Genomic DNA, 144,179 nt, shown 5'->3' on the forward strand with positions numbered 1-144,179 from the left:
TAGAGAAAGGGTAGAGTATATCTCAGAACCCGTCTTCCCACTTAGAATGCATTCTCATCACCCTTTAAGTATCAGAGAAGTTTAGCTGGATGTTTGTTGAAAGCCCACCAAGTAGCTTAGCAGAAAGTCATGACCTTCCCAATTTCCCTTTGTTTTGATTGGCCCTGAAACTGCTATGAAGTTCTAGAGCCATACAGTAGCAAAAGTTAGCATTACAGTCATGCACCACATAATGACATCTGGGTCAACAACTAACCATGTATATGTCAGTAGACCCCTAAGATAATAATGGAGCTAAGAAATTCCTGTTGCTTAGTGACATGGTAGCCTTCGTGATTTTGTAGCACAATGCATTAGTCGCAAGTTTGTGGTGAGGCTGGTGTAAAGGAACCTACTGTGCTGCCAGCAGCAGAAAAGTATGGCACAAGCAATTACAGTAGTGGGCTACACCATCTATGTTTATGTAAGTGTACTCTCTGACGTTTGCACAACGGTGAAGTTGCCTCACGACACAGTCCTCAGGATGTATCTTTGTCATGAAGCAACACATGACTGTATTGGAGAAGGACAGGAACACAGAGAAATGTCAAGGGATGATACATAGTAGCCAATGACTTTACTACTTAATGTGCAGAGTTGTTTTCTACAAGCTTCCATACAAAGACTTGGATAATATGTTCACAAGGTCTCATTTGTGAAGGTCACAAATGAGCCCCCCACAAACACCCAATTAAATCTTTGACCCATGCAAGTTAGATGCTTATATTAGTCTTCAAGATAAAATCAAAATATTGGTACTGTTTTTGGTCACATAAAATTAATGCATTATTAAAAGACCATTATCTAACATGGTTAAAGGATGCTATATTTTGCAGCAAAAGGGTAGCAGGGGTTTCAGATTAATGCAGCAAGATTTTTGAGCATAGAGTGAATGAGGCAGCATGGTATAATGGAAAGAAAAATAGAATTTCTGAAGTCCTATAAAACCTCAGGTCTTCTAGACACTGATACAGAAACTCACTTAAAGGCAAATTCAGCAGACAGGTAGGGGATAGGTGGGAAAGAAGACCAGATAATACACTGCTTCTATATATTAAAAAAACACATTTTCATAAATATATTAAACACCAGAACAGTGTAAATAGATAAAGATAATATCTGATCGAGAGGGACTGATAAATACACAGCAAAAGAAACACCATGAAGCTCTAGAAAATACAAACTTAAAAAAACACACACAAAAAACAACGTAACAATTTAATCAATCTTATTTGCACAAATTGTCTTTCAGCAAACTGGCTTATTGAAAGTTTGTCATTTGGTGAATTAGATTATTTCCCTGTAATTTACTAGCTGAATAATTTTAGTCAAGTTACTTAACTTCTGAGTGCTGCTATTTTTTGTTTTTTTTGATTGGTTTGTTTGCTGATGAGTGAAATGAGTATCCAGAACATATTAGATGCCCAAATCTATACTTTTTAAAAATTTAGTATACACAAAGCAATGTAGATAAATATAATAGAATTGAACTATGAATAAGATTTAGGAGATGCCCACATTCTGAATATAAAGATGAAACTAATTTGTTCGATGTTGAAGTATAACATTATGTGCAACAGAAAATCAGAAAGAAAATGGATAAATTTAAAATTACAGAATTTTGCAAAGTATAATTTTGGCTTGGTCCTGAACAAGAAATAGGAATTTTAACAATGGAGGTAGAACTAAAGGAAACACCATCTCAACAGAGACTATGACAAGAAAAGCCATGGAGTTAAGAAGAGAAGAAACAAGGTTGGGGGTGGGGGAGAGGAAGAGGAGGAAGAGAAAAGAAGATAGAAAGGGAAAAGAGGAGGAAGAAGAGGAAAAGAGCAGCACCACCACCAACAACTTAGGGGATGTGAGAACAACTCCTGGCTATCCCTCATTATCTGGTTTTCTTTTTCTTTCATAGTAATTGCAAATTTAACTATGTATATATCTGATTAGTATAAAGATTACATTTTTAGCCTTCTATGCAACTAGTCTGGTCAGGTTCCTAAATGTTACTAAGTTCTGGTCAATGACACGTGAGAGGAAATGATACATGCAAATTCCAGGTATATTTTAGATGCAGAGTGCGTGTTCTTCTTCCTCACTTCCTCTCCCGTGCTGCTAGAAATGGGGACATGGTGCTGAGTCACAGCTGACCATGCTGAATGGGGCAAACAGCTTCAGACAGTAGAAGCTGAGTTCCTAAATGACCACAGGGAATGGATCCATTATACCAGAACTCGACCATCTACATCCGGGTTGTTATGTGACAGGGAATCAAAATTTATTTTGGTTAAGACATAGTTGTATGAGATTTCTATTACACAAAGCCATATTGTAATTAACAGTACGAATGCAAAAATGACAGGTAGTCTGATATGACCGAAGTGTAGGAAGGATGTCTAGGAGAGACAGTTGGAATGAAAAGAGGAGGCCCGAAGGTGAGGACCCTGAAATGTCTTGACTGAGAAGATTGGTATTGGTTTCTCTGTAATAGAAAACCACAAATCACTTTTGAAAGGATCAAAGCAGGATCAAATATGTACATTAGGGAAATAAAGTGTAAAATTAATTTTAAGAGAGAAGGACTGGACGGCAAGCCAATGACCTGTCTGTTGTAATCAGAGTATAATATAGGCTTGTGACCACAACAGTAAGAATAGGAATGAGGAGAAATCATCCAATTTGGAAACAGAACTGACAGAATTGTGAAAGAGTTTAAATTAGTAAGAGCGGAGGTGTTTGTGAGCAAGAAGAAGGCATAAAACACAATTGTAATCAAAGATAATCTTAATGCAGTTAAGTAACATGAACGAAATACAGTTTTAATGGTGTTGTCTGGCAGTGAGTTCTAATGAGGAATCCTTTTTAAATGTGTTCAGTTCTAATCAAGTTTAAGTTCAATTGGAAATACAAGTGTGAAGTAGCAAAAGATTTAAAGGAGCTGTCTATATTCGGTTTTCTCCCAAATAGGAACAGCAGGGAAGACTTCCAAACAAAATGGACGGGAAGATCATGTAAAATGAAGATAAAGAGAACAGGAAACAAAATCACATTATGATGGTCTTCTTTTAAATTATTTTAATATTTTGTTCCTCTTGCAAGATATACGATGAATGGAACATAAGGTTCATATCATCTAGGAACATCAAAGGCATGAGAAATAATATATCTACAAAATGATAGAGCCATCGGTCATCTGGAGTAATCCAATTTGTCATAGTTAAGGAGTGTGACATGCAAAGGGGTAAAGTGACTTGTCCAGGGGAGCTTCACTAAAGTGACCAAGAGCTCCCCAATACCAAAATTTGATGCCCAATAATTTGTAAGTCCTTATGAAAGCAGTCTAAAGGATTTTTCTCTTCTCCATCACTTCTTCTAAAACTTCATACTATGTCTTTCTGCTTCATAACCACTGGAACCTTGACAAATTTTCAAGAATCAATAATATTGAAGTTCAATTAGCAAGAGGCTACAGCAATTGGCTTTTCTACTGTTCAATTGTATTGGATAAGATTATTTGAAGTGGAAAATTTAGTTTGTTCCCATAATTATTCTTTTAATCAAAGAAATCATCGTCATAGTTTTTGTTTGTTTGTTTATTTGTTTTTCAGAGGAAAAGACTAATGTCAAAGGAAAATTGTATTCTGGGCTCACAAGTAAAGCTGAGGCACTCTGTATGATGAATGACACTTCTGAAATTAATCCTGCAGATTTTCACAAATGCATTCCTTTTTCACATTGTTAGTTCTTGCATTTCAGTGGAGGCAACAGTTCAAACATCAACCATAAATAAGATGTAGGGAAAGTAGTCAAGGGCTCATTGATCTTTGTAAGCCTTTAGACTTTTTAAAGACACATTCACTCTTTCAGACTCCAAGCAGTAAAGATAAAATCTTCCTTCATAGTGTGAAAGAGCAAAGTAAATTCAATGAACAAGTAACAACCTCAGAGAGCAACTGAACATTAGAAAGAAGAACACGTGAGATATATTTAAAAGCAGCCCAGCACAGTAAAAAGATCATTGGTTCTGGAATGAGAGAGTGATGGATTCAATCTCAGCTTTTCTAGAGTATGTGACATCAGGAAAGTTAACCTCTCTGTGCCTCAATCTTGTCATTCATAAAACGAATGTAGCAATACCTATGTCAGTCCTTCCATAAGGAAAAACGAAGGTCATAGTAGATGCTAAATAAATTCAGTTCACCCATACAAGCTTTAAAAGAACTATTCATATGATAACAAAGAATACAGATGAAGAAAAAGAATGTGTGTCTTTAAATGCTTGTCCCCTGTCTGGGTAATAATTTAACTTTTATGAATTCATTTATTCATAAGGTAAAAAGTGTTTAACAATTCTGAAGATAACATATATTATCAGGGACATTACATCAAACCCTTTTCCCTAATTCATCAAAACAACAGAAAATATTTCATAAGTGAATGAGAGAGTTGCTGATATTTCATTTTATTTCTGAAATCCATGCCATGCCCTCCAAGATCTGCCTCTGAACTAAATCAAATTGCTGTCCTGGAGCTTAATTTCCTCCTCCTCATTGTCTGTATTCCAGATTATCCCATGTTGCCCTTTCCTGAAGTCATCGCTCCTCTGGTAATGCATAAACTGAATGTATAACCTTCAGTTTTCAAATTCATTATCTCGTATTAATACTCAATATCTTAATATTTTATTTACATACTGTATTAAAAGTATATTAATATTTAATACATTGTAAGATTCTATTTGACAACGAACATGCCAATATGTGTATACACATATATGTATATGTGTGTGTGTGTGTGTGTGTATTGCATTCTTCATAGAAACTACCACACTTCTATGTAAGGAACTAAACCACAGTGTAATTTTTTTTTGGCTTTTCCTGCTCTAGTCACTAGTCTTTATCTGGCATATACCTGACACTAGTCCTTATCTGATAATTCCTTTTTTTGTTTTCCTTGAATTCCTTTGCTGTTTTCTTCCAATAGAATAAAACTACATTTCAAAGTCACATATGAGCATATGCTTCCTAGATGTAGTCATATATTCAGAGATATGATTTCTTTCATGATATAGATGATTTTTTAAAATGTGGATTAGTTTGTCAATGGCTTCTACTAAAATCAGAATAAAAAGGTTTTTAATTTTAAGAACTCTACTACAAAAATATCTCAGTTAAGACTCACAATAACCTGTAATTGAAATCATAACATGTTTCCCCCAAAATAAGACCAAGTCTTATATTAATTTTTGCTCCAAAAGACGCATTAGTGCTTATGTTCAGGGGATGTCATCCTGAAAAATCATGCAAAGGCTTATTTTCCGGTTAGGTCTTATTTTTGGGGAAACTCAGTATTTTATCGCCGATAATACCTAGTACTAAGCATCAGAGAAATCAAGCAATTTACAGAACAAATTCAAATTTACCTCTCCTTGGTTGCAGAATCATTTACCTTTCTACACATGTTAGAATTCATTCTTTATATTTTCTAAACATCAAGCCATGATGGAAGAAATTTTTTTGTAATTTCCACCAAGTTTCAGTTATAAATTCATTCATTTCATACTACAGAGAGCATATCTGGAAGTGTTAACTAGATAGCAGTGGCCAGCTCTTTAATCATAAGTAAGTAATCACTGAAAAGGAGAGAAAAGCTCACAGGTTTACTCCCTAAAACTCAAAGATCTAGTGTGGCTATAATTTAAGAATTCATTTATATCTCAAATCTAACAATTTAAGTTGCATCCATCTTGTGAGCTAATTGAGTTCATTTAATTTCACCAGGAAAATTAAGTTAAATTTAATAAGCCTACTCTATTATGTAATGTGTTTGGTGATAAGATTGCAATCAAATTACATTTACCATTAATATTTGCTCATTGTAAATTTTTTAAATGTGAAAAAAAAAAGGAAAATAAACAGTAAAAAAAAGTGAAAATCTCTCATAACTACATCACTGATGTTAAAGCAGCTCTACTTAGCTCGGTGTAAATCTTCAGGTGACATTTTACTGATGCATACAGATATGCTTTACACATGTAGTATTTTTATACTTAACAAATGATGAAATATTTCTGTCTCATTGAATACAAAATTACATATATTTTCATAACTGTACAGAAATCTGTCAAACTGATTTGCCATTATTTATTTAACTAATTCATGTTTGGTGACCATTTAGGTTTCCATATTTTCCTCATTGAAAACAATGGACATCCTTTACTTATATATCTTTGAGCATATATGTGACTATCCCTAGGATAAATTACTATATGTGGAATTGCTAGGTTAGATATACACTTTTGAACAAGTTAAAACCCTTCCAACTAGATATAGAGCCTGTTTCATACATCCTCAACTCTGGATAGTTCCAGTCTTTATAATATTGTCAATTTGGCAAATTCTTCATATTTAAGGGATATATGTATCTTTTCCTATTATTGTATTTCCTGGCCTTTAACAATTTTTACATGTGTTTGCCTTTTTCTTATTAATTTGTAGGAGCATTTTACAGACATTATACACTATGGATGCTAACCATTTGTTATTTGTATATATTAGAAACATTTTCCCAATATGTTCTGTTCTTGTTTTAATTTCTGAAAGAGTAACACAGAAGTTTTTTGAGTTCTGTGTCATCAAATTCATTAATCTTTTTCTACGGCTCATGTTCTTTGGATATATGCTATGAAGACTACCTCCACATCTAGACTATAAAAAGACTTTTCTATATGTTCTTACACTGCATATGAGAAGTGGAGAGCTTAGTTATCTTCCCAAATAATTGTCCCAAAGTCATTACTAGACTAATACAACTTTTTCCTTCAATAATTGAATGACTTCCTTTCTTCTTAGCATATAATAACGTATATATATATATGAGTTTCTAGACAGAAAAATAATGCATTATTTCCTCTCATTTTTGGTCTAACCCTATGACTGCCATTGTTAAAAAAAAGTATGTGTGTACTTCCACTTTAAAATATTTCTGAAAATACTAGTTTTGGATAAATAGATTTTACTGGTATTTGACAAATCTTTTATGAGAACACATAAAAAGAAGTTTTCTCTAATGTTCATTGTGCTTTTTTCATGACTAGTATAAGATAAACTTTGTTTCTTGCTAAAAGTAGGGAGAAAAGCAGGATGATAACAAATGTTGAGCTTGACTTGGCACTGAGTTAAAATTTCCAGTGAAATTTATAACTGGATCAATTTTGTGGGATTTGAAGGAGGATGAGCCACAGAACCTTACTGAAAGTTTTGATCCTGATAAAGAAGCATTTTTTCTCAAGTATAGTAATTTCAAAAAGCTTTTGTGTAAGAGATTAGTCAAAAAATTTTTTTGAAGTTCATATTTCTAAGTTCTTTTTTTTTTTTATGTTTTCATTTCAAGCTCTGCAGTCTCACCAGTTAAAAATGTCCACCAGCTAGGATCTCAGTTCTCAAACATTTTGGGCTCATGATTCCTTTATACTCTTAAAAATTATCAAGGACCCCGAAGAGCCTCTACTTATATAAATTATACTTATCCCTGTTTACTGTATTTTAAATTAAAACTGATTGCTTAAATATTTACTTATTAATTCATGTTAAAACAAAAACAATTCCATAAGCAGCTAATATGAATAACGTATTTTATGAAAAATAACTATATTATACAAAAAATGAGAAGAGTGGCATTGCTTCTCATTTTTGCAAATCTTTTTAATGTTTAAAAGAAAAAGACAGCTGGATTCTCATAGTTTATTTTGGTGAGCATATATTAAGAAAACCTGCCCTCACATATTCGTACATACACAGTTTAAAAGTGGACACTATTATTATTTTGATAGCCTTTTCAGGTAACTGTGAATATTATTCTTTGAAACCTCATTAAAAGTGTGTAGTGTCTTAAAGGTTAGTTGTAATGTGGAATCCAAAAATAAACTTTTGTATTATGTTCCATTAAAATCTACTGGTCAGTCTCGTCCTATGAGTGGATCTTTGGTCATGAATAGTTTTGTAATATTATGCACTGGAAAATATCAATTGGTAAATATTAGTTGATCATTTGGAAAATATCCATTCTCTGAGTTAAACAGATCTTTCAGATGTTGGTATATCTCATCATACAATATCAAAATTTTAGATTCCTTAATATTTCCACTCATCTTATCTGAGAAGTCTTTAATTATTGGAAAGGTGACAAACTCATGGTGGCAAACATAGTTTCCAAAATCCTATTTTTAACTTAAAAACTTGAATATCATAATTGGTACCCAAACTGTCAATTGTTTTCCTTAAAATTACAGACGTATTTTGTTCCTTCTGAAAACTATTGTTTTCCTTCAAGTAATAAGGTGGTCAATGAAATAAGTAAACAAATAATCAAGTCCTTCATGTATATTTTCATTTTGTTTCATTGACAACAAAAAGATGTCTACTCTTAAGGATTGAGATTCAGTAAAATCAACACTTTTTACTGCTTTATGATAGGGATTCTTGGGCAAATGTGTTTTTTTGTGTGTTTGTTTTTGATATTTTTTTGTGTGAATGTGTGAAAGTGTTGAATACAATGGCTACAGTATTGTTTGGTATTCTGTCTTGGTTGGTTCATGCTAATGGAGGTTTTTGCACCATCAGCAAAGTCAATAAAGTGGAAAGACAATGTCTTCATATAATTATAAAAATAATTTTGACTGCATGGACCCACTTTAGGGTCTCAAGAATCCCAGGATCCTCAGACAACACTTTGAGACTCACTGGACTAATCTATAAAGCTTCTGGCCTAATGGTATTGATTGTATTCATCTTTGAATGAATGAATAAATGAATATCAAGTTTCCCCTCAATTTCCATACCCACAGTTACAGGAAGCAAAAAATAATCTTAGAAAATGAACATTTTATTGTAGGAATCACTGCTGTTAGCAGTATTATTAGAAAAGCATTCATCTCTGCTTGTTCTTCTTCATTAGAAAGATAGGCATCTTCATTGGCTTCACAATTTATTCATAATGTCAGCATTAATGGTGGCATAAGCAGGCTGTCAGTACCAAGAAAAGTGAGGCAAAATTAAGAAAGAAAAAGGTACTACAAGAATTAAGTAACAACTAAGGTGAAACTTTCAACTGAGTAGAATCTGATGAAAATGTTTTATTGTGTAAGTGAACAAATGAGTGAATGAATGGACTGAAAAATATTCTAAAAAACAAACAAACTACTAGCTAGGAGTCTATATTGTTTTTTTTCTTCCCCTCCTAGGATACTAGTATATCCTTTATCTTATAATAAACAACCACTTAGAAAATATTTCTAACGACGTTAAATACTTTTTAAGGCATTTTCCATGGCATGTTTCTTTTCTATGATTCGTCATGTCTCTTGATACAATGACATGAGGTTGGCTCTTTCTCTTAGTTGTTCTCGTAGTCCTTCATTTAAAATGACATTTTTAAGTATAAAACTTGAAGATATATAAGGTTCTTTGATCAGTGCCAAAATGCATGAAATCCAGGTAATTAGTGAAATTAGGTGTCTGTTTCTCTTTCTAAGGTTATACTGCTTCACACTCCCTAACGCCAAAAAAAAAGAAAAAAGATAGGTAGTGAAAGGAAGAAAACTTGAGAGGCGATAGGGCGATAGAAACAGAAAATAAGAAGAAATGCAAACTTAGCTGGATATGGGAAGCACTCTCTTTTGTTACTTCTGTGTAACTGTGCTGATGTCCTCAGCTGTCCTCAGCATCACGAAGTACATGAAGAAAGGAGGATTTTTCAGTTTGGGAATAAGATAAGAAGCATGTATCTTTTGTAAAAGGATGTGGGGAAGGCATTTTTATTATATGAGTATATCACAGCTATCACATCGTATTCATTATTTGTTACTTTTGCTGGAGAGCAAAAATACCTTGATTTAATGATGAGTTTTAATTTGGGTGTGGAAGTATTATGGGTTTATATATATATATATATATATATATATATATATATATATATTCTTTTTAAAATTTGTATATAATCTTTATATATAATCATATATATATAATCTTTGCCTTCTATATAGATCTGTGTATTGCAAACATTAGAAGGGACTGGGCGCACTGAAATCTTCAAAACAGGATCTGGTCCTATTCTTGAATGAATAAGAAGGAAGGGACTCCAGATATACATTTAACATACACATTGTCTAGGTTAGAAAGACTCACCATTACAGTCCCATTTCTTCATCTTTGAAACTGAGCATGCTCCAGATATCACCCCAGCATGCAATAATTAACCTCCCTCTATCTCGTGATAGAATATTCTCTTGCCTGAGCCCTTAGTCTTCTAACAGTAATTTGCTTTAAATTTAGGTACATATCAACTCATTAAGATTCTTCAGGAAATAAAACATTAATAACATAGGGTTTCATGCTTCTAATTTTACTTTCCATGGACCATATATTTCCTCAAGGAATATAATATTGAAACAGTTAAACTTATGTCTTGAACTTACAGCTTGTAGCTTTAAATATGTCTCAACAAAAAGGAAGCCATTTTCCTTTGATTTGTGGGATGCAATGATTCTTAGCTTCCCCAGTGATGCATAATCATTAATTCCAATTTAAGTAGTGGCTTTGAAAATATATGCAGCTCACCACAGTCAGTTCTTTCCACTATAAGCAATCAATAATTATTTTTATTAGAGGAATGTCCCCAGCATATGCCCATTGCTCAATTGAAAGCTCAGGCATCAAATATTCTTCATAATAAAGACTCAATATCACTAAGTCTTAGCACTAACATGTGGTTCTCTTTCAAGATATCTACATCCTCCTTATGAAGACAATGCATGTACCCCTGTTCTGGTTTAAAACCTGAAATTCCCTTTAAATTAGAACTGTACTTTGGTCTATATTTCAGCCGAGTAGCTCTGATCTCAGCTTTTTCCCCCGCCTCAAAAGAACTGCAAGTACCCTACCTCCCCCAAATAACCCTTTAGCCAAGAGTCAGATTTGAACCCTGCTGCAGCTGACCTACTCAACTTCCTGGACCAGACCTCAGTCCTGGACTAATGTGACAATTCCGTGTGGTAATATGTTGTGCCCTCACAGTCAAAACTAGCCATTCCTTGGACCTCATCTCACCTCCTTCATTGAACCCCTTCTCCATGTTAGCTACGTTTCTGGGCAGCTTACTGATTTAAGAGGCACAAGTTATGACTGTAACCTCTTTTCTTCTACTGCCACATTTACACAAAATACAAGGGTATTTCCTAGTTGCATCAATCACAATGATCTCTGCAGCTTCTAAATCCATGTACTACATATATTTAGGGACACGAAGTATTCATCTTCAAATCCTTCACGTGTTTTTGTCATTTTTCTCCTAGTATATTTCTAATATGTGGGAGAGGTTGGCTCTGGATTTATTTTCTTCAGAGAGCCTGGTACAAAGGAAGGCACCACAAATATACCTGGAAAGTACTATTGATTATGGAAAGGTACAGGTGTGTTCATCCAATGTAACAGAAGCTTGCCTGATAAGTCTCAAGTAATACAGCCTTTCAGGTTTATCTGGATGAGGCAAAATGAGGGAGATAGTGCAGAAATATATTTTTCCTATCTACTCATGAAAGAAAATGAATCAAAGCCTAATTAATGTAAAAAGAAGCCTAATTAATGTAATGTCAATTTTCGCACTAATTTTATAAAGAGAATATATAAATCAAAAGTGAAAATAGAGAAAAAAAATTAAATTCAAACTTAATGTATTTTTATGAGAGTATGAGAACGTTTCCTAAAACACTTAAGAAGAACAGAGAACATTAAAAATAAAACTACTTAATATTTCTGAGAAAAAAGAACAGCTCTAAGCCCAGAAGTGAAAATCTCTACAAACTTACAAAAACATAGCATATTAACTATAGATAACATCATCTTGTTTCAATATTTGATATTATAGAGTACATAATAAGATATGTAGCTCAGAGCCACTTAGAAGAATAAGTCCTGAATATGTTTCAAAGTGAATTTGTCAAAAGCAAACCAAACTCCATGAATCTGATTTCCTTTCTGTAGTTGATATACTTGAAGAGAGTGATATACTCAGGTAGTAAATAGAGGTAGTCTAAATTATGTCATAAAAATTGTTTATAAAAAATAGGGTAAAGTTAAACAAACATTTCATATATGAATGCATGTTTCATATAATGCATACAGAAACTAAAATGCACTCAGGAAGAGAACATGGATTTGTTGTGAACTTACTATATACCTAATACGTTAAGTATTGTCACAGAGACACTATCACATTATTTGAAGATTTACAAATAAAGTAATTGAGACCAAGGAAGGTTAACTAGTCTGTCTAATATCACATAGCTAACAAATAGAAAAGTTAGGATTCCTAACCAAATGCAAGAATAATAAAGGGAAAAAAAATCAAGCAGAAAAGAGAGATTTTTTTTTTTTTTTTTTTAGTGAGCATCATAGACTACCAGTTGAATGTCATTAGAATAATGAAGTTATTTCAAAACTGTATGTGATACTGGGATATATTCAATATAAAATGACAAATTACCTTGACTATCAATCTCCACTATCATCAAAATTAGCTAGAAATTATTATTATTGCACCTCGCAGGCCTTAATTCTATTTTTTTAACAAAACAAAAGTGGATGAGGTCATGTATAATGAGAAAAATAAACCAGAGAATAAACTCATATGCTGTGATAAGCCTAAGAGTTGAATTTCTTACATAGAAAATAAATAAATGGCTTATTTACTACCTTCAAATATATGAAGTCCCACCATGCTGAGGAAGCAGAGATCTTTGTGTCTTTTTCTTAGAGGGTTGATTCAGTTAGACATAATGCAGAACTTCATGACATGAAAAGTTATTTTGTCATTAAATATACTATCAACAGAGGTCTTAAAATCTTTCTCCCTAAAAAGCATCCCCAAAGACATACAGCTTATTGCTTTTACTATTAGCATGACAACCATCTTGGAGTTGTGAGGTCCTGATAGTTCATTGTTGAATTTCTTTTCACTTACCATGTTTCTAAGTAATATATCAAAAGCTCCTAATCTTTCTATTTTACAAAGTGATTGGGTCTTTACAGTTTCCCCAAGGAAATCCCTGTTCTTAAGCCATTCAGAAAGCATAATAGCCTAAGGAGACATATAGGAGAAGATTCAAGAGGCCTGTTCTTAGGTTGGACTCTTTCTTTGAATAATATGTAACTCTAAGTCTACTGTAAGTCAGATAAAGAGAAAGGGAGAACAGAATGTTCTTGTTTTTTTCCGGAAAGCAGAGTTCATGCCATAGATGTAGATTGAATCTAGCAGCATAAACAAACACTGAAGTATATAATACCACCTTAATTATTACTGGAAAATAAAAATAATAGGTGACTTTGGGGATTACTTTGGGAATCACAGCTTCCATAAAGGGCCTGATGTACTCAAAGCAATAACATTACTCTGTTTGCCTGCTACCATTTAGTGTATGAAAATACTTCATTCACTGTATAGATGCCTGTTTTTGTCCATTAGACAAATGAATTGGGAAAACGTAAACTTTTAGAAAATGACAGTCCTAGTATTATGTGTTTTTAAGAAGCTATTTTAAAAAAAATTACATTCTTCTTATTCTTTTTTTTTCTTTTCTACTTTATTCCTTTTTTATTAAATTTATTGGGGTGACAATAGTTAGTAAAATTATATAGGTTTCAAGTGTACATTTCTATAATACATCACCTATATATCACATTGTGTGCTAACCACCCCAGAGTCCATGGTAGAAGAGTGGGTCAAATATATGGTAATGGAAGAAGCTATTTTTAACCAAAGTACATCATATTTTGGCCAAGGCAGTGAGGACAGATCAGAGAATGAGTAAATTGAAGTTCACATTTCTCTCCACACTGGCTTTCAGAGCAGAGAGTATTCATATAGTCAGTGACACAACTTCAGGGAGGACCTGATTCATCCTCACAACCAACAACTAACTGTACCTCAGTGGAGCTACAAAGGGAAATGGGGACCCTCAGGCCAGAGCATCCCAGTCCATGATCTCCTGTTTCTCAAAATGAATACGTTTGGAGGTCAAAGCTGACAGATGTATTATTCAGAAAACAGTTTCAGTACCAAGGAAAGGACAAATGTTGAAGATGCTGAAACATAATAGCTATAATGTCGGTGACCTAGTATATATAGGGCAATTCACAATGCAACAAACTTAAGTCCCTGTAAGCCATTTGTTGCCTAAGATATTTCTAGGGAGCTATTGAACAGATGCCTCCCTTACAAACAACAACAACAACAACAACAACAACAACAAAACGCAAATGTAAATCCAACCAAAGATAATTTTGTCATCCTAAAATGGTTCTGTGCGTGTGGAAACAGTACTTGCTTCTTCCCAGTGGATATTTTTGCTGACATTTGCTCTGATGAAGCTAAGTACTTATAGGGTTAAGATATTTTATTGCTTTATTTTTTACCTTTCAGTCTGAGATATGTGTGAATTTTGAATATGTGTAAGTTAAAACACATGCTGCTTACAGTGGCTTTCAACAAATTATGTGTTTTGGCTCCTGCTGTCCTCTCTGGCTTCTTTTGCTTACTCTCCTGCTCTGTTGTGCTGCAACTACTCTGGCTTTCTTCCTGATAGTAATTACACCAAGATTTTTTTCATTCAGGCCCTTTGTACTTCCTGTTTCCTCCACCAGGGAGGCCATTTTCCTAAATCTTCATCTGTCAGGCTGATCCTCATCGTGTGGTCTCTGCTCAGATCTGACCTCTTCCAGGAGTATACCTAACATAGTGTCTTCGTCTAAGTTGTTCATCATATGTCCCTAGTGATTTCTTTTAAAGCACATATCCCAATTGTCTCTTTTGTTAATTTATCACACACCCCATTTTAATGTCAGCTCCGTGAGGACGTACACCTTTCCAGCCTTCCTCACTACTATCCCCAGTGCTTTAGAACAGGGGTGTCCAAACTTTTTTCAACGTTTTTCACCAAGGGCGATATGCGGTAAAATTTACAAACAGCTGGGCCACTCACTCGAGGTGAAGTACGTATTGCCTCACCTGGTTTATTTAACTAAACTAAATATATTTTTGGAATTTGCTGCGGGCCAATAAAAAATGGATTGCGGGCCGCAGTTGGCCTGTGGGCCGCAGTTTGGACACCCCTGGCTTAGAACAATCCTTCACAACAGACAGACTAATACCCAAATTCTGTTAAGCCCAGGTAAAGCCTATATCTATCCCAACACATAACCAAATGATACACATATTATGCACAAATACACACAACAGCCGTCCATACTTCTCTTTATTTTCTTGAACACTTTGGCCTTCCTAGTGAGCAGACTGGCAAAACACAAGTGGAACAACCTAGGACAACATTATTATTGACAAACACAAAAATTATTGTTTCCACACCTCAAAGGAGTATAATGCCCTTTGGTGCTTTAGACCCTTCTCATTTCAGGGACTTCCATTAAGGAAAAAAAAAAAAAGAAAGAAATGCTTTTGTCTTTCAGCTACGCCATCATGAACTTGAATTTGTGGGAATAAGCATTATCTTTTCCCTTTATTCTTTCTGCAGAGTTTAAAGTAATGTCAGTTTTTTTCCTTTCAAATCTAAGGTATTTTATCAGCATAGATAATTATAAACTTTTCAAAGCAAGGTAAAATCTTTTCGATTCTATCAGACTACTAAAATAAATGGAAAGCTATCTGAATTGCCAAAATTGGCTCAAATCAAACAAATGCAATCAATTCTCATTATTCGCAGATTTTTGTATTTACACATTTGTCTACTCACTAAAATTTATTTGTAACCCCTAAGTCAACACAGGGAACACTTTTGCATGCACTCATTTGCTAACATGCAGAGCAGTTACTCGACACACACATTGCCCAGCTGAAGTTGAACAAGGCAACACTGCTTTTTTTGTTTCACCCTCATCCGATAAACAAGTGTATTTTTTTTTCAGTTTATTTAGTACTATTTTTCTTTGCATTTTTGTTCTCTTTGCTGATTAGTTTGCTGTTTAAAAATAGCCCCAAGTATAGTGCTAAAATTCTGTTTATTGTCTTCCTACATGCAAGAGGGATATAATGTGCTTTATAGAGAAAATACGTGTGTTTAGGCATGAATTACGGTGCTGGTGCTGTTGGCCATGAGTTCAATGTTAATGAATCAACAATGTATCTTAAATAAAGTGTCTGAAACAGAAACACACATTAAAATAAAGTTATGTATTGATCATTTGATGAAAATGTTGTGACCTGAGGCTTGCAGGAACCTAACTATATTCCCCTAAGAGTAATGCTTCAGTACTCACTAGTTCAGTGTTGACAGCGATTTTATAGGACATGACTACTGTGAATAATGAGAATCAACCACCTACACTTCTTAGGGAAGAAGTACGTAACTCTTCTGAAAAGTTGTTAGGAGACTAGCAATCTCTCCAGTACTTTTATCATCAGAAAGCATACAAATCAATCTTCCAGAATTTCATCAGGAAAAAAAAAATTAGTGAGCTGCACTTTCTCCTAGCCAGCAATATATGATTTGTGTGGTCACCTCATCAGTGTGCTTTCATTTTCTGAGGCTAGAAATCATCTCCATTATCAACAGCAACAACAACAAAAGGGTAAGGAGAAGCTGACAATAAAACAATTAAAAGCCCTAAACCTCCAGCTCTGTCTCTTCTAGCAAATATGCTTGATATTCTTTTCTACTGAGTACTCCTATTTGATCATTAGTAGTGTACTCTGTTAAAACAAATGGGAAGCCTTAACCTGGCTGATTTTTAGAGATAAGAACCTACAAATGAAGCTTATCATGACTGTCCAATTTAAAATGTAGAAGCCATATACCTAAGATAAAATATCAAAAACATATAAAACATTCAATTATGTGGCCAACATAAAGACTCTCCCACAAGAATGGGATGGCAAAAAATGAAAGTTGTGAATGTATACATTTTACAGAACTTTTGCAAAGACGAAAAAAATAACATAGTTAAATACAAAACAAAACAAAACAGAAAAACAAAATTAACCAAGAATCAGGAAAGTACAATGTTCTAACTAAATATCGCTTGTTATATCATAGCTCATATTTTCCTACTCACTGTTTCCCTCATTCTAATATTCAATCTTTGCTTTTTGTATTGCTTTTATCATCACTTAGAAATATGTTTTTCTTATCCCAATGATCCTCTATGGTTTCCTAAAGTTCACAAAAGCCATATTTTCATGTTGCCACTTACTGAGTAGGAAAGGGAAAAGCAAATATTTGGTTAAGCATTAAGTATAAGTTTTCAAGACAATCTCAGAATTAGTGTTCTGTAGAGTCAAATAAATGCTATGCAATTTTTTAGTTTCATTATATTAATTAAAATAATGTTTAAAAGTGTAGTATCATGAAGAAATTTGATAGATGCCTACTTTCAAATGTTAATGTTACATTAAATAAATTCTAAATGAGAAGGGCAAAAGTCAACTAAACAGCTATAAAAATAATAAAGAAAATAGAAGAGGAAATTCTAAGTAATAATGGCTAAGAATTTTTCAGATCTTAAAAGGAAATCTGTTTTCAAATTGAATGCTGAGTTGGATGGGGAAAAAATGCCCATGTAGGCACATTATTGTGAAACTTTAGGAGACTAAAGATAAAAAAGATCCTGAAAGATTCTAAAAAGGAACCAATAAATATATAAAGGGACACGATTTAGACTTTTAAGCAACATTTGATAATAGAAGACGAGTCTCTAATTCCTTCCAAGTTCTTAGGAAATGTGATTTTCATCCTAGAAATCAATATCCAGCAAGGCCTTATATATCTATGTCTATCTATCTGTCTGTCTGTCTGTCTGTCTATCTATCTATCTATCTGGCATCTGTCTGTCTATGTATCTGTCTATTGAGAGATGCAAGAAAAGAGCAAAAATGAATGGTTTTATTATTTTAAGAAAGTAAATTTTAAATAAGTTATTATAAGTGATAAAGAGAAGGGCATTTACAGCATATGAAGAAATGCTCCAAGAATTAGAAAGGAATGTGATTAACCAGAACAGTGTGCTCCTAGGATGTCGGTTGTACAGGAGGCTCAAGAGCAGTCAGTCTAGATTGCATAAGGAGGGTGGAAGGAAGTTTTTGGAAAGACTAGAATTCATGAACTAGTAAGAGCCTACAAATATATTAAAGCCACATAATGCAAGAAGAAATTTGGGAATTTCATACATCTAGGAAAGAAAAAAAAATTGAAAAAGGGGAAAGTAATCATAGCATGGTATTTAACTCTGCAATAAAAGTAGTAAAAAAGCTATATATAATTATTTAAATAATACTTCTTGATTTCCAGCTTTTACAACAAACCTATAGATAATGTAGGTAAGACTAATTATAAATACAGAGGAGACTATAAATGTTTTCTGTCTTGACTCAAAAATGTTATCAACCCATAATGTAGGCAGTTGAAAGATAACATCTATAAATATTGAAAAAAGAAATACGGTTTCAAGTATATTAATACAGATTATAATGAAAAACAGAGCAATGCAAAATAAATTATGTAATTATGTTATTAATATAGAGTTAACCACTAGAAGAATTATAGAAATGGTTAAGAAAGGTCATCTCCAGGGACAGAAACTAAAGATAGGTAAGGATAGGCAGAGGCAAGATGTTTTCCATTGTCTTTCTGTGTTAATAGAAGCATTAAATGTGTGCAGGTACATTGGAGGGGGAAAATTCTAGAAACGAGCATATTTGTAACTTTTAAAAAGTCCTATACAAAATTGAAAGAAAAAAATAAACCAAGGCAAAAATTAAATAGATTTTGATTGGCAAAGGGGTCATATCTGTTGAAGACATTACTAGGATGCAACAATATAAAGTTCTCCTATTCTGGACACAAGGATGAATATTCTCCACTCCCTTGACTTTGGACATGGCCATATGAATAGTTCTAGTCAATGAAATGAAAGCTGAGGTGGCCTGGTGCTGGTCCTGGCCAGATTGTTGGATGTGCAACTCTGTAGGCCCACCTTCCCCAGCCACAGTCATCTTGGATAAATAACTCATACAATTCAACAGGGAAAACAACCAAGATGGCAATGAGAATTAGACAGAAGATTGTAATCAAGACCTTGTGGAAGAGGAAACATAAGTATGTAATAAATATGGAAAACTTTTATATAACAAAAAATATTTTAGCTGTCAAAGATATACTGACTTTTAAAAATAATGACAGTGATGTTAAGGATCTGTTTGATTAGGCTTTTCATAGACCATTGACAGGATTATGAATTGGTATGAATTTCCTTAGTGTATATTAGAAATAATTAACTAAATGCTTTGTGGCTTTTGATCTGGTAATTACGCTTCAGTCATCAGAAATGAGGAAAAAATATATATGCAGAAGGATTGTCATTTGCAGCAATATTTTATGATGGATAAAAGAAGGATTCAAACACAAAATCTGCAAAACACAAAATTTATGATTAATTAAATTACGGGGATGAATATCCTGAAGCTATGAAAATTAATTTGCGAATGGCTTTATTGTCATCCATAAATGTTTCAGGTATGACATTAAGTACAAAAGTGCTAGGAAAGAACACACATAAATATTAACAAGCGATTATTTCTCGAGTAAAATTAGTGATTTTTATTTTGTTTTGTGTTGTCCAAATTTTCTACCTTAATGTGTTACTTTTATAATTAGAAAAAAAATCTAATCAGAGCTTCAGTTTATGTTAAAACTAAATAAAGCAAAGTTTTTATATATTTTTGAAGGAATACTTAAATAAACATGTCCTGAATTAGATTCACCTAAGAAGCATTATGACATAAAAGAGTCTTAAAAACAAATTTACAAACAAAAATGAACAGAAACTGAGGTAAATATAATGAAGTAGTGCTTTGAAATCTAAACTTGCCAAAGAATATGAAAAGTAAATGGAAGTCTAATGTAAACTTTGAGGTGTGAAATCAGAACAAAAAATTCTTACCAGTATAGTAATAGCCATTTTGACACTAGTGAACGTAGAACAAAGGAAAGCAGAAGTAATCCTTTGAAAGAGAACAGGGTTTGTGTTCCATGAGTCTTTTTGAAAAATCTGCTTCCTTAGTCTACTTTTATCCTGCTCCATTATGATACCACAACTGCGTTATACACACCCTTTAATAGTACTTCAGACATCTTTAGTAGAGTGGGATCAAGTGGCTTTTTCTTACTTTCCTCCGCCTTTATGACTGGGGGGAAGAAATGAGACTAAGCCAGTATTTGCAAAATATTTAATGTTTTTAAAAGTGTTAGCATAAAAAGTTATTAGCACTGCCGTTCCACTGACATTTTTTAAAATTTATTTTACACAGATAAAATGTTTTCTATTCACCAAAAGACATGTTAAAACATAAACAGATGACTAGAGTCTTTCCAAAATTTAATGAAACATTTTTTAAAATTGTTGTCTTGAAAGTTAAAATCTTGAAATGCTCATGGAAAATGTATTAGAAAACACCCTTCAAGGCCATATAAAGTTCAGAGTTGCACAAAATGTCGTGGTTAAAGATTTATACATTTCCCTGAGGTTTGGCCAAAAATACACAGTACATATTATATACAGTAAGAGAAACTGAAAGTAGTTATTGATGCAAGTACCATTTTAATATTTTATTTAGTATTCCAGTTTAAAGTGAATTTATGCCCTAAATAGCCTGATATTTGGCTTAAGAGAGCACATAACTGCTTTTTAAGACAAATTGTGGATGAAACTATACATTAGATAATAAAAGCATGAGTATCTGAATTCCTTTACCTTTCTTTATTGCATGTGGATTGAAGTCTTTCACTTTAATATTCTATTCGTGAACACATATGGATTGTTACACTGAATTAACTTCAAAGTGATATTCAAAACCCAAGTCATAATCATAACCCATTACTTCAACCTTGATATAGATTAAGAAATATGCAAAACTAGTGGTACACTTAAGAGATGTTAGTGCTGTGATACAGCCAAGAAACATAAAACCCTTTATTTATCCCTCTGGGCTCAGTTAATGTTCAAATCTGACATCCTCTTTTATTGATCTGAGACCCCAGTGACACAAAAGCACAATTTATAAGAACAGCACTGCTCAGGAAACAAGTATCTTGCATAACTTTACATGCTCTTGCCTGTAATAGAGTTTTAATCCTGTTTATTTAATTTTCTGGGTAAATTCCCTGTTTGTTTTTAACTCCCCGAGGAACTATTTACTCAAGAAGAAAATCCGATGGCATTTCAAATCAATGAGAAGAGGTGGAGAGTTTTATATATGTTGTGACAATTGCCTAACCTTATGAAAGAAAAAAATAAAGCCGTATTCCTACTTTAGTATTTATACTACATAAATCCAGAGGAACTCAAAGATTCTTTTTGAATCATGAAACGAAAGTAGGATGGATAGTAAATAAAAGTATGGGCAGGTTATTATTATTTTTTTCCTTTAAATAACCTGGAAGGGGAAAAAAGTCTTTCTGAACAAGGCACACAATTCCTGGAGCACTAAATTAAACAATCTCTAAATTTAAGAATACACACATTTTTAAAAATTATGCTTTGGAATCATGATTTTAAAAAATATAAACAGGTTAAAAGAAAAACAAACATCTGGATAAAATAGCTGCAAAACATGACAAAGTATGTTACTGTAATGTAAGTTTTAGTAAGTCATAAATAGATCTACAACACAATAGAACATGGGGCAAAGCTATGAACAGGTGTTCACACACACACACACACACACACACACACACACACACACACAGAAGAAAGACCTGTGATTAATTTTTGATACATACAAACAACATACACATAAGTATTTTGAAGATACATATTTGACTTTTACCCAATGTATTCCACCTCAGGCCCAAATCCAAAGTAATCCACATAACTTTTTCTTGTAAATATGTGGATTTGCTTTAAAAGAATAATTTTGACCCAATTTTATTATCCTACATTAAAGAGTTCGCATGTTGCCGTTAACTACAATATGAGGTAGCATCAGAATAATGAAAGTCAACACAAAATAAGGTGTGAATATTTAATACATGAAGAAAAACATTAGCTCATTCATGGGATTTCCTTATTTTAGTCATTATTAGTGATTACATCCCCTCAAAATGTGTCTCCATTCCTTAAAGAAAGTAATCTCCAGACAGGTAATTATTTCAAAATTTTTCAAACCTTCGAGACCTTTCCAACACAATAATAGAAACAGGCAAAGAGAGCCTCCCTATCCACGCTAAGGTAGGAGCTTGTGAAGATGACAAAGGCCCAACAAACCAGCAGCAAGATGCAGACTGATTTAAAGGGGAAAAGTCACAATGTACCCTTCCCATGTTTAATGTCACCCTATCCATGGAAAATATCTACCATCGTTTTCATTTGTGCAAATGTATTATTGGTGGAAGTGGTAACTGAACAGTATCAGATAGTTACACTTAATGCTAACTGAAATCTACATTTCTTTAACTTATGCATGGCTTTCGTGAACAGTTCTTACTGTTTATCTGTTGAATTTTGTGGAGGGGATTTGTGGATAAAGAATGCACTGAAATATTGTAAAATGTGTATATGTACCAGTTTCCCAAAAATGATAATAAAACGAAATCCTAGTCTCTAGTATTAGCTTGTGTGGTTGTATTGAAGAAGCTTATCCATTGGAAAATTTCACAGAGCTAAGACAGCTCTCCAGAGCTACCTTGTCTTCCAAGCATCTAAAAGCCTAGGACTCAGTATTTGTGACTAATGTGCACTTGGGGGAATTGGACTCATTGAAATTAGCAACATCAATCACTATATTATACTGGGCAACTATTGTCATTTATGTAGGACAATTACATTGTGAGGCCGGAATTATAATGACCCCCATTTTACACAGGAAGAAAAGGGATTAAAAAGTTTAACTGACATATACAAAGTCACTCAACTAGTAAATGTTGGAGCCATAATTCCAATCCATGTCTGCTCATTTTAATATACTACTAGCTGCATTGACACATGAGACTTGGAAAAGGCGGTAGTCTCGGAAGCAGTAGACTTGGCTTCCAGGTGAGAGCTCCTCCACACATTTACAGCAGCTTAGAAACAACTCACTTAAAATTTCTGTTTTCTCATCTGGAAATGGGTATAGTAATAATTCCATTTCTCCCATAAACTTTAGAGAGCTATAGTGAAGATTAAGCAGATTTGAAAGTGTTTTGAAAAGATAAAAACAATACATAAATTCAAAGCTGTATCAAATATATAAGCTCTCTGAAGGCAAGAATTTCCATTTGATGCTCCTCCGGTGCTCTGAGCTTGCTGTTTAGTTCCCAGTAAATGGCTGTGATACAGGGAAGAAGGGACTGTTTGGCTCATTTATAACAAATTAATCGAGGTATTTATTTTCTCTTTTAAACTCTCAATTATGTTATCAAGCATGATGAGGAAATAGCTTCATTCTACAAAGAGGGGCAAAAAAGTTTTGTATCATAAAACTACTAATCATATTCAAATCTATTATTTGTCTGATTCCAAATCTCATGTTCTCTTGACTTTTCATTTATAATTTAATTAATTAAGTGAAATAAAACATTAGGAATCTGTAAATGTACACAGTTAGACAAAGTGTTGAGATATCTTAATTATGTGTTTGAAAGATCTACCGGGGATAAAAGAGTTCCAAATTGTTCAACATCCTAAATGTAACTGATATGCAACAGAGGGGAAGATGCAGTACTACTCGAGTTTCAGTACCTCAGCTTTTAAAAATTATTCCCATGCTTTAGTTCACTAAACATAATATTAAGTGGCTTAGGTGGTTTATTTTGTTAGTCTCTTCTTTGTCACCAAACAGTGTATGTCCTGCCTTGGTATACAAACAATAGAAAAAGATTCCAACCGGAATATAGAAATGCATTTTTCATTGTCCTCTGCTTTTCATATCAAGTGCCCTTCAAAACTGTCCAAAGTTCCTAACACTTTGGATAGTAATAATAAAAGTTCACAAATATTTGTGTACTGAGATGGGCCACGCACAGTACTCAGTGTTCCATATCTATTGTGTGGCTTCAGAATATTCCTATAACGTATGATTCCCTTTTACGAAGGCAGAAACTGAAGACTTGGATTAAGTTCTTTGTCCAATGTCACACATTTAATAAATAGTAAGACTAGAATTCAGTTTCAAGTTCAGACTCTTAACCAGTGCTGTTCTGTCTCCTGGGACATCAGGGCTATAAACAACCAAGAGTCAAGTTTTTGTTGTTGTTGATGTTATTTTCATAGACAAAACACTTGTGATGATAATCCTTGATTTGTCTGTGCTCTGAGATTAAAGGTGAGGATTCATGGTCCTTCCCTTTAAAAGAACAAAAACTATAAAGCTCCTCAACATACCTTCTAATTATTGCCTCTGTTTCTAAGATTCCCTCTCCAATTGTAAATTAGCAATAACACTGAAAACTAGTCAAAACTTTAAAAAACGATAAAACAAATAAAATTATAAATTATGAAAGTGCCTGGAAATTATAGAGCTCAGTATCTCTATTTCATACATAAACTAAAAACAAAATTGAAAATTTTCTATTCCTCACAAACAAAATATAGAACATGAATAAAGAAAAAATAATGACATGAGTGGAAATGTATTTTTCAAGAAAAACTAGCAAAGCACACACTGTTTCTACCATCCCTACCACCCCAAAGAAAGTCACTTCCAGAATTTTCTTAGCCAAAGACTTGTAATGAGGAGAGATTTTTTTCTTTTTTTCTTTCTTTTTTTTTTTTTTTAAAAGGAGCCCTCCTCCCATTCTAGAATTTAGGAGCTATTTCTGTGGTAGCTGGACCACTAAAAACAGATAGTCTCTTTAAATATCTGTAATTCACAATAAATAGCTTATATGAAACCCTTGAGGAACATGTGAAAAATGTTCCAAATCAGACCCACTAAAATGTATATAACAGTATTTTCAAATATATTGACCAAACTGATCACCCTAAACCTCATAATCCTTATTCTTCAGATTGAAACTGAAGTTATTGTGTGCTGCATGTCAGTCTCAAGGTATCCTTCAATAATGAATAACAATCTAAATAGTATAACTAGGAGGCTATATATGCCATTTATTTCAGAAATGTGAAGAGATATGAAAATTAAAACAATCTAAGAAACTATCTACTCATCAATTCCCTTCCAGTAATGCCCTCCATATCCCCCAATCCTGTTTGTTTTATTCAGTTGAAGACAATTATAATGGTCAAGATTTAATTTTAGAACTTGAGGTACAAATCAGTAGTCAGCATTTTGGATGATCTTTTTCAATAATGTTAATTAATATATGAAAATTAAACTCAATAATAGCAAGGGTTTTTTAGTTTGTTTGCTGAAGCAAGTAATCAATAGAATGAAAATAAGACAAAGGTAAGTTATTGGAAAACTAATACATAAGATGGATTACTGGCACAATAAAGAAAAAAAGAAAGGCATGCATATTAAAAAAAATCACACACATGCTAGTGCAGATATGAAAGCAATTGTTCTATGACAAGAAACTGTATCTCTAAACTTCTCATTAACAGATATCCTCTGAAAGAAAAATATATATTTTTTTTGTATTTTGATACCGTATTTTTAAAATTTGCACTGAAAGAATTAACATGGAAATATGTGGTACATAATATTCTGGGGGTGGAAGGGAGACAGAGACAATTTTGTGACTGTTCAAGAGTATATATAGTCACATTCTATGGAAAATCCAAAATTAAAATGGAAACTGAGCACAGCTATAAATGTTTGGGCCCTTATAACTGAGTCTTGTATTCTAACCATATGGCTTTTGCATCATTCTACCAGCATTTATAAATCCTGTTATTATAAATGTATATTGTACATATTTTCAGCATATCCTTTTCACATATAGCAGTGTAGCTTTAGGGGTACAGATAATAATTTTGAATACATCTGGCTTGTAGATGAAAATGAAAAAATATATGACACCTGTCTCTGAATAGAATTTGAGGCAGACACCAGATAAATTGTTTCTTTTGAAATTCAATGTAGAACAAAAGCAAATTTGGACTTTCAAAAGTATAATTCTGTAATAAAAGATATTGAATAATCTATAATATTTAATGTATTTGATAGATAAATAATCATGGAGGGCCTCAATGTAGTAGGAACTGTGCTATGGTTTGTGAAAGATACATAGACAGCCATGGCATGATCCTGCCTTCAAGCAGGTCACATTTTCATCCTCCAAGTTAATTTTAAAATGTTTTCATTCTATAAATTAAAATGATCAAAAATGAAAAAATACTTTAAACGGAATAATACTGAAAATAGTAGATGTTAGACTCCTAACCAACACCACGGTGAGAGCCACATTCATTTTTTATCCAAATTAGTAAAATCAGCTTTGAAAAACATTTTGATGTTTGAAAATTTTTAAATCGTGGGTAATTTTCAAATTTTCACTTTGAATTCAACAACTGATTTTTCTATTGTATTGAAGAGACATAGTCATATAACAGATGTGGCAATTAATTATTCCGATCATTAGAGAAAACCTAGAAATTTTGAATGATAATTGCCATAACAAAAAAAGCTATAATTTTAATCATATCTGGAGACTCTTTAGTAGGATCCAGTTAAAAAAGAAGTAAATATATTTAACCAGTTGCCATATATTAATAGTATATAGCCCAATAAAATGTTTAAATCTAAGAGTGTAGCTCTGTCTAATGTATCCACTGCTCACTTATAAAAAAGTAGTTTAGCATGTCAATTTAGATTTCATTTCCTATAATAGCATTTGCTGTGCAGATGAAGTACTTCTGTCAACTTTTTTTTTTTTAATGGGAGAAGGAAAAGGAGGAGGAAGTGGAGGGAAAAACATACACTCTTTAAAAATTCAATTATACAGCAAAACATGCTGGAATAACTAGAAAGCAACTGCTTTTTTAAGCCTTTTAAAAAACTTTGGGCGGCTCTAGGAAATTTTAAAATTTGTTAAGTGTTATTGGAAGAGATTACGAGAAGATCTGAGATCTAGGCATGAATCAGCATTGTATTGTCAAAATGCACAGTGCAACGAGCTCGTCACTTTAAAGGCTTGATATGAAATGGAAATGCTCCATCCCTAGACTCAGCAGGTTGAAGCCTATAAGACCTCAATAAGGAATAGCATAGGAATAAATTAGTATTAATATTAACCTTCTACAGTTTCATTTAGTAATTTTTATTTAGCTTCTCTTTTCCTAAAATATAAAATTTCAACCAACACCCTTTGATTCCTATTTAGTATAATGTCTCATTTTCTTGAAAGTCTTGTGATAAGTGAAGTATGAAAGTTTACAAAATATCTGATGACAAATTAATTATTCTTACATACAAAGAGCTATTTCTTTCTTTGTAACAGCCACCTGAATATAACTGAATAGTTACACCACTGGGCTGGGTTCTACTGTGTGCTGTTCCATGTGTTCATAGCTTTCTTCACACCAGCATTGCTTAGTAGCATCCAAGTTGATTCTGGTTTTATGAAATTTTTGCATATCTTTAAGTCGATCATTCCAGGTTTCAGTAATTACCTCAACAAAAATGGCAAAACATGATAACCCAGCAAATCCATAACTACTTACAATCTATAATATAACTGTACATACATATGCATACATATCACATACATACTTATATGTATACATATACATTAAGTTACACTTATGCAAAGTGTAATAAAGGTTTAGCGAACATTAATTAATTTGATGAACACAGATATGCAATCTCAATAATTCATGACTAACATCCAATGATGAGAGATACACCTTAAAATTTATATATGCAGAATCAAGGCTATAAAGCTGGAAAAAATATATAGTTTTAGAATTCTTTTTTCCAAGAGCATTTACAATCAGTGCTATTTCAGAACACCTTTATAAATCAAGTTTACAAGAATATTTAAGATAACCTATTTAAAAATTAAAATCGAAGGTACTCCATTTTTAAAAGAAATCGAGAGTTATCTTTCAAACAGCATTTTAAGCGAATTTTTTCAAAGTAGATGTCATTTATATTTTTTTCAATTTTTCTAAATACATTTACTTACAATGTTTCAAAAGGTATTCAGTGTGCGCAACAGTTTTATGAAAGAACAATATACTCTCCAACACCTCCATCTGCTGGCTTAGAGAAAAACTAGATTTTTTTATCTGCTGTTTCTTTAAATTTAATATTTTTATAATTTATTTTTTATGCAATTGAAATATAAAATTAATTTATATTTTAAGTGGGTTAATAGCTATTTGTCATAGTCATTCACAAAAAGAAAGAGATTTGCACAGGAAATTTAATATTTAATATTTATTCCAAAACCCTACGTGATCAAGTATTCAGGTTTTAAGTCCAATTAGTTTTATTTAAACAAGTTTTAGTAATAAGTACAACATTAAAGTTTATTAAATTTCTTTAGAATGTAAAAGTATTTAGTATTTTCCTAAAATACTGATTTTGTTCAACTGTATGCAGTAGATTGTGTATGCCCGTATACAATATTAAATTTATCATTTTCACAAAAATGTTGAATTTTTGCAATAAATTGCTTTTGTATAAGAACTACTAGATGAACTTCACATCCTCATACTGAAGTTCTTAGACAAGACCCCAGTGGCCAGTGAATGTTGAAGGCATAAAGGCCAGTAAGGCTTTGACAACTATTTGAAAGAGCACAGAGGGGAAAAGTTGGAAAAAGGAATTAATATGAGAAAAGCATTCATACAGTCTCTGACAACTAGAAGGCACTCTATAAACTTGGAAGGGAGGGAGAGGGGAGAAAGAAATTCTTGAGACCCATCACTGGTTTCAACTGTTGAACAATCAGATGCTCAGATACTGGTCTTTTATTCTAGTTTTAAGGTTTGTATTTTCTTGTAATGAAGGTTTATGTTTGAAAAGCTTTTCGTGGGGTGGAGGGGGAACCTTAGTATTATCTGTAGCTAAAAAGGAAGGGAAAGAGGAACAGAAAGGAGGGGGGAGAGGGAAAAAAAGAGGGAGGAAGAAAGAAAGTGGAAATCTGTATTTCCTTCAGGTACCCATGGAAACAAGTGGGAACAAATAGGTACTTGCATTACCCCACTGTGACTGTGACAGAGAAGGGTGTGGGAGTTCAGTGCCATGAACAATCATTTTACCCAGTTCAGAATATAATGACTTCATTTTATTTGCATAACCTTAACCCATTCAGTAGATCTTGCTGGATCCTTAAATCAGTGTCAACCTTGGCATTTCCAAATAAGTTCCTCCATCTTAGGAATTAAATTAAATTAGTAAACAAATATATTTGCTATTTTGAAATTATATTATCCATTCTCTCAACATATAAAATTAACCCTGTGGGATTTTTATGATTGAACTTTTAAGAGGGAAGAATAAGATCCTTTATGAACATTGATTGATGACACATTTTAATAATGGAGTTAAAGAGCAGAATTCCTTAGATTTCTGGAAATAAGAGAAAGTCATTTTGATTTTAGCTATCAACATATTTGATGCTGCTGCTTCCACTTCATACAGGAAAGAATCAGGGACTCACTCCCCTGACTGCAAAGGCAAGAAAACAAAGGCTAAGCATTGGAGAAAATCCCTGAGTAGGAATTTAAATGATCAAGACTCAGCTTGACAAGTTTGATATTAGAGATTTCCATTCATTTCTCTTTCTGAAAAATTTTGTAACTATTTTTACATTTCCTACTGCCCTATGCAAAAAGAAAAAAAAAGGAAAGAATAAAGATACAAACACTGTATTTCATTTTACAATCTCTAGATTGTGAAATTCCTAAAGGAATGAAGAAACTAAGCCTCACAGATGTTACATGATTTGCCCAGTCAATGAGTCCAGAAAATTCTATCCAGTGAGTCTCTCTTCTGTAACAGTGTCTCACTAGTTCTCTTTAGCAATCAATAAGATTACTTATAACATGGGAGTTGCAAATGCTGTGATTCTGAATTTCCACGTGGGAAACTTGAAAATGCATTTAGTTTCTCCCCACCATTTGTTTTAGTGTCCTAGAATAATAATCCATGGAGGAGTAATCTTGGGATCTGAAGACACATACATTTTTATTTCAGCTTCATTTTCTGAGGAAAAAAAATCTGTGCAAAATGAAGATGTGATTTTCATTTCAGTTTCTCAGAACTGTGGGCAAACAAATTGTGTGTGTGTGTGTGTGTGTGTGTGTGTTTTAATGAATTTCATTTAAATGAATGACATAGATGTACTCATTACGTGGAAATTCAGAGTTATATATATGTTTAATATCTGTACATTTTTGTTTGCATATCTATTTTCCATAAAATTTACATTAAAAATAAATCTATTTAAAAATATTGAGACTGAGGGCCTAGTCACATAACCTGCACTAACTATAATCTTTAATCTTTACAAAGCCCCAACACAGTCATTTCGCATTTGTTGGACCCAAGGTATATTCATTTTGTTCAGTGGACATACCTATGATTTTCTCAGGACCTCTCATTATTTTCACCAATGAGTGAACTTCTCAGTCATTGACAATTTTCAAAAAGTACAGCTGTCAAGTACTTTCACCTCATTTTCAACATCTATATACTTCCAATAATCAGTCTTGCCTTAGGTCCATTAATTTTCAAAGCATTTTCATACTAGTATACAATTACATACAGTTAGATGCTTAGCATGGTAAGCCACTCATAATTCAAGAAAATACCGAAAACTGATAGCAAATCAAATGAATAATCGAATCTAGAGGTAAATAGGTCAAGCATAAAAGCCTTCAAAAAGTAAACTATAGCAGTTTCTTTATATATGTGTGTATGTAATATATAATATATAATAACTATATAATATATAACTATATAGTAAAATTTTCCAAGATACTCTTATAGAGATTTTTTAAAGCTGCAAATCGATTTTAAGTCTCTTTCTCTTTCTCTCCCCCTCCCCCTTCCTTCCCTTCTCCACCCCACCCTACCCATTTCTTTCCTCACTTTATATCAGCATTTGAAGAAAACATACAGCACTGAAACTTCCTTAAATAGGTTCTTTATAAACAATTTAATGCTAGGCATCTAATCTAGTATGACCATCCTAATGACCCTGTTCTAGCAAAGAAAATTGTTTCATTTCTTCTTTCATCCCGGTGACAGTGGTTTCAAAATGAGTTGATTATGTTGCTGATATGATAACCTAGCTAACCCATCGAATATCTATATGATTAACGCTTAATATGGGGAAGTGGGATGGCAACCAGTTGTTTGTCTAATGTGGGAAGACAGCAGCTGGACTTTGTCTGTGGTAATTTTCCTCTAGCTCCTTTACACTGTAGCCAAAGTGGGAGGTGAGCCATCTGCAAAGCCCCCTCCAAATTGTTAACTATGAAATACAAACTGAGAACATCAAAGCAGGAAAGAATCGCCCCAACCCAGTAGGCAGGAAATGATGGCAGCTGCTGGGAAGAGGGCAGGAAGGTGCAGTGGCAGCGGCTGCACAGCCTACGCCGGCGCGGGGGTGGGAGCGCCGGAACAAAGACCGCCGAGCCTTTCCATTGAACCCTTTAGAGACTGGATTGCTTGGATTCTCATACTTTGTAGCCTTGACAGAGCTTCATCGCGCGTCCCGGAACACAGAGCGGACCGACAGGGCTAACATGGATAACTGCAAAGACTAAAATGGCTGATCAGCGACTTCTTCAGATTTTCAAACTCGGCCGGATCTAACTGCTGTCAGGTGCTCTTCCTCCCGCTGCTGTTGCGGGAGCCCCGCTCCCTGAGAACAAAGCGCACCCGGCCCGCGAGCTGACCCGACCCTCCTGGCAGAGTTGCCCCCTGCAACTGAAGGCTGAAGCTCAGCTGAGCGGCGAGAAATTGACGCGCGGCCCCTCCACCAGCACCCGGCGCGGCCAGCCTCCTGCCTGCGTCAGCCTCACTCCTCCAGGCGCCGTGCCCCTCCGGTGGGCGTTACGTAACAGCCCCGAGCCCAACTACGGAACCATTTTAACTACTTGTCCCGTCCGAGCGAAGGATATAAAGCTCGCGGAGTCTGTAGAGTGAACCCGAGTTGGCTTGCAGATCTAAACCCGGGGGGAAGGCGAGGGCTACAGCTCCCTGGGCAGGCGGCGGGGCTCAGGCACTTCCCGGTGGGATCTATCCAACAACCCGACAGCGCGCCCTGGGGAGCAGCGTGTTCTCTTTGAGCAAGGTGCCACCAGGCGCGCCAGGTGGGGGTGAGGAGGCAGTGAGGGCTTCTCTTGAAGCACTCACCAGATGCCAGAACCCCCTGAAACTAAGGAAGACCCCCTCCTCCAACCCCCACCCCTCCTTTCTAGTGCGCACACTCTTCAGTGCTTTTGGCTCCCTCCTCACCTCCCCCACAGCCAGCGGGGGTCCCCGAGATTGCAGCCACTTTCTCCCTACGCTATTACACGCACGCGCGTGTGCAGTCACTCACACCCACACACTGACACACAAAAACACGCACACACCACCCCGCACTTATACTCGCTGGCTTTCCGCGTGCGGCACCAACAATGCATGAATATTCATTACTTACAAGCATTGGTGACTGCGAAGCTGTTTGCTACCTCCAAATTGTCGATGTGGGGTGTCAGTCTGAACTCCGAAGTGGAAAACTGAACCATCCCTACCCGAAATGCACTGTATTCCTGATCGGCGCCCCTGGGAAATAGCCCCCCTGCAAAGAACAAACACCAAGCAGAACAGTGTCAGTGCCCGGGGGAAAAAGAGAGGAGCCCGCTAGCGCCCAAGAGCCCTAGAGTCTCTTATTAACGCTAATAGGCCGAATAAACACATCCAGGGACACGGGAAGCGGGGGGGGGGGGGGGGGGGCGACGTCCAAATGGTAGCCAAAGGGTCAAGACACAGATGGGAGTCTGAGGGCAAGGTAGGTGGCCAGAAACGTTCGCCTTCCCTCGTCAGCACAAGCTTTGCATTCAGACCCCTAGAGAATCTCAGCAAAGGGGAAAATGTTAAAGAAGAATTAATAAAATCTGGGGGTCAAAAATGAGAAGACCTTTTACTCTATTGTATCAAAGCCATCGTCTTTTCCCTTTGCTTCATCCCAAGAAAAACATGTATATTCTAGGCTGTTTAAATCTGGAATGCAGTCAAGGTATGACATAAGTCTACATGACATGAATTAATTTGTCCACTGTGAACAAAGATTACCACCAAATTCTGCACAATTCAAAAACAGAGCACAAAGGGTACCTACCTATCTGTATGCTGTTAGAAGAGACACCAAAAATCAGTCCCCATAAAACAGGAGAAAGGAGGACAGATATATGCATAATCTTTTGCATTTCCAAGAAAAGTAGAGCATCCACAAAATATCCTTTTTCCCCCTTTTCCTCCTCTTCCTTCGTTGGCCGTTTTCCTCAGCAAATTAGATCCTCCGCATTTTGAAACAGCAATTTAGCACCAAGCTGCTAAAAACCTGAAGTGGAGGCAGAATTCCTATTTCCCAGGTCCTGTTGGTGGCTGCTGATGCCCTGCACCCTGTCCCTGCTCCCGAAGTCCGGAGGACTGGTTGGATGCAGTTTTCAGCGGAGCTGCCGCTATGGTCCCAGTGTCTTGGAATATTCAGCACCCTCCCATGCACTCACACACACTCACCCTCTCTCGAGCTCTCTTCTCCCTCTCTCCCCTCTCTCTCACACACGGGCGCGCGCGCACACACACACACACACCCACACCCACACATACACACATACACGCAAGTCACAGAGAGGGGAAGGCAGTCCCGGACGCGCGTGCGCGACTCGCGGCAGGCGGCTAGCGCGCGCGCCCACCTCTCCCCTGCCTGGCACCCCGCACCCCGCACTGCCCTAGCAGCGTCGCGTGCCCAGCGCTGGGAAAGCGCGCCGGGGCTCGGCAGCGGCTATCCCTCGGCGAGACCTCTGGTCTCGCGAGCTGTCGTGGCCCCCGCGCGCTTCTGCCTTTCAGCACCCGGGACAGCGCCCCGCTTCCAGCTTGGCGCTACCTTTGTGCCGCCGCTGCAGCGGCGGTGGAGATGTTCCAGCCTGGACCAAATGCAGCAAAGCTGATTTCTGGCTGCTGTGCAGGAGAAGCCGAATTGCTAATTGTTGGCCTTGAAGCGTTCTGTCACCAGGCCCTTTTGTTTCACGTTAAAAGTAATTTTAATTTGTATCTTCAATGGCCTGTGAAAACCCACCTAGCGATATAAAACGCTGCTATCCACCTCACCTGACTCAGCCAAAAAGCAAACAAGCAAAATACCCATCGAAGAAGTGTTCCTAAATTGTGAACTTCAGCTAAAGGTGACGTAGCCATGGTCCAAGGAAAACCCCCGATTCTGTCTTTAGAGGCTAAAGTCGCATAGAAGATCAAGATTGAAACGTTGAACTACTTTGCATAGAAATCCCATTTTTTAGAGGGTGTTGCTCTGGGCTGTGATGCCAACCTGCCGAGCCAGCTCGGTGGGGAATCTCTCGCCGCCTTCACTGCACTCTCTCTCGTAGTGGAGATATGTAGACTTGGTTCCTTAGTAGAACCTTCTTTATACGAATCGAAAGCAGAAGACTCCGTTTTAACAGGGAAAGGCTTGTAGGAGAAAGGCTTTAGAAGATGAGAAGATGAAGCGTGTCTAGAAAGGTCGCTGAGCTGCAGACTCTTTCCCAAAGACTTAGTTGGAAACTGGATATCCCATCGCGGTTTGACCGTGAGTTTTGAAAAATCATTGCCCAAGGAAAGTAAGCTAGCGTCTCGTCATTTTGAACCCGCGACCTCGAGCCCACTGAGAAAGAAAGATGAGGTTTGGGATTAAAAGTGTGTGGGATGGGAGTTAGTGTGGAGTACCGAAGACTGGACTCCCCCCGCCTATGGAATTTGTGCACTTCACGTGAAACTGGTTGCCATGCCAATGCCTGGGAACCTGCTTTGGCAATTCCCTCTGCTGCCTCAGAAATTTCTCACTAAATTTAATAGCTTTTGTGGTTTAAACAAATAAATAGAGGAAAATTGAATACAAGGGACCATTTCCAGGAGGCAGGAGATTGGAGTCCTCAATACTAACGGAATAACCTGCTAATATCTCAGAATGCCAAGTGAGTTAGTCTATCATGCTGCCTTCCTGTGCAATTGTCACAGTAATGTCACCCCTGCAGGGTCCTGTTGACTGTATTATCTCTTACTTGCCCCTATATCACTCTAGGCCTCAATTTCCCTATTGTAAAAATGAGGAAGATAAACAAAGTGGCTTCTATGGCTCTCAAATCTTATAATTATATAATTTCAGGTTATGGTCTTCCCTGTTTTTGTTTTTTTAATACATATCCCTAAACCAGGAAGTTTGAAAATATCCATAATCTATTATTAAGGCTATGTACTGCAAGTAAAAATAGTTCCCAATTTTATCACTAAGAATTTATTTTAGTCTGTTAATAAACAATTCACTATATAAAAATAGATTCTGTGAATTAAAATGCAGTTAGCCTTTTAAAAATTAAATAAGAATAAAAACAGTAAGAGCATAAATAAATATATATCCAAATTTGCGATATAAAGAATAATTAAATAAATTTTACCCATTCAATCACTAATTGTAATGTAAGTCACAAAAATGATTTCAAGTAAGTGTTTGAAAATTTAAAATTATGTATAAAAGAGTGCATAACAAACAGCTCAGAGCAAAAAAAAAATAACTTTTCTCAGCCATTTTCTTTTTTTTCTCCATTCAATTTTTTTACAAGAAAAACTTCAATTTTATACAAAGTAACTTGGAATAAAGTAAGAGTGAGAGCAAAATAGAGAAGCGTATGTGGACAAATGGTGATGTTTAAAGTGTGCGTCAATGTAAATTATTTTTTTAAAATGTTGTTTCATCTTAATTTATTTCAAAGTCAAGGGCAAAGGTGCACTCAAAATTGAGACTGAATAACATTCTATGAAAACAAACGACATAAAATAAGAATTTGCTGAATCATAGAGCATTTTCCCTAGTAAATCATATGCAAGAACTCAGGGCAAATATTACTGTTTACTGACCATTTATAATTCATATGTAAAATAGAAATAACAATTTTAGTAGGTTTAACTTGTAAGTCAGCTGCTCTTCTATTGTATCCTTCAGAAGGTAGTTATGTACGTATGTTTCACAATATAGCTGGATATATTTCCTGTAATATTATTATAATTATATTAATATTATCACTCATGGAACTTTTTCAAATTCACTACAATATTTATATAGCTTCTATTTTCAAATAAAATATTGTCAATATAAATGTAATACATTTAAATTGACTGAAGAGGTGGTCATTAAAATAAATGAAAAACACTCGAATTTATTTTTAATGTTTGAAAACTTTTTATTTCAAGAATATATCTCAAATTGATCAGTAATAAAATCAGTTTTGAAAATTTTAAAACTACTGGTACAGTTGAACAGAATAGTGTGCTCAAGGAAAAAGTTTGCTATTTTCTGCCCTCTGCTGTTCAATTTTGGAAATTATCTAAAATACAAGTTGTTCCTGAAGCAAAGGATCAGTGATAGTTGAAAAAAAAGGAAAAAATTAAAATATTATCCACCCTATCATTTGTTTGCTTGGCTTGATGCCACTGTTGTTGTTTTGTGTGTGTGTTTAAATATAAGTTTTAGCAATAAGACTAGAAATAAGTAAAATTTCAATTTCTGTTTTACCCAATCTTTGTTTCATTATAGGAAACAATAATTTCCTTTTAAAATCTACTTTAAAATATTTAAAGTTTTTATACACACTTACCTATTCTACACAGTTTTAATTTGTGTTCCATAGTGAAAAAGCTCTGCATAAATGAAAATCCTTGTGTGTGAGGGGGCTGATAATTTTGAAATGACTGGTAGAACAATTTTTAGGTGACTTCATTATCAAAATTGGATTATAAATGTCAGTGCCACAGTTTGTAGTGATGGAGTCTCACCAAAGTGGAGAGCATTGTCTCCCTTCCTGTTGATCTTCTGGAAGTGTGAAAATGTAGGCCATCTGAAAGGCTTAGATGAAGCTCAGCATTAGAAAATAGAGAGAGTCCCTGCTAATTTCAGCAGAAAATAGCGAAGTTAGCAGTTCTTGCTGAAGGAACCAGGTTCCCAACATGAAATCCTATTGGCTGAGACAGAAAATTTTAAAAAAGTAGAAGAGAAAACATAATAATTTTAACCATACAGGGCTATAAATAAAAAGAAATACTCATTTTGGGGAGTTTCAATTCTTTAAATAAGATAAAGAATAATATCAATATAAATAGTTATTCACGTTGAGATAATTTTATTTTTTTGTGCAGAAACATTTTAAATCACTGATTTAATAAGCTCAATTACACGACCCAAAACATATATCTGAAGTTAGGCTTTTGTACATTTTTTAATGAATTCAGAATTAAATTCCAAAATTGAAAGAGTAAGTAAAGTTTTTACTTCAGATTCTTTAGGGGCTTTGATTATATGTACTGGGGGTGTCAAAAAAATGTATACACATTTTAAGAGATGTTATCTATGCTCAAGCATTAGTTCACCGTAATCAGAAGTGTTTGGATGCTGATGGTAACCACTTTGAGCACCTCTTGTAATTGCAGAAGTCAAATGTGACTTACATTCATCCTTGTTATTGGTGCATATTGAATATTACAATTAATACAGTTTTATTCCTTTCTTAAAATGTGTATATGGTTTTTTTTGCACCCTCTGTGTTTTAATTAATTTTATCTGAATAGCAATCTTGTATAAGAAAAAGCTATGAGAAAGTAATGTTTCAATTCATTAATTAATTCAACAAATTATAAGGGAGCACTGTATTCCAAATAATGGGCATGATAACAGTGGATAAGAAGATAAACATAACAGAAACCTCCCTTATGAAGATCCCAGACTGTATTCAAGTAGCAAATGGTTAAGACCACATGAGGAGGACAATAAGAAACAAAATGAACAGACTTATATAATTAAAAAAATATGAGCAAAGAGAACCTATTATGCACGTTATATCCTGGCGCTCAGGCAGGAGGAGAGTCACTAAAGACTGACACCTGAACTGAGTCAACTACAGGTTATCTATGTGAAGGTTTGGATGTAGCTATGGAGCACACTTCATTTTTTAAAAAATTTTAGTTTTCAGCTTTATTGAAGTATAATTTACAAATAAAGCAGTAAGATATTTAAAGTGTACAACATCATGATTTAATATATGAATACACGTGAACTAATGCATCCGTCACCTCACATATTTACCCTTGCTTTTTGTTTGTGAGAATATTTAATTTCTACTCTCTTAGCAAATTTTAATTATACAATAGTGTTATCAACTGTTATACATTAGTCACCATGTTATACATTAGACCCTCAGACTTTTATCTTAGAAATGAAAGTTTGTACCTCTATATCAACCTCTCCCTATTTTCCCCACCGCTCCACCACCAGCCTCAGACAACCAGTTTTCTACTCTATTTCTGTGAGTTTGACTTATTTATTTATTTATTTATTTATTTATTTATTTATTTATTTATTTATTTTAGATTCCACATGTAAGTGATGCTATGCAGTGTCTTTCTCTGTCTGATTTATTTCATTGAATGCCCTAGTTTCATCCATATTGAGGCTCAATACAATATTTCTTTGTATATACAAGTACATATACCACATTTTCCTGTTCCGTTCGTGCATTGACACTTAGGTTGTTTCTATACAACCTGATATACAGCACAGCAGGTTGGCTATTGTGAATAATACTGCAATGAACACAGGAGTACAGATAATCTCTTTGAGATAACGGTTTCATTTCCTTTGGATACACACCCAGAGACAGGATTGATGGATCATGTGGTAGTTCTATTTTTAACTTCTTGAGAAACCTCTATAGTATTTTCTATAGTGGCTGTACCAGTTTACATTCCCATTGACAATGTATAATGGTTCTTTTTTTTTCTACATCCTTACCAGCTTCTATATCTTGTCTTTTTAATAAAAGCCACCCAAAAGGTGAGAGGGGTTATCTCAGTGTGGCTTTGATTGGCATTTCCCTGATGATTCCTGGTATTGAGCACCTTTTCATGTAGCAGTTGGCCATTCGTATGTCTTCTTTGGAAAATCATCTATTTAGGTCCTTTGCCCATTCATTAGGTTATTGTTAAACATTTTATTGTTATTTTTACTATTGTAATTTTTATATTGTGATGAATGAGTTCCTTGTATATTTTCGATATTAGCCCCTTATCAAATATACAATTTGCAAATATTTTCTCCCATACATAGGTTGGGTTTTTGATTTGTTGATGGTTTCCTTTGCTGTGCAGAAGCTTTTTATTAGGTTGGTGCAAAAGTATTTGCGGTTTAAAAGGTTAAAAATATTTGCAAACACCGTAATTACTTTTGCACCAACCTAATAGTTTGATGTAGGCCTAAACGTTTATTTTTGCTTTTGGTGTCAAATACAAAAATAGTCATTGACAAAACTGATGTGAAGGAGTTTACCCCCTACGTTTTCTTTCATGAGTTTTAAGGTTTCATGTCTTATGTTCAAATTTTTAATCAATTTGGGTTGATTTTTGTATGTGGTGTAAGATTGAGATCCACTGTCATTCTTTTTGCATGTGGCAATCCAATTTTCCCAAAACAATTTATTGAGGAAACTATCCTTTGTGCAATTATATGTTGTTGTCCCATTTGTCAAAAACTAATCATATACACATTGGTTTATGTATGGGCTCTCTATTCTGTCCCATGGATCTATGTGTCAATTTTTAATGCCAATACCATACTATTTTCATTACTATAGCTTTGCAATATAGTTTGGCCTCCTATGTTGCCATCTTGGTTGATCCTAAGAACAATTCATTTAAATGCAGTGACATCAGGAAAGGCATGTGTGTGGCTTGGGAATTGCAAGCAGTGCAGTGTTTCTAGAATGGAAAGGGTGAGTCAGGAGTAAAAGGAATAAACCAGACTATGGTAGGAAATATTTGGTTTATCCTGTAGGAAAAGGGAAATATTGTGAGAGTTTTAAGTAGAGAGGTTTTAAGGTTTCCATTTTAGATAGAACGTACTGGAAGCTATCTGGATAATGTATATATATGGGGACATATATTGAATATAAGGAGACCAGGTAGAAGGCTGTATTCCCAGTAGGGGTGATGCAAACTTGGATTAAAGGAGTAATAGTATAGATAGGATGAAAAAGTTGGTTTCAGAAAACATTTAGGATGGAAACTTAGCAGAACTTGTTAGTGAACCTGTATGCGATGGAGGTAAAGGATGTGGAGAAACAAAGCCAACTCCCAGGGTACAAGGCTGAATGCCCAGGAAAATGTTGTTTAATGTCAGAATGAGATGTACAGAACACCAGAAAGCAGATATGTATGCAAGGTTGGTTTTATGTTCACTTTCCAACATGTGGAGTTTGCAGGGTCTGTGGGCCACATCCACTCAAGCTATAGTGTTAGCACTCGTCACTGATTCTGCTACGCAAGGAAGAGGCCTCATCGGGACATTAATTTTGAGAATCATCGGCCTATCGTGTTTCATGATAGTTATTATTTCTTGAAAAAGTCAGTTAAAGCAAAAAATTGAGAAAAGAGAAGATGCAGGCATCTCTTAAAAATCCTGTGTTCACTTAATCCTGAAAAATGTATAATATAATCATCATCCACTCATTCGAAGTAGGATCAGGCCATTGCACTATACATGAATCTCCTGAATATTTTCCCACTTCAATCCCTTTAAAGTAAAACAAGAACTTCTGAATGTTTGTAAAAAATCCAAACACTAAATCATTTTTCAATATTTAGGAATTTTCTAGTATTTTATAATTGTGTTGATCACTCTTAAACAGAATACATTTTTTGCCTACTTGCATCTGATCCTTTCCAGCACATTCAACATACTTTTCAACAATTCTCTTTTCACATGTTATCAATTTACAAAGTATTTTAACTAAATTATATAATAATTATATCAAACTCAACTGTCATGAAATGTTTTCTTTCTTGCTTTTTTTTTTTTTTTTTTTTAAATACACTGGACTCCCATTCAATGAGTAACAACAGAAATTAGAAGGGCAAGCTGCTATTCAAAGATATTCAGCAGGCCTCCGCTGTTGTTTGTCATATAACATAAGAAGGGACAAAAGGGAGAAGAAAAGAAACAAATAGCATAAAACATAGCTACACAATGTTCAAATCTGTAGATAGTTACGAGACTAAAATAGGTCATCACAACCACTTTCTTCAAATATCCCTTCTGTATCCATATTGCTTTTGTCAGCACTTCAGCTGGACAGAATTCTTACCTTGGTGTGTGACCTTCAAACTTTCATTCCTGCAGGAGGTGAGTCCTTGATGTTCTTGTCATTTGGGTTTTTGTAGTTTTCTTTTGACTTATTACTGGACAGGAAAATACTAAGAGGCACTCACTGTATTGAATAGTGAACCTCCTCATCTCCTCCATGGCTTTTGCACATTTCCCCTCCCCCCGTCCAGTATATACCATTTCTAGTTTATAATGGATGTGGCTGTGCATGTACAACTTTTTGATTTAATGGAAAAGATAATGTCATTTCTTCAGGCTGGGAAGATCAGGATGTTGAATCATGCGGTATCCTCTGGACAGAAGCTTAGTATATATTAGGTCCCAGCGACAAGTCAGAGCGAATTTTGGAATGGAAGAGTTGCCAGGAGAGGGGAGCATGATCTTATTTCAAATCCTAGACATCTGTGTTGTAATTCCCTTAATGGAGCTTGCCATAGTCTCCATATTAGCATCTCTGTCTGCCACAGGCACTTCAAACAGCCTTGGGTCTACTGGGTCTTTAGACTCAAGTGTCAGCTCTTCTACTTTATTTCCTTGGGCCCAACTAACTGCCTTACCGTTTAATACTAGTAAATGTGTGAGAACAGCATGTCCAAAAGTGGTACATTGCCTGAAAAATCCAAACAGATCTTCCAAGCGTCACTTCTTTCTTTGTTATTACATCATAGCAAAACAGACAAAATTTTCTTTTTGTCATTCAGTTTTTTGTTTGCTTGATTCCTCTGACCCCAACATTAAAACAGCAGCATCCAACTGGTCCATACTACCAATGACAGATTTTTGCAGCTCTAAATCAGGTATGGATGAATGCATTAAAGGTGCAACCAAAAATGTTTTTCAGATGGTGACATTAAAGCAAAAATTCTATTTAAGTTACATTGTATTAGAGCACATTCACCTAAGGATCAAAGTTACTTACTGAAATAAGAAAAAGAAACCTCAAATAAATCTCACCAACCACCTGAAGTTTTGAAAGCTAATTATATATTTGCACAATCTTACAATTAATCATTAATTTTAGAAAAATACTTCTGTCAGATTATACACAAAAGTCTAATTCAGATGTGCCAGTAGCATTCCTTTCCTTTGAAGTACATTATAGAGCGTATCTTAATGTCAAGCTGTCCTGGTACCATTAGTGGCAAGAGAATTTATAGAGATAAATAATTTATGTTTTGTTCTCCCTGTTATAGAAGAATCTTAAAGAATGAGAACTATTTTCTTTCTTGTGCTAACCCCTTTTGAAATGTTTTGCTGGGCTCTGAGTCCTAGAGACAGAAGGATGTCCTTACCCCAGGGTCAGATATAATGGGTTTTGGATTAAATTGTCATAAATTGAAGGGTGTGGTTCTGAAGTTAGTAGAAAATTAAAGCTGAAAGGGCTGAAACCTCTAGACAATTTCTCTAAGGTAAAGGATAGAGATGGGTGTTTTGTTTACTTTAGTTTTGAATATTTTTCATTAGATTTGTGGAGTATGGAGTTCTTCATGTGACGTGCAAAAATATGAAAGGATTTAAGAGCTGATGGAAGCCAAAACACGGTTGCATGTAGAGACAGAGAGATGGAGAGCCCTAAGAACCACAGCCTTGGTGTTTGGACAAAGGATTCTGTGCTCTTGCTTGCATGGAAGAATAGAGTTGCTCTCCTTACATATGAGGATCACATGGTTCAGAAAATGACTCGTTGCACTGGAGACTATATGTAGTTCTTTCTCGCATATTCTAAGCATTACTGAGTTCTCCAGTTTGTCTGAAGAAAGGGAAGTGTCCCTCGACATATGACAAAACTGAATTTGTCACCACCCTGCTGAAGGGAGGGCACAGAGTCAGGCCTAATTTAATTTAGCAATATAAGGGCACTGTGGACCTTCCTGGCACCTTCCCTACAATCCTGAGTGGAAATCATAGCCTCTATTTGTTAGTATACCTTTAGTTTGTACTACATGTCATCAGAATTCTCTTTCGGTTTCCAGAGTTCTAAATATGAAAATAATTTCCATCTTAGAATTCTAAATAGGAGACAGAAAAAGAATTATTTAATGAAAATGCTTCTGTAAGCATTAAAAGACCCCCTCTCATGTGGAAACAAAATGAGGTGAAAACAGAATTTATTATATTAGGATAAAACAATCACAGACTCAGGAAAGGGCTACCTTTAGCACACTGGGCTTTCAAGCAGCTTTTAGAGTTAATGAGAGTGCAAATAAGTAGGAACAAAGTAACCATAGCACAGAAATATCTGACCTCATCAAATAACTTACACAGAAATCAGTGACACTATGTACTTGCTTTCCAGTTATGATAAAGACGAGGTACTGGGAGAGGGCTAGGTTTATCTAGAATAAAATTCAGACAACTCGAGTTTCTCCACAGAATAGCAAGAAAATTTGGATCTAAAAGAGCGACACGTATCTACGAAATTCTTTAAATGGTCTTTTGTATTTACAATGTGGTATATTTGGTGTATAAATTTCAAAGCAGCCTTTATGTTCCTAAAATTGTTTATCTGAACAATAAAATCTTTGGTTCTAAAATGAGATGTAAAAGACTGGAGATGATCCAGCCCATCATTCCACTAGACAGGTTCAAGACTAATAATCAAGATTTGTTGTTCATATACCTTTGGCAACTTACAAAATAAATTTAAAACATTGCTGGATTTTAAATGCTGCTGTGTATAATTGTATTATATATAGGAGTAATACTAATTTACTCCAGTTATCCTCCTAATATATAAAAAGGAAAACATTGTAGGCATAAAATTCTGAAATAGCTGTCTTTATTGAATACTTACTATGTGCCAGGTACTAGATGTTTAAATATTTTACCTCATTTTATCTTCACTGTAACCCTATTAGGCATAATGTTGTTTTAAAGAGGAACAGAATGGGCCCTGAAATTTAAGTAACCCTCAACTAGTGATAGATCAAGGATGTAAACAATATTGTGCCAGACTCCTAAAACCATATGTGATCCACTGTTCTGTAATGTAAATAAAATCGTAGTAGGGAGGAATAGGATGTGATTCTCAATTTTAGAATTACGGCTGCAAACTACCACACAGACCAGCCCTCACACATGCCTCTTCCTCCTGTTTAATTCATCACTAACTTGTTCACTAATTACTTGTTGAATTTTTCCTCTGTGCCAGGTAGTGGACTTTTGGAAATACAATGGTAAACAAGTCGGATGTGGTCCCTGTTCTTACAAAATTTTTATTTCATATTTTCCAACAATAACAAGGTGAAACATGAGCTTACAAAATAGTTACAATTTGTGATATGTAACAAGAAGTACTAAACTGAGACACTATGATAAAGAAAGGAAAACTGTCTTTTAAAGAACAATCAATAGAGAAGCCAGTTTGAAACACATCTTTGAACACACTTATTTACAAATTCTGTTTAAGTGGTAATGTAATTTAAAAGAGTGAGAGGCCCATTCCTAGTAAATGGATGATTGTTCCAAGATATTCTAATGATCAGCCACGCAACACAATTACCTGCTCTTTCACTCTGACCACATGGCTGCAGAATCCCTTTTAACAGTGTACACTTACTTGTAAGTAGAATAGGCAACAAAGGGTAGAGCATAGATTTTAATCTGATTTATACGTAAGATCCTCTAGATAGTGGGGGTGGGAGATTGAGTGTTTAAAAGGACAGGTTTGCTGTTATTTATCATCGCTGTTTTATAATGAGGTTAAAATGTTAAAATATTGGAGGATTATCTGTGGTTTCTGAATCACGCTGCAGAGAGTTCTGAGGCCACATCTGAGTTCAGCAAGGAAGGTGCTGTGAAATGCATAATGGAAGTAATCAGTAACAGCAGCGGAAGTCAGAGGAGAGCCTGGTGGCAAAATGCAGCGCATTTGCCATACCTCCTCTAAGACATAAAGGTTACCCAGAAGGACGACAAGAATTGGATATTATTAGTTACGTATCTTAAGTCAGATTTACTAGAAACAAAACTTGAACCAAAGATTCAAAAGCAAGTGATTTATGAAGTGTCTCCAGGAGAAATTAGTAAGGGCATGAAGGAAGCCAGAGAGGGAAAGGGAACAACACCAACCAGGTGCAACTTCAGGTAAAGTCCCAGGTTCAGTCTGATCTCTTTATCCAATTGTCTGTTGATGGGTATTTTGGTTGAATAAGATCAGATTTGTTCCCTTTCCCTCTCTGGCTTCCTTCATGCCCTTACTAATTTCTTCTGGAGACACTTCATAAATCACTTGCTTTTGAATCTTTGGTTCAAGTTCTGTTTCTAGTAAATCTGACTTAAGATATGTAACTAATAATACCCAATGCTTGTCATCCTTCTGGGTAACGTTTATGTCTTAGAGGAGATTACTCAGCCATAAAAAAAAATGAAATTTTATCATTTGCAACAACATGGATGGACCTTGAGAATATTATGCTAAGTGAAATAAGTCAGACTGAGAAAGATAAATACCATACGATCTCACTTATATGGGGAATCTAAAGAACAGAATAAATGAGCAAACTAAGCAGAAATAGGCACAGAGATATAGGAAAAAATAAAACCTGTTGGTTGCTAGATGGGGGGGAGGGGATGGGGAGAAGGTGAAGGGATTAGAAAGAGCAAATTAGTAAACACAATCTAGTCATAGGGATTTGAAAAACAGAATGGGGAATATAATCATCAGTGTTGTAAAGATTATGTAGGGTGTCAGATGGGCACTGGACTTATCAGGGGACCATGTCATAGACTGTGTAGATGCCTGACCAATGCACTGTACACCTGAAGCTGAAATAGAATAATATTGAATGTCAACTATAAGGCAATATATATATATATATATATATATATATATATATATATATATATTCATGTGATGTGGAGTACAGAATAAGGAAAATAGTGGAATTGTAACAGTTATACAAGATGTCAGAGGGGTAGTAGCTTGGGGGAGGGGAGTTATTTTGCAAGGGATATAAATGTCTAACTACACCTGAAACCAATTAAAAGAAACAAACAAACAACAACAAAAACCATGTCTAAAACCAGACCAAAAAAAATGTGATCTCTTGGGAAGCTCAAGAAAATAAATTCTACCTGAATGAGGGATCTGGACTTCTCTTCACCCTTCTTAATCATTTTTATGTATATCAGTGATGTTAAATACATTCATAACACTGTGCAACTATCATCATCATCCATCTCCATAACTCTTTTCATCTTGTAAAACCAAAACTTTATCCCCACTAAACAGTAACCTCCTGCTTCTCCCTCCTCCCAGACCCTGGTTACCGCTATTCCACTGTTCTGCTTTCTGTGTCTGTGATTTCGACTACTTTAAGTATCTCATGTACGTGGAATCACACAGCATTTGTCCTTTGTGACCTGATTATTTCAGGTAGTATAATGTCCTCAATGTTCTCTCTGTTGTAGCATACATCTGAATTTCCTTCCAGAAAAGTATACTGTTGGCGATCTTGAACCTCTGCCTCTCCATATATTGTCATTACATGTATCATTGGTAGTATCAGTAATGCTAGGTAATTTTAAAAGTGAAGAGATTAAGAGGATTACAGGAGTTTTGGAAAGAAAGTAAGAAAATGATGGTGATGCTGTAATTTAATAGATAATAAAATTTTTCCCCAAACTAAGAAAGGCAGATCCCTCAATTTAGAAATCCACTAACTATTGAGGAGGACTAAGAAAAAAAAGTATCTAGTCAACATTTAGACTATCAAGGAAAAGTTATACCCTAAACTCTATTAACCTATTTGTAAGAAAAGGTAGATTACCTAAATAAACAAAACAAAACAAAACAAAAAAACAGAAAGAAAAAAACAAGACCTAGACTGGTATCAGACATTTCATCAGAAACATTAGTGGGAAAACAACTTTAGATTTAAAGTACTATACACAGCTAAAGAGTCATTTAAGAATAAGGGAGAAATGTAGACATTTTCAGGTGTACATGAACTCATAGTTTACCACAGTACATTGTACCTGAATGAAAAACTTCTAAATAATTATTACAATAAGAAGAAAGAATTATAGGGGCATGATGAAAGGATAAGCAAGTAAGTCAATAAAATATATTGACAAATCTAAAGTACTGAATTCAATAATAAGCATCTGTGGTTTTCATAGAATTCTAGAATGAAAATTTTAGGCAACTATAACATAGGACTTGAGGGAGTAATGATGAAAGAAGAAAACACTTGTTAATATTCTTATCTTGTTCAGAGAATGAATACAGATATTACATACATTTAGATGTAAGAGAAAAAATTTTACGTACATGTTAAAAATTTTACACATACAGTATATATATGTATATATATACATATATATGTATATACACACATATACATATATACATATTTCTATCTGACAGTGAAATAAATAGAATCAAAATAAAGGCAACAGAGAACAGGAGAGAAAGATGGGGAGAGAGAAAAAAAGGGAGAGAAAGAATGGGAAGAACATATTACATAAAATGGCAGAAGTAAGCCCATAGATATTACTAAAAACAGTAAGTATAAATGAGTTAAACATGTCTAGGAACAGAGAAACTCAAATTATATTATACATTTAAAAAAATACGCTCAGAATCACAAATGTCTCGCAATCTACTTTCAAATAGCACAAGGCTAGGTCTGTTTTATTGGAATTTTAGAAAAGTCAAAGAACCATTACTTTCAGACTTTTTAAAGTTATTCCAGAGTTTAGAAATAAACAAGAAAATACTCCACTCATTTTATGAGACCAGTGTAAACTTGATAAACATAATATGGGTGATGTTAGAAAATTTTACTATTAACCAATCTCGTTTATAAATAGTTATTTTACATAGCTCTTAAAAGGTCATATTATGAGGTCTGATGATTAAGTTTACAAACTTGTTACAACGATGTTGCTAACCTTTTTTGATACAAAATTCATTATGAATTTGTACCAACTGGACAAACAGTTAACCAAGTTTACTATTTGGAAGTACTGAAAAGGCTGCGTGAGAAAGTAGACAACCTGAAATTTTTGCCAATAATTCATGGCTCTTGCATCACAACAACGCACCAACTCACATGGCACTGTCTGTGAGGGAGTTTTTAGCCAGTCAGCAAATAAGTGTATTGGAACACCCTCCCTACTCACCTGATCTGGCCCCCAATGACTTCATTTTTTACCCAAAAATAAAAGAAATATTGAAAAGAAGACTTTTGATGACATTCAGGACATCAAATGTAATATGATAACAGCTCTGATGACCATTCCAGAGAGTTCCAAATTTGCTTTGAAGGGTAGACTAGGCGCTGGCATCGGTGCATAGCTTCCCAAGGGGAGTACTTCGAAGGTGACCATAGTGATATTCAGCAGTGAGGCATGTAGCACTTTTTCTAGGATGAGTTCTTGAACTTCATTGCCAGAAATAGAAAAAAATATGTTCAACATAATACCAAACAGTTTATCCCAGGAATACAGGTATTATTTCAAATTAGAAAATCTTTTAACACAGTCACTACATAATAGCTTACAGGAGAAAAATAATATAATAATTTTAATAGTTGCAAATTGAGGCAATGAGTATATTCAACTTTTTAACTTGGGAAAATTTCTAAATGTTAAATTCTGACTATACCACTTGTTTAATGGAAGATGGGAAATAGGTTCTTTCATACAATCTTGGGCCAGATTGTAAATTGATATAATTATTCTATGGAAAATTTTTGCATTATAAATTAATTTTTTAAATTGCACAGTGGTTCTACTTATAGTTATCTGCTATACAGAATCATTCTCGCATTAATGCTAGGATATATACACATAGATATTTATTTCACCATTGTCTAAAATAGTGAAAATTTTGAAGCAACATATTCTTAAATGTCATACATGCAAATAAGCGAATAATTTGGATATATATATATATATATATATATATATATATATATATATATATGAATAGCTCTCAAAACACCTATTGTGAGTGAGACATACAGTTAGATCTCATTTATGTAAATTTGAAAACAGTAATGTTTGTAAATTTTTCTTTAAAATGTTATAAAAAACTAGGGGAAAAATACAAACTGATAATCATGGTTGTGTCTAGGTATAACTGCAGAGAATCGAGATAAATAACTGAATGTAATGATTATTTTAAATTTATCTTTAAAGTTTCAATTCAAGAAAATAAGCAAAGTATTCATATAGTACTTATTGATAAAAATAAACCATAATTCAAATGTAATGTGCCAGAATGTTAAGGTGATTTAATTCTCAGTGTTGGAGTATAGGTAATTATTATATTTCCTTTACCATTTTTCTGATTTTTTTTCTATCCCTACTTATATAGTATATTTCTCTTTCTCTCAAATCTCTAACATAGGTACACACACACACACACACACACACCAATAGTTTAAGCTTCAAAAGAAAGGGGTTTTCCACAGTGTGATGGTAAGAATTTTAGTGTCTCCCAAAATTCGTATGTCAAAACGCTAATTCCAATATGATATTTGGAGGCTGGACCTTTGGGGGGTAATTAGGTCACAGGGGTGTAGCTGTCATGAATGGGATTTGTGCTCTTATAAGAGAAGGCCAGAGAACTAACTAACTCTTTTCCTTCCATGTGAGGATACCACAAGAAGATGGCCCTCTGTAAACCAGGAAGCTCATCAAGAACTGACCAGGCTAGCACCCTGACCTCAGACTACCAGCCTCCACAACTGAGACATAAAGGGTTAATGTTTAAAACATACAGTTATGGTGATTTATTATAGCAGCTCAAACTAAGACACATTGAAAAATAATCTAAGAGAATTACTGGGGAACAAGAAAAATGCTAATTCGAGTTCCATACCCCATATATGGTGAGGGAAAATAACCACGAGTCACTTGAAATAGATAGTTTCATATCTATTTCACAGTTTGATATCTAACTTAAACAGTTATCGGGAGAGTTCTGATTGAGTACATGCAAGGCAGGGGAAGGAGTGAAATACATAAAGCTTAAGAATGTGAAAGTTTTATTTATAATGGCAAGGAGATTCCAGAGGGCACAGGGGAAACAGATGGAAAGGAGGGATAAAAAGGAGAGTTGCATCATAGAGTGGAAAAATGAAAAGACAAGAAGAGCTGGGATTTGGGCTGTAATCAGAGATGACGGCTCATGAATAGATACTAAGATAGGATATTCTGTAGGTGCCAAACCCCCTGGAGAACAGGAGTGACGTGACCTATGTGGAAGAAGTTAGATTCAGCCTGAATTATGCGTAAATCCAAAAGAAGTTAAGACTAAGTGTGTAGGGAGGCAACTAGGTGTGTTTCCTTCCAGAACCATTTGGCATGTAGAAAACAGGAGTTGTTCTTAATGTATAGAATGATGGGGTGAGGGAGACTGTAGCTCATTTTATGAGGTGGGGCAGAATAAACCTGGGGTATATACAAGAATGAGAGTGTTTTTCAATGAATAGCATGCAAATAAATAAATGGAACAATCTGTTGAGACTAAATTTTTCTCTGCGGGCCATCTGGTTCGTATCAATTAGCACACACTTATTTTATTTGATCCTTAAATAGGCATTCTCTCAAAGAGTTCCTAATGTGACCTTAATGTAAAACTGTTCCATATATACATAAAATAGGTACCCTAAAAGACTTGCAAAAGTGCAAAAAAATAGTATGTCTTAATTGCACATAAAATAACAATTAACTTTATTATACTATATGTATGTGTATATATGTACATATGCCTATATATACATATATATGTGTGTGTGTGTATATATATATGTGTGTGTGTGTATATTCACCTACAGCTATTCATACACATTTATTCTAGTACCTTCCCAGCATTGTACTTGTCATGTGTGAAGTGTTTAACAAATATTTCTTCAACACATTGATGTTATGCTATAATATAAAATATAGCGCCTTAAGAAGAGTTCAATATGATTGCATTACTTAGAGGTTGGCCTTATACATTTTTAATACAAGTTCAGAATGCAGCACATTATTATTTATACAGAATTGAGTTAATTGGATATTTTGATTTGTTGAGAATAACCATTATGTTCTGTAGTTAGATTACCAATCTTCAAAGAATTACACTATAATAAAATATGTTAACACTACAATTTTACTGGACATAAATTATCATTTTCTCTGTGTTTTAGAAAGAACTGCAGAATCATGCAGTTTTCCAGGATAATTATAATGAGCATTAATTAACTTTTATTACTACCATGCATGCTTGAGTTATAAGAGATTGAGGTCAATTTGTACAACATGTTTCACATATCAAGGAAATTCTTCTTCTCCTTATTCTTTTTTAAAAAACTCTGAAATATTCTCATTTATTCAGCTTTCCTTTTATAGGCTAAATGTAAAATATTACCCTTAAATATGTGGATTCTGAATTTTTAGCATTATTACATTGCATTACACACAACCTACTTTTAAATTGTGGACCACCATGTAAATATTCCAAAGACTTCTTTACTCACTAGAAGAATATTTCAATATGCAACTTATAGTTCCTGCCGATGCTCCTATCCTTAAATTATTGTATGTTCTAAATTTATCTCAATGATTATAGATGCAAAAATACCTAAAGGGCAGAAGTAATATGCATCTGTTGTCAAAATGTCACTGTATATTTTAGCCTAACACCCAAAATTCATAAAGAAATTTTGAAAAACTGAAAAATGATTAGAAGTCATTTTAGTGTAGTAGTGATAGTAATGAGATAAAAAAGAGATGATAATTATAATTTATTGCACACTTACTATGTGCTGGAAACTCTGCTGAGCACTTTACATGTATAATATATTAAATCTTCAAAGTAATGTTTTGAGGTTGTCATTATTACCCATGTAATAATGGGGAAATTGAAGATCACAGATGTAAAATAATTCACCAAGATTTATACTACTAAGTGGAACTCTAGCCTAGACTATACTTCAGAGTCTTTGCTTATAACCACTGTGAAAGACAGACTTACACGTTGTAATTGGTAATTCTTACATTCTTTTTAGTCCCTCTTTAAAATTAGGGTAACTGAGAAAAAGATTTTTTGACAAAGTTTTCAAGTTTTAAATGACAAACCCCAAACTATAACCCAGGTACTATTATTCCAGCCCAAGTATCTTTCTTCTACCCTCTCCTTCCTCCTTATATGTTTACATACAACACTGGCTTTTGGCTTACTTTAGACCATTAGATTATTTTTTATTTGATGCACGTCCCACATAATTGCTTAAGGCATTTCATGTTTTTATTCAGACATTTCGATGAATTCTTCTAAAATTTGAAAGCTTCTAAGATGCCAGTGGACTGATTGGAAACTTGAGTGATTTTTTTTTTTTTTTTAATGAAAGGGCTTTTGAGTATCCAAATGAATGAACCAGAAACATGCAGCTGTGTTCAGAAAGAGGCTTTATAATAGTCCAAGGCAGAATTTATTAGGTATTTCCTCTTAATGAGTTCCATATAATATTCTCTCAGCTAATAAGTTAAAGATCATCTTTATAGCTGACAAGTCTGTAGAATCCAACATAGATTTATAAAAACAAATGCTTATGTTTGTTAGTAAAGCATGCAGATACGTGAACGATGCTGCCATTGTGTGCCAAATTCTTGTCCTAAAGAGGAGAGTCCTAAAAGCTAGGTGGCATGAGATTGCAGTCCTCAAAGAGAAGCGGACGGGTGCCTGCTATTGGTAAATGCCATTTCCCCCCTGTTACATTTCCAACTCTAGTAAACACTTAAAAGACCATCCCATGGGAATATACAATAAACTGAGCTGAGCTTTTCAAAGCTAAAATTATTTGCCTCTTCATCTTGTTTACCATCTCACAAAATGGGATTTCTGTTATGTGTCAATGATGACATAGGGCAAGATAATGCTAATTGACTAATAAAATCCCCATTTGGTGAGGTAATTGGGAAAGGACCTGTAATTTGTGATTCTTGCTAAACCACATAGGGCCCTGCCTCCTTTTGGCTGCCTCACTGTGAATGATATTAATTGACCTGCAATTGCCTCAGGCTGCAAATTGGGATTTACTGAAAATTGTTTCAAGTTACAGGATTAAGATCAGATGGGAGTTTTAGTTAAGAAATAAACATTAGGTAAACTGCATTACATCATCAGCTAAGGCAAATTTGCTTTACTGTTCATTATTTCCTCAGCAATATTAATTACAAAATAAAATTCAAATAACACTTGAATATCTTCCATTGAGATATGTGTGCACTTTGAAATTCATTATTTTTCTTTTAGTTAACATCTAGCTTCAAAATCATATGATCTATAGTAAAAAGGCCTTTATTTAGCCATATTAAAGTATTTGTTATTTTTCTTTAAGACAAGTCTTTTTCTCTTAGACAAATGATTGATTTTGTTTGTTTCTTATGCTTTTCAATATGCATTATATTCTGATTTATATTATAGTGATTTGTATATTTAGCATATCGTTTCTTCTCACTCTGTTGACTATTATTTAAGAGTGCCACTCATGTTTTATTCATCTTTACAATTTTTGGTTAACACAAAAACCTTTAACATATGAAATACACAATAAGCATTTACTGATTTATAATTTTTTTTGTTTAGTATTCTACTCTGAGAGGGCTTAGAAGGAACTGTTTTGGATCCACTTGTATAGTAATAGTCTATCAAAAAAGCCTTGGTTAAAGGTTATAAAAATGATTTCAAACTATTTCTCATCTGAAGCTTGCTGCTTTAAAATTTTATTTTCACCTATTTATGTAAACTGAAATTTTCATCATCAATATAAATGATGATAAATTGAGTTGTTTTTAGGGCAACTTAATTTGAAGACTGCATATGTAACGGGAAATATTTTAATTTCATTATTCAATAGCGATAAAAACCATATGACTAAAAAACAGGGAAGGTTGAATGCAAACATATTAGTTAAAATGAATGTTTGAAGACATGATATATAAATTGGCCCACTTAAGAGAAATAATGAAACATAAAACTAACCACTTACCTAAAAGGAAAAGGACAACTCAATGCTCCAGTCACTACTAAACACATTTACATACAGGTCAAAATCAGTTTAGTTGGAGTTTAAGATGTGAACAGAGGTATGTGATAAACAGCTGGAAAGGTAAAGTAAATATTTAGTAAGAAATAATTTTATGTCAATAGAGGATTTTTTACTTGGTTCATTGAGCAATACAAGGTACTAAAGATGTTTGAGCAGAATGCAATGATCACAGATTTATTTGAAAGAAATTAATGTCATAACAATTAAGTGATATATGTGAGACTGGTTGGATTCTGAACAAAATAAAACATAACTGTATATGTATATATACATATATATATATATATATATATATAGGCAATTGGCAAATTGGACTAGGTCTCTATATTATAGTGTTTTACCAATGTTAATTTCTTGATATGGATACCTGGTACGACTGTGGTTATGAAAGAATGTCCTTGTTTAGGAAACATACACTAAAGTGTATAGACATAAGGAGACATCATATCTGCAACTTTAAAGTTGCAGAAAAAAAATGTCTAATGTACAACACACACAGTAGGTAGGGCAAAATAAAGCAAGAGTGATAAAATATTAACATTTGGAGAATCTGGGTAAAGGGTACAGAGGGATTCTTTGTGATATTTTTGTAACTTTTTAAAACATCTGAAACAATATCAAAAAAGTTTTTTGAAAGAACTATAATATGTCAACAACATAAAATAGGTTAAGAGATGACTAAACTGTGAAAATCTACGTTAGCAGCTTTCTGGAGGGAAATTTGGGAGAACCTATCAGAATTTAAAATGTATACATCTGGCATCTGCCTTATAGAAATTATATACACACACACACAAACACACACACACACACACACACACACACACACACAGATAATCATTGCAGTACTCTTTGCATTAGAAGAGGAAAACAATCAACATTTCTGCTTAATTTCAGGCACATTCATGCTATAGAATAATAGGAGGCAGAAGATAAGATTTATGAACATCCAGTGTGTCCTCAAATAGAAAAGTCTGTGAGACATATTAAATGAGAAATAAATTGCAAAACTATACATATGGTAAAAATCCCCTTTACGCTAAATCCCATTATGTTAAATTATCTTCTTTATTTACAAATTAGATAGAGGATATAAATGCCTATAGTAAGGTCCGGTGGATACAAGACAGTGGTGACCTCTGGGAAAAGAGGAGAGAAGGCTATGACAGTAACTTTTAAGTGGTTACTCTAAATACATGTTTTTTTTTGTTGTTGTTGTTTGTTTTGTTTTTGTTTTTTTAATAAAACAACAAGGTAGTCATGTATCACTTGGACAATTAGAAAATGAAAATCACAATGTCAGTTCAAAAATAAATTGAATTATAGTGGAGTGAGTGTGTGACTGCTGAAGTAGTCTGATTAAGAATGGGAAACTGAACTAGGGTGGTGTCAGCAGAAATAGAGAGGAGGTGGGAGGTGTAAGAGGGAGAATTCATAGTCCTTGGTACTCGGAAGGATTGACAATGTAAAAAAGGAAGGGAGATTTAATACGGGTGACTGGAATAGTGATGGCTTTCACATAAATAGAAAACACAAGAACCTACTGATTTATGAGAAGATAATTTTTATTTTGGAGACACTGAATTTGACATACTGATATCCAGGTAGATATATTGCAAGACTCTCAAAAAGACAATGTTTAAAGTACACAGATCAGAACTACCCTGGGACTAAGTGACTAAATCCTGGAGATAACAATTACACGGCAACAGTTAGTGGACACTGATTGTACTTCTTTGTTATGTTCATTGTCTAATGTTCCATTTGTAGTTATATATACACATTTAATCATGGGGCAGCTATTTATATATATTTCAGTATTAAAATTGATCTTAAGAGGCTACAGTATTATATTACAGAAAAGAATTCATTCATGTTATTTTCAAGAAATAAATTCTTATAGAATGAGACCTGTCTTCCATTTCGTACAGTTCCCACTGAAAACCATCTAAATCAAACTCCCTAATATGAATAAAATTTGCAGGTATTAAGAAGATTATAAGCAAATATAATTATTCTAAGTATATTTTTAAAAATGGTTTAAGTTCTATTCCAGACGTTTTTTTCCTGACCACAGTTCCATTAAGATGTTATTGCCCAGGTCCTAGCAGGGTCTGGAAGTCCATCAGTAGGGTTACTTGTAGCATTTTAAAACTACTCAGATGGCGAAACTTTTATAACTACCGGGTGATGAACGACTACGGAGGATTAGATTGCATCTCATTAAAAAAAAAATTAGTAATCAGTGAGAATCTTTTAAAAATTAAAGTCTTCAATAAAATAGCCTTGAATCACATGTAGCAATTTGCATAAACAATATTTAAGCACATTTTATCACTGAATTGATCATACAAATGCTGAGGTGCAACAAAACTCTCTACATAATATAAATATATTTATTTGGTCTTATGTTTATGTAATGCGAATTACTGAAAGTTCTAATTTCAGCTATGGAAAAACAAAAAAGTTATATTGACTGTGATATTACTAGGAATAAGAAGAGTTTTATAGACCACAAAGTGCTGACATTTAGGTTGGAACAAGATCAAATCTAGTCTAAACTTTTAGCAAGAAAGAAAATACATAAAGATAGTATTTACTTAATCTTTACATGTTTCGTAACAAATCCAAAAATATTCAAAAAATACAGAAAAACGAAATGAATTCAGAAAAAAATTAATTTTACTTAAAATATGTAAGCATTTTAATAAAATTAAGAAGTTAGAATACTCAAATAATTATGTTCTTTTTCATTTCCCCCAACTCAAATTACTTCTAGTAATAGGTTATTTTCCTCTGGGTTTATTAAAAATGATGTGAAATCACATATCCATGACTATATTCCAATTTAAAATATATATCTCTTTTTAAGGCACAATGATTTTGTATACTCTGTATCAATAAAATGAAATCCATGAAAATATATTTAGGATTTAAGGTGGGTTAAATAGAATTTCTTTTATCAGAAATATTTGATCAATGTATCTATCCTTTATTTTTATTTTATCAGAAGCCAGAATTGAGTATGAATTTACATAAACAGATTTCCTTTTTTTTTTCAAAAATGCTTACTGTGTTTTATTATCTGGCATTTTGACAACACAGACACACTTTAAAATGAGCTAATTTTACAAATTAGTAACTTTTTGGACCTTATTTCTCCACAGAGCCCACATAATGATAGCTGATATATTTCTACTTACAAAGTTTAAACAATATGTAATATAATTTTGCTTAATCTGTGATAATGCCATCTGAAATTATACAAGAATAAGATGGCGCTCTCTCTGAAAGTTACAAGGAAGAAAATTTGCAATACTACATACATTAAAATGGTGATCATAACAGGAGTCAGCGTGCGCATTGTTTTATTACCAGAATTATCAGAAGTATTTGTCATTTACACTAATTGAGGAGAATTTTTGGATTTGATTTTATGTAGTATGCTTATCCTTCATTTATTCCTAAAGCAGTGTTTGCTATACATATATACATCATTATTAGAGCACAGATATAACAAGACCATGCTGCCATTCAAAATTAAAGTGCCACATTTTTCTTACAATCCAATGGCATCCAAAAAGCAATATATTGCTATGAAAATGCAAACTTTTTCACAGATTGGCATTTATGAGTGAGGTTAGTCACAATGAAGTGGTATTTTATTTTATACAAATGGAAAAGGTTTATCATAAATATACAGACCAATATATAACATTGAAGAACAAGAAGCAGAAAGGAAACAATGCTCTTGCATAAAGATCAATTCTCTTTGCTGCTGTTGGAATAACAGGTTTAGCAGGAGGCGGCTTCTTGTTGTTCTTTGCCTGAGATTTCCCAAGTCCATTGTTGACTTCAATAGGTTTGCCATAGCAGTCATAATTGGATAATTCAAAATCTCTTGGTAAGCTTCCAACAATGCTGAAGTCATTAGATCTCAGGTCAGACTTAGAAGTGCAAACTTTTTTGCATCTGGTCTCACCAACCTGAGAATAAAAGTTAACACACAGTGTATTTAGAATTTTCTATTTATAAAACACATCTCTCCAAAAGGGTATTTTAAAAATCTGGTATCATAGTCAACTGATTCAACCATCAGATTGCCTGAACATTTAACTCTAAAATGTTGCCTATAGTGCAAGGCTTATGTCATGAAATGAACTTTTGATAGGTTATTTTATATTAAGGGATCAAAGCATAAATAAACATTTATCTTATGTTCTCCCAGGCTTGTGAGTCCTCAACTGAAAGACCAATAAATAGAAGTCCAATATTTAACCATAACACACACCATATTACTACAATATATGGATTACAGAAATCTTCCAGTACTTCTAACATTTGACTTCACTGTGGACCTTATTTTCAAATAGGGTGGTTTATAAATGACTAAGGTATTTATCATTCCAGTGAGATAGATTGTGTCTCTAAACCACACTCATTAATAAGAATTAAAAGATGGTCACAATTATCATGAACGAGATTTACTAGTAGTGAAAGGCATTCCTAACTTGTTGGCTGAAGTTGAATTAGCCAACCACGCTCAGAGAAGCTAAAGAAACTGTGTATATTTCAGCCAGATCACATGCTACGCATATTATTCCACTGATAATCTCTGAGTTATTAAATATGAATTAATTCTGAAACATACAAAATCATTATTTCACACTGAACTCTCTCTAGCAATCTGAAACGCTCTTGGAAAGAATAGAGGTGTAGGCTAATCCCAATGGTTTACGATAGGCTGATATGAAAGGCTACAGAAGAGTGAGTTCTTTACTGCTTCCTTATCCGCTGTCTTACCTCTGAGTTCTGTCATTCATCTTTCGAATATGCACAATTGACATTTACTGTTTTTATGGAAAAAGGAAAATATGTAATTATATACTGTTAATAGACTATAGCTACTCTATTTTTGCCTCATTAGTATAGTACACTGACTATGATTCTATTTGCATGGACTAGAATACCGTTCGATAAAATTTATGCTAAATGTAAGAAGTAAAACAAATTATTCCCAGAAATCCTTCACACATGTGACTTTGGAATATCATTCATAGATAGATAGATAGATAGATAGATAGATAGATAGATAGATGATAGATAGATAGATAGATAGATAGATAGATAGATAGATAGATAGATAGATATAAATGATAGATACATAGTTATTTCTGGACCTTCCATTTAAGTTCCTCATTTTCAAATTTTAAAACGCCATTTTCAGCAGGCAGTCTACTATCTAAGCTCCATCACCATGCACACACACACACACACACACACACACACACACAGATTCACACATTCATACTCAACACACCTTCCTTTTCAGTGTTTCAGACAGAAAATAACGTTTAAAGATCTAGTTTTCAAAGAAAAAAAAAAAGATCTAGTTTTCAAAGAAAAAAAAAAGATCTAGTTTTCCAGGGTTGTTTGAAGAATATGTAAGGCTCAGCATGCATCAGTGGAGTTTTGTAAAGAGTACATCACTACCTTGATTGGAATACAAGTTGAGAACAGGCTCTATATAGCAAACTTTGCATTATTCTCAGAATATCAGAGCAATCTTCAAAAAGTGGGACACAGGAGGTATGCCAACTTTTTCTCCCTTTAGAATTCTCCACTCCCAAAGCTTTAGATGCACTAACTTTGCTTTACAATCCACTTATCAAAACAAAGGAGTACTCTGCAACTGTCAATAGACTTAAAAAGCATGACCTTTTATCAGGTATTTTTACTTTTTCACAAAGAAGGCCAAATGTATTTACTGTAAAAATGCATTTACTATAAATCACATTTTATATGTAGCTTTAGGTGTTGTTTTAGTATCTGTAAAATAACCAAACAAAAAGCCAAATTTACATGATATTATAACTTAAGTCACATAAATACTTCACATTTTCTAATGTTTTATTTACATAAACATATTCTTAGATTCTGCCAGCAATGATGTTAGAATTTAATCTATCTAGTTTATTCAAATGTAGACATGGAATGTTATGTTTATTCAGAGAGATTATTTAAATATAATAAACATGTCAGTAAGAGAAGAATATTTCTTCAATGTTAAAATAACATGGAAAAGCACACCAAAAAGCTTCGCTTTGGTTATATTAAACTATAACCTTTTTTTTTGTTAAATTAAAACCTTGTCCAGAGATGCATTTGAAGATTCTTATATTTGAAGTCAGCAGAGGTATGTGTGTTTGTGTGTGTGTGTGTTGGTGGAGAACATTTCTACAGAAGTAATTTTTAATGATGTGACACAAATGAATATGATGCAAGATTAAGTTCCTTATTGAGAAGTCCTCAGGTTCCTTAAATGGCTCAGGGTTTATTAACTAATTGGCTAGTCTCATCTTGCCCCAGTCACCAGAAATTTTACACAAACTTTCTTTTTTAGTTACTCTCTATACATAAGTATCATAACCTATATGTACAGGAAAGTACAAAAGTTTACAATATAAATACTATAAATACTATTTTAAACAATTGTAATATCACATAAAGAGAGATTAAATTAACTGCTTATAAATAAAATAGTAACCCTATCTAACATGTTCTTTAAAATTATCTTGGTTATATTAATCTCTAATTTATAACTTATTCTTTTTTCCTCATATGAATATGTGTCTCACTTTCATATAAACTTGTCACTTCTGAAAATTACTGGTAGCATCAATGAGATAGTGTGATAATGAAACTGTCAAGAAAAAAAAAAAGATGCGGATAAAAATTTCCTATGGCGTCAAATTTTAGCCTCCAAATTTTAGCCTTTCCTTCTGGTTCTTTTCAGTTTGTGTCTGCACACATTTAAAAACAAATCACCTTAAGCAATATTTCTTGACCAGAAGACTTAGACATGATTTCATGGTAATAATAGTATCTTCTACAGATGATAAAAATGTTTGGAAAGGAATAAACTGTGTATATTGTACCAAATTTAAATCAATCCTCGATTTAAAAAAAACAACATATCATTACCATAAAGAAACAACTATCTCATTCCTGTGTGAACAGCACAGTTTATTTATTAATTTAATAAAATCCACAGGCATGGATAGTATTTTGTCTTTTATTCACACCTTTATTGTAAATAGCACATGGCACATACTATGTCTTGGGAATAGGATGATATTAACAACAGTAGGTTCTCAACTGTATTTATTGAATAGAAAAGAAGTAAATGAGCAAATAAACAAATTAGTAACCTAAATATTGGAATGGCTGAGGAAGAACCAAACTTGGGGGCGTGGGGGAGAAACCTAGGCAAGTATAAATATATAATGGCATATTTTTGTATATAGGCAAAATTATAAAAACATCTTCCTAAAAGTTAGATTAAATTATCATTGATCTTTCTTACTTTTTTTAAAATCATACCTTTTTTTAACAAGTACATTTTCTAAAAAGCATCAGAAATGTTCTACAATGCAAATTTCATGATTTCCAATAGTTAATATTGTTATTCTGTCTAAAAATAAATGACATATAATGTAATTGAAATTGCTCAGCAAAAGATTGTGTTATGAAAAGCAAAATACACTGGAGCAAATACATTTGAAACTAAAACTATAATTATATTTGTCATAGCAAAACCAGTAAATTAGAAAGGCAAAAAATTTAAATTTCATTTTTTGTTTTCTTTGCGTGTAAGTATGTAACAATCTTATAAATTTATTAAGCTTACACACTTGCTGTAAGTTTGATGTGTATGTTAAAGATAACTTATTTTTGAACTCATATTCCCACTTTAAAACCTGTTTCAGGATACAAATATTACATAGGTACAAGTTTCATTTTGGAAATTGCATTTTGGCCTATAAGATATGAGTGATTACATTTATTTCTGGATATTAAAATTTCTGGTCAACTTTTAAAGTCTCTAAGTATCACCCTATGACTTTTGTACCAAACTGTCATAGCAGTTTCAGAATCCAGACACGTCTTTCTATTAGCAAATAAAAACATAAAGAATTAAAATAAGGAAGTTCTTAAATATGTGGAATCTTTATTCATCAGGTAATTATTTTAATGCTTGAAAGCTAATTTTAAAATAATGTAATTCAGTTTAATATTCTGGATCTTATTTATCCTTTATAATTATAAATAATCTTGATATGTTCTACAATACTCCAAAAATCTGGTTCTAGTGTGTCTCTTCCCATCAATATCCCACTTTACGGAATATATTAAGTATCCCAGATCCTGTGCACATTGGTGTTCTCTGTTACTAGAGAATTTCTGCAGTTATTGAGGCCCCATAACACACCAGATAATGGAGCTGACAGTGGCATCCCTGGAAAGCAAGCACCTGCTCTATAGAACATTTTTGCTTTCTGTCTCCAGACCTCTTAACCAGGGTCCAAGTTAGAGGGTGGGAGCATTAGTAGGTTGGAAACATGAAGAACTGGTAAAGGTGGGAGATATAAACAGAGGGGTTAGATATGTCAAAGACTACAGTTTCGTGGTTACCAGAGTGTAAGGGGATGGTGGTAGAAGAGGGTAAAAGGGAGTCAAATATATTTCGATGGAAGGATAATTAACTTTGGGTGGTGAACACACAATGCAATATACAAATGATGTACTCTAGAAATGTACATTTGAAACCTATGTAGTTTTACTATACAATGTCATCACAATAAATTTAATAAAAACAAGACATGACTTCTTTAAGGTCATGATAGCTCTGCACTCATGAAAATTTTATACTTACTCTTCATGAAGAGGATTAGGATATGAAAGAGTGTAAAGTCTATGGAACCTTATGCAACGTAGCAACTAATCACATGTAGAAGTCTTGGCTGTAGGCTCAGGAAATGAGTTTAATGACTTAACAACAACAAAAGAGCTACAGACAACACCACATGAGAACAGTTCACTAGCTTTCATATCTAAAGATACTTATGTTACATACTTGTGTAACATTCCAGCTAAAGCGAGTGATGATGGTTAGCAAACTGATGTAGTGTGGGGCCAGAATATACAGAACAGACAAAAAGTTCAAGATTCTAGGATGGTATGGACCTATAACCATATTCTCTTGTGGAATTTCCCATGCTAAGCTCAGTGGAAATGGTCTCCCAATATACCGACCAGAAGGCATCCATCAGGGTCACTTTGAGGTACGTGGACAGCTATGCCTAATCCAGGAAGCAGCCTTTTGCTCTAGGATTTATCAGTACCCGAATCTAGAAACATTGCCCACTATTCTTAGACCTATGATTGAGTACAAAACAATGTGAAGGGGTTAAATCTGTCCAGTTCCTCTCCAGCTACTCACCGCTGGGCTGGACAGATCCTAAACTACGGACATAGTTTCCCTATAGGCCAGACATCCAATAAGTAAGTAGCCTGCCTGCCATGTTCTATGTGAAGCTCTCTAACTTGATGGGGAATGGGTTGAGAATTTAATCAAAAGCATGACTCCTCTAAGCCTTCAGTACTGGTAAGAGGCCACTGCTTCCCCCAACAGGCCTCTGGCCTTTCACTAAAGCGTATCAAATGACAAACAATACAGAGGCCATTAGTTCTGACAAGACTGCCATATTGGATAGTAACCATCAAATCAGAGGGGTATCATTGAACGCAGTGGAAAGTCTTCAAGAAATTTGATAAGACTTTTTTTCTTAATTATATGTGACCTAAGAGTTTTCCACAAAGTATGTTGTGCTTAGTCCCTGTTCGTCTATGAAAAGAAGGAAAAAAAAAAAGAATGAATACCAAGTCTATCAAACATTTACACCCACAGAAAAGTATCTCACTCCTGACACTGCAGGGAGCCATGATGGGGAAAGTCACTTTGTGGGATAATTTCATTCTTACCTGCAAAGTGCTAATGTGAACCGGAGTCCCTGTACCATTGACAGTATTCTTTTTAGCCGCATTTCCACCTTTCCCATCTGCTTGTTCAGCTTTGGCAATTCTGGCTTTTTCTGCTTCAACTCGCTTGGGGTTATTCAGCATCACCTGGACTACAGCGTACTCCACCAAGGATGCAAACCCAAAGAGCAGACAAGCAATGAGCCATACGTCAAGAGCCTTCACGTAGGATACTTTGGGCAGCTCAGCAGCAAGCGTTGTGCACTCAGAGGCCAAGCTGAGTACTGAAAAGATACCTATGGAAACAAAAGTAGGAATTAAACTTGCTATGTTCCCCTGTGAAAAGTCCTGCACACATTACTCTGACTAAATCCCTCTTAAGTAACTTCCAATTGCTTCTTTCCTGATTTCCTACTCTTTAAAATCCATATTTCATCTAATTCATCCTGAGCAATTCATTAGAAGCATTTGAAACTCAAAGAGGAGAAGGAATAACATATACATACTTTTCATGGAAGCATTATTGCATGTGGTTGGGGATGTTTATAAATACTCAACATTTAAAACAAAGACATAAAATTTAAACCACGGTATAAAAACACAATTTGGATCTGGTTTAAATATGAAAGCTATCTAAAACTATTCTATACTATCTCTGAGGAAGACACAAAGCTTATTTCATTTTTCAGCATTGTTTTAGACAGTTATAGAGCTGAATTTTATCCCAGGGAAAACTAAATCAAAACAAGAATAGAATGTATAAAGCAATTTTTTGATAAGGGTCATGATTTTTAAAAATATAATAGAAAAGGAGAGAACATTCCTGGATATTTCAGGGAAAATGAATGATTCCAGCTTTTCAAAGGAAGAATAAAATTCTGCTATATGTAATATTAACAGCATATGGAAAGCAACTCGAAAGTACCTTTGGAAGACTGACTTTTCAATTTATATCACTGCATGCAAGCTATTTATAATAAACAAAAAAACAACTATTGACTATTTTGGGAAAATGCATAATATTTTTGACAAGTCTAAAAATTTACATCTAGTTTTGGGGCTTTCATTCCCGAAACATTATACAATATATTAATTCTCATCCCCTAAAATAATCTGTTACTTGTCATACAGAGACATGGCTCTTACAATGAAATTTTCCACATTTTTAGTTATTAAGATATAGATTTAGTCTTTGTGATTTTTATTATATGTAAACCACCAAATTTATTATTCAGATAAAGTTGTCATTATAATTGCTTTTTTCCTGGTTTCCTACTCTTTAAAATCCGTATTTCATTAATCCGTCCAGTAAGTCAGGAGGGAGATTTTCACAAGGCCTTTCTGATAGAAGAAAAAATAAAATGCTACAACTAATCAGTCAACCATAAGTCAGATATATCACATCCTTATCTATGTAAGTTCCAGGTGATATTCAGAAAACACACACACACACACACACACACACACAGTATTGAAAAACTTTAAAACACTCCAAACAATCCAAATTTGTTTTTACAATGTCCTTATTTTGAAGTTTATTCACTTTACCCATAAATAGGGCTCTTGATTTTTTCCCGAAGCACAGACTTTTTAACCCATATACAGACACAGTTTTCAGGTCTGGCTAATGGTGGTTCTATGTCACAGAACACGAAAAATAACAAATTGTAGACTATGGCTATCCAGGCCTCACTCTCTCTAGCCACTGCTGATTATATAGCACAGAATAACTGATATTTAGGAAATGATGCTAAGTCATTTTTAAGATAAATTAGATTTCATGTTCCTTTATTAAGAGTATGAAAGAGTATATAATATTACATAGAAAGATTTCTATAGAAATCGTTAATTGTTTTTAAGTTTGGCATTATTGGGGATTTTAGACTAGTTATCTGGGAATATCACTTACTAAAAATATTTTAGGAGAATTAAAGTAGGATAAATTGATTTTGAAATACCACAAGAACACGAAAAGATAAACTTAGTGTAATTATAGAGTGTGTAAACATGGAGAAAATGTAGTTAAATGTCAAGGTTTGAAGGAAGTCTTAAAAATAAATAAATAAAAGGTGCCATCAATTCTCAAGCTCATTGTTTCAAAATAGTTGCTTCTATCGTTAGTTTTACAAAGACGTAAGACAGAGAAGCATGGAACACTTTACCCAGGGGCACTCTGGCAGCACTCGCATCCGGGTTGATCCAGAAGGAAAGCCAGGAGAGAACCACAATCAGCAGGGTCGGGGCATAGACACCCATCATATAAAACCCAACCTGTCTCCTTAGTGTGAAGATGACTTCCACACACGTGTAGTACCCTTTCAGAAACAAACACATTAAAAGTATGAGGTTCTCGCTCACATACAATTGCAAAAATCAGTACTGTACCTATAAGTTATGTCACTTCTATTTGAGGCAATTTCACAAAGTAAACTGCACACACCCACAAAAAGTTTTCTTTGTTTTTTTTTTTCCTGTGCGTATGAGTATACATAATTGATGTGATCCAAAAGGATGATGTTATGGGACCGGTTTCATCTGACCTTTTGCAACTTCATTATGACATTGAGAAATAGATACCACATGCAGCTCCACTGGGTCACTGTCTCGGCTTTGAAGCCTTTGTTCAGAGAATTTGCGATGTACTTAAAGTTTTCATTACCCACGGGCACTCTCAGAGCAGATGATCTAAAGGAGTCATACAGGGAGCCGTAAATCAAAGTAGAACAAGTCTAAAGGGAAACACTCTGAGACGACCCATTGTCAGTATAATTTTTCAGCCATGTGTACCGCTTCTTATCTGGAATGGATGGCAGTCTACAACAACTCATATGCATATTTCAGCCTTAATATTTAAGAAAATATTGGAAGTGAACATTAGCAAGGATAAGTGTTTTCAGTCTGTATAGAGAAAACATTATGAAGTGCAAGCGTTTGACATTCCTCTCAAGTCTCTCTCCCTTCTCCCACCCCAGGTCCTCAAACGTACTCTAACTGAGGTGAAAGGGCTTCATTTTCAGAAGCTGAGACACATGCAGACATCGCTTTACAACATAGTTCTAGAGCTGCCATGACATCAACTAGTCCCCAAAATTAATCACATATTATAAGCAGCCTCATACTAGCCTTTGCTGAGTTGAGAAAGTAAGTGACACACATATTCTCCTAGCACTGGAATATTTCCAGATGTTTTAGTTTAATTTTTATATGTTTTAGTCCTTTCCGTTAGCAATTTAAATACAATGTTTAATGCTTAAAGCACTTAACTTCAATAAAAATGTCATTTACTATTCAATGTAAGGTTATGTACAAACACCAAGAAGTTAAAATATCTTCCATTGTGTTCAGTTTAAACTGTACATAATTATTTATAAATGTTGAAACAAATAAATGAATGGAAAATAAATAAAACAATTATAGGGTAAGGACAATATTTTTACTATTTTATATTTTAACAGCAATATTTATCTATTTTTCCTTATAGGGAAGAATATATATACTTCTGATACTAGAGCAATCTTTATGTTTATTCATTAATGGTTACCTACAGCAGGTATTACACATATTGGGGTCTTGACAAATGTTAAACGAAAGGTTTCATATCTTGTCAAATTAACACGTTAGAAATCTATCTTTTTATAATGTGAATTATAATCATTGCTACTTCTGAGAGATTAAAAAAGATATTAGGGCTAACATGTAAGACAAATAAGTAGTTGATTTGAACTGAAGTAAATTCTAATTATGCCAGATATTTCCTTTCCATATTATCTCAAAAAACAAGAAATGCATGGTGCTCATCTTTTTTAAAAAATTTTAATTTCCTTGAAACTAGACAATTCATTTAAATTGTGCACGGGTTTTAAAAAGATACAAAGGCAAAACAATGAAAAAAATGTCCCCCCCTTTTCTGTTCTCCATGCTCATCTTAATTTCCTGCCTGGACAACCAAGAACATATGTTTCTAAGTAACAATCATGTGCAAAATTTCCAAACTAGAATCTTTCATAAATCCAATTTGCTGCAATTAGGAGTTTCACAGAAGTGGTTCTGAAGTACCTGGCTTTGTAATGGCATCACTTACAGAAGTTGATTTTGTATACATCTAGTGCATATGAAATAGAGAATGACACACGTGAGTTTATTATGTATTTTTAGGTAGCCTGAGTGGTCATAAGTATTATAAAAATTTGCTACAGAGTTGTTCACTTTAAAATGAATCTTTACATTCCATCTCATCATGTTTAAATGACAGGCTAAATAACATGAGTCCTGTATTCTGAAGCAAGTTGCCCCACGTCCCTTTATGAAGGCACCCACTAGGGGAGCCTCCAATGATTGGATGCACTGAGCAGTAAAATACATGCTTGGATATTATCGTGATTTGCTTCATAAACTTTTATGAGAAACATTTCTTGATCTTTTTTGATCTTTTCCTGGCACTGTTACATTTATGAGAGGCAGGTGGGCAGCTAATTGATATAAATGTTCATTGGCAAATTCAATTTAGTTTCTATGTCTTGTGGGGTTTCATTTCATTATTATTCACTCAGACTTCCAATTTAAGTTTTTTGTATACTTGTTTTTCCATATATTTCTCCACCTTTGCGATGTCTACAATTATAAAAACATAATTTTTAAGAAAGTTAAAACCAAATCATTATTTGACTATTTCTGTACATATTAAAGAAAAGAATATTGTCCATCATTGTATATATGTTGCTCTCTTATATGTTTCACTGTCCTACATTATGCATTCCATATATTTTGAATGTTCTATTTTTCTAAACACATTTCTAAATGTTATCCAAAGATTAAAATGTTTTACTTATATTCATATGATGATTCATGTAAATGCTGATAAACCATGTTTACTGAAACATAGTAAGTGCCAGTTATTTTTATGTTAGCCACAAATTTTTTTATTTTATTTTCTTTCTTTTTTTAATGAAAGTTTATTGGGGTGACAATTCTTAGTAAAGTTATATAGATTTCAGGTGTACAATTTTTTGTTATTTTCTGTAGCTAATGAGATCTCAGTGACTTACTTACAAGAACTCAAAAAATAGTACAAAATCCTTTACTTATCATAAATTTTGAGTAATTCCCCAAATACTCTCTACCACAGCACGCCTTCTCATTTCCTTCTTAGCACTAAGATGCATCATACTTACTTCGTTTACTTGTTTATCACATTAGAGTATGGATCTACAAATGAGCACAGATCTGTCTTTTAGTCACTGTTGAGTCTCCAACTAGAGACTGAAACGTAGAACTTAAAGGTGAAAAAAATAATACCCCCAAGGTTTTCAATGTTATTACATAATTTTATGCTGTTACTTAAAATTGCTATTTTCATTTTCATCTCTAGATGAATTTTAAAACTTCAGTCGGGTCTATTTCAAAATTTTCAAAATAATATAGAGACTTTATTTTGAAATGTTCAGCATATAATCTGGATTTAACTATTTTCAAAGTATAATAGGACTGATTCCACGGGTCATGTAACAATGTCAGACTCTATTCCAGTGCATCACTTTGTAACAGAAGACCTCGGGCAAGTGTCTTTGCTTTATTCTCCTAATGTTTAAAACAGGGTTAATAAAAATACTGAACTCATAGGATTGTGTTAAGAAGTTACTGAATTCCTGCAAAGCGCTTAAAACAATGCCTAACATAGAGCAAGAACTCAAACGGCCATCTACTAAATAGGTGTTCCTACATAATAATCCTAAATGACTCTTCTTGGCTTTCAAACTTATGTTTTTTCATTACTGAGTTATAAAGGTCCCTAAAATTGTATCTGTCTCCTTAATTTGAATGAGGAGTATGGGGAGGAGCAGGAATACTATGCCTAGTGCTATGGCTGACTCGGATTAGACTGGTGACATTCCATAAGTCATTCAGTCACCCTGCACCTCATTTATTTTATGTCAGCACTAATAGGATCACTTCCATATTTAACAATCTATGTATCTATGATTTCTTCATTGAGTAGCTTCATGGTTAGTTCTTTTTGTTGTTGTTTTTAAGAGCTCAGCTTTTCCTTTAAAAAAACTTGATAATTTTTTCTATTATTATTGAAGTACAGTTGACATACAATATTGTATTAGTTTCAGGTGTACAACATAATACTTCAACATTCATATACCTTACAAAGTGATCACCATATTAAGTCTAGTAACCATCTGTCACTATACAAAGTTATTATGATATTGACTGTATTCCCTACATTATACATTACATCCTTGTGACCTATTGAATTTATTACTAGGAGATTGTACTTCTTATTCCCCTTTACCTTTTTCACTCATCCTGCCACCTCTCTGTCCTCTGGCAGTATTATAATAAATGTAACACTAGGCAACTTGGAGATAAAGTTAGTTTAAGCATCTATGTTGTTGACTTTCAAATAAATTAACAGGTTAAGTAACATTTATATGTAAGTAGATTATATAACACTGATATGTAAACAGTCCCTAAGGACTATCTGTTAATTTATTTGAAGACTAACAACAGATGCTTAAACTAACTTTATCTCCAAGTTGCCTAGTGCTGCATTTATTGTAACACTCTAAAGGTGCAAATACTCACTCTACCTTTTATTTTAATGTCTATAGAAATGTTTTAAATTATATTTTGTCCTTGATGATGTCATGATGGCAGCATTTTAGATCAAACATCTGCTCTCTAAATTCTACATATTACAACATATATTTTTATTTTTGCAAAGTCAACATAAATGTTGCAATAAACATGAACTTTGTATCTATTCCTGATTATCTTTGTTTTGATTTACTCCCTGATACATAATTAGAATTGCGCAGTATTTATATGTTGAACTGATTTTTAGTATCAATGTGATGATTAAAATTCAATCACCTTTTTTGTTTATATTGCTAAGTGAAATAACACTATATTTAATATATAAAACTCAATAACCTACAACTATCAGTAGAGACTCAAAGGTTGAATGCTAACCCTATTATAAATGTATTGAGTAGTGACTACTGTATTTTCATTTCTGCAAAGACTTGATGTAATTTAATGAATGAAATTAATTGATCGTGCTTTTCATAATTGACTGTTCCATAACCTAGGCTAAGCATATTTTACAAGAATACTTACTGATGTCCAATTATTTCACACACTTATTGATTGATGCTTTTTAAAATTAAGAATATGGGTCAACCACTATCTAAAAACTTCCCAGAAGATAATAGAGAAGTATATATGGATTACATTGTTCATATGCATAATATTTGGCCCCATTTGAATCTTGCTAAAAGTAGAATTCCTTGCCAACATCTAAGAAAACCACTGGCTGGCAAAGTTCATACTACTAAAATAAAAAATTAAAAACCTCTTCCCACCCAGAATTACATAAAGCAAAACAAAATTCTCTAGTAATAAAAATTTTAAAAAAACTTTGGTGAATGTATTTTTATGAAAGATTTAAATATATGAATGTAAATATAAACTACTTATAAATACTGAACTTATTGTTAACCAGTTTTCTGCTATTCTGCTCTTAGTATTTATTATTAATATTAAAATAAATCTTTGGAATAAGCCTTAGCTTTGTTTAATTTAAAGAACATTACTTACCAGTGCCTTTATAGTACTTTGTACAGTTACCATATTCAATATCCTCCTTTTTAATGTCAAATTGAGGCAAGGCAATTTTTTCTAACTGAACAGGATCCCCTGACTGCCAGATAAATCGTAAATCATCAGTGGTATAACCAACTATAAACAAAAATAAATAAAAATATTAGTTTGACATATAATTAGTAATTCTTAATATTCTAATAATCCAAATATTAAACATCAAAATGGTAAAAAAAAAAAATGGGGACTTCTTATATGAGTTTTTTGTTAAAAATGTGAAGAGGTGAAATCTATGGTCACTGATGAAAATGTTAAAAAAGTTACAAATAGTCAGCTTAGAAAAAGAACAATTTAAAATTATCAGCATATTCCAAGTAGTAAAAATCCTAGAGGGTCATATACAGTAAGTAGTGCATTACTCTATGTCACAATTATGAAATGTCATCAATAAAAAACATAATAAATAAGTAACACTAGCTTTCTGAATGTATACGTTTACAATCATGCAGTATGCTACCTGGAAATTTTTTAAGACATATAAGCACCAAAACGTTTTTTTTGTTGTTGTTTTGTTTTGTTTTGTTTTGTTTTGTTTTTAATGAAGTAACTACAAACTTCCCTAGGGGAGTTGCATTGCCACAGGAGAGAGCAATAAAACAATCCCTCAAATGAACATCACTATAGCATTCGGAAGCACACATTTTGGGCTTAGGTAATGTGGCTACGATTCAAGGATCATATGGGATTTTACAGCACATAGTAACCTATAGTTCAACTCTAAAGTGCATATAGTATTTGTTAAAGCAATACTTTAGTTCTTCTGGTAATAGAATTGAATATAAATAACACAGTTGGGATTTTTATACAAATGCACATTGACACACAGGCACACATATATACAACACACACATCAACATAGACATCCATACCCTTACACCTGGAAAATCTCATAGTTAGAATGTATTGGGTTGTTCCAATTTGTGATCTAGATTAGGTAATGTTTTTCAAAAACAGCAAACAATCACTGAAGAACTTTATAGCATATCAACTAGGAATCACATTGCAAGATATTTTACCAGGTTATTGCTGTTTACTCTAATAAGGTCATGGTATATCGGTATTCAGGCTAAAGATTCCTTACATTAGTATTAATTTTTCAAGTTTGATTTCCTACTTTTATTTTCAAAAGATAAGTATCATAGCAAATTAATTAATATGTTTTGGACATAAATAATCATTTCAATTAATACACCTAGTTTATATTTTATACACTGAAAAAATATTTATATGATTATAGAAACACAGAAAATCCAATTTTTTAAAAAAATATTTTTTTATACATCCATAGAAAGTGAATCCGTGGTAGGATTCAGGGAACACTGTTGAATGTTTTCCAAATTTTCTGCTCTTAAAAACTGTGCTTTTTAACATCAGAAATGTTAGGAGTACATCATTTTCTCCTTTATCTTACCTATGTTACCAATTCAAATGATGATAGCAATTGGAATAAGGTGGAAGGGTACACCTACATCAATTTAACTGAAATCAAACACTAGTACCAAAAGGATTTGTCTTAGTATAAATCAATATAACAAAAGATTAACAATAATTTCCCTACATAAACTATTCTATTATTTGTAGTCAAAAGTATTAGTTTTACCAGTTATCTAAGATATTAGTATTAATAGAACGCATTGCCTAGAAATTTTAAACATTTTTATTCCCATAGTCATCTAGGGTTCATTTACATACAGCTCTCAAGTTGCATCTTGCATCGTTGTGTATCCATAGGAAACAAGGTCAAGTCCAATGGGCATGAAAGAGTAATAGATAACCTGAAAGTAGAAACAGAGGTTTTACAAGTCATGTAATATATTTCTCTGTAATATACTGATTTTAAAAGGAAAACATAAACGTACAAACACTAAAGATAAAAGAGTACCTCATGCTGACAAGGACATCTCCATCCCGAAAAATAAAGAGGAGGATATTTTCCTGTGTTACATCATGAAAATTGGCACTTTTTTCATTTGCAAAAAATAAATCAGGTTTCCACAGACACTTGAACATTGTGGGATCCACTGTCAGTGCATCCGAGCCCCGAAAATCACTAGGGAGCTTCAGCCTGGGATCATTCCATTTTTGTCGCAGGAAGATGTTAACTCTATAGTCCTGTGGGCGGGGGGAGGGGGAGGCGGGGGGGTGGAGATACATGTGCAGGTGTGTGTTTATTGCTGTTTTAAAAAATGCATCCATTGACAGAATAGAAAAGGTTTTAGTTATTAGCAGCAGAAATATGTTTTCTCTTCCAACATTAACCAGGATCAAAATAGCTGTCACTAAGTATAAAGAGCTCCATCAGCAGTATAAAAAGACCATTGTGTCTTTCTAATTATTCTCTACAGACATTTTCCGGAGCACTTGCTGGCTCAAACATCAGAATATAACTTTAGCCACAATTGCTTTACCTTTATACAAACACCAGTTATACTCGTTGGTTTGGTGGTGTTATCATAAAAACATGAGAACTGCTAAACATTACCATTATTCTTCCCAAAAAAGTGGAATACATTTTAGTTAAAAATAGATAAGTCAAGGGAAAATATTTCTACTTGTCTTTTACTAAGTAGCAAACTACAAACATTATATATAATGTAATATACCGAGGGTGCCAAAAAATGTATACAAGTGGACACTTTGGTCAACGTTGCTCAAGCAGTAGTTCACTGTAATCAGAAGTGTCTGGAAGCTGTATTAAAATTGTAATAATAAATACCGATAACAAAAGATGAATACAAGTCACATTTGACTTTTGCAATTACAAGAGGTGCTCAAAATGGTATACATTTTTTTTTGTCACCCTCTGTATATTCCTGAGACTATTCTTGACTACGAATACATGTAAATGATTATAAAAAGAATTTGAGATAATCTAATGAGATTTGGATTATGCAAAACAGATGAGAGCATATGCAAAATTCGTAAATGTTATGTTATATTCAAATGTAGTAGAAAAAATGTTTTGAAATCTACTAAATAGCTAGATATTTTACTTCAGTTTTCTTCCTATCTCCAAAACTTTTAATTTTAAAACTGTGTAAAAATTGAATTATATACCAAGACATATAGATTTTAAGGATATGTGAAGCTAGAAACATGTTTTATATTTGCCAGGGAAATGGGGTTCTGTCACAAATTGGGTTGTTAGTATAAACAGTGCAACTCAGTATTGAGGCATGAAGCTCAGGTCTTTAAATTTTATATACCAGAATATGCACACACAAAAAATTCAAGGTATAAATTATATTGGGCTTCATCTTTCTTAATTTCAATCATTCAAAATTCACAAAACACTATCCATAGCCTTTGACATGATTAAAATGAATGAGATCATAAACTTCAAATCAAAATCTAAATAATTAAATAGAAAGAGATGGTAGATCATCTTTTATTAAATAATAAGCCCTAATACGTACCCATGAACTATAAAAACACACACTTTCTATATGTATAAAATATAAAATGAAGCATAAACCATGATCAGTGACTCTAGAAAAGCTTGGGAAATTTAGTTTTTCTCTCATGATTTTCAGACCATCTGTAGTAATGAGAAGGTAAGGCACATAATAAAAATACACATTTACTGAACTACAGACAGTGAAGTAAGATTTAATCTACCTACGTCTTACAGCTGCTCTAAAACTGATGTTCATAAACACTTCAAAATTATATGTAGATGATTTTGGAATGCCAAAGTCAAATAAATTAAGGATTATGTAAACTAACATTGAACATATCTGCACCTCAGAAAAAAGAAAAACAAACAAACAACAACAAAAAACATTTTCCCAATCAAATGAACATGGAATCAAGGAGAGAGTAAGATGAGAACCCTAGAAAAGGAAGATCTGCATTACACACCTATATGAACTTTTGGTCAAAATATATGCATATGCAAATTCATAATTGGACTTAAGTGATTGCTTCATAGCTGTGATTGTGACACCATAAAAATTAACTCAAACATGTCCAAGACAAAGGATTATCTACCTCATGTGGCGAGTCTTCCAGTAGACACAATGGTGCTTCCTGACAAAAAGTTTTATCCATTCCACGGAAACATGCATGGCCTACCACTTGCAAAGGAATACTCATTAGGTCAATCATTTGCTAGTAAAATACCAATTATGCTACCTTAATTAAAGCACATGGTTGACACCTACTTGGCATTAATCTGAGCACTCCAACAGTTGTCAATTTCAAATCATTTGCTAAAAAGCATCCTTGTAATGATCTGCTAAAATTATCTGTATTCTAAAAATATGTACACTAAAATCTATTTTTATCACCTTCTCTAAGTGCTGTGTCTTATTAAGGTAAATTATAAAAATTACATCTTTAAACTGCAGTATTTATAATACACATTCACAATATTATGATAAAATACTATGTCCTTAACTTGCTTTCAAGGATCAGTATAAAAAATAACCAGATGGGGTTGACCATGTATCTTCAATAAGCTTGTAATTAAATCCATGGCCCCTTATTTTGGTCAATGACCATGATATGAAAATACTCAAGATGAATTCTTCTTTCTTTCCCTACTTAATTTTTCATTTATTTATGTGTATATTACTGTAATATCATTACATAGGTGTTTACTATGTGCCCGGCATATTTGGTCTTAAGAGCATTACAAAATCACAGTGATTCCTCCTGATTTTCTTACACCTTTCCTATTACTGGAAAGTAAGACTTAAGTATCTCATCATGTTTTACTGTCTGTCTGGCAGCTATGGAACTTAAAGCTAAATCCTATAGCCACCTAAATGAATTCATCTCTCAGATCCTAGTATGACCATTGTTATATGGCTCTTGCACATTTAGTACTATTTCAATTATTTAATTGTACTTTTGTTATTATTTTATACACCTCAAATATTTTCCAGAAATAGGGATAAACGAAAAATAAATAAATGAATAGGTGAGAGACTGTCACATACTTGACAAGAATCAGTATTATTTGGGTACATCTCCCAAACAACTTTGCCATCGTGACTTCTAGACTCAGGATGCTTTATTTTAGCCCAATATTAAGTTTTCTTATTTTAATAGAATGTTAAATATATGTATAGAGATATAAATATTAAGACCTCATTGGTATTCTTTATCTAGATCAAAACAATTGAATTCCCCTTAAAATCTCCACACATCAGCACATTTTTTTGGGAGCACTATTTTATGTTCCATCTATTTCCCAAACAGTATGATTAATTCATCTAAAATTACATAGCAAAATCATTTTTCTTTTTCAATTTTTATAGCAATTTTAATACTGTTTCTCCATATGAAGTTCATTTTTCTAAATCCTTCTTGAAGTCTAATCAATGTTTCCACACAATCCAAGAGCATATTTGTAACATTTATTAGTTATTAAGTTCAAAGCATTTTAATCATCAGAAAGCTGATTAAAGCCCCAAATAGCCCTACATAATATCAGAGGCTTTGACAAAACAAAACCTATATGTGGGAAAAATTACAAATGATATACGAATGTTTGAATTTAGAGTCAACCGCCGTTTTATTCCATATGCCATCATAAATAACTTTTTAAAAATTATATTTGTCAAATTATAAAGCCTAGCATAATGGAGTCAGCATGGTTTTAGAAATATAATGGTTGTGATTCAAAGCTCAGCTCTAAATCTTAGAAGCTTTCACCTTGAGCAAGTTTCCTAACCTCACTGAGCTCAGTTTGTTAATTAAAAAAAAAAAGGAATACTGATATCTTAATGTGATAATTAAATAAAATACTCAGTGTAAAAGATATTAATATAGTACCTGATGTAGAAACAAGTTAGTTTTCTTTCCATTATATATCGTTAAGAATCCAGCCACAGAGTACATTATATACTTTCAGAAAACATCTACATTTCTCCAAAATCCCTAAGTGGCTAGTTGGCTCATTCAATTCAAAAATTGTTTTTTTAATCATATATTCCTTTTCATGCTCTGACTAATCAGGGTACAGTTGGGAGTACTCCCAGAATTCACAGAAATAACTGTAAGAGATATTGACAATCAGTCAAATATAAAACAATTTGGAAAAAGCTATGTAAAGGGAAACAGTTTGCAATGAGCCATCTAATCTGGACTCAGGATTAGTTAAAAGTAACAAGGTGAACTGATAACTACACCGAGACCTGATGGGCCATGGACATTAGACTTCTGGGTCTGAATTCCATCTTGCTGTGTGGCCTAAGGCAAGTTATTTAACCTCCCGGGGCCACAAATTCCTTGTCAATAAAAACAGTCCCAGTTTTTCAAAAGAATTACATGAGATGCAATACTGAAAGCATGAAACCTGGCACAAAGAGAGTACTCCAAAAAGTTACCTAATTGAGTATAAGTTTTATTAACATTATTATCATCATACCTATTATCACCACTTTGAAAAGATCAACTATTATTGACACCATTCCTATTCTATTGCTGTGAAGATGTTACTTGAAAGTTTACTTAATTACTAAACATCAAAACTAACATTAATTTTATAAATTTTTCAAATATTTAAAAAAAACATTTTTTTGTGTCCTAGCTGTCAAGCACTATGGTAGTTGCTAGCCAACACAGAGCTCAATACAATACAATAGAATACTAGAAAACAAAGAAACAAACAAACACACAACCACAACAAAACTGGACTTTAATTCACATTGCACTCACTTAAGACATTTTGATTCACAATGGCAACCTTGTTCTATGGACTACCAACATAAAACATCTATCTGTAATTATGTTCCAGACTAAATTTAATGTTTATGAAAGAGACTCAGTTAGCAAGCAGCTTCGCTGTGCTTGGTTAAACATTCTTTCCTTCCTTCATTTACTCATTCATTCAATAGTTATGCATTAAGGCCTTCCTATGTTCGAAGTTTTAAGCTGCAAGTCTGAGAAAGATAAAAACCTGAGGTCCATACCCTCGGGAAATAATAATTAAACAAGTAAGGGAATACTTGTTAGGGACACTAAGGGAGATGATACTTGATGAGAGAATAAGTGATTGCACCAGAAACCAGGGATCAGAGAAGTCTGGAGAAGGTGAGTCTCAGGAGATTATTAGAGAGTGGGCAGAATTTTGACAGTGGTGAAATCAAGGAAGGGCAAGTCTAAAGACAGAAGCAAAAAGTCACTGTTTCTTAAGCACTTCATCAACAACACAAAAGAATCGTTAAATATCAAGCTACAGAAAATGGCAGAAATAATCAAGATCATCACTAAAAGAGGACAGAGCAAGAGATAGAGGTTTTGGAGTGATCAGTGGAAAGGTAGGAGTTAAAATTAAGACCAAAAAATAAACAAAGAACTCTTAAAATGCAAGAACAACCTGATTAAAAAAAAAAAATGGGCAAAATATCTTAACAGACACGTCACCAAAGAAGTTATACAGATGGCAACTAAGAATATGAAAAGATGTTCCACATCACATGTCATTAGGAATTGCAAATTAAAACAATGAGATACCACTACATTCCTATTAGAATGGTCAAAATCCAGACACTGACACCACCAAATACTTAGGATGTGGAGCAAAAGGAACTCTCATTCATTGCTAGTGGGGCTAGAAAACAGTACAGCCACTTTGGAAGACAGTCTGGCAGTTTAGTACAAAACTAAACACACTCTTACCATATTACACTACTTGGTATTTACCCAAAGGAGATGAAAACTTAAGTCCGTACAAAACCTTATATATAGATGTTTATAGTAGCTCTATTCATAATTGCCAAAAGTTGGAAGCAACTTTGATGTCCTTCAGTAGATGAATGAATCTGGACTCAGGATTAGATAAACTGTCGTACATGCAGACAATGGAATGTTATTCATCACTAAAAAGAAATGAGCTATCACACCATGAAAAGACATGGAGGTAATAAATATATATCACTAAGTGAAAGAAGCCAGTCTGATTGATTCCAACTACACACATTCTGGAAAAGACAGAACTATGGAGACAGTGAAAAGATCAGTGGTTGCCAGTGGATAGGGGGGAAAGAGAGATAAATTGGCGTAGCATAAAGGATTTTTCGGTCAGTGAAATTCTTCTGTATGAAACTATAATGGTGGATACATATAATCACACATTTGACAAAATGCATAAAATGTACACACCAAGAGCAAACCCTAATGTAAATTATGGACTTTAGGTGATGATGATGTGTCAGGGTAGGCTCATCAATTGTAACAAATGTACCACGTTTGGGGATGTTGGTGGGAGGACGGTGCATGTGTGGGGAGCAGGGCGTAAATGAGAACTCTGTACTTTCTGCTTAATTGTGCTGTAAACCTCAAACTGCTCTACAAATAAAGTCAACAGTTAAAAAGCAAATGCAAAACAAACTGTAAACAAAATGAAAGGGAATAAATGCAAAGTTAAAAAATTATCCAAATTTTGGAGAGAAGGTAAAAGGAACATTATTTGCCTTTTCAATATCATACTCAAATATTGTCTAACAACCCCACCTAAGGGTTGTATTCTCCAGGAAAATGTAATTTTGATGGACGTGCCATTTTCTATTGATTAGGGCCTAGACTCGGTAAAAGTAGATAAATTATAGAAGATTAATAAATTACAAATGATTTTTATCGGTAGAGATGCCAATGATTTTTGTCAGGTAGAAAAGATATTCCCCAAAATTATGCCTTTATTGCCTCATGGAACATTAACAAATCTGCATCTAATTTAGCAATCTAATTTCAGCATTCTTTCTTTTGCTTCAGTCTCCGGAATCCTCCACTGAATCAGCTTTATGATCCTGCTGGTTCCCTCATTAATGAGTTAAATAACTCACTGACATGATCTTACTATATGTATATTTTTAACTTTCAGAAATTTTACTCTGTCCTCTAAAAAGTTAAACATAGAATTACCATATGATCCAGCAGTTCCGCTCCAAGTTATATACCCCAAAAAATTTGAAAGAGGGGACTCCAACAGATACTTTTACACCTATGTTCATAACAGCATTATTCACAACAGCAAAAAGGTGGAAACCACCCAAGTTTCCATCAACTGATAAAGGGATAACCAAAATGTAGTATATACACATACAGACAATGAAAGATTATTCAGCCATAAAAAGGAATGAAATTCTGATTCATGTTACAATATGAACCTTGAAAACATTACCGGGAAAAAAAAAATCTAGACTAAGGGAGAGTTTTTCCAATATTACTACTTAGAATGGGAATGGGAAAAGAAAAAATTGGAATGGGAAAAGAAAAAAACATAACCCTAGGGTGATCAAACTTTAAAGGGCAATCTAGAGGACTGAGAAAAAGAAGAAAACCCTGGGAATGTGAAGAAAAATGGGAATGGAAAAAGAAAAAAAAAATAACCCTAGGGTGATCAAACTTTAAAGGGCAATCTAGAGGACTGAGAAAAAGAAGAAAACCCTGGGAATGTGATTTCCACATTCCCACAGCAAATGGGCAAAAGCTTTGAGATGGTCAACAGCAACAAGTGCCATAGAGGGTCAAGTACAATCAAACTGAACACTCTCAGCAAATAAGGAAGCCATTGAAGATTTTAGCAAAAACATTTTTGGTAGAATAACATATAAAAAGTAAGATTACAGAAGATTAAGATTATAATTATTCTTAACAGCAATCTGCTCCTAGCTCACAAATCTTGAGAGCGCTAAAATACGGTTTTTGAGCCTATCCTGAATTCTTCTTTCTTTCAGTGCACTACTGTCAGCTAAAAACTTACACATAACCTGAGTCTCTACTGTAATCCTTTTTTTTTTAATTGTATTTTTTAGTCGAACTCCGGAGTTATGTTACAATGAGCATCACTGAAAAACTGAAAATTGCTTTTTTTGCATCGTTTTTGATCATTATGTGTTACTATTTCATTATGAAAGTGCCTTACAGATGCTTTTCTGTTAGCTATGTAGCTATATACTATTAGGATTCAATGCAGGTTGCAGCAAGCTTATATATCTTTTAAGAAGGTTTTAAAATTTTACAACTTAAATTAATAGTTTGCATTCAACATTCATTAAAAGATAAAAGCTCATTAGTTAGTATGCTTTGGTTAATGTTTTATGAACACTTCTAAATGATTGCTAGTTATTGGCATTTCAAATGCTCTATATTAAGATAACTATCTTTGAAACCTTTTTATTTTCATTTTCAATTACTCAATCACAATAATTATAGCTCTATCGTTTATTTTGCAATGAACAAATTTCCAGCCAAAACAGACTTCTTTTATCAATGGGAAATTACTTAATTGTTTTTAGACAACTTGGTGACAAATACTACTCATTGTTCATTCCAAATAGCACACTGTTACTCATTATTTGGAAAGTGGATGGTCTCCAAAATTTTCAGTACCAATTAACACCCAAATTAAACTATTTCTTCAAGGCAATAAAACATTTCATAACAAGACATTGAAAATGATTAAGTTTCATTAATGATATTTTAATATTAAGAACAGTTTATAGTTCGTATTGCTGTTAGGATAGCTCTTCTGGAAACCTGTCACATATGCAACCCTTATCTCATTTGGTTTCTTTAAATTATGATAAAAATTAGCATTGAAGAAAATAAAGGAGAGCAGCTCTCATAGCATCTGGCAGCATTATAATTAAAGTTCTGTCAACAGAACTGTTATGCGCCTGCTTTGAAAATAATTTAAATGTAGTCGTTTGTGAGGTTAAAAGTTTCATCTAAGAATTTCAAGATAACAAAATGCCAGTAAAAGTTCCTAGGTTATAGTTCAGCAGTTTTTTTCATATGTCATTTAAAAAAAAAAACATTTTTCATTAAATATTATTTAATAACACCTTATGAATATTTACCTTTTCTAGATCTAGGCCAATATTCCATTTTTATTAGGAGTGCCTGCTAGGTGGTGCAATAGTGCCATACTAAACTATACACTCCATAAGAGTAGCAGTCTGCTGAATTGAAAGTGCCCAACACACTTCTATTATAAAGGCAAGGGTAAAGAAATGACCTCTGTGACATTTTGACAGGTTAGGATATTTGCTTAGCATTATGCACACCGTTAATTTAATTTTCCTATAGCAAGCAATAACAGTGACAAATTACTGGATGGAGAAAAATAAAACTTGGGCATTCTCATCCTTCCTTATTGCCTAATACAATATTCTCCCTCATGATGTTTAATCACCAATGTTTCTGAAATAATAAAGCTAGGAGAAAAAAGGTAAAGAGGAAAGTATGAATGACAAATTATATTGTTCTTCATTTTAAGGCAGAAACACAAAAGAAGTCACTTTGACAAAGAAAAGAGACAGATACAGTATATATTTTAACTACCAGGAACAGATTCTCTTTTAAATTACCTTTATTGTGATTAATGAGTGAGAGAGTTCAGTGATCACTGAATAAGAAAACCACTGGTTATTTTGGCATTTCCATACATTGAAAAAATTATATATATATATCTGAATATCTATCTCTATCTATCTCTAACTCTATGTATCTATCTATGTATCTATGTATCTATCTATCTATGTATCTATCTATCTATCTATCTATCTATCTATCTATCTATCTATCTATCTATCTATCCAATCAGAAAACCTTCCAGCAGCATTTCGGAGTTAAAAATCAACAAGTGTTCATCAGCATGTGTATTAGTTTCCTATTGCTGCTGTAACAAAATTATCAAAAACTTAGTGGCTAAAAACATGACAAATTAGTATCTTACAGTTCTGGAGTTCAGAACATCAAAATCAGAGCCACTATGCTCAAACCATCGCATCCTCAGGGTTGGTTCCTTCTGGAGGCTTTAGGAGGGAGTCCATTCCCTTGCTTTTTTTCAGCTTCTAGAGGCCACCTACATTCCTTGACTTGTGACTTCTAGCTTGTATCAGACAAGCTCATACTGTCTTCATTGCTTCTTTTACTACTACTTACTCTGATCCTCCTGCCTCCCTCTTAAAATACCCTTGTGATTATACTAGGCCCACTTGGATAACAAGGATAGTCTCCCCCATCTCAAGTTCCTTAATTATATCACACACACAATGTCTGTGTAAAATAACATCACAGGTTCTGAATAATGGAACTGGGACATTGTGGGGGAAGCATTACTTAGCCTACCACAGGGTATAAACCCTAAAGATAAATAATATGAGAAAAAAGCAAACATAAAACCATTTTAAGGTTTGTGTATCTGAGATGTAAAATAGAAAAAAATGGGACAATTATGTCTAAGATTATTCTATAATAAGTGAAATCATACTGGAAAGTTAGTAACAAAAGCAACAAAATACAAAGTATAATAAACTATGACAAATTTTAAAGACAGCAGTTTAAATCTCTATACAAGGAAATGTGGAAAACAAAATTGTACTTAAAACTTAAAAAAAAAGGAGTAATTGGCAAGAACTAGCAATAAGCTCTTTTAGCTGATCCCAAATATGACTTTTCTTTCTTGACAGGCACTACTATGTTGCTCAAAAAGAGTTGAAGTCTATTATTAAAACAAACAAAAAAGTAATGCAGCAGAAAGACACAGAAAGTCTGACAGGATCATGAATTGCACTGCAATAATAATTTAATATAATTACAAAGCATGCCTAAACCAAAGAAAGAAATGGATTATATAAACAGTCTTTTATTTCCATGAAAGAGCTCTTATGTATTTCTGATGAGGTAAAGTGCCTGTATATAGATTATTATAATGAACTGTAATACCCAATTTTTACCCCATGATTGCAATAGTTCATATTTTCAATGTGGAAAATCCTACTGATTTAAGCTAAAGGTAAGACTTGAATGGAAAAAAATCAGCAAATATTATAAGCATAACTATAGAGCTGATGCCTCATAGTGTCTAACAAACCATCCTTCTCACTGTTTTAAATGCTCTTATTTCAGTTGTCACAACTAGTACCATATAAATTGATAAAATTAGGATGATTACATTTATTTGACAATTTTGGTGATGCTACTATTAATGTCAATAAATACCACTTACAATATTAATAATGATACCTTACAAAAATGTAAGATAGCAGAATGTAAATCAATACAGAGATATTAGAAATAGGAACAATAAAGCTATAAAATGAGATCATAAAACAAGCTGAAGGAACATATAACCACAGAGGTATGAAAGAGCTTAAGGGACATAAACATGGCTGCCAGTTTTCCTCCACTACACAATTATAGTTTGTGAATAAATGTGAGGTTAGTTTCAGTTTAGCCAGCAATTTACAGCATCAGAACTGAAAAAAAACAAACAACAACAACAACAAAAAAAAAAAAAAAAGGAAAAAGAAAAGCAGGAGGGAACGTTTTTCAATTAGAATTGATTAACATTTCCTGACAGCAGTGCTAATGCCTATGACCTTGATTGCTTCTTTATTTGATAATTAGTTTTGTACACTAGAGGACTAGGTTGCCTTGTCCCTTCAGAAGCTGCCCTACTTCTGTCAGCCACCTGACTTGCAGCTATTCATATTACATTCACCCCCAAGCTCTGAGTTCTACATTATGTTTTCCACAATAAGCAACTTCCAGTTGAAGTAATTAGGTTTGAACTAAAGAGGAAAGTGTTCACCACCCAGAGTCAGTTTACCTTCCATCACCATATATTTGACCCCTCTTTTCCCTCTTCTACTGCAATATATAGATAATATTGTAGAAATATATACTTGAAACCTATATAATTTTACTAAACAATGTCACCACAATAAATTTAATACTTTTTTTTAAAAAAAGTGACAATGTAGCAATATCTTGCCCATCTTGGGAACAGGATCATTAATAAAACTCAAAATCTAAAAATAAATAAAATAAAATAGGGAAAGTGTTGGGTAATATTGAGACTTCCCAAATTTTAGGACTTCCTTTACTTCAGCAGATCTTTGTATGGTAAAGTTCTAGGGAATTATTAATAAATAAACCCACAAATGTATTATAGGGCTACTAACACACTTATAAATGGTTCATTTTCTTTAAGATGAGATTTTATCGTGAAATATTACATTAATTTGCAAATACATGAAAACCGAAGTGACCATTCACTGAGAGTTACTGTGCCAGGCAAAATATTTTATTGGATTTATTTGCTTTATTTTTGTAATTTTTTTTCACTCTTTTTAGGGTACAGCAAATCAAGTATAAAGTAGATACAAGAATAAGCCTGTGTGATATTGTAACTCACACACTGTCCACCATATTGTCTCCACAAACATATATTCTGTATTTGGTCAAATCCATTGCTCTCTGTTTTCCCAACCTCTTGTTTTGGGGGGGGGGGCTTTTTGTTTGTTTTGTTTTCTTAAAAAAATATGCTCTCTGGCTATTATTGAAAAGACAAGATATAACAAAAACTGGCGAAGATGTAGAGAAAAGGGAACTATTGCACACTATTGGTGGAAATTAAAACTGGTACAATCACTATGGAAAATGGTATGGAGGTTCCTCAAGAAATTAAAAATAGAACTACCACGCGACCAAACAATCCACTTCTGGTTATATATCTAGCTCCAAAAGAAACAAAACTATTATCCAGAAAAGATATCTGTATTCCATGTTCATTGAAGCATTATTAACAATATCCAAAGTATGAAAACAACCTAAGTGTCCATCAACAGATGAATGAATCAATATGTGGTGTATATATACAATGGAATATTATCTGGGCTTAAAAAAAGAAGGAAATTCTATAACTTGCAACAACATGAGTGAACCTGGAGGATATTTTGCTAAATAAAATAAGCCAGACAGAGAAAGACAAATACCTCATGGTACCACCTATATGTGGAATCGTAAAAAAAAGTAAAAGTCAAATTCATAGAAATAGAGTGTAGGAAAGTGGTTGTCAGGGACTTAGGAGTGTGGGAAATAGGGAGAGCTTGATAAAGGTACCAAATTTTGGTTATAAGATGAATTCAATCTGAGGATCTAATGTATAACAAACAAGGTGACTATAGTTGATAATACTATCGTATAATTGAAATGTGCTAAAACAGAACTTAAATGGTCTCACAAAAATAAAATTAAAGATAAATATGTGAGGTGATGGATGTGTTAACTCATTTGGGGGAATCATTTCACAATGTACATGTATATCAAATCATCACATACACTTTAAATATCTTACAATTTTATTTGTCAATTATACTTCAATAAATCTGGGAAAAATAAAGCCCAGGTTATTGAAAGAAAAAAAGAGAGAGAAACATCCTCTCATAATATAACTCTTATCCATACATATATACCCTTTTAGTTACCCTCCTGAGACATTACTACTGACCAGTATTTGTACCAGGTAATGAACAACAAGTTTTATCTTAGATCCATTTTTTCCTTAGAAGACATCTTAATGTTATCTATATATCTATAACAACTTGTGCCTGTCGTGACTATTATGCAACAAGTTATCAGGCCATTTATTTTTGACAAGATTAAGCAAATATATAAAATATGACAGCCTCAAAAGACATGTCTATAAAACTCTGTTTTGCAGGGATGTATGAAATAAACATTGCTGAAAGCAAAAAGATAATAATTATATTAAAGTAGAATATTTAAGTCTACTTGATGAGTGTGACTCCAATTCTGAACCTTTAGACTGTGTCTGCACAACACAAAGTGAAAGGAAAATTGGGTTTCATTCAGATTATTTCAGAAAAAAAACAAAACAAAACAACAAATACAAATAATTTGGCTCCTCTGGATAAAAGTCTGTAGAATTTCAAAAATTAAGACTCTACAATAACAACATTATTCAGTCTGCTATTTAACCAAATAAATGTTCTCATGAATCTATTCTTTAAACATTTTTTGCCAACTGTTTTATGGTTACTTTGACTCACTTTGTGCTAGGTAAATAGAAGAATGTGTTTGTTCATTCATTCAATCAATATCAGTTAATATAAGAAATTATTTATTTATATGTTCACTATTGAGTGCCTATGGTCTTGTGTATTTTATGGAAAATGAAGAAGTAGAATACATTATCCTTGACTTTAAGAGATTTATAGTCCATTAGAGAATAAAAAGAATACACACAAAAATATTTTAATTACTGTAGAGGCTATCAGATTTAATTAACAAATAAATGATAGAGATGAAAGACCTGGATTGTAAAGAGAACAGGAAATGAGTCAGAGTAACCATACAAAGGTTCTGATTAGAAGATAAGAGATCAAGATGAGGGATAAATATAGGAGCACAGACTCCAGAGGTTGAATCTGGTCCCAGCAATAAATACTCTAGGCTAGCTACTGTGATAAATCTGTGCAGGGGAATAATAAAAGATTTGTTAAGAATTATGAAATATTTTATTATAATCCTCAAGTAATCCATAAAAAAGTTCTCCCTTTTCTAGCATCCCTTTCTCCCAGGTGTTTTCAACTTGATACAATCAAGTAACTACTGATGGGACCTAGAGAAGATGAGGTATCTGATGTTTGAAAGGCATTCAATATTTATTAAAGAACAGGCACATTAATGATATGTACTGAGCTATGACACATAGGTAGCCTTTATGCAAATGAGAAAAAATATCCTTGCATTGGTTGTCCTAAAATGCAAAATAGAGTTGGGGATGTTTTCAACAGACTGTAACATCTTGATAGTGGTTTCGGATTAGTGTAGTGGTGCCATGAAAGATAAAACAGGGTATAGAGAAAAGTGTAGAGACCGAATAACTCCTCTTAAAGTTTCACCTTGAGAAAATGACATCTCTTACTCTTCCAAAGTGAAGTGCTTTGACTAATCATACTTTCAATTAATGAGTGCTATACTTGTCTCCTGAGTAATATATATTGTATTTGGCAATATATATCATACTTTAGAGCTGTCTTCTACTGATCTGTACTGTATATCTATGTCATTTAGGTGAACTAAAGAAGGCACTGGAAGTGAATTTTGGACTTAATTACAAAATTTTCTTTTAAATTATTATCTAAAAAATGTTTAAATATTGTCTAAGAAAATCAATTATTCAGGAGCTAAATACATGCTTCTATAAAAAAATCAGATAACATTTTCATTATAATTAGATAAAAAAAATAGGCATCATAATTTAAACGCAATGTACAATTGCTTTTGTGACACACTATTTTGATACTAGGAATAAAGGAAAAAATAGTTTCAATCATTCTTTCTCTAGTCTGGGATATCCCCTTAATAACTATACTGTGTTCTAACCATTATTACTAGGTTTTCAATCCAAACCTTGTATTATTACTTAAGAAGAATTTAAGTATCTCAAAAAAACAAAAACAAAAATCAAGAACAACAAAAAAACATGGGCCTTCTTTCTCCCACTGAACTATCATTTCAGCATGTGGTTTTTTAAAAAGGGCACACATCTATATTCTAAAACATCAAAAAGAAAGTGGACTTGATTGAATGTCTTTTGAGAAGCTAAGGGATAATTACATCACACATCACTCAGGAAATTTAATCATACTTTATAGCTGTTTTTGTCCCGAAAGTCCAACTCATCATGGATGGCAGCTGCTCCCCGAATCCTTTCTTTTCTGTTCCTTCCAGACAGGACCCTGCCTGTCACTCCTTCCCACTCTTCCTTTGTTTTTCCTTGCTCTTTCTCTGGGTTACACATTCAGAGAGCTCTATGGCCATATTTTATGAAAATCAATTTTGTTTTTTACAATTCTCTACTCCATACATCATAAAATTAGCACAACAGAGAAAACAAAGATGCTCCTCAGGAAATTGAAAGAAAACAAACAAAACAAACAAACAAACAGTGAACACTTAATATTTTTGAATGCTCATACAAATAATTACATTATAGTAAAAAAAAAATGTTGCTCCATGTATTCATTGCATAAATCCATTTCCTAGGTGGTATCCAGTTAACTGTTCAGAGTGAATACAGTAATTCTTCCAAGATTGTACCTTTTAATGCAGTAATAAAGCTAAATTTAAATTATATAGGCACTGAAATCACTGATTTACCAAAATCTTGGAATTGCATTATTTAATATTAGGGGAGAGCATGCATTTTTTTCCTTAGAGTTACTCAGTATTTTCCAGTTTTAATATTACATTCATTATGCTCTAGTTTAAATTTTGATAATTAAAAATATTAAATTAATTGCACTATTACCATTGTTGTCTCTTGAATGGATCCAAAACTGTTGATAAAAATGTTGACAACTACATCAACAGGAATGCCTGTGAATAAAAATAAAAATAGAGTCTATAATTAGGAGATATGAAAACTTGATCAGAATTTTCATATTTCATGGTTTACGCATTTGATTTTATATTTTTTTCCCAATCCACGAGATGTAAAATTATAAATCAGTTCGCAATTGCTATTAACTTCTTTTTCTAAATAGGTATAATAACACAAATAAAAAATGAGTTAAATTGTAATTTATGATATTTTCATTCGGATATATTTATTTCTTAAATTGTAAAGACTGGGAAAATACATTTGCCTTTCAAAAATTTTCAAATCAGGCTAATGCATTTACTTTAAGAAAATATAAATTATTTTTTTAAAAAGTCATTCTTAAAATACAGTTTAATTTTTTGCATTTTTACAATTATCCCAAATTCTTACTTTACTTGGTAAAGAAGTATTCAATACACTGTACTTAAAATTACTATATTTCTATTTTTAATTCATGAAAATGGAAAGTTAATCAGGAATATAACTGAGTCATTATAAAGATTTTTGCCTGACCTTTCGGAAAATAATTTGAAAGTTCATGGAGTGAGAACGAAGGTATAATGTTGCAAACTTTTTTTTTTAATTCATTGTGGGCTGCTGGTTGGGCTAACAAAGGGTAAATGTGAATTTAGCCTTTCAGCCACATAACCACTGACTGATGAAAAACAGGTGGTGAATCAATATATGGTAGACATGTGACAATCCAGACCATGGCTGTTGTTGAAAGTAACTGAATAGGTTCTGGTAATGAACAAAAACCCTGTTTTTACAACATAGTTGTATAACTTCAGTTGACTAGAAGCAGCTGCAGACTTTTTTTGTTTTTTTTCTGTAAAGGAAAAAAAAATCAAGCTTTATAATGTTAATCTGATCTACATTAATACCTGTCCGTAGGATTACAGTTTTCCAGAGGAAATCTGTTCATATAGCTTTTCCTAACTCATCAAGAGGACAAAGAAAGAAAAGGAAGTTTGCACAATTGTACAATCTTCTTGTGACTTTTATTGCAAGAATGGATTTTGTTCTTGAAAGGTGTGATAAATAGTAATATTTTGTTCAAGTAAAAACAATCTATGTTGTAGAAAACATAGTCACTTTTATTCACACAGTTAGCATGGTTTTAAAACCATATGGCCATCTTTTTTTCAGCAAGAGTAGAGGGAATATTTAATCAATATGAAAAATAATTTTTTTTTATTTTTAATCTAAATACACATCAGAATTGTTCTCTATCCCTAAATCAGTTTATGGCCACTTTCCTACAAACTATAACCTTGGTGTCTGTGAATGAAAGCCAGCTCTGTATCCAGAACCTAAATTTAAATCACTGAGGTTAAGAATACTAAGTACTCAGAAAATCCATTGCAGACGTTAGCTCATTAATTCACAATATACATTAAAAAAAGGAACCACATAAAACTATTAAAATTAATATTTTGCTTATCTTTGAACATTTTTGGCATTAAATTGCTCTGAAACTAAGTATATTACAGGACAGTTACATGTCAATTTAAAATCATTGTTTTGAATGTCACAAGTAAATTATTTTATACAGGTAAAATTAATTTTTAAAATGCAAAGAATGAAGGTATTTGGGGAAAAAAACAAACCTTTAAAATTTGGTCTTATCCTGGGATCATAACTAACCAATAGCCTATTCAAGATATTGCTGGTGGAGTTGGCAGGGACTCGGGCAAGGTCTTCCGCTGACTGCTGGCTGTAAGAGAAAAAAACAAAACAAAATCTTGGTAAGTGTTTAGAAATAGCAAGCAACGAGAATGCGTAATTTTCACTGGAAAAAAGACTTTGCTTTTTGAGAGAAATCTATAAATTATAGCATGATGTTTCCAAGTAGAAGTAAATAAAAAGTAGTAGACATTGTCAGAAGCCCAAAAGATATTTGTTAGAAAAGCAAACAAAAAACCTATTTTAGCACTTAATTTTACCATATGCATCAAACACTGTCCTAAATACTCCAAGTTACTTTATTTTAAGTAAAATTAGACAGACATCTTACTTGTCCTGAAGTAACCTGCAACTGAAATCTAGACAAGCACAAAGGGTGTACAGGCAATGTGATAACAGCAAAGGAAAAAAAAAGGTTTGAAGACTGTATAATAACATTAACCTTCTGCCTAAGCAAAGGAGTATGTGAATACCGTAAGATGGTATGGCAAGAGACATTTATAAAATTAAACTGCCCAAGAAATACACAATGAATGTTCTCATTGAGTACAATATGTCCAAAGGGGTGTGAAAATACATAAATACACTTATTAAAGGAAACCTCATTTAAAATGGAGTCGGGAAGCCCTGCAGGGGGTGCTCTCACGCAAGTACCCCTTCTTGGCAGCCTACAATAACAGGAAGAAGGAATATTAAGAATTATTTCAACAAAGGACAACCCTTTTCACACAGGAATTTTATCTCCTGCGTTTAAGAAAAGGAAGGAGGATCGCTCCTGCCCCAGCAACAATACACTAACCACCGCTCTTGCAAGCTATGATAAAGCAGCACAACCTCAAACTCTTGTTCTTCAATGAACGACCCTCCCCAATTTCCTCCTAAAACCTAGTAAAAGCTAACCTTCACTTTGTCTCTTTGTACTTGCCTATGGTTCACCATAACTTGCTTGTCCTAAATTGCAGTTCTTTACTATTACCAAATAAACTCAGTTTCCACAGTTTTTTTGTTTGTTTGTTTGTTTGTTTTTTGTTTTGTTTTTGTTTTTTTTGTTTTGAGGTTGACTAGGGAAATTGGTAAAAGAAGTTTCTCTATTATCAGATAAATTAAACAAGTATATCTCTATACTCTATAGAGCTATAAGATATTACGATCTCTTTCTTTATATATATAGATATATAGTATATATATATCTGTATATAGCATACATATAGTATATGTCCGTGCACGCGCGTATTTGGTGTCAACTATCAGAAACGGTAAAACTGCCCTGTTTTTCTATTTCAATTAACTTTGGACAATGGATCTGGACTATTGGTACTTGCTTGAGAGCACTTAAAAAAGACACAAACCACACCTTCTCAGAAACCAAATGGAAAATGTTTAGTTGTTTATTATTTGTTTGTTTTATCACCCATGAAATCTTATCATATAATCATTTTCTCAAAACAAACAAAAAAAGAATCCATGAGAATCACAAGGAAGATTAAAACTACTTGGAGCATCTAGCACTGTCCACTCTGTATTGATATGGTAAAGTGTCATTTTTATAAATGATATTAATTTATATGAAGCAAATTTAGATGTATTGGGCATGGCTGTTTTGAAATTCCAGCTCTTACCTATCAGGCAATTCTGTTCTGAGTTAATTGTCATACAATCTGCTCTTAAGATACAATCACTAGATGTGAGATATGACTGATGTTAAGAAATTTGGAAAAAAAATCTAAAAATACTATGAATTGATACAAACTTTTCAAGTAGATATCAGACAAAGTCCAAAACATTAAAGAAAAAAACATGAAAATCAATTAGTTAAACCTCCCAAAGTTGCAGGGGATTATATAGATTTTTAAAATTGCTTCTCATGGTTTTCTCAGCTCCAATACCATATCTGCAGAGAGTTGGGGACTGGTAATAAGATTTTCCATTTCATTGTAGGTTAAACTGTAACCTCCTTAGAGCCAACTGTTTCCTTATCAAAGATAGAAAACTCTAAAGAGAATGAGGGTATGTGGGAAAATTGGATATTAGGAAGCAAATTAGTGTTCAAACTCATCTACAAGGTTTCTCATTCAAAGGATGAAAATAGAATTGATTAATAGCAAAACATGCTTGTATTGGTTCAATTAAGGATTGCTATTATTGTGCCTCTTGATATAAAATCCTTCACAGGTACATTCCTTGAATGAAAGGACAAGACAACATAATGACAATTAACAGTAGTTTGTAGTAGGGAACTTTCCAGCCTAGTACTTTTCTTCCAGCTGTGAAGGGTGGAAGAATATGCCACCCTAATATATGTCTCTTCGGCATAAGGATCATTTTGAGCTAAAGGCACTTGAAAATCAGCAAATGCAGTGACAGTCTTTCTTTCCACTGTCCTTATCTGCCTAAAAACAGATCCTCCAAAAGGCACTCCATTGTCAGAGATCCTCTCCCCAGGAATTTCATCAAATAGGAAACACTTTCATAGCAGGATAAGAGACTAGAAGTGGACACGACACCCAGACAAACTTTGTCATAAACTATCATATAACTGATCTATTTTTCTAAGGGCCCATTCACCTTTCCTAAAAATTGTTTATTCTCCCTTAAGTGGCTTATATCCTTCCTCCCCTCCCCCTATTAAGATGATATATAAGCTCTCAAATCTCAGGACTTATTTTGGGTTTTCACTTTTTTTTTTTTTTTTTTGCTGTGATGTCCCTATACATGTAATATTAAAAATTAATAAATTTGCATACCTTTTCTCCTATTAATCTGCCTACTTATTTCCAGTTTACGTAATAGACCCAGTTATACTCCATAAGCTGTGTCAATCAAACTTGTTTTCTAGCCATTCTAACTCAAAAAAATTTCTACCAAATTTTATCCTTTCTCCCATTCACTCGCTCAGAATAAACCCCCCTTCCCGGAATATTGTAACTTCCACTCCTCATTCTATTAATCTAAACCAAACCTGCCCTTTAACATTGATTTTCTAAAATCTTGCCTCAATGATCCCACCCTATTCTAATAAATACAAACTGATAAATATATGTTGGCAATTATTTTGTGCTTTCTTTTCCTATCCACGTGTGTATTACCAACAAGGTAGGATACAGACTGTATGATTCTTGAGGGAATCATGGCCTCTATATTTTTGTAATTCCCTGAATTGCTTCTATAGTATTAAATACACATTGGCTCAAGCACTTTCCATCTGCCTGCTTTTCTAAGTAGACTTCAGCCTCAGAATACCTGTGTATGCTATAGCGGTAGCAGTTCCACACATCATTTCTAGATGAAGAGCATTTCTTCCTGAGGTGTCCTCTTAGGAGAAAGGACTCCTCCCGCCCCCTCAGAAGCTTCCCAGATCTGGACATTGCCGAACCAATCACTGGCCAGGGGGAAGAAACAATCACACTTGACTCAGACAATAGTCTAGTATGAAATAGATATTGGAGAACCAACCATTGTGTCCATTACATTCTTTCTTTTGATAATCACAGACACTCACTTGCTTAAATGATATTAGCCACCCAGAGACCTGCTTTTTAGCGGAGTGAAAGAGAAAGGCCAGGCTGGTAGAAGAGTGAGCAGTAGGTGAGTAAATGGAACAATAGAGTACATAGGATATGCAGAAATGATGACACAGCAAGGTTAAGAGATTTATTTAAGGTAAAAGAATGAAAAATGAAAACTGGTAATACTGATTTCTAGTTAACATTTTACAAAAAGCCTGCCATAATGGAAGTGAAATATTCTCTATCTTCTTATTACCATCCATCCATATATTGTTTTACATTGCTTTAGGACATTAATATATATTACATCTTACGTTCTATTAGTCTTACTAATTTTTTAAATCACTAGTCCTGGAAAATCCGAATTTGTCCTTTTTGCAACTTATCAGTGTCACTCTTCCCTTGAGACGTCTCCAAATGCTTGTATTTCTCTCCACAGTAAAAAAAAATAAATAAATAAAATAAAATAAAATAAATCCTAATTTGTTACCAATAACTCAATGTTGGTTGACAAAAAAAAAAAAATCTCTTGACATTAAAATAAAGGAATATATGAAATATTCTATGCCCCCCTTTCTTTTATTCTTAATTTGTATCAATATACATTTTCATGTCTCTGATGCAGGCAACCTGACATAAACAGTTCACCCTTCTTATATTAGAATTTTAGAGACATTTTAAAAGTTAGGTAAAATCCAATGTAGTTTATGTTCACACACATGGATTTAGAGATTTTTCCTACCTTAAGAAATAGATAAATCATACTTTTTACCTGATCAATACTAAATAACATTAAAGTCACCTTTACACATTAAAAAGTCATTTTAAAAGCCTAGATACCTATGCCACTTTCTTCCAAAAAGCTAAACCAATGTGCATTTAGTATATTTTCCTATATCAGCACTTTACTACATATAACCTTATAATTTGGAAAGGGACTAGTATTATTTATATAAAATACGCAGGGATAAGGATAGTTAAATGATTTTAACCAGGTCACCCACACTTAATGCTTGTTTCATTATTAGAATCTTGATATTCTGAATGTCCAGTGTTTCATTCGACTGTGCCATTTTGTTTTATTTCAAGAAATCTATCAACAATTATGATATTATTACAAAACAGGTTTTATTTCGTGGAAATATGATATTAATTTAAGAAAACAACTTACTCTACTCAGGCAATGTGATCAAATGACTAGAGAAAATAATATTTTATATCAAAAGCCTTTTACAGTCTCTTTTGTTCACTTGCCTAAACTTGAACCGATGTCATTACTAATATGTAAAGTTATGGCAGGAATTTATCAGGCTATATAGCTGTATGATGTAATGTTTTCCAGCTCTAAAGGAAAAATCCAGAAATTTCTTTCCAAAGGGGGAAGCTCAGTTTTCCATTAACTGTAGAGCGTTCATATTTTACATGACCCTTTAGTGACCATGCTGCACAGTTCCATTTCAAAACTGATGTGTCTGAGTATATTGTCTTAATCTCCTCCCTCTAACCAGGAATCTGAGCCCAAAAGGATTGTTTTGCTTTTGCATAAAGTTGTAAATGCCACAGCAATGGTCAAAGTTCTCAGACCCGAATGTGGTATGGCTTATGTCAACATCAGTAATCTGGGAGTGGGAGCTACGAAGTTTTCAGATGGACATGAACTGAAGCAAGTACAAAACAGCAAGGAAAGAGCAAAATATATAATATGTGTGGGTTGTAGTATACCTCCTCTTTTCTCTAGGGCAGTGATTCTTTACCTCTTTTCTAAGTTATAGACACCACTGAGAGTCTGATAAAAGCTGTGTTCTTCCCTGAGAAATGCACACAAACTTTGCAATGCTGAGGGTTCCTGGATCTGTGGACCACAGGTTAAGAAACAACTCCTCGATGTAAATAAATGCTGGTATCCTCATCCAAAGTGAGAGGAAAGGAAAAGGAAAAAAAAATCAGGTATCTTGTAGACAGAAAATAAGCTCAAAACAAACAAACAAACAAAAAAGGATGATGAGGATATGGCAAAGAGACACAGAAACCAATTGAAAGAGCTCCCAATGGCCAAATCTGGAACAATTTGAGCAATAAAATTAAGTAGTATTGGGTTATATTCTGAACCATAAAATAAAATCCATGAGTCCATATAGATATATGCCTTCCTCCCCAAAACACATAACCCCAGTATAATCATGAGGAAAAAACATAAGTCAAATCCCAATAGCGCAACATTTTACAAAATATCTGACTAGTAGACCTCAAAATTGTCGTGCAACATACAGATGATGTATTATAGAATTGTACACTTAAATCCTATATAATTTTACTAATCAATGTCATCCCAATACATTTAATAACAATTAATTTAAAAAAACCATCATGCTCATTAAATAGAAGGATAATCTGAGAAACTGTCACAGCCAAGAGGAGCCTAAGGAGGCATGGCGACTAGATGTAATGTAATGTCTGGAATGGGGTCCTGGGACAGAAAAAGGAGATTAGGTAAAAACTAAAGGAATGTGAAGAAAGTATGGACTTTAGTTAATAATAATGTATCAATATTGGTTCTTCAATTGTAAAAAAAGTACCATAGTAATGTAAGACGGTAATAACAGGGGAAACTACATGCAGTATTTGTGAACTCTGCACTATTTGAGCAAGTTTTCTATAAATCTAAAACACTTCTAAAATAAATAAAACAAGTGTATTTAAAAAAAAAAGAAAAGAGTGCCGGTCCGGTGGCTCAGGCGATTAGAGCTCCATGCTCCTAACTCCGAAGGTGGCCGGTTCGATTCCCACATGGGCCAGTGGGCTCTCAACCACAAGGTTACCAGTTCAACTCCTCGAGTCCCGCAAGGGATGGTGGGCTCTGCCCCCTGCAACTAAGGTTGAACACGGCACCTTGAGCTGAGCTGCTGCTGAGCTCCCAGATGGCTCAGTTGGTTGGATCGCATTCTCTCAACCACTAGGTTGCCAGTTCAACTCCCGCAAGGGATGGTGGGCTGTGCCCCCTGCAACTAGCAACGGCAACTGGACCAGGAGCTGAGCTGTGCCCTCCACAACTAAGACTGAAAGAACAACAACTTGAAGCTGAACAGCACCCTCCACAACTGAGATTGAAAGGACAACAACTTGACTTGGAAAAAAAGGCCTGAAAGTACACAGTGTTCCCCAATAAAGTCCTATAAAAGAAAAGAAAAGAAAAGAGCAGAAGGCCAAAGACACATCACCAAAGAAGACATACAGATGGCAAATGAGCATATGAAAAGATGTTCCACATCATATGGCATCAGAGAAATGAAAATCAAAACAACAATGCGATACCACTACATACCTATTAGTATGACCAAAATCCAGAACACTGCCAACAGCAAACTCAAATGAGAATGTGGAACAATGGGAATTCTCATCCATTGCTAGTGAGAATGCAGAATGGTACAGCCACTTTGAAAGACCATTTGGTGATTTCTTTATAAAACTAAACATACTCTTACTATAAGATCTAGAAATCTTGCTCCTTGGTATTTATCCAAAGGAAATGAAAACAATGTTCACACAAAAACCCTGCACACAAATATTTGTATTAGTTTTATTCATAATTGTCAAGACCTGGAAGTACCCAAGATGTCCTTCAGTAGGTGAATGGATAAATAAGCTGTGGCACATCCAGGCAATGGAACATTATTCAACGTGAAAAAGGAATGAGCTATCAAGCCATGGAAAGATATGGAGAAATGTCTGATTCCAACTATATTACATCGTGGACAAAGCTAAACTACAGAGACAGTAAAAAGATCAGTAGTTGCCAGGGGTTGAGGGGAAAGGATAAATGAATAGGTAATAGACAGAGGATTTCCGGGGCAGTGGTGATACTCTTCTAGATCATCAGACAAACATGCATACAAAGACAAACACTTTATATACTCAAGTAAGAAACTAAGTCGGTATCTATTTATGAATCCAGATAATTGAGGGGCTACTATAGAGTATATTTATTTGTTTTGCATTTTCCTAATTATAATTTATTATTATCTCTCTTGACAGCTTCTGTATTTATTTTCCATTCTGTTTTCACAGATTAAACTGTGAACAGAAGGTCTATGAATACAGGCAGTGAAATCTTTTACATGATTAGTTGAGTTTAATTAGTTTATATTTATTGAAAATAATGTGTTTATGGGTACATGTGTATGTGTGTGGCAAAGTCTGTCATGTTATTACAGGCCAAGAATCATAATTAAGAACAGTGTTCCACAAGATTCATTTTATTTATTCCCCTCAGTTGGGCTTAAGGAACTTTTGGATCCTGTAGAAACATTTTCAAATCTTGTCTAACTTCAATTATGCAATTACATCATCCATGGCTCAAAGAAAAATGTTTTTCACAAAGTAGAAACATCTATTTGGAGAGATGCTGGGTTTTAGATACTAGCAATTTCCAAATCTCATCAAAGGCTATGATCTTTTTGAACTTCATATCACATGTGAGATCATTTGTCCTTTGAGTACTATAAGTATCTTCTATCTGTATGGTATGTTTCTCAAACAGTGTAAAACACTATACATTCTCACTACTTCTCATTAGTTTTCTAATTTGATACAAACCTTATGACATAAGGAATTAAACCTCAATCCAAACAAAATGTTTACTGTGTAATTACTTACCATAGTATGCAGAAATAGTAATACATTCTGGCCCAGCAAATAAAAATCTACAGTAATAACCTTAATCTGCTATTAACTGTAGCTGGAACAGTACTTACCTTTTGTCAATTTTCCATGCATAGCATAAATATAAAATGTTTCTCTTCTGGTCCAATAGAAATGGCAATAAGATAAACCCACAGTCACACACATAATAAAGTTAAGTGTGGGTATAATTGAAGAAACACTTGTCTGAGTCAAACGACTGGCCTTCTAGCCCCAGACAGATTCCTACATAATATTGCACAAATTACTTACCCTCTCTGAGCCTCAGTATACTCACCTTTAAATCAAAGGTTTAAATGACGTGATCTCTAAAATCCCATTCAGGTGATGATCCAGCTCTACCAGTAGTGGAGGCCGTGGTGCTGCATTCTACCCATTCTCTCACCCCTGCTCGCCCCCTCAAAACGGAGGCTGCTGCCAGGAATGTGCCTGCTTAAGGGTCTGAGATGGGTCTCTTCTGGAACAGCCTTCAGCTGAAGGGAGGTGTCTTACTCTGCAGGCAACCCACACCAAAAAACTTGTGGGGACACAAAGGAAGGGATCTGAGTCCCTTCCTACTAATGGAGACAACTCTGGAAGGACATCCCAGCTTCAGAGCTCCCAGTGGCATCAACCGATGCACTCTCTGCATGTAAATTTTCATCTCAGAGTCTGTCTCTGAGAAGATTCAGGCTACAAGACCAACTAAATAATAAGATTCCTTAAAGAACAGAAACATAACTATCATGCAATTATTACACTGCACTTCTCTTTTACTTTAGTCATCTCTGAATTCATTTAACAAAGTCCTTGAGCATTTCCTTTATGCGGTGCATGATGCTGGTTATGCACTTAAGAATCAAACGTAAGTTGATTATTCTCATATAAAAGTATCCTCACCTTTAAATCAATTTAAAACTGTGGGTTCAGATGAAGTTGTCTAGTTATTCTCAGTATTGGCTGCACATCGAATTCATCTAAAAAGTTCTGTAACTACTGATACCTAGGCCCACTCCCCACCTCCAGATTTAATCAGCTTGGGATGAGGCCCAGGCATCAGGATTTTAAAAGCTCCTTAGATGATTCTAGTGGTCAGATGAGTCACTTGTTAGAAAAGAGTGAGTAAACTTGTTATTTACAGTGAGAAGAAGACATGGAATTGAAACATGAGGAACTCCAACTCATCATGGCCAGATGGAAGAAAACAAGCCAACAATTAAGACAAACAAGAAACTGCCTAAGAGGAAGGAGGGAATACAGAAGTGTGTGATGTCAACAGAACTCAAGGAAAAATAATATTTTATGGAAGCATTGGTTAACAGGACCAAATGGAACAGAGAGGTCGAGATGAGGACTGGAAACTCTCGTGGGATTTAGCCAAAGGGAGAGCTGCTCTTTTAGCTGCGAAAGAGACAGAAACCAGATTGGAGCGGAGACTAGTGAGTAGTAGGGAAGGAAGTGGAATAAGGGAGTACATCTTTGAAAAGTTTGACTAGCAGTGACTTCAGCAAGATGAAATTGGAAGCTCTGCACCTTCCCTTCCCCAATGGACCAACAAACTCAATAGCAACGCAGGAATCAATTCCCTTTGTCTGAAATCCAGAAACTAGTTGAGAGGCTTCTCCATCCAACTATATGCAGTGAAATCAGTAGGGAAAGTGTAGATAACCTCTCACCATAATCCTCAGCCCCAGATATAATTCAGAGGGAACCCTCAGCTTGCAGCTTCTCCCTGACCAGGAAAAGAGTCTGACCTCACATCTAATATCTCAGCTTTTCTAGATGCTATCTTAGGGACTGGCTTCTATCTCACCTGCTTTGGAACAATGACTGGGTCCAGTATACGTCAGTTCCCTGTGGACTACAGAGGACCAAGCAGCGGTTGGCACAAGTGGAGCTCATCATAGCTCCATCCCAGCCCCTTCAGTTCACAGCAATTGGGCTCTAATCCCCAGCTCCTCCCTGTATCTGTGCCCTCATGACCCTTGCGTTCACAATAGCCACGCACATGTGGAAACAATCTAAATGGATACTGACAGATGAATGGCTTTTTTTTTCTAATGTGGTATATGCATATACAATGGAACAGTATCACCCTTAAAAAAGGAAATCCTGCCATATGTGACAACATGAATGAACCTTGAGGGCATTATGATAAGTGAAATAAGTCAGTCACAAAAGCACAGATATCATATGATTCTACTTATATGAGGTTTCTAAAATAGTCAAACTCATAGAAGCAAAGAATACAGTGGTGGTTGGCTAGAGTAAGGGGAAATGGGGAGTTGCTAATCAACAGGTAAAATTCCAGTCATGTAAGATGAATAAGTTCTAGAGACATCGGTGTACATCAGTGTATAACATTGTCCTATAGTTAAAAATACTGTACTGTACACTGAAAAATCTGTTAAGAGGGTAGATCTCATGTTAAGTGTCCATGCCACAATAATTTTTATTTTAATTTAAAAACAACTTCCAGTGAACCTCCCCAAAACCATACTGTGTGTATACATACAGTAAATTTTAACTAACATTATTGCTCAATTTAACTTAGACAAAAAATACATAAATTATTATTATTATTTTTTTTTTGGCTGAACAAAATGGCTGATTCCTTGAACTATTTACATAGCTATTGTTTGGAAACAAAGTTTCATTTCTTGGCTCTCTTCTAAGGAGAATCTGGCACTCAGGGAGATAAAAAGTAAACAAAGTAAACGCCAGCAGGATGACATGTCATTGGATACAGCTCGTAAATACTTCAACTTTGAAAATTAATAAAACAATTCTACTTTTTTAAAAATCCCTCCTCCCAGAAAAAGAAAAGTTTGACTATTTGGATGCTAGAAAAGAAGAAAGCGTGACTATAGATGTGGGTTTTGGAGACATGTTGCACTTTTCTTTACATTAGTCTGTGTTGTAAAACCTGAGTGGATTTTAAAAGATCCAGTTGAGTGGGAAAACTTGAAAAAGTTAATCCGAATTTCAGATTTCCTTTTCACTCCCACCCACCCACCCCCAAAAAACTAGAAGTCAATGAGATCTAAATGATGGGGGCACGAGTTGGCTTTAGATGGGAGGAGAGCTCCTACGCTGTAAGGAGGGAAGGGAATAGAAGGAGATGGGAACATAGGTAGAACCACACACCTCGTAGTGGAAAATTGAGTCAGACGGATTTAGTGTCACCCTTAACAGTTTCAAGCTAACAATCCAGAACAATTTTCTTGTGTATCTGCCAAAATGTAAAAGTTCTTACATGAGCATCTAGAAGATAAAATACAAAATATACTGCACCATTTTATGAAACAATTTAGAACCTTAAAGGTAACCAAAAATACGTTCATGTGATAGACTTTGAAATTTATTTTTAAAGGTAATGATATCGTATCCAGTACTGTTACCAAGTGATTAATGACAGGATTAATATCATCACCTGTATTTTATTAACATTGTTCTGGGGGAGGGGGAAAATGTTCCTTGAATGTAAATTTTCAAGAGTTGAAACTATTTCTCCCCCACAAAACTCATACTAAAATAGAATTACACATTCTACATATACTACACAGGTAGTAGTCAACAAATATTTAGTGACTGTCTACCATAACCAGTCATTTCCTTGGCCCTGGGAAAATACTAGCAAACAAAATATACAAAAATACCTGCCCCATGGAGCTCAACCCCTGATTCATGGAGTAATTGGCAACAGGACAGGAATCAAAAAGTCCCCCATCCCTATTCCTTAAAGAATACTATACCATTCTGTGGTTTGTACTTGATATGGTTTCAAATAACCATTATCCCAGATCTAGCCACATTTATGAAAAGGTGGTTATTCCAATGTCCTGGTAAATATCTTTATTCCTACTTTGTTTGTGTTGCTTTTCTTCCCATGTGTGTTTTTTTTTCCTTGTTGACTTTTTAATTCAATTTTTGAATACAAATTAGAAACAAAATTGAATCTATACTATGAAAAGTTGACATCAGTGGAGCCATTTTAAAATAGAGCCACAGCAGCCATTCCAAAGGAACAGCTTACAAGTCTTGCCCCTTGAACCTTTGGAATGTTTAAACTGGGCAACATAACCTTTGGACTGGGCCAAGCCAACATCATATTATAAACAGTTATTTGTAAAACTAACAGGAAAGCAGACATCCTGACCACAAGAACTGTTGATTATTATGGACATTCCTTGTGAACATAGAATCAGTAACCAGCCATGTATAGCAAAAAGTAACTCAGTTTGTTAACATGTAGGGAAATTCCTTTCTTCTATTCACATAATCATAAGAAAAACATAAATTCATAAAAAAAAAAAAAAAAAAAACCCAGAAAAAAAGCCCTTCCCTTCACTCTGTAATCAGGAACCAATTTGGGTTTCTGACTGAATCTGTGCCCTCGAATTACAATTCTGTGATCTCAAATAAACGGTGGTGCCTCACACTTTGGCTGTTTGGTTTTGGGTTAACGATACTATGTCAATGAAATTCTCAGCATTCGGTGTCATGTGTACGAAAAAGGAGGAGAAGCTGATTCTAAAATTCGTACAGAAACACAAAGGACCTGAAGAAGAACAAAGCTAGAGGACAGGCATCCCGCTACAGTAATAAGATAATCTGTAGAGGCATGGTGTTAGTGGTAGCAGATGAGTGGTACAACCGCAATTTAGTAAAGTATGGCCTTTTCAATAAATGCGCTGTATTAATTCTATGTGCCTGTTTTAAAGATGAGTCTGGACCCTATCGCATAACATACATACAAAATAAATGGAAGTGAATTACAGAAATGTGAAATATAAAACAATACAGCTTCTAGAACAAAACCTGAAAGAGTACTTTCATGATGTTGGAGTAGAGATAGATTTCTGAAATAAAACACAAAAGCATTTAAAAAGATTAATAAATCAGACTTCATTAAAAATGAGTACTTTAGTTCATCAGAAGACACTGTTAAGAAAGTAAAAAATCCATCATAAAGATTGGAGAAGAGATTTGTAGTACATCTGTGTGACAAAGAATTTTATCTAGACTATATAAATAACTTCTATGTATTGATTGTAAGAAAATCAACACAATTTTTTTTTTTTTTTGATGGATAACACTTGAAAAGGCACTTTACGAGAAAGGATAACTAAAAGTCCAATATACATATGTAAAGCGGCTCAGCAACATTAATCATCAAGAAAAAGCAAATGAAAATAACAATTTGATATTTTATACCCACATCACATGGCTAAAATTAAAATGACTGCTGACAATAATCAAGTTTTGACAAGGATGTGAAGCAACTGGAACTCTCATGCATGAATGATGGGAGAATTGAAAAACTGCCCATACCTTCGGAAATCCAATATACTTATACTCTATGAAGATAGGATATATATATATATATATATATAATCCTGTTTGGATGAGTGTTTCCTAATGTATATTTTATTTTAGTCTTTGATAAAATACTGAGAATGATAAAGCCGAAATTTCACCAGGAAACATCATCCAGTTTGAAGATGTTCTACTAATTAAACAGCTATGAACTCATCTAGTTTTAATATTGAGACCATATTTATAAATTTTGTCCATAGAGATCATATAAGTTATTTTCAAGGACTTTAACCAATCCAGACATAATAACTTATAAAAGCCAAAGATCTTTAGGCTTTTACTCACTCTTTAAACAAATTAGTATGAGTGTGTGTGTGTGTGTGTGTGTGTACTGTGTGTGTGTGTGTGTGTGTGTGTGTGTGTGTGTGTGTGTGTGTATGAGAGATTGAGAGGGAGAGAGAGGGCATGCAAGAGGCACTATGTTGATCTCTTATGATGAAGTCAGTAAGACAGTGCTCTCAAGGAGCTTACAATCTAGTGGGGAAAGCAGACAATTAAAACTGATGATTACCACACAGTATGATAAACATGACAGGCAATTAGGGTACTATGAAGACACAGAGTGGGTCTATCTAAATCAGACCATCAGGATTAGGAAAAGTTTCCCAAAGGAAATAATTGGGTTTGACTGAGTTTGTGGTCATTAAGGGGCAGTCAGATTAAAATGTTGGACACATGGGTGTGATGCTCTTCAGAATGGTCTGGGCCAGACATACAGATTTAGGAGTCAATGGTGAATAAATGGTATTTACAACCATAGATTTGGACAAGATCACTGAGGCAGGAGTTGACTAAAGATAGAAGGAGAACACTGGCATTTTCAGCAAAGCAAAGAACACTTTCATAGGTGTGAGAGAGCAAGTATGTATGAGACTTGCCTCATATGTGGGTTGGGCTGGGATAGGAGCTGGGATGGAAAGATAGTGCTGGTGGTGTAGAGGCCAGTTCAGTAAGAGCTTTGGGTACAGCCAAAAAATCAGGACCTTATTCAGAAATCTATGGAGTCCCTAAAAAGACTCTAAGCATTAGAATGACTTGACTATATTGAAGATTTAGAAAATACACGCTAGCATCAGCGTATAATATGAATTGATGGAGGACGACAAGAAGCAGGAAGACAGAGTTTCCCCAATAAGGGTGGGGAAGAGTAATAAAGCATGGGAATGAAACTGAAGGACATGTTCCAGAGATGGTGAAGTCTGTGGATTGAGAAGTCTTGGTGGCTACTGAATTTGAGAAGCTAACATAAAGTAGAAAGAGAAAGTCTAAAGTGATCCTCAGGACTTTTATTTGGAAGGGAAAGGAGGTGGTGCTATGATTTACTCTGAAATGAAACACTATGTTGGGAGGGATGGAGAGGATTTCTGAACTCAAGTTTTACCATTTTAAGTTGAGTTTGAGGTCAAAATGGGGTAGCCAGGTAGAAATGCTGGCTGTACACTATGGCATTTTTCAGCGATGTCTGGTCTGGACATAGCGACTTAGGAGTTAACAGCAACTAAATGGTAGTTACAGCTGTGGATTTGGACAAAATCACTCAGGCAGAATGTATAGAAAATCAGAGGAAAGGCCAATAGATTAAGGTCAATGTCAATTCAAGCTGTAAAATAAAAGCTGTGTCCAAGGACTTAATCTAAAATATTTTTATTCTAATTTACATTTTATTTCTTATTTATTCATATATAGTAAATTTAAAAATTGAAAACAAATTTATGAGGTAATTTGTCAGTGTTGTATTGATTTTTCATTTATACATCAAAAAAACTAGTACTAATAGCATATATTTATGATTTTAGAGCATCTCAAAACAATGTATTTATAAATATATATAGTAAAGACCGGGAAAAGTTTATGATATGATTCAAGCTCAACATCAAAATTATACTCTAGAGTATTAAGAACCCCAAATCTTTTATTTCTTCTACATCTTAAAACATTTTTCCTTGATGTACAGTCTTTGAGGGAAAATATTGTTATAACAGTAAAATGGGATGTGTTTCGTTCATGTTTGCTACACTTATACAACGCATTAATGCATATGTCTACACAACACCACTGTTTGATCGACTACTTTAAAAAAAGCTTAAATAAATCGAAACGTCACTGGGCAAGAATTTCACTATATTGAGGAGTATTAGCATAGTCCGTACCTAATTTCTGAGTTTTGCAATCTTAAATATGCCTCATGGTCAAGATGTTTTATACTTAATCAACCTACACAAAATGGGCAAACTGTTTAATCCCCTAAAATGCAAATACTTTGCATATCCTTTCACAGCACATTATTAGAGCTGAGATTCTTAATCTGGATGCTCAAAGAAATTTAATATAATGGACCCAATCATAGCCAGAGAAAATTCTAGTCTTCTGAAGTTCACAATTCAGTGGTAATAAAATCAAAAGTCTTAACATGATGTTCAAACAAACAAACAAAAAATACAAATCGAATTCTCCAAGGTACAGCTACTTTTCAGTAAGTCAGATTTGGGACAGCATCACCATGGCAACTATTAGTAAAGCTTTATCTAGTGTCATGATTATAAATAAAATGCATTTTAAACTATAGTAGAAAATTTCAAAGATAAAATTTCAATTACTTACTCAACACATCTAAAACAATGTGATAAGGCTTACCAGGTATACGTTGGGCCTTTCACTTGAAGATTTCCAAATTCACCAAAAGAGAACTTTTATTATTTCTCTCTTTCTCTACTAGATTCAGCTCTAAAAATCTGTCTTAAATAACTATAAGCATATACAGTCAGTTTATATATAAGACAATTTTAATAGTTTAGTTCTGAAAAGGGATAAAGTGTCTTCTAAAAGACTTGTAAGATACATGGTGGTTATTAGGCTTGCTGATGCCATCTTCAAAACTCTTGATTCCTATTATTTAATGGAGTAGGAGGAAGAAGATATGAGCCCTATGAGCTTCCTCATATGAAGAAACCAGACTGATCAAAGGTGTCTTGACCCCACATATAGAATTACCATGACTACAATACATATATAAGTTTGTGTCAATATGTCAACATTCATCATATAAAAAAGGTTAATATAGAGAATATCTAAAACATAAGAAGGTGTCCTTTCACTTGGGAAGGGAAAGGAAAGATTTAAGTCTGACTATCTCTATTTCCCTAAAATGCTAATCTCTTGGTTGTGGCACAAAAGCTCTGAGAGTGAAGAGTAGTTAGTGATGGTTGCAAACGCTAGTTATTCCTGAACCTTCCCCCATCACACACTTCATACCCAATTGGGTGTTGCTCAGGAGGGAACTATGGCTAAGCCTCCTTAGATGGCTAAGGAGGGACATGTGAATATAACTGAGGGTCATCTCATGACATACCCAGAAATCTGGCCCAGACTTCAGACCGTGTAGCACTGGAGTAAAAAGGACTATTAAAGCTGAAAACCAGGAGGTATTTCTTAATACGGACCCTTGTTTAATGCTAGTCTCACATAGTCATACAAATATCTATTCCAAAATACCAAGTATAATATCCTTTCTTTACAAAATATATTTCCCAAAATGTACCTTAATATCTTTAACAGAATATCTATAAAAGTCTAATAATCTACATTTTAATAATGGTGATGCTGGAATAATATTACCTGTGATCAACATGGCAGTTAAGAAATCTTAATTGAAAAATGATCTGTAACAGCAAATTAATTTTTACTCCAGATCACTACATACGTTAATTACCTAAAAGCATATTATATTTTGTGAAAGTTATTTATGTATATACTGTTCAATTGCTCTACTGGATATTATTTGCTGTTATTCAGTAGTAATATTAACCTTTCCTATTAAACAAACAAAAAGAGAGTACAAACCAAAAAACTTTGTTGGTTTTTAGGGGGGTGGGGGTGGTTCAGATTTAGATTTTGTTTTTACGTGTAACTTCAAATTTAATGACATATTTTTGGAGAAATATCCTAATTTCCTAATATCAGTCCTTTACCAAAAATATTGAAATAGAAAACTGATCCACCACCATGTGAATTTTCTTGTGCCATGCATCAATATAAACTAATAGATTTAACATTATTGTTTACCCTCTGATCTTTTAATGAATGTCCACTTTTAGGAGATTTTTTTTTGTAAATCAACTTTTGTACTTACATTTGATAAAAACATGGAATTTCAATATCCAGTTAAAGTTGCACATGTAAGTAAGAAAAAAATATTAACTTTTTTCCCACTTTTATAAAGGACGTGTAAAATTTTATAAGCCCGGGCCATAAACGAAGCTTTATAAAACTTTACCTTTAATACTGGGAATTAGCTTTCACATTTTAACCGCTCTTCAGCCTGTCATTTTCTACCTATGAAACAAATGGGTGCATATTCGTATGAAAAGCTCTGCTACTGTGTGTTTCATTAAACCACCTTACTTTGATAAAAATGCAATAACATTTCTGCATATAATAATATAAGACGTGAAGAACATACGATGGGCATAGATACTGCTTCTTTTTCCCCTTCCCCTTCTTTGAAGACTTCTCTTTAGAATAGGCTTCTTCAACACACAAGGAAATTAAAATAAAAAAGGAAATCGCCAATAAAAGCTTCATCTTGAAAAGTTAAATTTCAGGAAGTGGATCTACAAAAAAGAACAAGAAAACATTTACAGGTATGAAGCAAATGATTAACTATTATGTTTTCCCAAAAATAAGACCTAGCTGGACAATGAGCTCTAATGCGTCTTTTGGAACAAAAATTAATGTATGACCCAGTATTATATTATGTTACGTTACATTACATTACATTACATTACACCTTGTCTTAAAGTAAGACTGGGTCTTGTATTAATTTTTGCTCCAAAAGATGCATTAGAGCTGATTGTCCAGCTAGGTCTTATTTTCGGGGAAATATGGTATATAACTCTTTAGGGAGTAGGATAATTACCACTCAAGGGACATTTGTACATCAGATCCTCACTGCTCAATCCTATGTGGTTATACTTCCTTACATATTATGTGATGATTTAACAGCAAAAGGTAGTTTAAATAATGGCAGGAAATAAAACCCCAATGAGATATAAAAGATACCATGCAATATTTCTGATCTTATAATTATATAAAATTATAAATTGATACTGAATTGCATAGTATATCAATCTATGTTTAGAAAGATGTCTGGAAGGATGTTTAACACAGTGTTAAAATGGTTATCCATGCTAATACATTTGAGTTAAATTTTTGCCTTCTTTTAAAATTTCTATATTATTTGAATTTTTCATGTATATTTTTCGTAAGCAATACACAATTTTAAAAGGAAAACAATTCTAAGTATTAAAGAACTGACAGATAAAAGAAAAACATTAGTATCAAAGAGTTTCACACTCTAAATTCATTGTTTTTTATTTACAAACACTAAAGTTGCAAGCTACCTTTTACCAAAAAAAGGTGCATATTAATTTAAATTAGCTTTATAGCTTTCATACTTGCATGACACTAATGTTTATTCTCAAAAGATGATCTCTGACTCAAGAAATTCTAGGTAACCTTATATAAAGTAATATAGCAAGTATGGTCAGACTCTTCCAAATAATCTTAGCCATTTTAAATAACATTTTCCATGATCAAATGAGAATTATATTCTTGCCAGAGTCTGATGCATTACAAACAAACAAAAAACAACTTTAAGCTTCTACTAACACTGGGATGTTTAAACCTCTTCTGCATACTTCATTTCCAAGCCATAAATTGTTTCTCCATCATTGTTTTCTGCAGAGGGACAGACCTGTCATATACCTCAACATTAACTCAATCCCCATCTCACACTTACAAACTTGCCTCTCCTATGTTATGTTTTTCATCTCCCTTTTTCCCAGAAATGATTTTTTCACATGTATGCTTTACACCCCCTAGAGCAAGCCAGGTCCTTCATAATGAAGACAGAGAGGGTGCTTATCAGGCCAACAGCCAACGACAGAGGGCTCTTCTCTGTCAATTTACAGCATTGGACGGTCCGGTCCCTTCCCCCATCCTACGGTGGCATCAGCTTCCAGATACCTTTGCTCACAGCAGCAGGTAGTTCTCCCACCTTCACATCCTTTATCAAGAAAACAGAAGGGTCGTCCTAACGGTTTCAAGGGGCGAGCAATAAATTGATCACTATGCTCTCTTTCACCTCCAACCTTTCCAAGGGGACAGCTGCAATGACTGAAGGATCTTCACAAACAAACAATGCCAGAAGCCCTCCCCTCTCGCGTTCTCTAATCATCCCCGGCCCTCTGCATTTCTCCATCCCCAGGGTGTCCGCGGACGCCACAGCATCCGTGACCCGGCTGCAGCTACTTTGCGCCCCCGTCCCCGCGCACGGGAGCGCTCGCCTCCACCCCCTGTACGCCGCAGTGCTCCGCGTGCCTCCGCCACCCCGGGCTTGGACGCGGTCTTTCCGCAGAGGCATTTGTACCGTCCCCAGACTACCGCCACTGCCCACCTTGTCCTCCCCAGCCCTTCCCTCCGCAGTGGAGCCCCGCACACGTACCCCAGGCGCTGCCACCCGCAGCCGCCAGGCCAGGACGAGGAGGCGCGGGGCCCAGACGGCGGTAGCTGCCGGGGGGTGCGGCGGGCGCAGAGCGGGGGCAGGTGCGTCCCCGCTGCCCGCGCCACCGCGGAGCTCGGCTGACGCGCCTGCTCCGGTCGCGGAGCCTGCGCCGTGGCGCGCCGCTGCCGGGCGTCTGCAGCCGCAGACGCGGTCTGGGCCGCTGCGGGGACCGCGGGCCGCGACGCGGGGAATCGGGGACGGGGACAGCGGCACGGGGGCGGGAAGAGGTATCCCGACCCAGCGTGGAAGGACGTCAACACCTGCCTCTCCAGGCATTGCAGAGGTATCAGATCAGAAGGAACGCAGTCCCCTTAAGGGGGACTAAAGACTGGGAGCGGAGGACGGGGTGAGGTAAGGTCAGTGTTGGTACAGAAATAAAAAAAAAACTTAAAAAAAAACCAAAAAAACAAACAAACGAAAAAAACCTTTGCAGAAGCTGCAATCACTTATGGTCACCTTTTGACCACTAATGACAAAAAGCAATAGAACAATAAATGACCTTCTTGGACCAAACCCGACAACTAACAGTCTATATTATCATTGCCTAGACTCCAGCATCTAACCTAATCTCTGAGTCTTGTTTCCAGTTTCCCAAAGCCTGACCTTTCTAAGCATCCTCACACTGGGCAAAATGACTAAGACCATATAATCATGCAGGTAATGCTGTTTTAACATTTGTTACATAATGGACATGTGTACAGAACTTTATAGTTTCAAAACCCTTTCACTGCATTATCTCATTTGGCCCTCACAACAGTCATTCCTGGGCAAGTGTTGTGTTTTCATTCCCATTTTGCAGATGAAGAAAATGAAACTAAGATATATTAAGGGATTTACTTGGTGTCACATAGCTTGAATGGAATTTACCAGAGACTCAAAGTCTAATTGTTACACTTCTGGGTCAGATATGATATCAGCTTTCTCTAGCAGAGTGTTCATTGTCCTTGTTTAGGAAGTGGCCTTTCATTTGGCTGTCGAGCTCTTGGATAACAGACAAAGCTTTCCTATTATCTCTTGACTGTCTGCCCAACTGATTTTTTTATTAAGAAAGCACTGGTTCAGGTGAGCATCACTTAGTGTTATACTGTGGACCCACAGACTTATCCAGTAATAAATGTGTCAACCTATATCATTTGGGGAGAAGGGAGCATCCCCTACATACAGTAATTGCCTGCCTCTTCTCACTAGAAGCAGGAGACACAGATGGGTGCTTTGTAGACATGATGGAATGTGGAAATACAAAGTACACACATACAAACACACACACACACACACACACACACAAGGCTGGCAACACGGTACACTCACCATAGAGTATCGGTTGTTTACCCTCATGATTGCGCATCTGACTGGGAATCGCAGCTCATGGCCACTGCCCAGTCTCACAGGAGTATGGTATGGCATACGACGAGCTCAGAAAAGATAAAAATTCAAAGTACAGTTGCTACTGAATGAGTATTGCTTTTGCATCTTAAAGTAAAAAAAAAAATCATAGGTAGAACCATCATAAATTGAGGACTCTCTTTAAACCATGTTCTATAAACTTTACAAGATATTCTGCTGCCTAAAATTAGCATTTAGTCATTACTTTATTTAAAGGGCTGTCCTTTTTAGAGACTCCAAATTGGATCACGATATGACTTTGGATTTGAAAGGTATACAAAGGAGAACCGTATTGATCATGTAAGTTTTATAAAATATATGTTTTGGAGAATAGGTCATATAAGGAAGGATAAAATAATGTTTCATCCAACCAAGGTGTTGAAAAGTTGAGGAAAACCTTAAACTTACTTTTCATATAATTGAGGAATTATTAAGAGTTTGTAAAAATAGGATGCTCAGATTCGTATGGTGAAAGAGACTTACCTTTTATTTACAAAATCTTCGGGACACTTTTAGAAGAATTTCTATGCTGAAAATATCTAAAGTTGACTTGTTCACCTTCCCTAGTATTATCTCTACATATGCCACTTATGGAATCTCTATTGGAGAATTAGGTTAATCATAAGAAAAGGCATGTTCAACTGTCTGGATGGGTTTGGGTTTTGTTTTGTTGTTTACCCAAAGATTAGAAAATACAGTTAATGACCTAAAATGACCTCTTCCAGGCCTGTGGAGCTGTGAAGTTCAGAATTTTGAACGTTTTCTATGAAGGTAATCTGCTCACCTATATTTATGTAGTTGTTTCATATATTGTCAAAGGGGAAGCTTCCGAATGTTATGAAATAATTTATTCTCCCCAATCCGGTCAAGTGTTGATCCACGTTCTCTGTTTTTTTCTTTATCTCTATTCACTCCCTTAGTAATTTCATCCAGTGATATGGCTTTACATACCATGTTGATGACTCCCACATTCATTTTTCCAGACTAAACCTCTCTCCAGAACTCTAGACTCATATATACAACTGCCTTCTCAACATCTCAACTTGCATGCTTAATAAACATTTCAAACTCAACATATTCAAAACGGAACAATTGTTCTTCCCACATATTCTGCTCCACACTCAGCCTTCTTCTCAGTTGATGGGAACCTCGATGGAAACCTCTTCCTTCTTGTTGCTCAGGCCAAAACTCTAGAATTTGTTCTTGATTTCTCCCTCTTTTCTTGATTTCTGTCTTTTTCTCTCTCCCCACATCCAATCTGTGAGGAAACCTCATTCATTCTCAACTTACATCCAGAATCCCACTACTTCTCACTATCGTTGCCACAACCAACCTGGACAGAGCCACCATCATCTCTAAATTGGGTTATTGCAATAGCTTCCTGGGTGTTCTTTTTGCCTCTACCATTACCCTTCTCATTCCCCAGTATTCTTAACGTGGCAGGTAGCAGCGGATGTCATATGTCATATTATGTCACCCTCAGCCCAGCACCCAGCGTGACTGCTCATTTCACTCAGATTCTAAATCAATTGAAGTGCTCACAAGGGTCTACAAGGGCCCCGTTGTTACGCACCCCTCCCAATAACTGCCCTCTTCTCCCCGTCACTCTCCCCCTTGCTCCCTCTGTTCCAGCCACATGGATCTTGCTGCTTCTCCAACATGCCTGTGTCAAGCAGGGGCCCACTTTATGTTATTGGTTGCAGATGTTCCCTCTGCCTAAGATGCTCTTCCCCCAGAGAGCCAAGCCTCATATGTACCCCCCTCATTGCAAGGTTTTTCCTCACATGTGACTCCCTCAAGGAGATTTATCGAATATTATTTAAAAGTGCAAACTGTCCCCTGCCAAAGATTTCTGATCCCTTTTTACCTGCTTTTCCTTTCTTTTGCGTGATACTTATTACCTTCAAATATATTATACAACTTATTAACACACGTGTTGCCTATCACTCTTTGTTCAAATGTAAGCTCAATGAAGGCAGAGATTTTTGTCTGTCTGTTTTTGTCCACTGATGTCACCCAGGAACCTGGAGTAGTGTTAAATAAATGAGTAAAGCTTGCCCTCATTAGTTAGCTTCCTTAAATTTTATGTTTTTATATCAGTGATATGAAAATGACAATACATAATTTGCTGGATAATTCTAAGAACTGAATGGGTTAATTTGTTAAATATCTGGTACATAGAAGAGGGGCCATAAATAATTAGTTTCCCTCTTTTTATTTTTATTTTTTTCTATCTAATAATGGAATGATAGATTTTTAATTAATGGGAACCTGTTGTACATTTCGTTTGGCTTTTTTGTTCCTTTATTTACATTTTTCCAGAAAGATTCTATAGGTACACCTCAAAACACTCAGTAGGAGCCCTATTTCCTATGCACCCCAGCTTCACATGATCTATAATATATTAAATTTATTTGACTTGTTCAGGAAACTTAAATATTGTCCTAAATATCTTGTGTTAGATTAAGATAGCAAACAGTAGAAGTGAGATTATTCTTATTAAATCATTTGTTTATAACATATAAGCACTTACCACTTTTGCTACTGGCTAAACAGCTGTAAAATATTAGTCTTGAATATATAAATTTATTTCTTTTCTATTTTCTCTATATATGCATCGTATTTATTCTTTAATGATAGCCTGAATTGTAGTAGTCATTCATGATATTTTTTCATTATAATTTCAGTCCATATGCCATTTATAACCATCAGAGCTTTACAGAAAAAAAGCATGTCCAGTTGTTTTAGATGTGTTTTCCCCCAAATCATCCTCTTTAAAAATTTCTCGAAATTAAATAATTGCAATATAAACAAAGAGAAGATTAAAACAGAGGATGATTAGAATTATGGGTCTATAATTTGACATCTGTTAAGTACTATTCATGAATTTAAAAAGCTAGCATGACTTGTATTGGGAAATGTTAACGATTAGCCAGTCTTAATGTGTTAGAATAATGAAAAAAATATTTGCTAACCCAAGATCACTTCTATATGTTCTTCAGACACAGCATATTATCCTTCAAATATTCTCCATTCTCCTAATTATTTTAAAACTAACTTTTAAACAATAATAGACACCTTTCATTGATTACTTACTTGGTAATTGCAAAAGAAAAAATAGTCATTTATGTTCACTTTAAAAACTTCAAGATAGCTTTGCGAGTTATTTAATACCCACATTTTTGGTGACAAGCCAGAGGCTCAGAAAGGGAAGTTAACTTATCCAGAAAACACAGAATTGGAACAGGAAGAGATAGGATTGTTTCACTTTTAATGTCCTATCACAACATTAAGACTCTGATTGTGGTTGCACATGGGAGAGTGAAAGCAGGTTAGATTTTAGACAGAGACATGGCTTGTAGAGAATTCTGGCTGCACATTTAGGAAATTAGAATCAAATAGGCTGTCTGAGAACTAGATCCAGGCTCTTGCTTTCAACTTTAAATTGGTCCACAAGATTAATATGTGAATCATTTTTCACTTAATTTTTTTAATGTTCAACATAGATATAATAGCAATAATAATAATTATCATCATTATTGATTGAGGGTATATTATTTTCCAGATAATACACAATGCACATTCGATGTATTATCTCTATATTTTCCTTCCCTCTGTTTCTCTTTACCTCTTTTCCTCCCAGTTCCATTTCTCTCTCTCTCTCTCTCTCTCTCTCTCTCTCTCTCATATCTCATTATTTCTCCTCTCAAGCCTTATCTCTCTGGTTCTCTTTTGATCTCTGCTTTCCCTTTCTCTCCCCTTTTCTTCCGTCCCTTCTTCTCTCCCTCCTCCTGATGGCTACTCTTGTCCCCGTGCCCCCCACACCCCTAAGTTCACATGTATGTGCACACACATGTGCACACACACACACCCACTCACACACTATCTTTTATACAGTATTTTGGTTGTACCTTTTCTATGTTTAGATATGTTTAGGTATACAAATACCTAAATAATTACCTACAGTATTCAGCACAGTAAAATGCTGTACAGGTTTGTAGCCTAGGAGCAGTAGGCTCTACCATATAGCCTAGGTGTGTAGTCAGCTATATCATCCAGGTTTCTGTACGTGAACTCTAGTGATGTTCACACAATGATGAAATCACCTAATGATGCATTTCTCAGAGTGTATCCCTTTGTTAAGCAGCACATGACTGTATGTGGGTGTTTCCCCCTACTCCCTGCATTCAGAGATTTTCTGCCTACTCATTCAGCAGCCAGCATAGATTATGGTAGCTTGAGGCTGGAAGCCAGTGCTGAACATGGTGGGGGGGGGGGATGGGGGCAGGAAGACAGAAGGATCCAGGGTTCTGGATCACATCCTGGAGCCACCCGACCTACTTTAGACACTTCATATCTGTACTTACTTTGAGAGAGTTAAACCAAACGTGTTTAAGCCACTGTTATTTTGCATAGTCTATTCTATGCTATCCCACAGAATTCTTAACTGGTAAACAGGTACCATTATTATCTGAACTTTATCGATGAACAATCTTGCAGCTTAACCATGTTAGGTAATTTTTATAGTATTTGGATTCAAATTGAGGTCTGTCTGACTCTAGAACCCAGCACTTTACTACTAGATTCATACTAATAGAGTAATTTTATTGTGGATATTCAAGTCATGCAGCATTAAACATAATTCCTTTCAAAGCAGCAATAGTAATTCACACAGGGTTAGATATCATAGCTAGTCAAGCCAAGGTCATGAATACCTTACCCCAAGAAGTCAGATTTATTTCAATAGCCATAATCTGTGGGTGCCTCTGGCTGTTCCTCAGCTGCTGCCACAGACTGTCCAGTAAGCACACAGAAAGCTAGATTAAAGTGTGCACAGCTGCCCACCACCAGGGAGAAACAACATGAGGGCACTGCCCATAAGGCAGTGGGTATGTGTGTGTGTGTGTGCGCGCGTGTGTGTCTACACGAAAACATTTGTACTCTAGATATGCCAATCAGTTCACCTGCTACAACCCACTTTTCCTTCTTGCATATCCTTCCAGACCGCAACCACAGCCATTTACTTCATGACCCTCCCTGCTTCACTCCTTCTCCAGAGATGGACTGAACCAGTGGCAGCACTTAATATTAGCCAAACCCTAACCCTCCACAGAACAGGCTAAGTCAATCAAATTCTCCATTGTAACAACAGAGTTCATAATTGCCTGTAACGGCCTAATGGTTGTGTCATTTCCAGGTTTTAACTCATGTAATTTTGGGTCGGTGCAAAGCACAAATAGGCAAAAGAAACTGCACAGGCAGAAGAATAAAGAAGACACATCAAAAGAAGGGGTTTAGACATGCAACTGTACTAATTTTAAGTTCATAGTACCACGTGGCTGGTTACCGTCTGTTTATTCTTAAGATTTCAACCTCAACTTCACATTTGAGAATCCTTTACTATCCTGTCAAAATTAGATGGACTCTGCATCTAATATTTCTGTACTTTTTTTTTTTTTTTACAATTTTACCATTTTAAACTATTTTAAACAATTGGTTAATGTCTGTGGTCCCCACTAAACCTTCAGTGCCAGAGGGCAGAGAAATTTTCTTATTTCTGCTGCTTAGGGCATGGCACACAGTTACTCAGTATACGTGTGTGTTAGATACTATGATCTGAGAAAAAGAGATAGTCATCTTAACCTTTTACTTTCTTGTCATGGTCCCGATTAGATATAATGGTCCTTCGGTTTCTATTTCTTGGTGTCCAATAAATTACCATATTTAGAATTATAATAGCCCCATCTTTTCTTTCTTGATTTGGCTTAATATATTTCTGTTCCTTAAAAACAAAGGACATACAATTAAAGAGAATGTATATAAAATAGATGGTTAAGTGAACAGAAAAGGGAAATGCCTAAGATTTAGGAAATCTTGTGAAATCATAGCAGGTGTTCAGTCCACTCATTGCTACATGTTTAAAATGAGTATTATGATTCTCATGATAGCATTGTAACAAGCTTCTGTTTTGACCAGCAGTTATAAGAATATCCTTTGACTCAACACTATTTTTAATAAATGGGGAAGTTTAAATTGAAAAAAAAAATGATCTCGTCAAGAACTTTATGGGATCGATACTATTCTTATTACAGTTTATGGATAAAGATCCAGAGGCATCATATAACATTTCGAAGTCACTTTGCTAACACATGACTGAGAAAGCTATGCACCTATATATTTATGATTGTGGGAACTGGGACCCTAAAACGTTTTTTCGCATGACTGTAAATTTTTCATTGAATAATATATCTCATGACACCCAAAATAATATTAATATGCAACCAAATTGTGATAATATAGTGAGAAGATAAAAGAAGAAACATAAGTAAGATCTTCCTGTTTATGAATCAGAGCATTGTACTGTTTCATCTAATTGAGGAAACAGCTCAGAACAATCAAAGGCCCAGTATCACATCTCCCAATCCACCATCAGCCTTTACACCCACGGGGAGGACTCATGGGAGTAATTTGAGGTGTGTGGATTCAAAACAGATATCAAGATGTCAGTGTGTTATTCAGAGAATTTACTGCAAAAACACCTGCAAGATATGATATAGCATTTAGATAAATTACGCATATGTCCTAAGTCTTTAGCAAAAAAAAAGAGAAAAATATTATCTTTATGCAAATTACACAAGGCTAATCCAATATCCATTATATCAAAATAACTAATTTTAGTCCAAACTCTTCATATCCAGATAGATATCACGAAGCAACTATCATCCACAATCTGTTTGTATGAGTTATTTATTCTTTTATTTTACAGTCAGCATGTGACCATCAGCTTATTCAGGACTGCTCAAAGCCAACCATTCCTGGGAAGCAATAATAACAGTTATTGTGGCAGAAGCAGAAGACTAGTAACTCAGGGCCACAGATCTTCCAGTCAAATGGAATCTCTTTCAAAAGTATTTGCAGTTTTTACGAAGTCTGAGCAAAGTTATAGTCCTCCTTTGACAACCTTTGAATCTGCCCATTGGCTTTGTTACTGATATAGGAAGAAGGTATATTATCCTCCAGCAGCCAGGATTTCAAGTATTAATATTAAATGTTCATGACAACGTGTTCTCTTCCGCTGGTGTTCAAAGCAGATATGCAATGTCAGTTTAAAAAGCATTCGAAAACCCTTTCTTTTAGAAACTTGTGGACAATGCCAGTGGTGACTTTGTGTTGTTGTTATCTCTTTTAAGATCTAGGCAAACTATTGATATTGGAGAAGTATTATCTATGGACAATATTAAGAATGTAATCCTCTAGGTTTTCTAATATCAAGCTAGATCAACTGAAAGTTCCAAATATACAGATTATGAATTGTAAATGCCTGTCTTTGTGGGAAATATTTCACATTTATCATACCAATGAACTCCATTTATAATTTATGTATCCGGGATGAGAAATAATGAATAAGGACCAGCATTCTTCTTTAGCACTTTTCAGAATAAGAAAACGAATGGATAATGATCCTAAACATACTAAAACTAAGTTATAGAAAGAAAACTGTGGAATTGATCAAAATATTATGGTTTTAATATAAGACTAAAATCAGGCTCACTGAGCAAATTAAGGTAATCATCATCATTAAGTAACTTCTGAAGCTTGCTGTGGATTTTAAAGATTATATCTCTCTAACCTAATTTATAAAACTTACTTTCACAATAAAATTTATGGATACTGGTACAGGGGAAGAACATTGTTCAAGGGCGGTAGCATCAGCAGAGGAAGTGAGGGATGACAGGTAAAGATCCAATTCTGAGGCTGGCTTTGCTGGAAAAGAAAAGCCAAGGGGAAGTCGATAAAGCACTGGGTTGGGTTAGGGACAAAAAAAAGGACCAGAATAAAATGTTTTGATAAAATTCCCTAGGCTAGCATTTCCTAAAGCACGTTGTAGGCAACATTAGCCCTCAATATGCTTCATGGGGAAAGAAGAAAATGTCAATATCTGAACTTGGAAAATTTTGTCTATCATATCTTCCAAGATTTATAAAGTATTTTAGTATAATATATTCAATGTTTTGTTCTGTCATGAATAAAAAAACATTTCAACATATTTAACCCAGTATCTCTAAACCATGCTTGACCAGGAATTTTTTTCAGTTGTATCTATAAATATTCCATAGACCTAGGGTTCCAAGAAATATAATTCAGAAAATGCCGCTCTGTGCAAAAACAGAATGAGAATAGGCTCCTGGTAGATTAGAGGGATGGTGAAAACAATGTATTTTTGTGTTTTATTGAAGAACAGAATATGAGCTAATATAAGAGACAAGTGTCACAGAGCCTGGGTAGGAAGATTTTACAGTAATCAGGGCATAAGGTAAAGGACTAGATTAAATGAAGGTCATAGGAGTGAATAGAAATGATCAAATCTTAGAGACAGTCTGGAGAGGTCATTGACAACTCTTCAATCATAAATGATTTATGCAGATAGAAACTATAAAACACTGTAACTTCCCTTAAGGAGCTTGATGTTCTGATGGAGCGATAGCAAATGGCAGATATGAAAAACTGCAAACAACATGAGAGGGTTCAACATTTAATATTAAATCTTGAGAGTACTTATGGTAAATTGAGTAGGTAATCAATAAAAATTAGCAAGAAAACCTTCGATCAGGTTACAATATGTTTGTGCATTAAATAACTTGCCAGGAACAAGAATAGAGGGCAGTGTTTCTAGCAAAAAAGAAAAAATGAGAACTTAGTGAGAGATAGAAGGGAAGAACAATTCTACAAAGATTCCAAGACCTGAGCCTTAAAAAAAAAAAAAAAAAAAAAAAAAGAAAGAGAGAGGGAGAGAGAGGAAGAAAGAATTAGTGTTTTCACTAATAATGAGCAAGAAGGGAAGCTCGTCTACAAGGACCATACCAATGAATGTCATAACCATCTACTAATCCTAAAGTGAGTCAAATACAATACTATCCCTACTTTTAGGTATATGGCTCCCTAGTAGAGTAACACCAGAGGATTTTCATTACAACAAAAGACTCATGCACAGAGTAGTCATGGCTTCCTGAGGAGTGAGTTATTAACTGGCTTGGAGCAGGGGTGGGGGAAGGATTGCCATTTCTCATTGAGGTAATGCTTGGGTTGGGTTTTATAAAATCAGTATGCCAGATTAACCAAAGGGAAAAAGGAATTCCTAAAAAGTGGAAAACCTATTTTTCAACATAGGTATAGAATACATGGTATGTTCCTATTTCTGTAGAGTTTTATTTTGCTGGTACACAAAGAATTAGTGATATGAGGAAAAGATAGAGTGACAGAAAATAAAGCTGGAAGAGTCAGTGTTGACCAATTTATGTAGGACGTCATTTCCAGTGACGTATACTCATATTTTATAGGCTGTATGTAATGTGGCAGTGAAGAAAAGAGAATTACAGGATCAGAATGTTTTGTAGAATGATTGCTTGAACAGCCATTCATGGACAATGATGGGAGAGACAAAACAAGGAACAATAAGAGCATTGAGGAAGTTGGACAAGTCCACAAAAAATAATATGGATCTGAACATAGACAGAGTCTTGGGAAATAAAAAAAGAGAATATAAGGGATATCAGGGCAGCAAAATTCACAGGATTTGCAATGATTGGATGTTCAGCAATGCATAGTGGAACATGACAGATGAGGATGGCAGAAACAAGTATGTGGACGGCCAAAAACATATGAACAATAAGGTAGTTATATTTGGCTTGTGTATTTCATTTGTTTTATTTCACTTTAATGGCTGAAAATGGGATATGAATTCTGGTTAGGTGGTCTCAAGGAATAACTTTCTTATCAATATCCTGAACTACACTGCCTCATTGTCCTTTTGTTACAGTCCGTTGAAAAACTCCAGTCCTAGGGAAAGCCAACAACCTGCCTTCTCCAAAACTGAGTGAACAGATAAATTACTTAACAGAAGAGCTTAAATGACATCTGTAATAGATGAGCCCTTTATATGCTCAGCAGTCTTATGCTTGCTCTTATTTGCCATGGTTATTTTATACATTCTTCACTCTCCTCCAAACCCCATACATCCCACTTCCTACTCATTGTCAACAGACGAGAAAACGCAAGCCATCAGAATAGAAATTCCTCAAGGTTCATTCAACAAATCTACTTATGATAAGGACTTTTCTCTTCCCATTCACTTGAAATAAAACCTTGTCCAAGGTTGATTCCTTTACCTGTGCTTTGAATCTTATCACCTCTCACACATTCAAGACCTAGAATACATCAATCCTCTCCCTTTCCGTTACCTTTCTTTTTACCCTGACTCCATCCTTTTTATCCTGACTCCATCACTAAACATACCATGGCTTCCCAACATTTAAAAATGAAAACCTACTGAAAGGCTAAGTAATCTACAGTGAACTTTAACGTTAGAGAAAGATAAAGTAATGGGTAAAAAGCATTCTGACTCTGAAACTCTACATCCATCTTTCTGCTTGCTCCTTTTGTTAGTACTTTCTTTCTCTCCCCTTACATGATCAACTTTATTATGTATAGGAGGGACAATGTTAGGATGCCTATGGATTGGAAAGTACTTGACTCTAGTTCAGTATTGTATCAGTTTGCCAGAGCTGCTGTAACAAAATACCACAGACTGGGCGCTTAAACAGCAGAAATTAATTTTTCTCACAATTCTGGAAGCTGGAAGTCCAAGATCAAGATGCCAGCAGGGATGGTTTCCTCTGAGCCCTCCCTCCTTGTCTTGCAGATGGCCTCCCTCTTGCTGCCTCTGCACATGGTCGTCCCTGTGTATGTGTGTGTGAATCTCCCTGCTGTCCCTTTCTTTTTTTTATAAGGACACCAGTCATATTGGATTAGAGCTTCTTCTTAAGAACCTCATTTCAACTTAATCACCTCTTTAACGACCTTATCTCCAAGTATGGTTACATTCTGGGTACCGGTTGTTGGGGCTTCAACATATACATTTTAGGGGGGCTAATTCAGGCCGTGACAAGTACTATAAGCAGATATCAAAGAGGAGCACAGTGAAGACTCTTAAAACTTTATGACTACGTAGACATTATTTCTTAATTTATTCTCTTATTCTGAAGGTAGAGGGGGATGTTTCAGACCTACTATAAAATCTGGAATTTGGATATAGTAGCTGGAATGGATAAGAGAGAGAGAGAGGTATGACAAGACTTTGAAAAAGCAGGTGAAATAGGGATGAGAATGTATGTTAGGAAGATTTAAAAAGAAGAATCAATGCTACTTACAAACTGGTTGAATGTGGAGGATTAGTGAAAAATACTCAGACAAGTCACAGTTTTTAAACTTGGATAAGTAGGTAGTTAATGGGATATTTATAGAAATATGGAACAAAAGAAGAAGTGCAATTGTGGGAAGAAAGATGAAACATTCCATTTCACGTGCTTTGAAATTGAGGCACTAAGTGATGTGTAGCAGGCTGTAAGAAATAAAAATTCTATACTTAGGAGAAAGTCAGGGATATAGATGCAATGTAAGGTACAATACCAACTGATACACTAAGGAAAATACAAGAAAAGAAGTCCATCTGTATCTTTGGAGATGCTTACACTTAGAGAAAGAAAGATGGAAGAATTGTTACAATAAATAAGAAAAAAAATTCATGGAAGTGAAGAAAAAAGAGAGTTTCAAAAAAAGAATAATTGACAGAGCCCAAGGTTGCAGTCTCTCGTCTTCAGTGAGTAAGATGGGGTTGACAGAAAAATGAGTTGGAGATGAGATAAAGGACAAAAAACATGTATACGATGTAAATGATGTAAATTATCTGTATAGAATTTTCAAGGAAACATATGGAAAGTCAAAGCACAGTACTGAGGAAAAACACAATTGGTAAAAATAAATAGATATCCTCTAAAAACCTAAATAGAAAACATTCAACATCATATGTAGGTCATCAGTCACCAATAAGAGGAGACTTTCATAGCATTTATGGAGTTCATCATTAATCAAAATTGATAGTCCCAAGTAAAAAGTTTTTATCCCAACACATAATATTTGCACTTTTGATAAAGAGCCATCTCTTATTCTTGTGTACAATTTTTTTAAGTTTATTACTTCCAATCAATTCAGCTCAGTTTCCTATTTCCTATACCTTCTTTGTAAATTAAGAAAACCTAGGGTCTGGTAATTGAAAGTTTATGAAGGTGGAAATGAAAGAGGGCTAGAACAATAAATTCGACAGTATTTTCTTTTAAGTAAGAAAATTATTCATTAAGGCTGAAGGTATATAGCATAGCTCATTTTTATTTTATTTTATTTTTTAAATAACAACATGTTTTGGATATCTACTATGGGTCAAACATTGTGTAGGCAATTGAACTATAAAAATAAATAAGAAATGGTACCTGCACTAAAGTGATCCACAGTAGGGGAAACAGACATATTTACAAAACAATGTCTTTAAGAGTTGTCACATAGATAAGTACAGAGCACTCTGGGAGCACATAGCCCAAGCTGGGGGAACATGAAGTTCTCTAAAGGAGATGACTGAGATAAATCTTGTAAAATAATTCGGAGTTAGCCGAATGAAAGTCCTCCGGTACAGAGACTTTTTCTAAACAGAAGGGGATGTATATGGGCATTTGGATTGAGTGTGAGCCAAACGTATTCAGAACCATAGTATGGCAGGAACACTGTAGGAAAATGGATGAAGATAAAATCAAAGAGGTAAATAAGGTCAGGTAATGAAAAACATTGAGTACCATGCCAGAGAATTTATTATTACTTTATTCCGAAGACTCTGAGAGCAACTGAAGAATTTTAAGGAGGAGATAAAACATGACCAGATTTACATTTAAGAAGTGTGATTAGCAAAAGAACATGTTGATTTTTAGTTTTTCCACAAATTAAAGAATTTCATTAAAATAGATTAAGCAAACAATGTAATGAATTTGCCCTGAGAGTAAATCTCTTTCAAAGTAACATATTATGATTCCCAAATAACACACCTGTGTTATTTCAGTTTGGTGCTATATTAATTCTGTTTTGGTATTTGTATCAAATAATTATAAAACTGATTTAAAGGGTTACTTATGGAATAAAAAAAAATTAATCTCCCCATTAATGAATTCTATGCAATACTTGAGTGTCAGTCAATCCTTATACTCGATAACTGGCCCTATCTAAGTGTTGTTGGTTAATCAATTTTGTACCTAATAAATTAAAATTAAAATGGTACTGGCAAGAATAGCTGCTCTAACACAAATCAATGCTATTCAAGGAACTTGCACCTCTACTACTGTGACAGTATCCTGGAATAGCTGAGCCCCTGGAAGCTTGATACCAGAACAATGGGAGGCAGGTGTACAAAAGACAGGAGTTTACGTATTTGCATGCCACTGACAGACATGTATTGGGAATATTTAAACAGGAGAAAAAGAGTCAGTCATTTCTGTCTCAGGCTTGCGATTTGGAGCATCCCTAAGGAATCTTTACAACTAGAATTACAAGTTCAAGATTTCATCTACCTAATTTTCAAAGAAATCTGTAACAAAATAAAATCAGAATTCCTAGCTATTTAATATAAATATCTGTCCATGGATTCTGGAAAATGTCCAGATATATCACATATTTGAATTTCATAAGGATAAAATATTTATGATGTTTTTCCTAATATACAGTATAATGATACATATTTAGGAAAACAAACATGTAAAAAGAAGTAAATATGATACTTGAGTCTGTGACTCTTAGAAAATTATGGGTTTTTTTTGTTTTTAATTATGTTTGTGTTTTGGTGGGCTGTCAAAAGAAGTATAGGAATTTCCAGAAATAATTCTCTATCACCATCCCATTTTGTTTAGTATAATTCCTAGGGAAACTATATGCAATTGATAGAATTAATTGTTTCCATTTGAAAACCAAAGCAGAAGATGTCTCAACCAGATGCCAAATCAGGTACAGGGTTATTGATGGAATAGCTAAAAGCAACAGAGGTTTTATTAGGTTAGTGAAATAATACATTTTAAATTTACAATAGATGGCACTTAGTGCAGTTCCACTGATTTCATTATGAACACTTTAATGCTGCTTTTAGCAAATCTGTAGATCCAAATGGGAATTGATCTGGAAGAAAATGAAAAAAAGCCAAGCAGGAGGAAGTATGCCAAAGTTTAAGAAGGTCAAAAGAAACTGGAATGTTAACATGTGAATAAAGCTCAGTAAATTTAATATTATTTCCATTGTTTTTGAAACAATGTATTTTATTATCTCCACATCGACAAGTAGACAAAAATACAGTTCAAGAAATAGGCCTCTTAATTTTCACACTATATGAGTATAATATTATTTTGTGAATAAATAGGGCATTATTGATTTAAGGGCTTTAACTTGGCCAGGTACAAAATAATAATAGAATAGTTTTTCTAATACTACATATATATATATTTCTTTAGCTAATTTAAATGTGATGATCTCTTTTACTTATAAAGGACTAAATATAAAAAATTTTCAGTCTTTTCCAGGCATAAATTCCTATATTTAAACAGACTTCAATATAAAAGAGTTATTTTGTGCAAATTTGGTTATTTAAGAAGACGGGAAAAGTTAACTAACAGGAAATTCTGTTAAAATGGCTTTCTGTGTTACTCATGAATCCTCTTTTTGAAAAATTACTTTTTGATAATTTCTGTGTGTGTGGTGTGTGTGTGTATGTTTTGAGAACTTTGGTTGAGGTGTTGTGGCTAAGGAGTACAGCTTAGGGAGAAGAAGGAGATTGTGCAATCTTGTAAAAGACTGTCTTTGATAAGGGGTTCTGCAAGGAACAGCTTTTATCAAACAAGACCATGCATTCTGAAAGGAAAACTAGCTTGAGAAAATTGGGGTGATGACATCCCATTCTGTATTCCACTCCATGGCTTTCATGGAGGAACTGTACTTATCTGCTTTGTAAATGTAACACAGGGAAAAACATAATGCACTTATCTATCCTGTCCCCGTCAAGAAAGGACAGTGACAGGGGAATGGGAAGCTGGAAAAAGAAAGCATCTTACTGCTCACCCCGTAAGAGCTTACCAACCTGTGGGTCACAGCTTGCCAGTGCATTGGCTCCTGGCCAACTGTTGACAGAATTCATGTTTAGACTCTCACCACCTGGGTAAGACATTCCCCAGACATGAGTAAGGAAATAAAAATGAATTCTTAAGATGATACAAGAAGACATTTTAAAGAAATTAGCAGAGAACCAAAAAGAGGTTTAACAATTTTTCAAAATAATCAAAGGTATGATTTTTGTATATAAAACAAAGTAAATGGAGAAAATTTTAAAATAGATTGCTAAAAAAAAATCATCAATTACAAAAATGAAATGTCAGAATCATCACAAATTTTCATGCATTACATGTTAGAACCAAGACATGTAAAACAAAAATTTATGGTCATGAAAAGAGAAGAATACAATTCTACTCTCAGGTGGGAGATTTTTAATTTGTCTCTTTTAAAAACTGTCAGATCAAATGGACTAAAAAAAGTGAGAGACATAGAATTAGTTTGCTTGTTTATTTTTTGCTCCTTTGTTTTCTTTTATGAACAAAATATATGCTTCTCTTTGAACCTGGATAGGTTTGTAGTAACTGAAATATAGAGTAACTAAAACCACCCTCAATTTTGTCTCCCTGCTCTCTCTTCTCCCTTCCCCTTTCCCATCTCTGTTTGCTTTGGGAGTATATGGTGCTGAGGATAGAATTTGAATGACACAATTAATATGACTGATCTAATACAGAGGTAATTTTATAATTAATAAAAGAAAAATTAAATCCACATATGATCTTATCCAAAACCCAAATTCTTTGCTCCTGCAGTAATAGATAATGGCTATTTATAAGGCCACAATTAATAATTCAACTAATTCCAGGAAAAGGAATCTACGGAGGCTTCATTTTCAAGCTTCAATGCAATAAACTAGAAATTAGCTATGAATGACTGGAAACATACACACAAATAAGGGCAATGCCATGTTCTATGGCATACCCAAGGGGGACAGATCTTTTTGGACGATATCATGTCACAGAGTAAGATTTAACTGAGCCCTAGGGCAAAACTCTAAATGCCTATAAACGTCATATTTATTCCAAGTAAATCTGAACTGCTTATGATCCTCTTTTCTGATAAGAATGGAAAAGAACACATTTATTAAATCAGTGGCCATATACCCTGCACCTGTTATTCTACTCTAGAAAAATAATCACATCTGGCCCAGCAGCTGCAACTTGAACTACTGCTTGGTTGAGTTTGCAGTAGTCCACTGTCATCCTCCTGTCAGGCAGGTGGTCCAGCTCTGAAACTGCATATTAGCATCTGCTTTTTTGAACATTCTTGGCACTAACTGCTGCAATTTGGCTTCCCTATGAAGCCGACTCTAAGTTAAAGATTAGCTTGCCAGACATTTGTGAAGGAATGCTCTTGGGAGCTAGCATCTGTAGATGAGATGGAAAGGAAACAGGATTGGACAGAGAGAAGCTGCGCTGTAATGCTGTCCCAACAGAAGCCTTTGTGGACTCCATGGAGAGGTCTGGAGCTGGGAAGGCCTTTCAGCATTGTCCTGAATTAGGGGGAGGGCCTAGGTCTTACTGCCCCTGTGCTGATCAATCATTGGATACAGGCTAACCCCAGAAATAGGTATGCACTTGAGTGAGCCAGTTTTCTTCAGCCAAGGCAATTTCTACAAAAGACTGGCACTTGAGAACCATTCCCAGCAGCTGAGAGAATAAGTCCTGCATTTATTAAAGGAAATAGGAGCTGTACTTCAGAGCATCCACCACAATCAAATGGCAGTATATCAGGGCCATTTCTGGGCTTTCTATTCTGTGCCATTACTCAACTTCTCTACCCTTGCACAAATATCACATTGTTTTCATCACTGTAGCTTTAGAATAGGTCTTGATATTTGGTAGTGCCTAGCACTTTTTTCCTTCAATATTACTATGTTGGTCCTTTCTGTATACATGTTAGAATAAGCCTATCAATTTTGATAAAAAAAAAGCAAACAAACCCAAAAAAACAAACCTGCTTGGATTTTGGTTGTGATTGCATTGAATCTATACATACTTCGGGGAAAATTGATATCTTTATAATACTGTGCCTTCTAACACTGTACCCTCCAATGAACATAAATGATCTTTCCATTTATTTGGTCTACTTTAATTTTACTAAGAATTTTAGTTTTTAGTGTAGAGGCTTTGACCATCTTTTGATAAATTTATTCCTAGACATTTTATGTTTGTTGATGCCATTGTAATGGTATTATTGTTTCCTGTTTCATTTTTCGTTGTTTTGTTGCTGGAGTGCAAACAATTTTAATGAATTGGATACATCCAATAACCTTGTTAAATTCACTTATTAATTCTAATTATTTATCATGTTTTTATATTTTCTAGGCACATAATTATTATGTCTCTGAATAATGATCATTTTATTTTTTTTCTTTTCCAATTAGTATGCACATTTTTTCTTGCCCTATTTACTGGCTAAATTTCCAGTACTATGTTAAATGAAATAGTGATAGTGAACATCCTTGTTGCATTCCTAATTTCAAGGGAAATCTTTTCAATATTTCACCACTGTCTAAAATGTTTGCACTAGTTTTTATTATTAGTATTAGTAGTATTAGTATTAGTATTATAGAATACTTAGAGATTCCCACCTATTGCTAGTATTCTCAGAGTTGTTATCATGGGTAAGTGGTAAATTTTGTCCAATGACTTTTATAAATCTACCTAGTGGGTTTTTTTCTCCCCTTCCCCACCTAGCATTTTTAGTGTGGTAAATTACACTGATTGGTTTTTTAAAATATTAAACTAAGTTTAAATATGGAAAAGCCCCACCTGGTATTGGTGTATATGTCTATATCTATATATCTATATAGAGAGATATACATAGATACTGAATTCTAATTGCTAATTTTTTATTAAAAATCTTTGCGTCAGTGTTCACAATTGGTCTGTAATGTTCCTTTTTTGTAATGTCCTTACCAGGATTTTGAATCAAGGGTCGAATGCTAATTTTATAAAAAGATTTAGAGACAATTCCCTTCTTTTTATTTCCTGATATCTATATCTATATCTATATCTATATCTATATATCTATATCTATATATATATATATATATATATGATAGCGTTATTTCTTATTTACATTTCGTCTTTAAATGTTTGGAAAGATACACCAGTGAGACTTTCTTCGCCTGAGGTTTTTACTGTGAGAAGGGTTTTTGTAATCATGTATTCAGCTTTAACTTTTTAGACTATTAAGGCATGATATTCAGTCCCTATTTATGGAGTATATGTCATCTACCAAGTTATGTGTCAAATGTGTGCTATGTAAGATTGTAATGGAGGTTGACAATACAGTGCAGACCCACTGTGATCCTAAAGGTGAGATGGGTGGGTCTCCTCTTGTGGAATGTATATTCTAGAGGGGGAAACACACTTTTGCCAATAATATAACAATAAATATAAAATTTCAATTTTGATGACTTCTAAGTAGAGGTTCATGGAGACGTGAGAGTTCATGATGGGAAGATTCGATCTCATCTAAGCATGTTAGAAACAACTCTCAGGAGTAAATCATATTTGTAAATAATTAAATGTTTTCAAGTTATCTTTATTTGTACCTTTTTAATTATTCCTTTCATTTTTTAAAATATTATCTTAATATACCCGCTCCTCTACATCGCTACTTCCCCAAAATGGGGTATAAATTCAGTTATATCACTACTACTGTCTGAAATATCAATATTTCAGAATGAAAGCCCAATTCTCTTTAATGGGGTTCCAGCTCTCTCAACTTAATTGGGAAAGCTGGGTTTCTCCTTATTCTCTTACTGCCATTGCTTTTTCCTGCCACATGGTGTCTCTGTTGACAACTGGTCCTCCACAATCAGTAGGTAATGGAGTCCATGAGTCTCCAAAGAAGGATTCTACTTTCTGAGAATTGTATGGATCAAGGATCCCCACTGCTTTGATTAGCATAATCCAGCCACTCGTGCTCACCTTTCTCAGCCATAGTCATCCATTACCCAGTCTCCAGGAGAACTGTTTCAAATATTTTCAGTAACAGTCTTTGCCCAGAGCCTTCCCTTTATAACTCTAAACTCAAAGGTCCCACTTCTTTCCAGTTCTGTAATTGGTCTGTAATGTTCCCACCCACCATCCTAAGGATTGTCAGACTAAATGTCCTGGGCCAACAACATCGAAAATACAAAAGATGCCTATATAGCCCCTTTCTTAGACTTAGGCAGTTATTCTGTTTGCTCAGAAAGAAAGAAGGATCTATTTTCAGATCTCAAAAGAAATTTATCTTGCTAAGGATTACTGAGGTAACTTCTAGCACTTCTCTCACTAGATCAAAGAAATGGAAAAATAAACACAAGTTTAATTTGGGGGATTATATATATAATGAAATGCTCTTTAATTACATACTTTTGTTTTAACTAACATTAGTGTGGAGAAAGAAATGATAATTAATTATAATTCTTGTGAAAATAGCTCAAGTATCTAATTACAACAATCAGACTGCCCTGTGGGCTTTTCTTCTGTATTATAAGCAACAGAATTCTTTAAATCTTTCCTCAGATTACTATTTTTTATTCCTTTATTCATTTTCCTCCTTCTTCCATGATCTCTTCCAGTTTGTCCACATCTTTTAAAAAGTGTAGTGACCAAAAGTAGCCACAGTATCCTAATAAGGAGCTCATGAATGCATAATAGAGCAGAAAGATTGCTTCCAAATGTCCCATGAATTATTCCTGTTTAATAAATTCCAGAATCATAATGCCTTGGGTTCAGCGTCAAGACTCCAGATTTTTCTTTTATATTTTTGTCTAGTCAGTCCTTTAGTTTTCACTAAAATTTATCCTGCTTTGGAAACCAGTATTTTTGTTAATGTCACTTTGTTCTCATTTTAACATTTCAGAAAAATGGCAAGATTTCCAAATTCTGTTATTCCACATCTCAACCCCTTTATCTATGCTTGATTGAGTATTCCATATTTTCTACTTATTGACTTATATAAAATAACTACTTCGTATTACTCTCAGTATCATAACATTTATGGAGAAAAACACAATTTAGACCATAACGCACAATGTCTTTCTGATTCTGGGCAAATATGATTGCATTTTCTCCAACTTTAGCAATGATGTAACAATTTTATACACAACAAAGACCCGTATCTATTACACTTCTTTCGACAAAATGCTATTTCTAAAGAGAAGCTTTTCTTGTAGTTTTGTATGCCCAGGCAGTGAATGTATCTGGAAACAGGTAGGTCAAACAATTTCTTCATAATCTTAATAGTACTTTGTTGTATGTAAAATCACATGTGTAAATTCTAGAGCATATCATCACACTGTCCAGAAAACAACAGAATTTATCGTATTATTCTTGTATAATTCATTGAATCACATACTTTCCAATCCAATAAATGGCAATCTTAAAATGTCATTAGAAATCATCAAATAATACCCCACAATGAGGAATCTGAGGGTCAGGCAACTTAAGAGATCTATCTAAAATCAATTAGTTAGTGATTGAAACTGGATTAAAATCCAGTTTTTCTGATGCAAAATCTAAGATACGTTCCTCTTCTGAAATTGCTACTTCAATAACTTTTAATGAAATGTAGAGTTAATGAATATGAATGATATATAGAAATTTTCAGTCTATGAATTTGAGTCTAATTTAAGTACCAAAGAGTTTACAGGAGGAAAAAAAAAGTATTTTATTAGCATTGGTTAGTTTGTTGTAAATATTATTTGTAATTAGAGCTAAATAAACTCTAATAGGTATATATTCAAAGAATATAATACATAAACATTGTCAATTATTGCTTGACAGTTGGGCTGTTTTTTGATCTCAGTTCCAAATCTATCCTTCTGTAGTACACTCTGAAGATTACACTTCACAGACTTCTTTACTAGCAACTTCCCATTAGTTTCCTCCCATTAGGAGGGGGAGGGAAATTAGGAGATGGGAGGTGGGGAGGAGGGACTTCTTTATTACTGTTCCCTCACTCTGCCTGTCACCATCACTCCAGCAGTAGCAGCTGCTTTCAGCATTCAGCCTTTTCTCCTTCTCTGTGTTTTCTTAGAGATATCAGCCGCCACCAGGCAGTGCCCTCTCCTCAGACATCTGCCTAATCTCTTCGCTTTGCTCCTCAGCTCTGCTAGGCTGGAAGCTACTTCCTGTTGTTACGCAGTTGGCTTTAATGTTTCCCTTTGCTCCTAAACCCTCCAACCTGGATAGCAAATTTTTTATATTAAATCCCCCCTATTTAAAAGCTTCTGACCACTGACAGGGCTACCCACATCAAGAGGAAGACTTGACATTTGTTTTTCTTAATTATTCAGTATTTTATACTTTTAAATTCAGAATTCTCTAACGAGAGAGAGAAAGAGAGAGAGAGAGAGAGAGAGAGAGAGAGAGAGAGAGAGATGATTGGAAGACATAATGTCTAAATTTCTAATTTCCTTGGGATAAACCTCGCTACAAATAATTAGTCATAAGAAATAACATGTTTTATGAGGTCTAATCAAATTATCCTTGAAAAATCTCTTAATAATTTATTAGTATATTAAATGTAGTTTTGTGTAAAGTACTGCATTTAAAATATTTATTACAAATGTGTATAAAATGTACAGTATATTTGAATAGTACCCACGCACAATATAATTTAAATATTTTTTATTGTTTTTGAACATTAAAGTATTTATAGAATTGTAAGAGGATGTAAAAATTAAAATGTTATTATGTTCCCTAGGATATAGTTTTGGAATCCAAGAAGCATAATGTCAGCTAGCCAACTTTTAGTTGTCTATAATGTGACCCTTTGAAAATGCTTATATAAGCATATAAGTTCTTGTGCTAATTAGAAATGACTTAATGTACTTCCTACAGTGTACATGTGTTTTGTAAGAATTCTCAGGAGGATTTAATAACTAGAGTGAATAAAATAAATGCTTATAATTTTCTGTTAATTTACACAGTATACAATATTCTGGAAATACTTATAAAAACCCTTCTATTTTTCAAAGCTGTGGTTATTAACTTTTTTGCAAAAGGTAGTTCTCATTACCTTGGTGCATTATAACAAAGATACAGAAAGGGAGTTGGATTTTTTTTAAAAGCACGATTTTATAGACAAGAATCTTTCTATATAGTCTTAAGTATGATTAGTTTTTATAAATATATAGTTAAATTTTATCCCGTTGAATTTTTGTGATTTCTGCAAATGTCATTTTATTAATAATTTTTATAGACTATTTTCTTATATAACTATCAGTTCTGTTTTCCATATGTTTATCTGATCATGTTATTCTCTATGCATTTATTTATGCATATTATTCTCTAAGAACTTAGAAAAACTATTTTCCAAAACTCTTATAACAGATTAAACAATTATGGCAAATGGTTAACTTGTTTATTTATACAAAACAACTTGGAAAATTATAAATGTATCATAACAGCATAAACTTAAAATTTTCAATTACTAAAATATATTTATTTCCTTGATTTAATTTTCTTATTAAAGTAGTTTTCTGTGATAATGTCACTGGTGAGACAACAGTAACTCTTTTATTATATCCCAGAAGTATGTGAATTATGACCCAGCTACTGTCCTGGACCATGAGTTTTGTGACAGTGAAGTGGATATTTGAAAGAATTATCAGCAGATAATTCAGACCAAAAATTACTTTCTCACAAGTATCCAACATAGGGTTACTTGAATTATCTTTATTGGTATATAAAAAGTCTTCGTTGCTTTGTGTAGTTTACTTGGCACAGCCTTTGAATTAAAACTTCATGTATGTAATTAATGAGCTTAGTTCTTAAATTTCACTAAGACTTTAAATACATGGTCCCTGATTACATTAGGAAACTCTAGTGTAATTAATGATCTCCCAATATTATAATACCAGGTAAAATGAGGCATAGATAACATTGGAGCCTGTTCCCTGACCTTCGCTCACTCTTACCTTGCTCTCCACCTGAGCACAAGGCAGCTCAGACTGTCCTCTTAGTCCCCTGGCCAAGCCTATCACCCATAGGCAGTGCGCTGGGCTCTAGCATTATCCTCTGTCCCATTTATTCCCAGTCACCTTCCTTAAAACTCAGGCAGAGTAGGAGAGGTAGAAAAAGGTAAACGGGGTCCAATATATGGTGATGGAAGGAGATTTGACTTTGGGTGGTGAACACACAATGCAATCTACAGATGGTGTATTATACAACTATACACTTGAAACCCATATAATTTTATTAAACAATGTCACTGCAATACATTTAACAATGACAATAAAAAACTCAAGCAGCCTGTCACATCTGGAGGTAAGCAATGTGATAAAAGAATTCATACAGTAGAATGTAAATGAAAATGACCCCAGGACTTTGCAACATGAACAACTGATGTTTGGAGATGATATGATTTGGCATAAAGTAATAAATTCCTAATGGTGTAATTTTAGTTAGTGCAGCATGCCAGTTGGGAACCAACTGATGAGAAAGAAGGGGGAAGCTGAGTTTTTGTCATATACACATATGCTTTTTTAATACTCTGCCTTTCAGCTTTGAAAAGTAGTATCAGATATAGCAAGAATGAGGGGAAAGATCTCTGAGAGTGAGTGAGAGGGAAGATTTTTGTGAGGGTCTCTGAGCTTAGAGTCTGAAATTTTTTATTTTCCTTGAACAATTTCTTCAATAATTCAGGTATACAAATTGTCATCTTTGAACAGAGGAAGCTGAGCCAGAATAAAAATAAATTTAATCTAGCTTCAAAGAACAACACGGCCCATCGTCTTCACCATAAAATAATGTGATTATTTTTGTTTGGCCACCACAAACTGTATTGTATTTTTAACCAGTTAAAGATGGAATTTTGGCATGGTTTTATACAACTTGAGCCAGATTAACTTATTTTATTTGGATCCCAGGTTATCTCAAGAGCTGGAATTCAGGGCCAGCCCATTTGTGAAACTTTGTAATTCTCTTCAGAGCCTGAACTAAGCCCTATATATCTTTATGAGAACTGCTTATCTCAGAGTCTTGGCTTTTTGTAAAGAAATGAATATTCATCTTCAAGAACAAATACATAGCACAGAATTATATTCAGTGATCAACTTAGAAGAAGACTCACAGTAATAATTCTGATATTACATGTTAATAACTTTCATTATCATAAAATAATTTACACTTAATCTGAAAATTGATGAACCATATCATACAATATTTACGAAGCAAGATTTTCTCAGTTTCAAAGGAGGCCACAGTGACTGACTCTGCCACTTTGAGAACTGTATTGTTTTGTTTTGTTTTGTTTTACTTTATAAAAGTATTAAAAACCTTCAGGTTGATATATGTAATGGTAGATAATGAATAATTATTGTGTTTGTTTTTAAATTCAGTTTAACCTCTTTATATGTTGCTGTTACACGTGTGGATATCTAGCTCCACTCCCAGAGAAGCTGCCTTTGTTATGTGTCGGCCCCTTCATGTTGACCAACATGTTGTCATGATTCAAAAAAGTGGCCCATTGTGATAAGCAGCACTTTGCCTGTGATTTCCTTTTGCTGCATTTTTAATTTTTTTTCTCAGTGTCCCAGTCATATAAGCACGGTTTCAGAGTTTAAAAGATGTGTGTGTTCAAACAATTACAGCATATGATTAACTTGGTACATTAAGCAAGAAAACTTGGAAACTTATAAACATATTATAATTATGCTTATCCTTAAAATAAACTTATAATGACCTAATTGTTGTTCTGGCATTAAATGAAAAGGAAAAGCTCCGATAGAGTGCTGACCTCTACATCTTACAAGTTATGTACGTTTTGTTAATAGGGTGTATTTGCAAGAACGTTAATATTGAAAGGCAGATTCAAAAATGACCTCTTTGCAGCCCTGAGGTGTCCTCATATGAAACCCCAGGTATCTTTTGAAAAAGGCAAATTATAACTCAGTAGCTCTGGGGTGGAGCCCAAGAATCTGCTTTTCTAATAAACTCCTATAGGAGGCTGACATGGTTGGTCTATGGAACACACTTTGAATAGAAGGCTCTAGAATAGTGTTACCAATAGAACTTTCTGCGATGATGAAAATGCTTTATATCTGTGAATCCCAATAAGATAGACAGACACAAGGCATAGGTGGCAAGTAACACTTGAAATGTGGCATGTGAGACTGACTTTCTAATTTTAGTTCATTTAAATTAATTTAAATACAAATTGTCATATATGTGTAGGAACTATCTTATTGAACACTGCTGCTCGAGACTGCCGAAGAGTTAATACAATAGCCCTAAACTTCTAACTTAGTTTCTGTAAACTGAAAGAAGCTAATTCAACAAATACATGTGATAAATGTCTCTGTGCAATCAGCTTTCTCTAAGATGAGGCATGTCTTCTAAATTAGGGAAACAAATTGATGTTTAGAGATAAACTCTCAGGATGAAGAATGTCCATGTGCATTCTCAACAGGGACGGTCCTGCCTTCAGTAGCATGGAAGTCAGTGTTTGAAAGGGTGAGGCCAGCATTTCTACATGACAAAAGGTGTGTGACCCCCAAAGCTCACAAAATCGTATTCCTTAATATTTAATTTTTCTTTTTAGGAAGAATTTATATTTTATTTAATTTTTCTCTTTAAAGGGACAATATGTAAGGAAGATCAAGAAACAAGTCTAAAGTATCATGGCAAACTGTACCTAAATTTGAATCAATTAATTTATTTAATAGGTCCCCAGACCACTCACCAAATAATATAATTTTACTCTCTAACTATTAGAAAGTGTCATAAATGTGACACTTTTAGGGGGCTACTTTCTCTAAGTGGGACTTGATTACTTGAATAAAACTTGCAGAGAGTTTCTACTCTGCCTTTGAAGAAACAAAGGATAAGGGGGACAGGAAGAATATCCCATTAGTGTGGAGTTATCAAAAATATCACAAGCTATATTAGCAATAAAATTCAGTCAGTTGTAATTTTTTTGACACTTAAATGTACTTGAGAAACATTAAGGTGAGTACTAAACTGTCAAGATGCTCATGTCCTTGCTTGAGACTTGGACTTTTTGCAATTGTGTAAAAAAGCCCACATGCTCTGTCTGTGCAAGCTACAGCACAATTCAGATTCCCATGCGGCAGAAACCTAAACTTGAAGCGTCAGTGAACTAGAATTTGATGTCAGTGCAGTGCTGTGGCAAAGAGCAAAAGTGCTCATGCATGATGAAAAGGGACATTGAAATCTCCATTCCCTCAAGGTAATTGGATAGCCTGTTGAATTATATTTTCCTAAGTGTGGCCTTATGGAATAATAATTTCTGGAATGGGTGAGGATGTGACTTATTCTATGCAGATCATTGTCATCATGTTCTTATGCACATCTGATAGAAGGGGTGACCTACAGCTAGTGGTGTGTTAGTAAATGTTTAACAACCAACTCTCCAAGGGGGAAATAGTCCCCATTTGTTGCATTTGCTAATTGACATAAAAATAGTCCCACGATATGTCTGACATGAAATTCTTGATTATAGAATTGGGAAGAGATGTATGATATCACCAAATGCTACTATATTATCACCATACAGATACAACAGACATAAATCACCTCAAAAGAATAGATAACAGGGCTATGCAGTAAAATAATTAGTGGTGAGTTTTAATAGTTTATTGAATTTTATTTGAATGTAATATATTTCATTTTAAGTTTATATAAATTAGTTGTTGCTAATGGCTTTGTTTAACTGGCTCCCAGAATATCTGGCAATATTTAACAATTGACTCTCACGAGCAGGAAGCCTGAGCTTCAGGACACCACTGCCTAGGACGACAATGAGAGGCAATGAGTTGAGGGTAGATTTGTACTGTGACATCTGCAGGAGCTACGTGTCTTCAGGACTTTGTTTTTCTCATGGAAAAGGCCATATGTGACATTCATAGATTAGTGATTTTACCAATCAATAAATCGATTAGGTTGGCTTTATAAACAGGTCCCTTCATATTTTGTTTATTCCAGCAGAAGAAAAATGTCCTGTTACAGTCTACTTGTCTATCATATCCCTTAGCTTATTTATATTCTGTATTTCTTTCTTTTGTCCTCGAAATTTTTTATAGAAAAGTAACTCCAATTTTCTCTGTAGCCTCAAATCTGCTATTAGAAATAGTGATATCCCAAGTAGAAGATTTGGTTTGCATAGCACATAGAAAGAAGGTATAAAATCATAATACGACATGATTTTATATCACCTTTGATGATTTATAAAGTGTGTAGCTCACTGGTATACTACAGATATTTCATTCATATAAATTTTAATTGAAACAGAAATCTTATGTCCAGTGTTTTTGTCTAATAGTATGAAATTCATTTCACTGTATATTTATTCCACATTTATCATGTGTCAAGAAATATGTCACATTAAATTTAAAAAGGAGGAACACTAATTACTTTGTCATTTCACACTGGTAGGAAAAAAAGAAACATGTTTCAATTTAGCCTATTTTCAAAAGCCTTGAGAGCTAGTAATGTTAGGCCAGGAAGTTTTTACTTATATATTGAGACAAAAAAAAGAAAATATAGTCTGTCTTTCTGCTCCCCCCACACCAACCACCACTACAATTATTGTCCAATAATGAAGATTTTTATTTATACCTTCTGATAACTAGAAGTAATGGTAGTGACCTAAAAGGAAAAAAAAAAAAAGTCTAGGAAGGATTACTTAGATTCTCATAATGAAAAAAAAAAACAAAACCAAAGAGTAAAGAAAAAAAAAAAAAAAACAGTATAGAAAACAAGAGAAAGGTTTAAAAGATTGGAAGGGAGTGTTGAGGGTCTCTGGAGAGATAGAAGAAACATAAAGATTTGAATAAAATAAGGAAATTTCTATAGGTCTTAAGTATTTTTCAGTAAAACTTCTTCTTACTCTGCATTTTTATTTTTACAATTAGATACAGTTTTCTTTGCATGTGTTACCTCCCATTCATAATTTGATGGAGAAGCCAGGAAAAGCGCATAGCTACAGTATGAGCGTGTTACCTCTGTCCTCTCTGATTTTCTAGCATTCATATCCGTCAAACTGTAGAATTGACTCTCTATTTGGATATTTGAAATCTGTGGGAAAAAAGTAATTTAAGTCATTATCATTAAAATGGATAAGAACTTTATTACTTTGAGTTATAAAATAAAATACCTTAAGATCATTTCCTTCTGACGAAACTTGCACTCTTAATATTTTTTTTAAATCTTTAAATAGCCCAATCCTCTGACCTCCCTCCTTTTATTCTCCATATAGCACTGGATTCCGTGTCAGCTGGGAAAATAGTGGCTAAGCTGCTGACTGAGTCACATTGCACTTTAAAGCGCACTTCAGCAGTTTTACTTTGTCTTTTGACCTAGACATCTCTTTATAACTTTCCTGTTCTGATAATCTATTCCAAATTTCCTGCCTACCTGCGAGAGATTTCTGCAACATATTTTGCAGCCTTTTCCATTCATGTGTTGAGTTCACAAAATCCCTGCTTAAAATATGACATTGGTGAAAGCTATGAAGAAAACAGCTATTGTTCAGACTGGAAATGTCTGCAGCCAAGAATAGCAATGATTTTTCTGGTGCCATTTCTATCATCAGTATTCTTATTCCTGGCAATTCAACATCAGCATTTGGGGATTTTATTGAACAAAGGAAAATTGAATTAATGAGCCAACAAAAATGATCAACCTCAAAGACTGGATGCAGTTGGAAAAAATAAGCAAGAGAACGAATGTGTTCAATGCTGTTAGAGCATTGCATGGCTATCCTAACGGATGTCACCTATCAGCATTTTGAATAAACAAAACATAGGTTAAGAGTTGGTACTACAATCCCCTCTTCCAAGGAGAGATTTGGACATGATCCCAGTGAATATATTACCAAGCCAGAATGGAGGATTTCCCCTAATCTCTTAACACTTTAAACCCAAAGCCTTTGTATTGAATCTTCAGAACCTTCTAATACCTATTTAACTAATTCATTTATACTAGTTGTGATTCTGCTTGCCCAGGATACAATAGTTCTACAGAGAATTAGCCAAAAGGAAAATGTTAGAAAGTGTATATTATAAGTGTACATTGGTCTATGTGATTTGGACTGTAAATCTAATGCTGATTATGCTCTGTAGTGAGTTAAGGAGTGGAAGATGTAGGTATTTCTCAGTAAGATAAAGTAGGACTCAACAAACAGTCCAGGTAAAAGAGACCTGTGAGAAAGTTCTGACTGACTTATGTATATGCACGACCTATCAAAAACAGGTATAATACAGTACGCCTTTGCGCATTTAGCACAGGCTACCGTTCAGTTGAGATACTCCAAAATGTGGTTCTGGGTGACTGTTCAGATCCCGTATAAATTTTATAGCTGGGTTCATTGTCATGGTCAAAGTAAACAGAGCATTGAGACACTTTGGGGTTATGCAGTAAACTGGTCTCATAAATACTTGCCCCAATTCTGTGGCTCACTGTGGAAGCTTGACATAACGGTGTTGCAGCAAAAAGGAGTTGAAATAGCATGGAATTAAACAGTGCACACAGCTAGAATTTTAGGAGTATTGTATTCTAGTCCTAATCGTGGGGCTCCTCCTATGTGAAAGCATCTGAAACACTTTACATTTGCCATGGAGTTTTTTCTCTGATGGATGAGGACAATGTTGTCACCCTAAACTTAGCCTATGAAATGATACATTAAAAAAGTAACAATTGCAACCTGAAATTTTGAATGTGTCAGAAGTGATGAAAAGCATTTGAAGGTATTATTAACCACTGTATTTTCATTTTAAGAGTTAAGTTTTCCATGAGAAGGGATTTACACTTGACCCTCAACATTTCACTAGTGTGCTGTAGAATCATCTGGAGAGTGAATATTAAAAATGGAAATCTCTGAGCTCCGCTCCCTAATGATTCTGATTTAGTAGATCTGAGATGTGCACCCTGGGTGGTTCAGTTGTAAAATGGTGCACAGAGCCCTCTGCAAATACCGAACACTGACCGGCCTTGTTCCAGAAGACCTGTGACTTATTTTCAACAACACCGCTGCTCTCACTAATGTAAGGGGTTACTTTCTAATGAGTGTTTGTGTTAAAGGAAACACATTGGGGGTTTAATTAATCTAGTTTTACATTTGATAAGTATATGAATCATTATGAAAAACAATTTTGCTTATTGGCCTCACCATTGAAATAATTCAATTTATTCCCAGTATCAAGTTCCAGTCCCTAGCACACGAAGAGAAAAATGAAGTAAGTTTGAGGAATGGTGAAATATTTTGCATTTATATCTTTCTACTCAAGACATTTTCTCTTGTCTTTTGGAAAATACTAGAAAAATATATAAAGACTAGGTATTTTAAAATCAACATCTGATAATGTGTTCCCCCCTATTGTCAGGTGTGTGTGTGTGTGTGTGTGTGTGTGTGTGTGTGTGTGTGTGTTTGTTAGATAGAGAGAGATAGAGATAGAGATACAGTTAGATATAGATGGGGGTGGGGAGACAGAGAGAGAAAGACAGAGAGAGAGAGAGAGAGAGAGAGAGAGAGAGAGAGAGAGAATATTCTTGGTTGCAAAAACCGAATACACAGAGAATCATGCTTGAAGGCAATGCAGATAGAAACTTCTCACATTTTACGGTGGGACCACATCTCAGAATAAAGGAAGCCCATCAGTAACGCTGGGTGCCACAAAGTATAGGAAATGTTTACTACACCACAAATCGCTGTGGATCAATTAGTAGTTAGTCCACCACTTAAAGACCTCTCGTAAGTAAGTTTTTTCAGATAGGCACTGATATTATAATACATACAATATTACAATATTCAGTGTCTAAAGATGGTGCCATGGATATGGAAGAAGAGGTGTTAACAATGTAATGTGGGGGAGAAGAACCCTATAATTATTAAAACT

General features: G+C 34.2%; 2 protein-coding genes across 9 annotated transcripts in view; both read right to left on the bottom strand.

Annotated features, from left to right (window-relative positions):
* Positions 1-33,966, bottom strand: part of GRIA2 (glutamate ionotropic receptor AMPA type subunit 2) — a 121,701-nt gene extending 87,735 nt beyond the window's left edge. For 6 of the 7 annotated variants that reach the window (XR_012498169.1, XM_019733150.2, XM_019733151.2 and 3 more), the window contains exons 1-2: positions 33,326-33,963; positions 32,645-32,785 (exon numbers count right to left, since the gene is read on the bottom strand). Coding sequence is in view for 6 of the 7 variants with exons in the window: in XM_019733150.2 (XP_019588709.1) it covers positions 32,645-32,785; positions 33,326-33,413 (229 nt within the window). In the remaining variant the exon portion in view is untranslated. Of the gene's footprint in view, positions 1-32,644; positions 32,786-33,325 lie in introns of all 7 variants that reach the window. The other variant, XM_019733153.2, reaches the window with a different exon arrangement.
* A 22,040-nt stretch (positions 33,967-56,006) lies between these two features.
* On the bottom strand, positions 56,007-112,104 carry GLRB (glycine receptor beta). 2 transcript variants are annotated; one of them, XM_074338396.1, is made up of 10 exons: positions 111,851-112,104; positions 109,808-109,958; positions 91,711-91,817; positions 90,029-90,096; positions 73,832-74,061; positions 73,642-73,724; positions 71,887-72,027; positions 66,444-66,596; positions 64,285-64,577; positions 56,007-58,445 (listed from the first exon to the last, which is right to left on the bottom strand). In XM_074338396.1, exons 2-10 carry the CDS (start codon positions 109,927-109,929, stop codon positions 58,149-58,151), a joined length of 1,494 nt encoding a protein of 497 aa, XP_074194497.1. In that variant the 5' UTR covers positions 109,930-109,958; positions 111,851-112,104; the 3' UTR covers positions 56,007-58,148. The 2 variants fall into 2 exon arrangements, with proteins under 2 accessions (XP_074194497.1, XP_074194498.1); XM_074338397.1 differs by lacking the exon at positions 111,851-112,104 and adding an exon at positions 111,373-111,553.
* Between the last annotated feature and the right edge of the window lie 32,075 nt (positions 112,105-144,179).

The sequence above is a fragment of the Rhinolophus sinicus genome, linkage group LG07, assembly GCF_036562045.2.
Source record: "Rhinolophus sinicus isolate RSC01 linkage group LG07, ASM3656204v1, whole genome shotgun sequence".
Lineage (NCBI taxonomy): Eukaryota > Metazoa > Chordata > Mammalia > Chiroptera > Rhinolophidae > Rhinolophus > Rhinolophus sinicus.

Excerpts from the sequence above, each read along its gene's own strand:
- GLRB (XM_074338396.1), bottom strand. The coding sequence starts at position 109,929 with ATGAAGCTTTTATTGGCGATTTCCTTTTTTATTTTAATTTCCTTGTGT. Across the intron at positions 73,725-73,831 it reads GATGTCCTTGTCAGCATGAG|GTTATCTATTACTCTTTCAT; the intron begins GTACTCTTTTAT and ends TTCTACTTTCAG. Across the intron at positions 72,028-73,641 it reads CAAGATGCAACTTGAGAGCT|TTGGTTATACCACTGATGAT; the intron begins GTATGTAAATGA and ends TTTTGTTTATAG.